This window comes from Carcharhinus amblyrhynchos, chromosome 20, assembly GCF_965287045.1.
Source record: "Carcharhinus amblyrhynchos chromosome 20, sCarAmb.v2.hapA, whole genome shotgun sequence".
NCBI classification, from domain to species: Eukaryota; Metazoa; Chordata; class Chondrichthyes; order Carcharhiniformes; family Carcharhinidae; genus Carcharhinus; species Carcharhinus amblyrhynchos.
In genome coordinates, this window is record NC_137343.1 from 44020516 (window position 1) to 44164694 (window position 144179).

The 144179-nt window shown below is 42.9% G+C and overlaps 6 protein-coding genes across 6 annotated transcripts; 4 read left to right on the plus strand and 2 right to left on the minus strand.

The window, feature by feature from the left end:
• Positions 1 to 22279: 22279 nt before the first annotated feature.
• Positions 22280 to 26513, plus strand: LOC145356117 (immunoglobulin lambda-1 light chain-like). The gene is made up of 3 exons (XM_080208727.1): positions 22280 to 22328; positions 22458 to 22799; positions 25992 to 26513. Exons 1-3 carry the CDS (start codon positions 22280 to 22282, stop codon positions 26312 to 26314), a joined length of 714 nt encoding a protein of 237 aa, XP_080064853.1. The 3' UTR covers positions 26315 to 26513.
• A 16538-nt stretch (positions 26514 to 43051) lies between these two features.
• LOC145356118 (immunoglobulin lambda-1 light chain-like) lies at positions 43052 to 47029 on the plus strand. Its single transcript, XM_080208728.1, has 3 exons — positions 43052 to 43100; positions 43230 to 43571; positions 46707 to 47029. Exons 1-3 carry the CDS (start codon positions 43052 to 43054, stop codon positions 47027 to 47029), a joined length of 714 nt encoding a protein of 237 aa, XP_080064854.1.
• Positions 47030 to 64334: 17305 nt separating this feature from the next.
• Positions 64335 to 68449, plus strand: LOC145356119 (immunoglobulin lambda-1 light chain-like). Its single transcript, XM_080208729.1, has 3 exons — positions 64335 to 64383; positions 64513 to 64854; positions 67983 to 68449. Exons 1-3 carry the CDS (start codon positions 64335 to 64337, stop codon positions 68303 to 68305), a joined length of 714 nt encoding a protein of 237 aa, XP_080064855.1. The 3' UTR covers positions 68306 to 68449.
• A 17187-nt stretch (positions 68450 to 85636) lies between these two features.
• LOC145356120 (immunoglobulin lambda-1 light chain-like) lies at positions 85637 to 89622 on the plus strand. Its single transcript, XM_080208730.1, has 3 exons — positions 85637 to 85679; positions 85815 to 86144; positions 89295 to 89622. Exons 1-3 carry the CDS (start codon positions 85637 to 85639, stop codon positions 89615 to 89617), a joined length of 696 nt encoding a protein of 231 aa, XP_080064856.1. The 3' UTR covers positions 89618 to 89622.
• A 13984-nt stretch (positions 89623 to 103606) lies between these two features.
• LOC145356121 (immunoglobulin lambda-1 light chain-like) lies at positions 103607 to 106388 on the minus strand. Its single transcript, XM_080208732.1, has 3 exons — positions 106340 to 106388; positions 105839 to 106189; positions 103607 to 103929 (listed from the first exon to the last, which is right to left on the minus strand). Exons 1-3 carry the CDS (start codon positions 106386 to 106388, stop codon positions 103607 to 103609), a joined length of 723 nt encoding a protein of 240 aa, XP_080064858.1.
• A 19795-nt stretch (positions 106389 to 126183) lies between these two features.
• On the minus strand, positions 126184 to 131331 carry LOC145356122 (immunoglobulin lambda-1 light chain-like). Its single transcript, XM_080208733.1, has 3 exons — positions 131252 to 131331; positions 130753 to 131103; positions 126184 to 126686 (listed from the first exon to the last, which is right to left on the minus strand). The coding sequence occupies exons 1-3, from the start codon at positions 131298 to 131300 to the stop codon at positions 126364 to 126366; spliced, it is 723 nt and encodes a 240-aa protein (XP_080064859.1). The 5' UTR covers positions 131301 to 131331; the 3' UTR covers positions 126184 to 126363.
• Between the last annotated feature and the right edge of the window lie 12848 nt (positions 131332 to 144179).

Genomic DNA, 144179 nt, shown 5'->3' on the forward strand with positions numbered 1-144179 from the left:
AGGTGGCGCTCACAGATGGGAGACCATGTTGCGTTTCTATTTTAACGTCAGCCTTAGATGAGAATTCTTTCTCCATGTAGGGGGAATGTTTCACATTTGGGAGGGTTTCTCCATTGATGATGGAGGGAAAGATTAGATCCTCCTTTGAAGTGTTTCGGCCAAAGAACTCAAGTCTTCTTGTGGCTGAAGCTGAGATCAATTCTTCGAAACATTTCCAGGAAGTTGTCAGGTATGGCTTCAGGATTCTCTTCTCAGAACAGAAATGGTGATGTCATCCACACAATGAACTTCCACAGGCAATGTCAGCATCATTCTCTTCTTCAATTTCAATTGGTTGAGATTGCAAAATTTCTCTCCATCTTGTAGATTATGCCAACTTCACTGGAAAACCTTTTGACAAGATGAAGGATGGTGCTGATGAAGATGGAGGAAAGCATCGGGCGATGACACATCTCTGCTTAACCCCAGTTTTGAACTCTAAGGTTTGTGTCATATTTCCATTGCTGCAGACTGGCATCGACATCTTGTTGTGGAGGCAGATTCTCTTCCCTAATGTATATTAGGGAACCAGATGGGGGTTTCTGACAATCGTCAACGGTTTCATGGTCAACAGTCAGAAATGTAACAGCATACTCTCCACTTGCTTGCTTTTGATACAATTCCAGCAACAATCAAGAACCCGGATGTTATTCAGGATATAGCAGGATTGGTTCTCGATCAATGCCCCTGAATACTTGCATCCTCTGGTGCCAGCACGAAGTGACAACAGTGTGTAAGTGCTGCAAAACGTATAACAACAAGTGGCCTCATTTCTTTCGACTGCAGCTTCCAAACGTGCAAAAAGGAAGCAGACCGTTCGGAACATTACAATAATGCATGTAATGCACCTTAATTATAATCGCACTTCCTTTGCTGTTGTTGGGTTAATTCCAGAAACCCCTTCCCCAACATCACTGTGGTGTACCTAAAAAGCATAGAGTTCAGTGGGTCAACAAGAAGCAGCTCATCATTACCTTCTCAGAGGATTATTCATTATGTATTAGTCTTGCCCGAGACACTGCCATGCCTAGAACAAACACAAAAATCGCTTTGCTCAAACACAATCCCTAATTCCTAATTAGGCTAGCACGTAGCACAGTGGTTAGCATTGCTGCTTCATGGTGCCAGGGATCCGGGTTTGATTCCCGGCTTCGGTCACTGCGGAGTTTGCACATTCTCGCTGTGCCCGCATGGGTTTCCTTTGGGTGTCCCGGTTTCCTCCCACACTCCAAAGATGTGCGGTTTCGGTGGACTGACCATGCTACATTGCCCTTTCGTGTCAAGAGAACTATCTAGGGTAAATACATGGGGTTATGGGGATAGGGCCTAAGTGGGACTGTGGTTGGTGCACTCGATGGGCCGAATGACCTCATTCTGCATTGCTGGGTGCTATGACCATAAGACAAAGGGACATAAGGACAAAATTAGGTCACTCGCCCCATCTAGTCTACTCCACCATTCTACCATGGCTGACTTTTTTTCCCATCCCCTTTCTCTGCCTTTTCCCCATAACACCTGATCCCCTTACCAATCAAGAACCTATCTATTTCTGTCTCAAAGACAATCAATGACCCGGCCTCCACAACCTTCTGCAACAAAGAGTTCCACATATTCACCACTCTCTGGCTGTAGAAATTCCTCCTCACCTCTGCTTTAAAGGATCGTCCCTTTAGCCTGAGGTTGTGCCCTCTGGTTCTAGGTTATCCTACTATTGGAAACATCCTTTCCACGTCCACTCGATCCAAGCCTCTCAATACCCTGTAACTTTCAATAAGATTCCCCCCTCATCCTTCTAAACTCCAATGAGTACAGACCCAGAGTCCTTAATCTTTCCTCATATGACAAGCTCTTCATTCCAGGGATCATTCTTGTGAACGTCCTCTGGACCCTTTCCAAGGCCAGCACATCCTCCCTTAGATATGGGGTCCAAAATGCTCACAATACTCCAAATGGGGTCTGACCAGAGCCTTATACAGCCTCAGAAGTACATCCCTGCTCTTATATCCTGGACCTCTCGACGTGAACGCTAACATTGCATTTGCCTCCCTAACTGCCGGCTGAAACTGCATATTACCTTTTAGAGAAGCTTGAACAATGACTCCCACTTTGCATTTCTTATTTCCGAAGCATTTTCCCATTTAGAAAATAGTTTATGCCGCCACTCCTCCTTCCAAAATGCATAACCTCACATTTTTCCAACATTGTATTCCATCTGTCATTTCTTTGCCCACTCTCCTAACATGTCCAAGTCCTTTTCCAACCCCCCTGCTTCCTCAATACTACCTGTCCCTCTACATATCTTTGTATCATCTGCAAACACAACAGTGCCTTCAGTTCTTTCCTCCAAATCGTTAATGCATATTGTGAAAAGTTGTGGTCCCAGCACTGACCCCTGAGACACACCACTAGTCACCGGCTGCCACCCTGAAGAAGACCCCTTTATCCCCAGTGTCTTCCTTCTGCCAGTCAACCAATCCTCTATCCATGCCAGGAACTTACCCTATTTAACAATCTCCTATGCGGCACGTTGTCAAAGGCCTTCTGGAAATCTAAATAAATCACGTCCATTGGCTCTCCTTTACCTAACTTTCTTGTTACCTCCTCAAAGAACTTCAACAGATTTGTCAGACATGACCTCCCCTTGACAAAGCCGTGCTTAATCAGTCCTACTTTATCATGCACTTCCAAATACTCTTCGATCTCACCTTTAATAATGTACTGTAAAATCTTGCTAATGAACGAAACCAGGCAAACCGGCATGTAATTCCCCGGCTGCTGCCTCGCTCCCTTCTTAAACAACGGCGTTACATTAGCTACTTTCGAGTCCTCTGGCGCCCTCCAGTGATTCCTGAAAGATCGCTACCAATGTCTACCCAATTTCTTCAGCCGTCTCGTTTAGAACTCCGGTCCTATGATTTCTCTCAGCAGTGGGACAAAGTCTGTTCTTTATTTCTCAAATGAAAAGGAATAGGTTAACATAGCAATCAAGAATAAGAATATATAATTTGGCCCCTCCGGCATGCTCCTTCACTCAACTAGCTCAGGCCTGGCCTACCTCAGCACCATTTTCCTGCACTAACCGACATCTCACGTTAGTTTCAATGTCTAGAAATCTATTGATTTCTACCTTGAGCATGCTCAACGTTTGAGCTCACAGCCCTATGGGAGCAGGTTTGCCTGAGACTCGTGTTTGACAAGACAGGAGTAAATCTGCCGTCTTTATCTGGTCTGACCGACATGTGACTCCAGAGTCACAGCAAGGTGGTTGACTCTGAACTGCCTTCGGGCATCTAGGGGTGGGCGTTAAATGCCGACCAGCGAGTGGTGACTATGTCCCACGAATGAATAAAAAGTTTTCTGCCTTTTAGATACTACTGCATCAGTCGTCAGAATTATTGTAATATATGATTTCAAAAGCACAATGATGAGACATGCACTGAATTGATGCGAGGATTAATTGATTTAATCGCAATCTGCTTTTTCTCATTTTTCGATACCTGGCTGTCCTCTGCTGTGAGCTGAAGTACGCAGTTTGTTAAACACTATTTTCCACGCACATTTAAATCCCGCACTACTTGTACTAGATTCTGGTTTATGGTTGCTCCAATGCCCCATTGTAATGGTCTGACCCAGAAAATCCACGTTCCCGTGGAAATCCCTCGAATCCCTCCCATTGCGGGGATATTCAGAGGAAATCACTTCTGCGACTTTAAAATTTATTGAAAGCATAATAAACAACCCATTGAAAGTGACTGCCGATTCCGCGGGCCCTTCTTAAATGCCACCAAAGGTCTCGCATTTCCAGCGCATCATCACATACGTTAGGTAGAGGCGTCGAGGTCCAGGGAATATTCGCAGTATACTTCTCAGGTGATCTTGATATCACGTAAACCAATCTTTCATTTAATAAAGAGATCCAACTAACAACGGTTTACCTGCCAAGTATTGATTACTTAATTGTAACGCGCCGATTAAGACATCAACTATAAAGGTATTCACAGGCATTATATCAATTGAGCAATTATAAGCTCACGCTTCATCAGAAGGATCGTAATTTTGAATGTCCACTCGCTCTGAAGCACAGTGTTATTTACACATCTGATCCATCGTTTCAAAGCAACAACAAATATCTTGTTTCGAGGATGATCATATCACCTGTGTGTCATATGCTACGTAGCCAGTAGGTGGCAATGTTGCACCGCATATCGTTGATATACAAAGGAAAATGAAAGAATCATTCTAAAACGTACCTTTCCGAGGTAACGATCAGGAAATTCTGCTGTTAAATATATCATTGTTTTTCAAAATACGAACAACTCAAACAACACATTATATCCACGTAGGCTATGATTTTTCACAGAACCCTTTGATGCATCACACATCGTTTTTAGTTGACACATTCTGTTGCTTAGGTTTGTCGTGCATCCTTGTGGTATTTCCGACTAAACCATATATGACTGCATTACACTTAATTAATCTAAAATGGCAAGTCATCGTTGTCTTGTTGTTTTAAAGCTATTCATAATTATTTCACAAAGTTCTAAACTTTCAGAACTCTGCCTTTTCCATAGTGTCTCCCTTACTGTAGCCTGTATAATAAAGAATGCTGCATATCCTTTAATTCTACCAATATGTTAAATTATTGCATTAAACCCTGCTGTATATGAGCCAAGTAATCAGCAGGCGGAGTTTATTTTCCACGTGGTAAAATCGGACGAATCACCGCGTGGGAACTTTACGCCAATCGTTTTATCAAGCAGAGGGCTTGCGGATTTATAGAATATCCTCACCGAATGTTGACTAACAACTTTGGTGCTTTTATCAATTGCCTGCTCTTCAGTGGGGAGATACAGAATAGCAGAACTCGGATTATTTGGCTCTAGGTATTTTCCCGCTCTGGTCATATCTCCTTGAACGGCTGAAGACGATTGCCACTTTTAATATTAAAATAATTAAAACACAGTGATTAATGTGGGCGAATTTCCTTGACCGAAAGACGCTGTCGCGGTAACCTTTTGTGACTTCTGGACATACATGCTTGAATCTATCATCTAGGAAGAAATAACGAGACATCTGGATATAAATTGTCCCATTGGTAAGACGCAGCATTGGTTCATAAAGGGCAGGTCATGTTTGACTAATTAGTTGGAATTCTTTGAGAGCATTACATGTGCAGTGGACAATGGGAATCCTGTGGATGTCGTGTATCTGGATTTCCAGAAGGCATTTGACAAGCTGCCGCACCAAAGATTGCTACATAAGATAAAGATGCCCAGCGTTACGGGTAATGTGCTAACATGGACAGAGGACTGGTTAACTAACAGAAAGCAAAGAGTGGGGGTAAATGGGTGTTTTTCTGGTTGGCAATCAATGACTAATGGTGTGCGTCAGGAGTCAGTGTTGGGACTGCAATTGTTTACGATTTACAGATGATTTGAAGTTGGGGACAAATTGTAGTTTGTCAAAATTCGCAGATGACAGTAAGATGGGTGGAAGAGCAAAGTGTGCAGAGGACGGTGAAAGTCTGCAAAGGGATATAGATAATCTAAGTGAGTGGGTTATTGTCTGGCAGATGGAGTACAATATTGGTAAATGTGAGCTCATCCATTTTGATACGAATAACAGCAAAATGGACTATTATTTAAATGGTAGAAAATTGCAGCATACTGCTGTGCAGAGGGACCTGGGTGTCCTTGTGCAGGAATCTCAAGGAATTGGTTTGCAGGTGCAGCAGGTAATTACGGAGGCAAATGGAATTTTGTCCTTCATTGCTGAAGGGATGGAGCTTAAAAATAGTGAGACTATGTTGCAGCTGTATAAGGTGCTGGTGAAGCCACAGCTGGAGTACTGTGTACAGTTTTGGTCTCCCTACTTGAGAAAGAGTACACTGGCACTGGAGGGGGTGCAGAGGATGATTCTGTAGTTGAGAGGGTTGGCTTATGAGGTGAAACTGAGTAGACTGGGACTTTACTCATTGGAATTCAGAAGAATGAGGGGAGGTCATATGAAACATATACGATTATGAAGGGAATATATAAGATAGAAGCAGGCAAGTTATTTCCACTGGCGGGTGAAACGAAAATTAGGGAGCACAGCCTCAAAATAAGGGGGAAGCAGATTTAGGACTGAGTTGAGGAGGAACTTCTTCACACAAATGTTTGTGAATCTGTGGAATTCCCTGCCCAGTGAGCAGTTGAGGCAAGGTCATCAAATGTTTTTAAGGCAAGGATAGGATAAATTTTTGATCAGTAAAGGAATTAAGGGTTATGTTGAGCGGCGGGTAAGTGGAGCTGAGTCCACAAAAAGATCAGCCATGATCTTATTGAATGGTGGAGTAGGCTCAAGGGCCCAGATAGCCTACTCCTGCTCCTAGTTCTTATGTTCTTATGAGGTAAGTCATGCCTCTAGAGTGTCAATAAAGTTTTAATGAACATATAGAGGACAGTCCATGAAAAGACATTGGGATGGAAGAAGATCTGTACTGGAATATATGGCTCCTGTTATTTGGAGACTTACAGAAACTGAAATACAATGGCCACCCTGGTCTCGGTGCCCGCAACTAACAAGGACAGGTGTAGAGAAAACGTTTTGTGCGTAAGCTGGTGTGAACTACAACAAATCATTCCTCATGTCATCGATTTATTTGCGTGAATAATATAAACCTTGATTCTATTGTTGTATGTTCCAAACTGGCTTGCGGTAACAAATATTATTGTTTAAAGTAGAGGTCTAAGCAACTCAGCACTGAAACACTCAGGACAGTGGGAGCATGACAAGCTCAAGGAAAAGGAAGGCGACCCTGGCAAAACAAGCAATTAATTCAGACAGTGAGCAGAGGGATTGATTTGCGTTGACCCGACAGAAGCCCGGCCATAATTTGGATCGAAACCAAGAAGTGTCCAATCTCCAACTATTTATAAGGAATCAGGAGAGGAAACATTCAGGCCTGCATTTTTTTTTATTATTCTATTCATAATCCAAGTACAAGCGTCATTGTTAGAACTCATTTTTGCGAGTGTGCATGCGTCTTTGTGTTTGTGGCAGCATGTGTTCGTAATGTTCACATTTTCAATGTTGGGTAAATACACGTTCATTCTTTGGTTTGATTTAAACTTAACGGAAACCTATTTTTGTCAATCATTTGAAATCACTACCATCCAAAGGTTTAAACACCTCTTCAGGAAGTGCGTCCTGTTAGAATCAACCTTGTGATTTTTTCTGCACCGGCTCAAGTCAAAGTAAATAGACCTAAAGTTTACGCAGTTCCCCAGGCGAGGTCTCACCAATGCGCTGTGCAATTCTAGCAATACTTCCCTACTGTTTTGTTCTGCTCCTCTTGCAACTAGTACTCCATCTGTAGTGACACTGACATAGAGCTAAAGTTCACTTATGGGGAAAGGCGTGACCTTCCCTCCAGAGAGTGCACCAAATGCCACAATGTTATAAAGGAGATTGAAGGAGAGTAGTTGCCCATTCTCTTATACTAGATACATCTGAATTGATACTTGGGTCACGGCGAGTGACAGTGTGTATTGTTCCCAGTTTGCCTTTAAATGGTGTCGACATGCTCTGCGGCAAAGACCTGGCGAAATCGAAGATAACAGCCTCCTAAGTTGTCTCAGAGAAGTCCACCGAGGCCAGAGAGGCCGAACAGCTGCAGGAGAAAGGGCCTGGTCTATTCCCTGTCTGTGTGGGAAAGTGGTCTCTGGACTGACACAGTCTCCGGACAGAGTGGAGGCTGACGTGGCGCAGGAGGACCTTCTGGTCTGGTTAGCTGAAACCTTTTTGGGAGTCTGGAATATCTTACGGAGGTAGTAAATCGGCATTCTTTAGTAACGGCCCAGCAAGCTGACCCAATGTTAAAAAGTATTAGCTCAGGCAGCACGCACTGAAATCGAGGCAGTAGCAAACCTTGAACGACACTACATTAAAAATGAGGTTCTAATGAGAAAATGGATGCCTCCACGTGACTGAGAAATGGGGACTGGTCAGTGATTCTTCAGATAGTGCTGCCGCTGCAGAGGAAATATTGCAGCTAGCTCATGAAATTCCAATGGCTGAACGTATCACTAAAGCAAAAACGCAATCCCGCATAAACCAACATTTCCACTGGCGGCACTTCCACAAGGACGTAGGAAATCTTTTGCAGATCTGCTATACCTATCAAGTTGCGATAAAACCTCAAGCCGCATTAAGAGCTGCACGTGTGATTCCTCTGTCCGCTGTTGGGGACCGATTTCGCAAGGTATCAATGGATTGTGTGGAGTAATTGCCCGAAAGAAAAGGGCGCTGCCGGTATATCCTTAGCACCATGGACATTACTACCAGCTTCCTCGAGGCTGTTCCCCTGAGAATATATCTGCGGGACAGTGGCGAGGAAATAGATCCAATTCTTTACATGTCATGGTCTACCCACTGAGACTTAACCAGACAAATGCTCAAATTTATATCCAAACTATTCCAACAAGTCATGATCCAGCTGAAATTTCTGTACATCACCCATAATGTCAGGGGTCATTAGGCCGGTGCCATTAGATTCCCAAAACAAACTTCAAGGCATATTGAACAAAGAACAAAGAACAAAAACAGCCCGGGAAAAAAATTGCCACGAATACCACCACGCTTCGGATAAAGGATTAGGTTTTCTTGTGTTCGCCACCAGCGACAAACCCACTGGTTCCACTTGGCGTAGTTTACTGGAACCAAGTGTGAGGGTCTCTGAGACTAATCAATGAAAGATGTTTAGAACATATGTTGGAAGTCACCACATTAGATACATAGCCATACTGCAGGAGCGACCCAAGTTATCCTGCGATTTGGTCTGTGAATACTCGAAAATCTCCCAGATAGCTATGATAAAACAAGTAAACATACGCACCGGGCACTGAAACTTTCAGTCAGGTTAACCCTAAAAAGCCCAGTTCGATGTCCGGAAAATAACCGAGATGCAAGATCAGGTGAGAAAACAAAGGCTCTGATAAAACGATATGACATCTGAGCGGGCAATAAGCAGACAATGGTCTGTCCCAATGCTACCGAGCGTGAGGATAAGGAGCAGTGAGGGTGAATTGGAGCGTGACGTCGGCGTGACCCACATTGAATCCCCTACTATGGCCAACAAATAGAGTGATACTGGCGAAATTGGACTTCTCATTCACCCATCCACTTGCCGAGCAGGGAGCCGGCTTGACAAGGCCGTTCATTGTATTTAAAGACTTCAGTAGAGAAAAATGAGGTTGCGTCATCCTATCTCTGCGTGATATGGATGTGTGAGAGATCCCTCCCATAAGGAGGCAACACCCTTGCGGTCTGAGCCCAGAAGCACTGGCCCAGCTTCGGGAGGAGATTAACTTCATATTTGAACACCAAATACTAGTGCAGCAGCAGCAACTGAAGTTCACCACTTGTGCCCGTGACCAAGCTCCATGGGTGCATAAGGTCCTGCACTGACTATCGGAACATTAATGCAGTGACCAGAGTTGACTCCTGTCTGATAAGCCCGTCTGGAATTCTGCATTGATTTGCTTTGGTATAACAATTTATGTTGAAAATATAGATTTCAAAAGATACTGGCAGGTTAATACATAGTAAATTTCCACCTTCCTAATTCCGGCGGGTTATATCAGCAGAGTCTATGTGGATTCCAAACGTGCTCCAGTCACCTTTCAAAGACTAACGAACCACGTCCTTTCCACAAGATGGAAACCAGTTAGTAAGATGGAACCTTGACGGATCCTGCATGAAAGTCTAAATCCAGGAACTTTGAGATGCCATTTTCTCCGTCTATCAGCCAGGTTTCCGTTATAGCCAGGATATCATGCTTCCATGTGTTTATCTATGCACTCAGTTCATTGGCCTTATTTGATTTGGACCTTGTGTTTACATATGTACATTCTAACATTGACAGATTCGTATGTTTTATGCTTTTTAATATTTGTTTCTTCCGCGTTTCAGAGCGACATGATAAAGGTCGACTTAATTGAGGTCTACAAGATTATGATGGACCTAGTAAAGCTGATCAGGAGAGAGCCGTTTTCCCAAGCAGAGGGTTCAATTACCAGGGGGCATAGATTTAAGGTGATTGGTAGAAGGATTGGAGGAGACATGAGGAAAGCTCTTCATACTGAGAGGGTGATGGGCGCCTGGAATTCATTGCTTAAGTTGATGATTGAGGCTGATATGCCCAACACATTTAAAGGGTATTTCGATCTGTAACAAAATATCAGGAGAACTACAAAGGTAATTAATCTACTGCCAAGCTACTTATGAGGTCCTGGAAGATGGGATTAAATTCAATGGCTAGTTTATTTTCTCTTTGCCACACAGGTACAATGGGCTGAATGGCGTCTTTCTGCTACTTAACATCTCTATTGTTCTTCTGTTCTAACTGGTCCTAATTATTAAGAAACCTGATGTTCTGCTTCCTAAACCAAACTTCCAGTCACATATCTAAGGGCACGATACTAATATCGCAATATTCACTTTTATGTTGGACTGGAAGTAACTCAGTGATTATTGCTTTAGAAATCCTGATTTTCAGTCTGCCTCCCATCCCCCTAAAAGCTATTTCTAGGACCTCATCCCATTTGTTACATCAGTCATTGGTATCAATGTGGAGCACATCTTGCTGAGAACAACCACCCTTGCATCGCCACCATGACAACCTTGACCCTGGCACAAAGGAAGAAACATACCACCCTCCAACTCTTCATTTATTCTATCTCCACTCATGTACAGCAAAGCCGCCTATGTTACCACGAACTTGGCTTTGACTGCACTTTTTCGAGGAGTAAACGCTCTCACTAGTATTTAAAACAGGAAATCGATTGACTCCCTGTATGGTTCTGGTCTCAGCTTGAGTCACTCAATCCCTTTCCCCCTCCATGCTCGGAGTCTGCAGTGTGATTACATTTCTGAATGTGTTATCTATTTACTTTTCAGGCTGCAAACCCAAGTATCATGTTGTTGTGAATGCATGTTTGTTCCTATTTGGGATAAGGTCCCTTCAAGCGTTAGGTCACATGAGGTACTGATGACGCCATCAGTATTTGGGCTGGGCTTACAGTCAGTCTAATCTAAGGTCTAGGAAAAGCAAATCTTCTCCAATAAAAACTCGTTTCTTTTTTTCCCGTGTTGTCTGCAGGCTTTCCTTTACTTTCACAGTGTAAACACTCGATGACCCACAGATGAATAAAAAAGTACTTGGTTCTGCTCTCCCATCCATTTGGCTGGTCTTGGCCTTCTGCGATACTGGAGGAACTGCACCTCGTCTTCTGATCAGGCGCTTTACAGTCTTCCGGACTGAACACTGAGTTCAACAACTGCAGAACACGAACTCTTCCCTCCACCTACATTCCATCTCCATTTATTTTGTTTCATTTCTTCTTTCTATCATATTCATCTTCTTTATTACTTTATATTCTTATTTTTATTTTCCACTTCTAAAATCTCACTTTCCATCTTGTTTCACCTCCCGTCTCTCTACCTCCTCCCCCACCTCATCCACCCCTCCCCCACCTCACTAGGCTCATCTGCCACATTCCTACACGCTACATCTCGGTTCTGCCACTTGCAGATTCCGATCTCTCATTGGACGCTCCCAGCAACATTCCTACCTTCATCTTCACCAATCATATTCTCTTTGTCTTTTTGTCTATGCCATTATTCCTATCAATTCTCGCTCCTCCCCCTCGTCTTCACAGTAAAAGTCTGGTCAGATTTTCCTTGTCTTCAGCTCTGATGAAGTGTCGTCCTGAATGGAAACATCAGTTCTATTCCCTCTCCACAGATGCTTCAGGACATGCTGAGATTTCCCAGAATTTTCTGTTTTTCTCTCAGCCTCCAGCATCCGCATCGTTTTGCTTTTATCGCATCTTTCCAGACTGGTTTGAGGGACAGATTTTGCAATCGCCAGACGTCCCCTAAGTTTTGGGTACATTGCAGAAATAGGGCATTCAGCCCATCGTATCTGCACCAGAGAAAAGGGAAAAAAGAAACAAGAGGCTCATTGAGATTTTCTAGCACCTGATTTGTAGCCCTGCAGGTTACAACACTTCAAATGCAGGTCCAGGCCCCTTTAAAATGAGTTGAGCATTTCTACCTCAACCACCAACATAGACAGCGAGTTTCACTGGCCCATGATCCTTTGAGTGAAAGGCATATTCCGCATGTCCCCCCTCATCTTTCTACCAATCAACGTAAATCTATGCCTCTGGTAATTGACCCCTCAGCTAAGGGAATCAAATATTTCCTGCTTAACCGGTAAAGGTCCCCATAATTTTGTATTCCTTTTTTGTTCACCTTTTATCCTCCTCTGTTCTAACGAAAACAAGTCTCACCTATCCCATCTCTCGGCATAGTTGTAATTTTCACAACCTGGCAACATTTTATTTTAAATTTTCTCGGCATTCTCTTCAGTGCAATGTCGTGGCCAGAACGCTGCATAACAACTCCAGCACGGGCCAAGCCAGTATATTATACAGTTCCATCATCACATCTCTGCTTTTGTATCCAAAACCTCCCCCAATAAAGGGAAACATTCTGCATGCTTTCTTGATCAGCATGTCCACCTGTCCTGCCACGTTTAAGAACAGATGGACATGTGCTCCAAGATCTTAGATGCTTCAACCCCTCTTAATATCTTCCCACCATTTGAGTATTGTCTTGCTTTTTTTCACCTCCCCAAATGCATTCGCTCACATTTTTTCCGGATTGAATTCCATTTTGTATTTCTCTGCCCATTCAACAGAACAATTAATATATTTCTGAGTCGGCAGCTAACCTCTTCACGATTGTTGTCTGTACATCAAATGGTTACTGTGTCTAACTATAAAACGTAAAACATTAAACATAAGTGGAGATATCCCAACCCCGTCAGGGACTGAATCTATTTCTTAACTACCAGAAAATATCAGGGAAACAAAATTGTAAATACATTATAGAATGGTTGTTTTATAGTCCCAGTTTGGGCTTAGATCGTAATAGGTAATTGGCACAGAGGGAGCATTAAAAAATGCTTGAGGAGAAATTTCTCGATCAACATCTTTATGCCGCAACTTCTTTCTTGGGAATGATCTAAAATGAAATTGACAGAAGTCATAACGATATAAAATAAATCTTGTGGCACACTTCAGGGATCGGTAGACATGGAGGATCCGTTCATAAAGCGGCTAAAAAGATTGATTGCCAATTGGTAAATCCTTCCGATGCGCTTGATGGTAGGCGGTAAGTGGAAGAGAGTTTCCTGCTCAGTCATACGACAGAAGCCACTGAAATACGTTGCTAACATGGATCAATCCAGTCAAAGTTCTTAGTCGTAATTCTTGCTTCATGGCAGCTAAGGTACAACGCTCCAAATATTAGAGCCCCTCTGGGTGAAAAAATATTTCCTTACCTGCAATCTAAATGTGAAATTCCTCATTATGGAACCGTCCCCCTAATTCTATGCTAACGGACGAGGAGAAATATCCTTAAACCATTAAACCCTGGAAACATAGAAAAATGCCGGCGCTCAAAATTAGGGCATTCAGCCCATCATGTTTGCGCTGGCCAATAAGACAAAAAATGAAAACAAAGAAACTAGCCATTAATTTTAATCCCATTTTTGAGCACCCGGGTCCGTAGCCTTCCTGATCACAGAGCTTCAGATGCAGATGCGGGTACCTTTTAAAGAAGACTCCTGCTTGCTTCTTGCCTCGCTTTTTTTTTCAGTATGATGATGTACCTGAATTTTAGCGTACTTTGTTAAACTTCAGTATCCTGCACTCGTCTTGCATTGGAGTCACACTAATGAATACGCCAACGTGTATACAATTGCACGACGCAAGAAGCAATTCCACATGTACCAGCAGCAATCTCCTCTCACTCCGCAGCGGTAACTTTTATTCGTCCATCGCGTGGAGGCGCCGCAGGTTGGAGCAGCATCTATTACTCGCCCCTAATTGTCCTTGAATTGAGAAGCTTCCTCCTTTTCAGAGGGGCGAGAGCACGTAAGAGTCAATCGCATCACTGTGCCTCTGGAGTCGCTTGTAAGACAGACCAGATAAGGATGGCAGATTTCCTTCTCTAAAGGGCATTCGTGAACCAAATGGACTTTCACGATAATCAGCATAAAAATTACAAATGTTTATTGAACTCAAATTTCAACAGCCGCCGTGGCGGGACTAGGATTATCAGGGTCTCTGGATTACTAGCCCAGTGAGAATGCCACCAGCCACTGCCTCCCTGCAACTCTTGCGGACTTTCAGACGAAACACCTCACCCAAACAGCAGGGTGAAATTGCTTCTTCATCTTGGCACTAAACGGGCAATATCTTTACAAATTGCTGTGCAATTGGAGGATCCCGTAGGAAAATCCCATTCCACAACTCTGGTGACCATGACATTATGTCAAGACAACTATTTTATCTTATGTATCCGATATTTTCTTTACTAAAAGAGATTCAAGAAACTATTTATTTGACATCTCTTTATGAATTTATCACAACACCCCAAATAGACTTATATGAACATACAAAATAGGAGCGGGAGTAGGCCATTCAACCCCTCGAACCTGTTGCACTATTTGATAAGATCATGGCTGATCGCTTTCTTTCAACTTCTAAATTTCCATCTATACCTGATCACCTCCGATTTTCTTACCTAACAAGAACTTATCGACTTCTGCCTTTAAAATATTCAATGATCCCGTCTTTACCACCGTCTAATGCAAATCGTCCCAAAGTTGCACAAAACTCTCAGAGAATTAAAAAAAAAATCTCACCATTGTCCTAAAGAAGCGATATCTAATTTGAAAGCAGCGTCCCTTGTTCTGGACTCAACCGCAAGAGGAAACATCCTTTCCAAGTCCACTCTGTCAAGATCATTCAGCACCTTATATCCTTCAATCAAATCACCCCTCACTCTCCTAAATCCCAGTGGAAAGAAGCCAGTCTGTCAATCCTTTCTTTATAAGACCTCCCGCTGTATCTACATATCAATCTACTAAACTTCATCTCAACTTTCTCTAATACATTTACATCCTTCCTTAAATAAGGAGACCAACACTACACACAATATTCGAGATTGGTCCTCACTGTTGCCCTGTATAACTGAAGCATAACATCCTCACTTTCGTGTTCCTTTCATAAGAAAGGATCTAATTCCCTTAACCATGTTAGTTACTTTCTGTGTCTGTAGACTAACGTTTATCACCCAGGCATTAAAAATCTATATCCCACCAAACCTCTGAATTATGCAGATATTTTATTGATGCAATAATCATTTTAAAAAAATTCCTGTTTAAGTGAGCAAATTCACACTTTCCCACATTAGAGTCCATGTGCTAAATTTTTTGGCAACTTACGCAACCTATCCACGTCGTCTGCAACCTGCTTACGTTCTCTTCACAATCTACTTTCTTACCTATCACTGTGTTATGTGTAAACTTAGCGACTGTGCCTTCACTCCCTCATTGAAATCACTGATATAAATTGCAAAGTGTTGAAGCCTCAGCACAGGCACTGCGGGACTCTATTCGTCACATCCTGCCAATCAGAAAATGACCCATTTATGCCTGACAGCCGATGACATTGGAGCAGATGTTCGTTGGTCAGATATGAATTTAGACCTCAGCAGATAGATCTCACTCTTGAAGTCACAAATGCAAAAAATAAGCAAATGATTTACTTCGAACCGGTTGGTTCCAAGGGGGCCATGTCATCTCTATGTCATACAATATTGCACCAATAGGCAGCTATATCATCGCTGTGTCATATGTTAGTACACCAGTAGGCGGCAGTGTTGCATCACATATTCTTGGTGAGCAGAAATGTGATAGGAATCTCTTATTTGACATCTCAGCAGTAAAAGGAACATCTGCCTTTAATTATATCACATTTAATCATAATGTTAACTTCATGACATTGGTCTTTTTATGCGCCACAATTATTCACATAAACCATTTGATATTTATTATTTTGTCCTCAGCTATCAATTCTTGTTGCTTAGGTTTGGCCTAGCGTCAAGAACATAATGCGCGAGGGCCCGCAGAGAGCTTCCGCCCGGTGTGCAACGCTGGCCCAGCTTTCCAGGGTACGCCTTTCAGGAGTAAGCAGGTCAGAGAAGATCGCAGAGTTGCTCTGCCGCATCGTGCACCTTCTCTCTCGGTTCGTCTCTCGTTTCCGCTGTTTTCTCCTTCCCTTGTGATCGGGATCTGCTCGGGTTCACTCACCAATCTCATTTTATCTCCGTGGTCCTGTGTTTGCTCACTCCACGCGGGTCTCTCTCCGTGCTTTACTCTCCCCATCCTCCTGTTGTCTGCGGTTTCCAAGGACAGGCATTGAAAAGCAGATACTGCCATCTCGCTGATATTTGTAGCTGAATACCCGACTCTTTAAAAGCATTATTAAAATAATGTGAATGCAGTATCGTCATGTTGTGAGCATTAGATATTAATTTAATTTAGACGGGACCCCATGACGACTAATTCATTTGAAAGGCGCGAAAAACAAAGTGATTAGGTAAAATTGGGATGTTCTGTTCGGAGCAGATCTAGTTAAGGAGAGATTGGATTGAGGCCTTCTTGACTGAGTTTGACGGAGAAAATGGAAATAAACTGTTTCCAGAGGCAGAAAGCTCGAATCCAAAAATTTAAAGTAATTTGTGATAGAAACTGAAATGCGGGGAGGGGGCGGGTGTGGTAATCCAAGGCGAGGTTTTAAGATCTACATTGCAATGGCAGACTGAGTGATGAACTACGATTCAATAATAACTGAAAGAAGATATTATCTAAATGCATCAAGATGGAAAATATGTAGGGCTATGGTCAGTGAGCGTAATTCTGCAGTTGCGCAGATTGGAAAACAGCAAATGCGACGCCACTGTTTAAAGAAGGAGATAGACAAAAGGCGGGTAACTACAGGCCGGTTAGCTTAACATTCATTGGGAAGAAACAGCATGGGTTCATGAAGGGCAGGTCATGTTTGACTCATGTGTTAAAATTCTTTGGGAAGATTTCAGTGAGGGACCTGTGGATGTGGTGTATCTGGATTTCCAGAAAGATACAAAAATCTGAGGTCATGTACCAAATGACTCAGGAATAGCTTCTTCTTCTCTGCTGGCGTTAGACATTTGAATGGACCTACCTTGTATTAAGTTGATCTTTCTCTATGTTATCTATGACTAACATTACATTCTGCACTCTCTCCTTTCATTCTCTATGAACGTTTTGTTATGCCTGTATAGCGCGCAAAAACAATACTTTTCACTGTATGTTAATACATGTGATTATAATAAATCAAATGAAAAAATCCAGAAGACCTTTGATGAGATCCCTCATGGGAGGTTAGTTAGGAAGATTGAGTCCCTCGGTATACATGGGGAGTTTGTAAATTGGATTAGAGACTGGCTCAATGGAAGAAGACAGACAATGGTTGTGGAGGATTTCTTCTCTGAGTGGAGGCCTGTGATGAGTGGTGTGCCGCAGAGATCGGTGTTGGATCCATTGTTGTTTGTCATCTATATCAATGATCTGGATGTTAATGTGGTAAGTTGGATCAGCAAATTTGCTGATGATGCAAAGATTTGAGGTGTAGTGGACTGTGAGGAAGGTTTTCAAAGCTTGCAGAGGGAATTTGATCAACTAGAAAAATGGGCTGAAAAATGGTAAATGGAACTTAACGCAGACAAGTGTGAGGTATTGCATTTGGAAGAGTCCTACCATTTACCCTGTACGTTTACCTAACAGAGGGATCTGGGAATACAGGTACAGAACTCCCAAAAAGTGGCGTCACAGGTAGATAGGGTCGTAAAGAGTGCTTTTGGTACATTGACCTTTATAAATCGGAGTATCGAGTATAAAAGTTGGAGTCTTATGGTAAGGTTATATAAGGCATTGGTGAGGGCGAACTGAGAGTATCGTGTACAGTTTTGGTCACCTAGTGACGGGAAGGATGTAAATAAGGTTGAAAGAGTGCAGAGAATGTTCACAAGGATGTTGCCGGGACTTGAGAAGCTGTGTTACAGAGAGAGATTGAGATTAGAAGAATGAGGGGAGATTTGATAGAGGTGTATAAGATTTTGATGGGTATGGATAGAATGAATGCAAGCAGGCTTTTTCCACTGAGGCTGGAGGAGAAAAAAGCCTTCGTCAGACATTCCCTGTACTTTTTGCCTAAATCCCTAAATCTGTATCTGCTGCTCATTGTACCATCAGAAAATTGGAATTGCTTTTCTGTCTCCACCTTATGGGTTAAGGGTGAAAGGAGATAAGTTTTAAGGGAATATAAGGGGGGGGGGGTGTATTATTCATGCAGAGAGTGGTGGGAGTGTGGAATGAGCTTCCGGATAAAGTGGTAAATGCGGGGACACTTTTAACATTTAAGAAAAACTTGGAGGGGTTCATGGATGAGAGGGGTCTGGAGAAATATGGTCCAAATGCAGGTCAGTGGGACTAGGCAAAAAGAAATGATCCGGCACAGAAAAGAAGGACGAAAAGGCCTTTTTCTGAGATGTAATTATCCATGGTTCTATGATTCTATTAGGTTAGGTGCCGCACCAAAGGCTGCTGCATAGTATAAATGTGAATGGTGTTACGGGTAATGAATTAGCATTGGTAGAGGATTGGTTAACAAACAGCAAGCAAAGCGGTGTGGGGGGGGGGGGGGGGCGGTGGTTAAATGGATGTTTTTCTGATTCTCAATCAATAACTACTTGGTTGCCTCATGAATCAGTGTTGGGTCCGCAATTGTTTACAATTTACATTGATGAGGACCAAGTGCAATGCGTCAGAATTCACATATGACACAAAAATGAGTTGTATGGCAAAGTGTGTAGAGGACATTGAAAGTCTGCAAAGGGATATAGATAGTCTAAGTGAGTGGGCAAGGTTCTGGCAGATGGAGTAGAATGTTGGTAAATATGAGGTCATCCATTTTGATAGGAAATTATTTAAATGGCAGCAAATTATAGCATGCTGCTGTGCAGAGGGACCTGGTGACCTTGTGTATGAATCACAAAAAGTTGGTTTGCGGATGCAGCAGATATTAAGAAGGCAAATGAAATTTTGTCCTTCATTGCTAGAGGGATGGAATTTGAAAACATTGATGTTATGCTGCAGCTGTATGCGGTGCTGGTGAGGCCACACACGGAGGACTGTGTACAGTTTTGTTCTGCTTACTCGAGAAAGGATATAATGGCACTGGAGGGGGGTACAGAAGAGATTCAAGAGTTTGATTCCGGAGTTGAGAGGTTTGGCTTATGAGGACAGACTGAGTAGACTGGGACTATGCTTATTGGAATTCAGAAGAACGAGGGGAGATCTTATAGAAACATGTAAGACTATTAAGGAATTGATAAGATAGAAGTAAGGAGGTTGTTTCCACTGGCATATGAAACTAGAACGAGGGAACATGGCCGCAAAATACGGGGAGAAAATTTAGGACTGAGTTGAGGAGGAACTTCTTCACCCAAAGATGTGTGAATCTGTGAAATTCTCTGCCCACTGAGGCTACCTCTTTGAACGTTTTTAAGGCAAGGATAGATAAATTTTGAACAGCAAGAGGAATTATGGTTTATGGTGAGTGAGCAGATAAGGAGAGCGGAGTCCATGAGAAGATCAGCCTTGATCTAATTGAATGGCGGAGCAGGCTTGAGGAGCCAGATGGCTTACTGTTGCCCCCAGTTCTTATTTTCTTATGTATTTATGATAACAAATGCTGGCGTTGACATCCGTGTCCACACTCCATGAAGGAAAGAAAAGCAACCTATCTCTGAATATGCTCAGAAACACTCAGCCCTACACAACATTTAGACCTGTGGAATTCAAGTATATCGTAAATCATGTCTACGTAAAGACCCTTCTCAGGGTTAATTAGGGTTGAGTAATAAATACAGACCGAGGCCACGATGTCTGCACCCCGCTACTGAAATTAAAGTAAAAATGTATTGACTCGCTCTATCTCTTCTGGCAAAATTCACCAGCACATATACCTGCATTAAATTTCATCAATCTCTTGTCTGTGAATTCCTGTCGCTATCTATGCGTTGTTGCAGTGAATTGTGATCATCCTCACTGTTTGCCACCCCTTGACGTTTTATATCGTGGCCAACTTTCTCAGCACTGACAGCGAGGAAACACCAATATTTATCATCCCCCATTCTTAAAAAAACGTACAATTTATTCTTTTCTGTCCTCAAGGCATCTTTTACAAGTCCAACGTGAAACTAACCCTCCTATTCCATGATCCTCAGTTTTGTTAAACAACCATTTATGTGGGACTTTGCCAAAGGATTTCATAAAATCTACATCAATAGCATGCACTGCATTCACTTCATCAAACATTTTGCTGCTTACTGAGAAAATGCGAATTTATTAGTCAAAAGCAACTTGTTTTTCACAAACCCGTGCTGGCTCACTTCAAATAAACTGAATTATTTTGGATTGTCTGCCTTTGTGAAGTCTTATTTACCAACTGTCCGGTCCATATATATTAGAAATTTCCATACACCTATTCCTGAACAGGGCTGACACATTCGCTATTTCTTCATGCTCCGGCACCTCCCCTGTTCAGTTGTCCATCTGTCCTCTGTAGAAAGCAGAACCTTGGCCCATTGTCTGCTGATGCTTTGGTCTGAGCCGTTTCCATGGCAGGTTTTGTCAGTGGTGGTTTGCCATTGTCTTCACTCTCGGGTGCAGGGGCAGACGGCAGGTCCCCAGTCCACCGGAGTCAGAACAGGAGTTGAGCAGGCGCCGTTGGCATTGTTCTAATACATGTGCGAGGTATCCCAGCTAACTAAATCAATCAGCCCCCAGCCGGGTGTTCATCTGGAGAAAAACAGAAGATTGTGGCATCATTAACTATTATTAGTTTATTGTTAGTTTTTAAGGGTGACACGGTGGCACAGTTTTTAGCGCTGCCGCCTCACAGCTCCAGCGATCCGGATTCAAATCCACCCTTGGGTGACTGTCTGTGTGGAGGTCTCCTGTGTCTGCGTGGGATTCCTCCTGATGCTCCAGTTTCCTCCCACAATCCAAAGATGTGCAAGTTAAGTGGATTGGCCACGCTGAATTGTCCTATCCTGTCCAGGAATTGGTGGTGTAAATGGATGAGGTTATGGACCTGGGGCATTGCTGTCGATGCAGGCTTGATAGGCCGAACAGCCTGCTTCTGCAGGGATTTTATGATTCTATGAATACTTATGTATTTGTTGTGAATGTTAGGCTGTATTTTCAAACTAGGTACAAACGGAATTTAGTATAATATTTTCTACGACAAGGGTACAATCCGTGCCTGATCTTGAAGCTTCTCTAACTATCACAATTTTAATGAACAACTGCTTCATTTGACTTTTCACAATTCATTCTTCAAAGTGTTGACATAATAAACTCGCAGTCTCGTGTGGCAAAAAGTATCCCTCCCAGGCCGATTAATAAAACTTCATCTCATCGCCCATGTTTTTCTCAGAACACTTAATTCACCAAGGATACCATGCCCGGCAGTTCACGAACAACCCAAGGTGCAATCGACATCAAATATTCCTGTGCATTTTCCATCCTTCACTGTCTGCCTGTCTGTCTCCTCTCTCTCTCTGTCTTGCTCTATCTATCTGCCTGTCTGTCTATCTCTCTCTATCTATCTGCCTGTGTGTCTTTCCACCTACCTACCTACATATCTGTTCTTTCTTTCTTTCTTTCTATCCGTCCTAACCGTCCGACCCTCTATCCATCTATCTTTCTATCTATCTATCGCCCTGTCTCTCTGTCCATCCGCTCATCTATCTATTGTGTGTTGTCAATAAGGACACTGCTCAACCTCTTTAATTTCTCGCTATGCTCAAACTCAATTCGCACTCTGCTTTTCCAACTCGAGTTTGGGCGGAATCATACAGTCACAAACCAGTTTATTGCCCCCAGCTTTTCCGCTTTATTGTCCTGCTCAGGCTTCTAAAACTCAAATACGCTGGTCACGCAGTCACCCGTGTTTTACCCGCCATTTCATTTTTCTGGTATTCATTTATTCACGGGTTGAAAACTATTTTTTGAAATTTTGTTTCTAAAATAGCTGACGTACGCCTATGCAAATAGCAGTCAACTCAGGACACGAAATCCTATTGCCCGCTTTAGATGACGGGGTTGTGCATGCATACTTAATATTCAATGACGTTGTCAAGGTTGCAGCCTCTTTAGGAGAGCTTTATAAAGAGCCCAGGAACGCACTGTGTCAAGAAGTATTTCAGTCTGACCCTCACTAGGACCTTCACCATGACTGTTCGAGTTCTTGCCGCACTAATGCTCTGTTTTCACAGTAGGTGTTGCGTTAACTTTCACTCTTGTTGTTATTTTTACTGCATTTATTGTCTATGCTTGACTTTAACGGAACTGAGTTGCAAACAATGTAAACAATTGTAGAGCCTGACAGGTCAATAACTTATTTCACCAGGTACCATCGGAGATATTGTCCTGACCCAGCCAGGATCCATCTCAACGTCCCCGGGAAAGTCTGTCAAGATCACCTGTACCATGTCCGGAGGCAGCATTGGCAGCTACTACACGAGCTGGTACTGGCAGAAACCCGACAGAGCCCCTGTGCTTGTTTGGTCCGAGTACGATGGTATGGCTTCGGGTATTCCAGATCGATTCGCCGGGTCTGTGGACTCATCGAGTAACCAGATGCATTTAACCATCACCAACGTTCAATCGGAGGACGCCGCCGATTATTACTGTGCTGTAGTTAAGAGCGGAATATCCACCTTCGGGAGAGGAACAAAGCTGAACCTGGGCAGTAAGTAAATTATTTACCGCATTGCTGCGGACACTGAAAAAAAACACTTTAAACATGTTGGCTTGACTGATTACATTATAGCAAATCACGGCTACTGTCATTTGAATACATTTAGACAGAGCTGGTGATCCAGTGTCATGTGCCGCGCGGAAGTTTGTCAGTGCGACCAGTGCGACAATATCTAGGCTTTTAAACGTGTCCTGGACAATCTTTTCTCAGATGAGACCATACCACCCGGTTTTAACTAGGACAGAGGGAGAGTGGAACTATGTTCATTGGGATCTTCCTGAATGCTCTGGCGGAAATTTGCTCCATATGCTTTCAGCGAGATGGAAGCTGAAATTCCCACTTTCCGACCAGTCCATAGTCTGAGAACATCGATTGATTCTGATTGGAAGAGGGCGGAAGGGACGGGACAGAATAGATTGTTTGGCCAAGGGGCTGTTCGCACTGCTGCATCTTACCTGTATTAATAAGGCGATCAGAGCCATGGTAAAATGGAGAAATATTCGAAGAATGAAACTCAGTTATGTAGGAAATTGACTCAGGACGCGCTCTTTTCAAAGAAGGCGTTTGGCCTCATTCTGTGTTCCAGAATTCCAAGGTTTTAAGAATTCTACAGAGATTTTGAGATGGATAGCGCCCGGTTAAAAGGCTAAATTACAAAATCAAAAGATAATTCCATTTAGAGCAATACTGCACATTAATCCCCATTCTCGGATTGGTAGCGTTAATGTGATAATTTGCTGCAACTCAATCTCGTCCCCAATGTGAGTGAAACCATTCAGAAAAAAAAGATTCTCAATATTCCATACCCCACCTAACCCCAGAATGCAATGAAAGTATTTTACCAGAGAGATGGAAGTTGAAATTTCCACCTTCCGGTCAGTTGATAACTTGCGAATTGAATTTCATTGCGAGAGAGCAACAGTGGCACGATAGCATATAGTGTTTGGCCGAGGGGCTGTTCGCACTGCTGCATCTTACCTGTATTAATAGGGCCAGCAGAATCATGGTGAAATGGAGAAATATTCGAAGAAATAAACACAAATATGTAGCAAATTGACTCAGTGCGCGCTCGTTTCAAAGAATGCGTTTGGCCTCACTCTGTGTCCCAGAATTCCAAGATTCTAAGAACCCCGCCAAAGTTTTTTAGACGGATAGCGCCGGTGAACAGGCTAAATTGCAAAATCATTCCACTTACAGCAAAACTGCACTTTAACCCCCATTCTCGGATTGGTAACATTAATGTGACAACTTGCTGCAACTCAATCTCGTCTCCAAACTCAAGGAAAATGTTCGGAGGAAAACAAAATATGTTCAACAATCCATACCACCTCCCTCCCCCGCCCGCAGAATACAATAAAAATACCAGCGATCGGGTGGCGATAATACTCAGCGCTCTTCTATTTTCGGCATAACCGAATAACAAACATTTGTAACCGACATTACATCTACTTCCTTAAAATGCCACTGGCTCATTAGCTTCCGTCTTGATGAATTGCATGCGCATATCTCGCATCAGGCGTTCAGATTGCTGCACCTGCTTTTTTATTCACTCAGTTGAACCTGACCCCTGGTTCTGTGATCAGCCTGAGAGGATTTGTATTCCAGAAAATTCGCGTACTCCATCGCATTGTGACTTTTTTTTTGCCCGGCGGTATCACGGTGATAAGGATAAGATAGAAAAGGGAAAATGCTCTGTAATTCCGGCAATAATACAGCCCTTGGTGTCGACGCATTTTTGCGCAGATTTATACGAATGGCAATGATTGCTCAATAATCCCATGGGATTTCAGATATTTCTGTATTATGATGCTCAGTTCAATTCTGGAATATTATAAAACTCCGATAAGCGGGGTTAAATGCACTTGTCAGATTGAACGGTTCAGTCTCCCAATTATTGTGTCAAAAACGTAAGGCAACCTTGTATGTCCCAAAGCGAAATTCTCTGGACAGCAATGGATTGTTTCTGCGGCATCTAATTATAGAATTGGGGAAAATGCAGTAACGTTTCACCATTTTGTCCTTTGCTTTACATTAAATAAAAAAAATACCGGGAGTCGGGCATTTCAGCTGGTTCTTGTACCGCCTGGCGTGAATGGTGAGTCAAACAGTCAGCAGGTTGTGACATTCTGTCTTCAATCATAGTACCCGGGGTAAAAATTCACTGTTACCATCATGGGAATATTTCTCTTTAAGAATAAGATCAAAGAACTTGCATTAGCATGGCGCCCATCACGACCTCAGGCTATCCGAACCTGTTTTAGTCAATTGTGTGTAGTTTGTTTTCATGTCAGCCATGCTTGTAAGAAACGGAATAGCTTATTTCCGCAGAACAAAGACCCACAAACTTCAATCAGCAGTTAATCGATTGAAGCCATATTGGTTGAGAGATAAATTATTGGCCAAGTCACATTGGTTGCATTGTTTGTACACTGAGACTGTTGTTCGATTATTATTATATAACGTGGATATACCTGTTTACATAGCAGCGTTATTTGTAGGAAACTGTTTTTTAGTTTGTTGAAAAGTTTCCACTTGTGACGCTGTAGACCAGTGATGTTCCAGATAGATTATTCGGAATGTAATGGAACAGTCTCCTGCAGGATTACACATTATAGTCGGACCAGGATTGGGGCTGTGGGGAAATGACTGTGAGAACTGGTGAGAAACCTGGTGCAAGCTGAGAAGGTGCAAACCGGCAATGGCAGTGAATGTAGAGTACTCCAGATATTAGCCCAATGTTACATTTCTGTGAAAAGAAGTGCAAACTAGAAAGTTCTTCATAGTTTGTTGAGCAGTACACTGCTTAGAATCAAATGTTATGTGTTTAATTATCTTTACTCCCAACTTTGTTCCAAGATTTACTCCTAATGCCGATCATTAGCTTTGAACACATCAATGCTATGTTCTGCATTCATTTTCGCTAAGATTCAGTTTCTACTTAAGATATTGCATGTGTTTCTAGTCATGCAGAAAAATTAGGGATATCTTAACAGAATATATATTGTTCAAAACTATTCGGGGCGGCGGCTGTGCAATTAACATTAATGAAGATTCCTTGTGTTAATTTCCCCGCAGCTTTGTACAGTGACGTGCAATCTTCAAAGATTTCAACAATGCAAAACATTGATTCTGACTCTTTTTGTCATTTAAGAATGGATATTAATTGTTTTATCCACTTTTCAGATCCACGGAGCCCCACTGTGTCTCTCCTTCCGCCTTCATCGGATCAAATCACAGCGAAGAACATGGCGACCCTGGCGTGTTTGGTGAGCGGTTTTAACCCGGGCGCTGCGGAGATTGAATGGACTGTAGATGGCAGCGTCAGAGGGAATGGGGTTGAGACCAGTCGAATCCAGCAGGAGGCGGACAACACGTTCAGTGTGAGCAGTTATCTGACTCTGTCAGCCTCAGAGTGGAACTCAAACGAGCTTTACTCGTGTCTGGTCAAACACGAGACTCAAGCAAACCCACTTCGAACAAGCATCTCCAGATCCAGCTGTATGTGATTGCAAGACCTTGTGCGCTGATTCCTTATTTTAGTAGCAATGTTTGTTTAACAAAATATCAACTGCAGTAAAGAGGCACATTTTAAATAAATCATCACAATCGGCTGTTTGTTGACTCGGTCTCGCTGCCTGTATTTAATGTGTTCACCCTGAACTGTTAAAGTGCAATGTTGGAAATACTCGCAATGCAATAAAATTACTGCCATTAACTCAAACGTTGTGATTATGATCAATCTGCTTCCATGGACAAAATTCCTAAGCAAATTTTTAATTGTGAGGAATCGTGAAGTTTGTTTTTGTTGCGTTCTGCATTTATGTAAAGTCAATGACGCCAATCGTATGCGCACATGTGGAAGTAATCTTGCAACATAATTTTCAAGGTAGATCTGACTGAATGTTGTAGTGTGTGGATAGCGGTGATCATGATGTGGATGTTTCTGACAATAATTCACAGCGCTTAATGTGAGAGTTTCTAAATTACCTGGTTACACAATTTTAGGTCACATCTAGTATCCTCTTTCGGATACCGGCACCATGCTGTTATTAAAAATATACAATCATTTGAATTGATTGGTAAGATATATTACGAAGCATTTTCTGCTTCCATCAGACTTTTGAACCTTGCATTAAGTTGATCTTTCGCTCCCCCCCCCCAGCTACAACTGTAACACTACATTCTGCACCCTCTCGTTTCCTTCTCTGTGAACGATATGCTTTGTCTGTACAGCGCGCAAGAAACCATACTTTTCCCAGTATACCAATGCATGTGACAATAATAAATCAAATGAAATCAAAAAATCAAATCATATCTTCAGGTTCTGTGAGGCCTTTGACCGAAAGCAGCTGAGTTAAGTTGAAGTCAAAATACTGCGGATGCTGGAAATCTCCAATAAAAGCAGAGTGTGCTTGAAAAACTTAGCTGGTCTGCCAACTTATCTGGAGAAGGAAATAGTTAACGTTTCGAGTCCAATATGATTCTTATTCCAAAATGATTTTGGGAAGAAGAGTCATATGGAGTTGTACCGTGAACTTTGTTTCTCTCTCATAGATGCTGACAGACCTGCTGAATTGTTCGAGCCCTTTCAGTTTTCACTTGAACTCAGAGAAGAATCGTTCTTTATAAAATTCACATAAATCGCAAATCAATATTTCCCTTCAGTGCATAGTTTTTTTTGTGTAGATTGACTTCAGACTGCCATAAATATATTGGTGCAAGTAAAATTGCAAGCTGCAAAGACCAGCAAAAACACAAACTCTAAACAATGTCGGTGATGGTTTTCAATTATGAAACGCAATCATTCTCTGCCCAAAGTTAATGAAGGAACCGGCAGTACCAAAGGAAACGAGTTTAAAAGTGACTTGCAGTTTCCTGAAGGCAACTATTTCAAGTTTGTTGCACCGACAATAAATAAGGCACGCCAAAAAGATAGTGTTTTGATATATTGAACCTACATTATTTCTAACTGAAGATATTAGGCCAATCAATATTAATTTTAGAATACACAAGTAAATTAAACTTCTTATAATTCTTTTTAAACACATGGCATTGAAATTTGGAAGAAGAGCAAACTTCCGTTGCGTAATAGAATTACTGCATGTACTTTGCAGCAGTAGAATATGAAACAATAGATTGAAAGGTGCGCCTTCAATAACAGGCAAGCAGGGTGCTGGTAAAGATAGCAAGAGATCTAACCCATGATAATTAAAATGCATTGCATTTTTAGTTTACCTTTTATAAGTATATAACCTTAGCCGTATTATATTACTTTTTAGTATTTACATTTAGAAACAAACAAGATAAGGCTGAACCATTCTTATGTTCGTGCCTATGGTAAGAGCAGGTACAGACATACATGAATATTTGGAATGAAAGGCATTTAAGTAAGATTATCCTGTATTATAATTAAGAAGCTGTGAATTAATTGGCAGAATTGGCTTTTAAACTTAAACAATTTAATAATAGTTATTTTCATGAAGAAAATTTGCGTTTGATCTGAAATGACGGAATGGAACTGGAGATGTCCACTTGATGCATTAATTAATGGACTGGGCGAACAGAATAGCTCAGAAATATCAATGCTGCGGTGCCGACTGTTCCAGAGTTGTGGAATCATCCAATTGCTGTACCTCAAGCACCCCACGCCCTCCACCAACCTCCCCCCACTCCCCCGTCACACTCCGGCCATCTCCCGGCGCTGCTCAGCATCGTGTCTCCTCCGCTATTGTTCAGAGATCTGTCAGTAAAACGCCTTGTTGCCTGATTTTAAGTAGGTTATTGCGTTTAAAGTTAACGACCTTTGTCTTAAATTGGTTTAAGTGAGGAAAAATACTTTGCGAGATAGAAATCGACCCGCATCACTGACACACACTGCGTTAGAACAGCTCCGCCTAGGACAACAGCGCCACGCTACATTGCCGTTTACATGTTGTGGTAGAATAAGCAGAAACCACCGGACAGCTTAAGTATCACGATCAGAAAAACATGAATTTGTTTAAATGAAATTCATTTGAACCGAAAGACAATTTGGACCATATGTTCAAAAGAGGTGGCTGTCGGGATAGCGAGTTCATTGAATCATGGAATAAAATCACAACTTCATAGAATCCTTACAGTGCTCAAACAGGTCGTTCGGCCCATCGCGTCTGCACCGACTCTCTGACAGGGCATCTCACCCAGACTCAAAGCCCACTTACCCCACTAATCCCCTAACCTACACATCTTGGGGCTTAAAAGGCAATGTTAGCATGGCCGATCCAGCTAACTGCACATCTTTGGACTGTGGGATGAACCCCACATAGAGACGGGGAGAACGCGCACATTCCACCTAGCCAGTCACCCAAGGCTGGTATCGAATCCAGGTCCTGGGCAACGTGAGGCTGCAATGCGAGGCACCACACCGCCCTGATTGAGATTGCAAAATTCTATAAATTCTGGAGCAGTTCCTGCAGATTTTAAGTTATCAAATATAACCTCACTATTTAAGAAAGGAGAGAGAAGAAAAAGTGTAAGCACTGACCTATGAGCCTGGTCGAATTGCGCAGCGCCAACATGGATTTAGAATGGGAAGAATGTTTGAAAAACCTATTTTCTTGACGTTATAAATTGCAGAATAGGTAACGGGAAGCTGTTGGTTGTGGTGTATTTGGATTTTGAAATGATTTGTGTGAGGTCCCACTCAGAAGATTAATAAATACAAAAAGGCATACTGGATTTGGCTGTAATATTCTGGCATGGATTGGGAAGTGGTTATCAGGCTCCAAAAAAACCATAGGAATAGATGGCTCACCTTCAGGTTGACATATTGTGATTAGTGGGTTGCCGGAAGGAGCAGTAGTTGTGTCCCAGATTTTTTCAATCAATATCCATGGTTTGGATTTGGGAACAAAATGTAACATTTCCATGTTTGTTTCAGATGAGAATGTGAGTTGTGAGGAGGATGCAAAGAGACTCAAAAACCAGCCAAGTGACTGAGCAAGAATATAGTTGATGGAATATAATGTGGAAATATTGAAGTTATTCACTTTGGTAGTAAAACCAGATTGAGTGTACTTCTGAAATAGTGAGAGATTGGGAAGAATTGATGTCCAAAGGGACCTGGATGTCCTTGGTCATAAATCAGTGGAAGCTAACGTTCAGTTGAAGCATGCAATTTGGAAGGCGAATGGCATGTTGGCCATAGCTGCAAGAGGATTTGAGTGTTGGTTAAAAAAATCTTGTACAATTGTATGGAAGCTTGGTGAGACCGCACTAATGTATACAGTTTTGGTCTCCTTTGACAAGACAGGATAGATTTTCCATAGACAGTGTGCAACAATGCTTCATTATACTGATTCCTGAGATGGCAGCATAGTCCTAAGAGAAGTAATTGAGGAATCTAGATCTGCATCTTTTAGAATTTAGGAGAATGAGAGGTGATGTCATCGGAGTACACTAAATTCATACGGTGATTGACAGGATAGATGAAGGGAGAATGCTGGCCCTGGCTGCGGGAAGGGCGGAGGCACTTTTGTAAACTGGAGACAGTTTCAGAATCTTTTTTTTTGGTGATCACTCGCTAATAAGTATGATTTTCCACCTAAGGAATAACAAGTACTGTGGGTCCTTGCATGTTTAACGAACACAATCCTAGTGTCACGTCTCCGACCCCACATCTGGCAGGTATTTCTGGGAGGTGGCATTGCTCCTTGGACTCGAAATCACCGACATTCCTTTCTCAGGTTCTTTTTCGGGATCTCCTCTTGCTTTCGAGTGTTCTTGAGGCTCCTTCAGGTTAGTCTCTTTTGAACAAGGGTCGTGCAGGGATTTAAATCTTCGCTCCATTTTCATCCCTGGTACATTTCTTGAGGTAAGAATTTGGGGTGTTTTTGAAGCATTTCCTTTTCCTTTGTCTTGTTTAAGTTCCTCCATTGGGATCGGTAGAGTAAATTTGCTTTGGCCATCAGGACTCTGGCATGCTAAGCACATGGCCATCTGAGTGGAGTTGGCTTCAGATGATCATGGCCTTGATTCTGGTGGTCTTAACTCCTTCAAGGACGCTGCTGTTGGTATGCCTGTCTTCCTAGTTGATTTGGAGCATTCATCTCAGACAGCATTGATGGTACCACTCCAGGCTACTGAGGTGGCACCTTTATTTAGTCCAGGTATCTGAGCCACTGGAGGCTGACTGCTTTGTACATGAGGATCATAGTATCAGCACAGATGTCCTGGTCGCCAATCCCTCTTATCATTAAGTGTCTGAAGGTGGCACTCACAGATGGAATGACATGTTGGGTTTCTATGTTAATGGCAGCAGTAGATAAGAGGTCTTTCCCACACAGGGGAAATGTTTCATATTTGGGAGAGTTTCTCCTTGATCTTGGTAGAGGGAAAGATTACATTTTGCTTTGGAGTGGGTGTGTAAAGAACTTATGTCTTCTTGAGGTTGAAGCTGAGATGAATTCTTCGATACTCTTCCACAAAGTGGAATTGATATCCAAAGGGACCTGGATGTCCTTGGTCATAAATCAGTGGAAGCTAACATTCAGTTGAATTAAACAATTCGGAAGGCAAATGGCATGTTGGCCATAGCTGGAAGAGGATTTGAGTGTTGGTTAAAAAAATCTTGTACAATTGTATGGAGGCTTGGTGAGACCACGCTAATGTATACAGTTTTGGTCTTCTTTGACAAGGCAGGATAGATTTGCCAGAGACAGTGCAACAATGCTTCATTATACTGATTCCTGAGATGGCAGCATTGCCCTAAGAGAAGTAATTGAGGAATCTGGATCTGCATCTTTTAGAATTTAGGAGAATGAGAGGTGATGTCATGGGAGTACACCAAATTCATACGCTGATTCACGGGATAGATGAAGGCCTGGTTTAACCCAACTCCAGAAACAATCAAGAACCTCGATGTTATTCAGGATAAAGCAGCTTGGCTCGCGATCAATGCCCTTGAATATTTACATTCTCCAATGCCAGCACGAAGTGAGAAAAGTATGTAAGTGCTCCAAAATGTACAGCAACAAGTGGCCTCGTTTCTTTCGACTGCAGCTTCCAAACGTGCAAAAGGGAAACAGGTCTTTCGGAACATTACCAGAATGCAAGTAACGCACCTTAATTATAATCACTGTTTATTTTTTCTTGTTGGTTAATTCCAGAAAATTCCTCCCTAACATCACTGTGGTGCACCTAAAAAGCATGGAGTTAAGAGGGTCAACAAGAAGCAGCTCATCATTGTCTTCTCAAAAGATTATTCATTAAATGGTAGTATTGCCCGGGACGCTGCCATATCAAGAACAAACACAAAAATCCCTTTGCTCGAACACAATCCCTAGCTCTTAATGAGGGCAGCACGGTGGCACAGTGGTTAGCGCAGCTGCCTCACAGCGCCAGGGCGCAGAGCTCGATTCCCAGCTTGGGTTACTATCTGCGTGGGTGTCAGTCAGCCTGACGTTCCCTCCTCGCTTCGGTCTATTGAGGCCCTTAACAGGGCATTCACTAGCAATGTAAGAACCTTATTCCCTTTCCACCACTATTTCAACTGCAACGCGGGAAGGCGAGGGCAACCTTGACTACGCTGGGGTGTCCCAGCTAGACTGCCCCAAATATAGAGCTGAATTCTGAGTTCACATGACTGTTGTTCTTGGGGAAATAGCTGACAGCAGTGTTCGTTCTTGGTACTTCCGAGCTGACGGAGATGTCAGCTCATCAGATTAGGCAGCACTGCCTCCGAGGGAGGGCGGAGCACCCACTCTGAAACAATGCAGGCTACCGCCGGCAATGTCGCTGCAGGGTAGCCGACTTAATAAGCCTGGGAACCAATAATCGGAGTTTTCTTCCCGGCACAATGGGGAGGCGTGAGGAGGGTGTTTGTATGTGTGTGTTTGGGGGTGGGGGGATGGGGGGAGCGGCCGATGGTGGAGAAACAGCGTCTTCGCCTAAAATCGAACCCTCGGATTTTTCATCCTGACACTGGATTGAGAAATGTTGATCTGGATTTTGATACTACTGTAATCTTCTTATTTTATTTTCCACATTCTCTCTCCTCCCCCTCGCCATCATAGTAAAAGTCTGGTTGGATTTTCCTTGTCTTCAGCTCTGACGAAATGTCATCCTGAATGGAAACATCAGTTCTATTCCCTCTCCACAGATGCTTCAGGACATGCTGAGATTTCCCAGAATTTTTAGTTTTTCTTTCCAGCTTCCAACATCCGCATTGATTTGATTTAACCTTATGTTTCCAGGCCGGTTTGAAGGGCAGATCTTGCAATCGACAGACGTCCCCTATATTTTCCCCCCAGAATCATAGAAAAGGTTACACCGCAGAAATAGGACATTCAGCCCATCGTATCTGCATCAGAAAAAAGAGAAAATGTTACGAGCCGCTGATTGAGAGTTTCTCAATGGTCTGTGACCCTGCAGGTTACAAACCGTGAGATGTAGGTTCTGGTACCGTTAAAATGAGTTGAGCATTTCTGCCTCAACCACCAACATAGACAGCGAGTTCCAGTAACCCATGACCTTTTGAGTGAAGGGCATATTCCGCATGTCCCCTGTCATCTTTCTCCCAATCAACGTAAATCTATGCCTCTGGGAATTGATTAGCTAAGGGAAAAAAATATTTCCTGTTTAACCGGTAAAGGCCCCTCATAATTTTGTATGCCTCGGTTAGTTCACCCTTTATTCTCCTCTGTTCGAACGGAAACAAGTCTCGCCTTTGCAATCTCTCCTCATATCTGCAATTTTCACAACCTGGCAACATTACTTTATATTTTCTCTGCAGTCTCTTCAGAACAACTGTTCTTCCAGTAACGTCGTGGCCAGAACAGTGCAAAATGATTCAAACTGGGGCCAAACCAGCATTTTAGGCAGTTCCATTATTTTATCCTTAGTTTTGTAATGAATACCTCCGCCAATAATGGGAAACATTCCACAAGCTTTCTTGATTGGCATGTCCTTTTGTCCTGGCACGTTTAAGAACCTATGGACATGTGCCCCAAGGTCTCTCATTCCTCAACCCCTCTTTATATATTTCCACCATTTGATATTCCCTTGCATTGTTTGACCTCCACAAATGCGTTCACTCACATTCTTTGCAGATTGATTCCCATTTAGCATTTCTATGCCCATTCAACCGAGCCATTAAAATATTTCTGACGTTGGCAGCTGTCCAAAAGGCATTTCCACACACACTACCAGGAATGTCCTTGAGCTCCTCCCACTCCACAGCAGGAACTTATTCGTCCATCGGGTGGAAGCGTCGCTGGCTGGTTCAGCATTTATTACTCGTCCCTAATTGCCCTTGAACTGAGTAGCTTGCTCATTTTCAGAGGGTATGTAAGAGTCGAACGCATTGCTGTGTATCTGGAGTCGCTTGTAAGACAGACCAGGTAAGGACGGCAGATTTCCTTCCCTAAAGGACATTAGTGAATCAAATTGACTTCTACGACAATCAGCAAAAAAGTTCGAAATGTTTAGTGAATTCAAACTTCACCACCCGCCGCGGCAGGATTGTGACTATCTTGGGTTGCTGGATTTCTCGTCCAGTGAGAATACCACTAGCCAACTCCCCGAAACTCCGCTGGACTTTCAGAAGAAACTCCTTACCTAAACAGCAAGGTGAAATTGGTTCTGCATCTTGGCATTAAATAGACACCATCTTTACAAATTGCTTTGCAATTGGAAACTCCCAGACGATATCCCCATTCCACATATCTGGTGACCGTGGCATTCTGTGAAGACAGCTATTTTATCTGTTGTGTCCGATATTTTCTTTAGTGAAACAGATCCAAGAAACCCATTAGATTTATCTGATATATATTTATGAATTCATCACAACACCCCGAATAATAGATGCAAGACTTATATGAATATACAAAATAGGAGCAGAAGTAGGCCATTCAGCCTGTCTAACCAGTTCTACTATTTGATATGATCATTTCTGACCGCTTTGTTTCATCTTCTAAATTTCCACCTACACCTGATCACCTCCGAATTTCTTACGCAACAACAGGTTATCTACTTTCCGCCTTTCAATTTTTCGATGTCTCCGCTTCTACCGCCGCCTGATGCAAAGCGTTCCAAAGTTGCACAACACTCTCAGAGAGGAAAAAATACATTCTCCTCACCGTTGTCCTAAAGAGGCGATATCTAGTTTGAAAGCAGCGTCCCTTGTCCTGGACTCAACCGCAAGAGGAAACATCCTTTCCAAGTCCACTCTGTCAAGATCATTCAGGATCTTATATCCTTCAATCAAGTCAACCCTCACTCTTAAAAGTTCTTTCTCACTTTTATGTTCAATTCCTCAAGTAACATCCTCACTTTTATGTTCAATTCCTCTCATCGTAAAGGATCTAATTCCATTAACATTCTGAGTTACTTTCTGTGTCTGCAGATTAATTTTTGTCACTCATGCACCAAAAAACCTATATCCCACTAAACCTCTGAATGATGCAGATGTTTTTGTTCATGCAATAATCACTTCTGTGGAATCGTGTTTAAGTGAGCAAATTCACACTTTCAACACATTATACTCCATGTTCTAGATTTTTGTCGACTTGCGTAATCTATCCATGCCGTCTGCAACCTGCTTAAGTCCTCTTCAGAAACTACTTTCTACATTTCTAACTGCAAATTTAGCTACTGGGCCTTCACTTCACCATCTAAGTCATTGATATAAATTGCATAATGTTGAAGCCCCAGCACAGGCACGTGCGAGACGCCATTCGTCACATCCCGCCAATCAGAAAGTAACCCATTTATGCTTGCCTAAAGCTGACTAAAGAGCAAAGAACAACACAGCACGGGAAACAGGCCCTTCGGCCCAACGAGCCCGCGCCGCCATCTTAACAATGTATTTTTTCTACACCTCCCTTGACCCGTGTCTATGCTTAAGGTACCCCCATTGGAAACCAGATTCAGGGGAGAATAATTTAGGGACAATTTGCTACACCAATCAGACTAAGAGCACATCTTTGGGACGGGCAGATTGTCCGTTGGTCAGGTGTGACTTTAGACCTCAGCAGATAGGTCTCAATCTTGAAGTCACATATTCAAAAAAAAATTTGGTTTACTTCGAACCGGTTGGTTCCAAGGGAGCCATATCCCCTCTGAGTCGTACGATATTGCGCCAATAGGCCGTTATATTACATCTGTGTCGTATGTTATTGCACCAGTAGGTGGCAGTGTTGCATCACATATTCTTGGTGAGCAGACATGTGACATCTTATTCGACATCTCATCAGTAAAAGGAACATCCTGCCTTTAATTATATCACATTTAATCAAAATGTTAACTTCATGACTTTGGTCTTCATATTCGTCACAATTATTCCCATAAACCATTTGATATTTCTTATATTGGCCTCAGCTATCATTTCTTGTTGCTTAGGTTTGGCCTAACGCCAAGAACGTAATGCTTCCGCCCGGTGTGCAACGCTGGCCCAGGTTTCCAGATGGGCAACGGCCCAGGGCACGCCTTTCAAGTGTAAGCAGGTCAGACAAGATCGCAGAGTTGCTCTGCGGCATCGTGCACCTTCTCTCTCGGTTCGTCTCGTGTTTCCGCTGTGTTCTGCTTCCCTTGTGATCGGGCTCTGCTCGCATTCACTTACCAATCTCACTTTATCTCCGTGGTCCTGTGTTTGCTCACTCCACGCGGTTCTCTCTCCGTGCTGTACTCTCCCCATCCTCCTGTTGTCTGCGGTTTCCAAGGACAGGCATTGAAAAGCAGATACTGCCATCTCGCTGATGTTTGTAGCTGAATACCCGACTCTTTCAAAGCATTATTAAAATAATGTGAATGCAGTATCGTCATGTTGTGAGCATTAGATATTAATTTAGTTTAGACGGGGTCCCATGACGACTAATTCATTTGAAAAGCGCGAAAAACAAAGTGATTAGGTGAAATTGGGATGTTCTGTTCGGAGCAGATCTGGTTAAGGAGAAATTTGATTGAGAAGTTCCTGACCGAATTTGATGGAGAAATGGGAAGTAACTATTTCCAGAGGCAGAAAGCTCGAATCCAAAAAATTAAAGTAATTTGTGATAGAAACTGAAAGGCGGATGTGGTAATCCAAGGCGAGGTTTTAAGAGCTACATTGCAATGGCAGACTGAGTGATGAAATACGATTCAATAATAACTGAAACAAGATATTATCTAAACACATCAAGATGGAAAATATGTAGAGCTATGGTCAGTGAGCGTAATTCTGCAGTTACTTGTTAGGATCGGTATCTGAAGGGTGATCAGATTGGCTCCTCCTCTACTATATCCTTGCACGATTACTGCATTAATAAGACGTTATCCGCGACCAGAACGGTCAGGCCTCGAAATGCAATTATTTCTGGTTCTTTTCTGTGCCTTTCGGCCGGACAATGAAAATGTTACTGCTCCCAATTCTTCATAGGCGCAAGTGCTTGTGTGATAAACTATTATAATATCATAGTTATGTAAACATTACAGTAGATTTGGCTATTCGGTTAATCAAGTCTATCCCGATTCCGAATGAACAATATAGGCAGTCGCATTCCCTCACTCTCTTCCGTAACCCTGCAAGTGTGTTCCCATAAGGTGCATATCTTGTTTTCTTCTAAAATCAATGATAGTTTCTGCTTCTAGTACTCTCGCGCTCATATCACAAAAAGCCTTCCTCAGACATTCCCTGTACTTTTTGCCCAAATCCCTAAATCTGTGTCTGCTGCTCATTGCACCACAAAAAATTGGAACTGCTTTTCTGTGTCCACCTTATGGAAACTGCCACTCCTTGTGCACTTCCGTCAAGTTCCCCTTTTTTCCAACTGAACTGGCCCAGGCCTCCCACTTAACCTTCTTCCTAAATTTCCTAGAACCTTCCTGGCAAATCTCCTCTGCACCCTCTTAAGGATCTTCGTACCCTCCCGAAAGAGTGGTGACCAGAACTGGACGCAATACGTTAGTTTTAGCCTAACCAGGACTATATAAAGCTTCAGCACACTTCTCTGGTTTTATACTCAATGCATCTGTTTGTGAATTAAAAGTTTCCACACGATTTTCCAGGCACTGACGTATAACATGCTAAAAATTAATGACAAGAATGCTATGACGAATGAGGACTTAGAAGTTATCATTACCACTAAAGAAATAGCGTTGAGCTAATGGGGCTAAAAGTAGCCGAATCTCCTGGGGCTGATGGAATGCATCCCAGGGTTGTAAAAGAGATGGCGGGGGAATTAGCAAATGCACTAGTGGTAATTCTTCAAATCTGGAGAGGTTGGCGCAGATTGGAAAACAGCAAATGCGACGCCACTGTTTAAAGAAGGAGAGAGACAAAACGCGGGTAACCGTAAGCCGGTTAGCTTAACATCCATTGGGAATACACAGCATGGGTTCATGAAGGGCAGATCATGTTTGACTAATTTGTTGAAATTCTTTGAGAAGATTTCAATGACGTACCTGTGGATGTGGTGTATCTGGATTTCCAGAAAGATACAAAAATCTGAGATCACATACCAACTGACTCAAGAATAGCTTGTTCTTCTCTGCTGGCGTTAGACATTTGAATGGACCTACCTTGCATTAAGTTGATCTTTCTCTATATTATCTATGACTAACATTACATTCTGCACCCTCTGCTTTCCTTCTCTATGAACATTTTGTTATGTCTGTATAGGGCACAAAAACAATACTTTTCGCTGTATGTTAATACATGTGATTATAATAAATCAAATAAAAAAATCCAGAAGACCTTTGATGAGGTCCCCCTTGGGAGGTTAGTTCGGAAGGTTGAGTCCCTAGGTATACATGGGGAGTTTGTAAATTGGATTAGACACTGGCTCAATGGAAGAAGACAGACAATGGTTGTGGAGGATTTCTTCTCTGAGTGGAGGCCTCTGACGAGTGGTGTGCCGCAGGGATCGGTGTTGGATCCATTGTTGTTTGTCATCTATATCAATGATCTGGATGTTAATGTGGTAAATTGGATCAGCAAATTTGCTGATGATACAAAGATTGGAGGTGTAGTGGACAGTGAGAAAAGTTTTCAAAGCTTGCAGAGTGACTTGGACCAACGAGAAAAATGGGCTGAAAAATGGCAAATGGAATTTAACGCAGACAAGTGTGAGGTATTGCACTTTGGACAGGCAAACCAAAGGAGAACGTACGGGGTAAATGGTAGGGCTCTGAAGAGTGCAGTTGAACAGAGGTATCTGGGAATACAGGTACAGGACCCCCTAAAAGTGGCGTCACAGGTGGATAGGGTCGTAAAGAGTGCTTTTGGTACATTGAACTTTATAAATCGGAGTATCGAGTATAAAAGTTGGAGTGTTATGGTAAGGTTGTATACAGCATTGGTGAGGGCGAACTTCGAGTATTGTGTACAGCTTCGGTCACCTAGTTACAGCAGGGATGTAAATAAGGTTGAAAGAGTGCAGAGAATGTTGAGAAGGATGGCCGGCACAGAAGAAATGGCCCGGCACAGAAACGAAGTGCCAAAAGGCCTGTTTCTGAGCTGTAATTATCTATGGTTCTATGATTCTATTAGATTCGGTGCCGCACCAAAGGCTGCTGCGTAGTATAAAGGTAAATGGTGTTACGGGTAATGAATTAGCATTGATACAGGACTGGTTAACTAACAGCAAGCAAAGAGGGTGGGGGGGAGGGGGCGTTGCTGGGGGGTGGTAAATGGGTGTTTTTCTGGTTCGCAATCAGTGACTACTGGGTTGCCTCATGAATCAGTGTTGGGACCGCCGTTGTTTACAATTTACATAGATGAGGATCAAGTGCAGTGCGTCAGAATTCACATATGACACTAAAATGAGTTGTCGGGCAAAGTGTGTAGAGGACATTGAAAGTCTGCGAAGGGGTATAGGTAGTCCATGTGAGTGGGCATGGGTCTGACAGATGGAGTAGAATGAAGGTAAATATGAGGTCGTCCATTTTGATAGGAAAACATCAAAATGGACTATTATTTAAATGGCAACAAAATGTAGCATGCTGCTGTGCAGAGGGACCAGGCGTCCTTGTGCATGAATCGCAAAAAGTTGGTTTGCAGATGCAGCAGATATTAAGAAGGCAAATGAAATTTTGTCCTTCATTGCGAGAGGGATGGAATTTAAAGACATCGATGTTATGCTGCAGCTGTATGAGGTGCTGGTGAGGCCACACACGGAGGACTGTGTACAGTTTTGTTCTGCTTACTCGAGAAAGGATATAATGGCACTGGAGGGGGTGCAGAAGAGATTCAAGAGTTTGAATCCGGAGTTGAGAGGTTTGGCTTATGAGGACAGACTGAGTAGACTGGGACTATGCTTGTTGGAATGCAGAAGAACGAGGGGAGATCTTATCGAAACATTTAAGACTATTAAAGGAATTGATAAGATAGAAGTAAGGAGGTTGTTCCCACTGGTATTTGAAACTAGAACGAGGACATATGGCCGCAAAATACGGGGAGAAAATTTAGGACTAAGTTGAGAACGAACTTCTTCACCCACAGGGGTGTGAATCTGTGAAATTCTCTGCCCACGGCAGCAGTTGAGACTACCTCGTTAAATGTTTCTAAGGCAAGGATAGACAAATTTTGAACAGCAAAAGGAATAATGGTTTATGGTGAGTGACCAGATAAGGGGAGCGGAGTCCATGAAAATATCAGCCTCGATCTTATTGAATGGCGGAGCAGGCTTGAGGAGCCAGATGGCTTACTCCTGCCCCCAGGTCTTATTTTCTTATGTACTTATGACAACAAATGCCGGCGTTGACATCCATGTCCACACTCCATGAAGGAAAGAAAAGCAACCTATCTCTGAATATGCTCAGAACCCCTCAGCCCTGCACAACATTTAGACCTGTGGAATTCAAGTATATAGTAAATCATGTCTAAATAAAGACCCTTCTCAGGGTTAATTAGCGTTGAGCAATAAATACAGACCGAGGCCACGATGTCTACACCCCGCTACTGAAATTAAAGTAAAAATGTATTGACTCTCTCTATCTCTTCTGGCAAAATTCACCAGCACATAAACCTGCCTTAAATTTCATCTGTCTCTTGTCTGTGGATTCCTGTCGCTCTCTGTGCGTTGTTGCAGTGAATTGTGATCATCCTCACTGTTTGCCATCCCTTGACGTTTTATATCGTGGCCAACTTTCTCAGCACTGACAGCCAGAAAACACCAATATTTATCATCCCCCATTCTTAAAAAAAGGCGCAAGTTACTCTTTTCTGTCCTCAAGACATTGTTTACAAGTCCAACGTGAACCTAACCCTCCTATTCCATGATCCTCAATTTTATTCAACAACCTTTTATGTGGGACTTTGCCAAAGGATTTCTTAAAATCTATATAAATAGCGTGCGCTGCATTCACTTCATCAAACATTTTGCTGCTTACTGAGAAATGCCATTTTGTTAGTCAAAAACAACTTGTTTTTTCACAAACTCGTGCTGGCTCACTTCAAGAAACTCAATTGTTTTGGATTGCCTGCCTTTCAGAAGCCTTATTTACCAACTGTCCGGTCCATATATGTTGGAAATATCCTGACACCTATTGCTGAACAGGGCTGGCGCATTCGCTATTTTCGCATGCTCCGGCATCTTCCCTGTTCAGTTGTCCATCTGTTGTCTGCAGAAGGCAGAACATTGGCCCATTGTCTGCTGATGCTTTGGTCTGAGCCGTTTCCATGGCAGGTTTTGTCAGTGGTAGTTTGCCATTGTCTTCACTCTCGGGTGTAGGGGCAGACGGAAGGTCCCGAGTCCACCGTAGCCGGAACGGGAATTGAACCGGCGCCGTTGGCATTGTTCCGATACATGCGCGAGGTATCCCAGCTAACTAAATCAATCAGCCCCCATCCGGGTGTTCATCTGCAGAAAAACAGAAGATTGTGGCATCATTAACTATTATTAGTTTATTGTTAGTTTTTAAGGGTGACACGGTGGCACAGTTTTTAGCGCTGCCGCCTCACAGCTCCAGCGATCCGGATTCAAACCCATCCTTGGGTGACTGTCTGTGTGGGGATCTCCCGTGCCTGCGTGGGATTCCTCCTGATGCTCTTGTTTCTTCCCACAATCCAAAGATGTGCAAGTTAAGTGGATTGGCCACGCTGAATTGTCCTATCCTGTCCAGGAATTGGTGGTGTAAATGGGTGAGGTTACGGACCTGGGGCATTGCTGTCGATGCAGGCTTGATAGGCCGAACGGCCTGCTTCTGCAGGGATTTTATGATTCTATGAATACTTATGTATTTGTTGTGAATGTTAGGCTGTATATTCAAACTAGGTACAAACGGAATTTAGTGTAATATTTTCAACGATAAGGGTGCAATCCGTGCTTGATCTTGAAGCTTCCATAACTATCACAATTTTAATGAACAACTGCTTTATTTGACTTTTCACAATTCATTCTTCAAAGTGTTGACATAATAAACTCGCAGTCTCATGTGGCAAAAAGTATCCCTCCCAGGCCGATTAATAAAACTTCATCTCATCGTCCATGTTTTTCTCAGAACACTTAATTTACCAAGGCTCTCCATGGCCGGCAGTTCGCGAACAACACAAGGTGCAATCGACATCAAATACTCCAGCGCATTTTCCATCCTTCACTGTCTGCCTGTCTCCTCTCTCTCTCTGTCTCGCTCTATCTATCTATCTGCCTGTCTGTCTATCTATCTCTCTCTATCTATCATCTGTCTGTGTGTCTTTCCACCTACCTACCTACATATCTGTTCTTTCTTTCTATCCGTCGGACCCTCTATCTATCTATCTTTCTATCTATCTATCGCTGTGTCTCTCTGTTCATCCGCTCATCTATCCATTATGTGTTGTCAATAAGGACACTGCTCAACCTCTTTAATTTCTCGCTCTGCTCAAACTCAATTCGCTCTCTGCTTTTCCAACTCGAGTTTCCTCGGAATCATATAGTCACAAACCAGTTTACTGCCCCCAGCTTTTCCGCTTTATTGTCCTGCTCAGGCTTCTGAAACTCAAATACGCTGGTCACGCAGTCACCCATGTTTTACCCGCCATTTCATTTTTCTGGTATTCATTTATTCACGGGTTGAAATCTATTTTTTGACATTTTGTTTCTAAAATAGCTGACATACGCCTATGCAAATAACAGTCAACTCAGGACACGAAATCCTATTGCCCGCTTTAGATGACGGGGTTTCGCATGCATACTTAATATTCAATGACGTTGTCAAGATTGAAGCCTCTTAAGGAGATCTTTATAAAGAGCCCAGGAACGCACTGTGCCAAGAAGTATTTCAGTCTGACCGTCACTCGGGCCTTCACCATGACTGTTCGAGTTCTTGCCGCACTAATGCTCTGTTTTCACAGTAGGTGTTGCGTTAACTTTCACTCTTGTTGCTATTTTTACTGCATTTATTGTCTATGTTTGACTTTAACGGAGCTGAATTGCAAACAATATAAACAATTGCAGAGCCTGACAGGTCAATAACTTTTTTCACCAGGTGCCATCGGAGATATTGCCCTGACCCAGCCAGGATCCATCTCAACGTCCCTGGGAAAGACTGTCAAGATCACCTGTACCGCGTCCGGAGGCAGCATTGGCAGCTACTACACGAGTTGGTACTGGCAGAAACCCGACAGCGCCCCTGTGTTTGTTTGGTACGAGAGCTCTGGTACGGCTTCGGGTATTCCAGATCGATTCGCCGGGTCTGTGGACTCATCGAGTAACAAGATGCATTTAACCATCACCAACGTTCAATCGGAGGACGCCGCCGATTATTACTGTGCTGTAGGTGGAAGCGGAATATCCACCTTCGGGAGAGGAACCAAGCTGAACCTGGGCAGTAAGTAAATTATTTACCGCATCACTGCGGACACTGAAAAAAACATTTTAAACATGTTGGCTTGACTGATTGAATTATAGCAAATCACGGCTACTGTCATTTAAATACATTTCGACAGAGCTGGTGATCCAGTGTCATGTGCCGTGCAAAAGTTCGTCAGTGCGACCAGTTTTATAGGCAATATCTAGGCTTTTAAACGTGTCCTGGAGAATCTTTTCTCAGTTGAAACCATACCACCCGGTTTTAACTAGGACAGGGGGAGAGTGGAACTAGGTTCACTGGGATCTTCCTGAATGCTCTGGCGGAAATTTGATCCATATTCTTCCAGCGAGATGGAAGCTGAAATTCCCACCTTCCGGCCAGTCGATAGTCTGAGAACATCAATTGAATCTGATTGGAAGAGTGCGGAAGGGACGGGATAGGATAGATTGTTTGGCCAAGGGGCTGTTCGCACTGCTGCATCTTACCTGTATTAATAAGGCGATCAGAGCCATGGTAAAATGGAGAAATATTCTAAGAATGAAACTCAAGGAAATTGACTCAGGACGCGCTCTTTTCAAAGAAGGCGTTTGGCTTCATTCTGTGTTCCAGAATTCCAGGGTTTTAAGAATCCCAGAGTTTTGGAGATGGATAGCGCCGGCTAAAAGGCTAAATTGCAAAATCAAAAATTCACTCCACTTAGAGCAATATTGCACATTAACCCCCGTTCTCGGAATGGGAGCGTTAATGTGATAATTTGCTGCAACTCAGTCTCGTCTCCAAACTAAGTGAAACTGTCCAGAAAAAAAAAATCCTCAATATTCGATACCACCAGAATGCAATAAAAGTATTTTACCAGCGAGAAGGAGTTTAAATTTCCACCTTCCGGTCAGCTGATAACTTGCGAATTGAATTTCATTGCGAGACAGGAAAAGTGGCACGATAGGATATACTGTTTGGCCAAGGGGCTGTTCGCACTGCTGCATCTTACCTGTATTAACAGGGCGAGCAGAATCATGGTGAAATGGAGAAATATTCTCAGAAATAAACACAACTATGTAGGAAATTGAGTCTGCGCGCTCTTTTCAAAGAATGCGTTTGGCCTCATTCTGTGTCCCAGAATTCCAAGATTCTAAGAAACCCCACGATTTTTTTTGGATGGATAGCGCCGGCGAAAAGGCTAAATTGCAAAATCATTCCACTTAGCGAGCAATACTGCACATTAATCCCCATTCTCGCATTGGTAACTTTAATGCGATAACTTGCTGCAACCCAATCTGGCCTCCAAACTCAGTGAAAACGTTCGGAGGATAAATAAGATTTTCAATAATCCATACCACCTCCCTCCCCCGCCCGAAAAATGCAATAAAAATACCAGCGATCAGCTGGTGATAATAGTCAGCGCTCTACTATTTTCGGCATAACCGAATAACAAACATCTGTAACTGACATTACATCTACTTCCTTAACATGTGACTGGCTCATTAACTTCCGTCTTGATGAATTGCATGCGCACATCTCGCATCAGGCGTTCAGATTGCTGCACCTGCTTTTTTATTTACTCAGTTGAACCTGACTCCTGGTTCTGTGATCAGCCTGAGAGGATTTGTATTACTGAAAATTCGCGTACTCCATCGCATTGTGACTTGTTTTTTTTTGCTCGGCGGTATCACGGAGATAAGAACAAGATAAAAAAGGGAAAATGGTCTGTAATTCCGCCGATAATACAGACCTTGGTGTCGACGCATTTTTGCGCAGATTCATACGGATGGCAATGATTGCTCAATAATCCCATGGGATTTCAGATATTTCTGTATTATGATGCTCAGTTCAATTCCGGAATATGATAAATCTCCGATAAGCGGGGTTAAATGCACTTCTCAAATTGCACGGTTCCGTCTCCCAATTATTGTGTCAACAACCTTATATGTCCCAAGGCGAAATTCTCCGGACTGCAATAGATTGTATAGCATTGGTGAAAATGCAGTAACGTTTCAACATTTTCTTCTTACTAAATAAAAAAAACCGAGAGTCGGGCATTTTAGCTCGTTCTTGTACTGCCTGGTGTGAATGGTTAGCCGAACAGGCAGCAGATTGTGACCTTCTGTCTTCAACCATATTACCCGGGGTAAACATTCATTGTTACTATCATGGGATTATTTCTTTTTAAGAATAAAAGCAAAGAACTTGCATTAGCATAGCGCCCATCACGACCTCAGGATATCCGAGCCTGTTTTAGTCAATTGTGTGTCGTTAGTTTTCATGTCAGCCATGTTGTAAGAAATGGGGTAGCTTATTTCCGCAGAACAAAGACCCACAAACTTCAATCAGCAGTTAATGGAATGAAGCCATATTGGTTGTGAAGTAAATTATTGGCCAAGTCACATTGGTTGCATTGTTTGAGCACTGAGACTGTTGTTCGATTATTATTATATAACGTGGATATACCTGTTTACATAGCAGCGTTATTTGTAGGAAACTGTTTTTTAGTTTGTTGAAAAGTTTCCACTTGTGACGCTGTAGACCAGTGATGTTCCAGATAGATTATTCGGAATGTAATGGAACAGTCTCCTGCAGGATTACACATTATAGTCGGACCAGGATTGGGGCTGTGGGGAAATGACTGTGAGAAGTGGGGAGAAACCTGGTGCAAGCTGAGAAGGTGCAAAGCGGCCATGACAGTGAATGTGGAGACTCCAGATATTAGCCCAATGTTACATTTCTGTGAAAAGAAGTTCAAACTGGAAAGTTCTTAATAGTTTGTTGAGCAGTACACGGTTTAGAATCAAATGTTATGTGTTTAATTATCTTTACTCCCAACTTTGTTCCAAGATTTACTCCTAATGCCGATCATTTGCTTTGAACACATCAGTGCTATGTTCTGCATTCATTTTCGCTAAGATTCAATTTCGACTTAAGATATTGCATGTGTTTCTAGTCATGCAGAAAAATTAGGGATATCTTAACAGACTATATATCGTTGAAAACTATTCGGGGCAGCGGCTGTGCAGTTACATTAATGAAGATACCTTGTATTAATTTCCCCGCAGCTTTGTACAGTGACGTGCAATCTTCAAAGATTTCAACAATGCAAAACATTGATTCTAAGTCTTTTTGTCATTTAAGAATGAATCTTTTGTTTTATCCACTTTTCAGATCCACGGAGCCCCACTATGTCTCTGCTTCCGCCTTCATCGGATCAAATCACAGCGAAGAACATGGCGACCCTGGTGTGTTTGGTGAGCGGTTTTAACCCGGGAGCTGCGGAGATTGAATGGACTGTAGATGGCAGCGTCAGAGGGAATGGGGTTGAGACCAGTCGGATCCAGCAGGAGGCGGACAACACGTTCAGTGTGAGCAGTTATCTGACTCTGTCAGCCTCAGAGTGGAAGTCACACGAGCTTTACTCCTGTGTGGTCAAACACGAGGCTCTAGCAAACCCACTTCGAACAAGCATCTCCAGATCCAGCTGTATGTGATTGCAAGATCTTGTGCGCTGATTCCTTATTTTAGTAGCAATGTCTGTTTAACAAAATATCAACTGCAGTAAAGAGGCACATTTTAAATAAATCATCACAATCGGCAGTTTGCTGCCTCGGTCTCGCTGCCTGTATTTAATGTGTTCACCCCGAACTGTTAAAGTGCAATGTTGCAAATACTCGCAATGCAATAAAATTACTGCCATTAACTCAGACGTTGTGATTATGATCAATCTGCTTCCATGGACAAAATTCCTAAGCAAATTTTTAATTGTGAGGAATCGTGAAGTTTGTTTTTGTTGCGTTCTGCATTTATGTAAAGTCAATGACACCAATCGTATGCGCACATGTGGAAGTAATCTTGCAACATAATTTTCAAGGTAGATCTGACTGAATGTTGTAGTGTGTGGATGGCGGTGATCATGATGTGGATGTTTCTGACAATAATTCACAGCGCTTAATGTGAGAGTTTCGAAATTACCTGGTTCCACAATTTTAGGTAACATCTAGCATCCTCTTTCGGATACCGGCACCATGCTGTTCTTAAAAATATACAATCATTTGAATTGATTGCTGAGATATATTATGAAGCGTTTTCTGCTTCCATCAGACTTTTGAATCTTGCATTAAGTTGATCTTTCGCTCCCCCCCAGCTACAACTGTAACACTACATTCTGCACCCTCTCGTTTCCTTCTTTGTGAACGGTATGCTTTGTCTGTACAGCGGGCAAGAAACAATACTTTTCCCGGTATACCAATGCATGTGACAATAATACATCAAATGAAATCAAAAAATCAAATCATATCTTCAGGTTCTGTGAGGCCTTTGACCGAAAGCAGCTCAGTTAAGTTGCAGTCAAAATACTGCGGATGCTGGAAATCTCCAATAAAAGCAGAGTGTGCTTGAAATACTTAGCTGGTCTGCCAACTTACCTGGAGAGAGAAATATTTAACGTTTCGAGTCCAGTATGACTCTTATTCCAAAGTGATTTTGGGAAGAAGAGTCATATGGAGTTGTACCGTGAACTTTGTTTCTCTCTCATAGATGCTGACAGACCTGCTGAGTTGTTCGAGCCCTTTCAGTTTTTACTTGAACTCAGAGAAGAATCGTCCTTTTTAAAATTCACACAAATCGCAAGTCAATATTTCCCTTCAGTACATAGTTTTTTTGTGTAGATTTACTTGAGACTGCCATAAATATATTGGTGCAAGTAAAATTGCAAGCTGCAAAGACCAGCAAAAACACAAACTATAAACAATGTAGGTGATGGTTTTCAATTATGAAACGCAATCATTCTCTGCCCAAAGTTAATGAAGGAACCGGCAGTACCAACGGAAACGAGCTTAGAAGTGACGTGCAGTTTCCTGAAGGCAACTATTTCAAGTATGTTGCACCGACAATAAATAAGGCACGCCAAAAAGATAGTGTTTTGATATATTGAACCTACATTATTTCTAAGTGAAGATATTATGCCAATCAATATTAATTTTAAAATACACAAGTAAATTAAACTTCTTATAATTCTTTTTAAACACATGGCATTGAAATTTGGAAAAAGAGCAAACTTCCGTTGCGTAATAGAATTACTGCATGTACTTTGCAGCAGTAGAATATGAAACAATAGATTGAAAGGTGCGCCTTCAATAACAAGCAAGCAGGGTGCTGGTGAAGATAGCAAGAGATCTAACCCATGATAATTAAAATATATTGCATTTTTAGTTTACCTTTTATAAGTATTTAACCTTAGCCGTATTATATTACTTTTTAGTATTTACATTTAGGAACAAACAAGAAAAGGCTGAACCATTCTTATGTTCGTGCCTATGGTAAGAGGAGGTACAGACATACATGAATATTTGGAGTAAAAGACATTTAAGTAAAATTCCTGTATTATAATTAAGAAGCTATGAATTAATTGGCAGAATTGGCTTCGAAACTTAAACAATTTAATAATAGTTATTTTGATGAAGAAAATTTGCGTTTGATCTGAAATGACGGAATGGAACTGGAGATGTCCACTTGATGCATTAATTAATGGACTGGGCGAACAGAATAGCTCAGAAATGTCAATGCTGCGGTGCCGACTGTTCCAGAGTTGTGGAGACATCCAATTGCTGTACCTCAAGCACCCCACGCCCTCCACCAACCTCCCCCCACTCCCCCGTCACACTCCGGCCATCTCCCGGCGCCGCTCAGCATCCACTCTCCTCCGCTATTCTTCAGAGATCTGTCAGTAAAACGCCTTGTTGCCTGATTTTAAATAGGTTATTGCGTTTAAAGTTAACGACTTTTGTCTTAAATTGGTTTAAGTGAGGAAAAATACTTTGCGAGATAGAAAGCGACCCGCATCACTGACAGACACTGCGTTAGAACAGCTCCGCTTAGGACAACAGCGCCACGCTACATTGCCGTTTACATGTTGTGGTAGAATAAGTAGAAACCACCGGGACGCTTAAGTATCACGATCAGAAAAACATGAATTTGTTTAAATGAAATTCATTTGAACCGAAAGACAATTTGGATCATATGTTCAAAAGAGGTGGCTGTCGGGATAGCGAGTTCATTGAATCGTAGAATAAAATCATAACTTCATAGAATCCTTACAGTGCTCAAACAGGTCGTTCGGCCCATCGCGTCTGCACCGACTCTCTGACAGAGCATCTCACCCAGGCTCAAAGCCCACTTACCCCACTAATCCCCCTAACCTGCACATCTTGGGACATTAAAAGGCAATGTTAGCATGGCCGATCCACCTAACTGCACATCTTTGGACTGTGGGATGAACCCCACATAGACACGGGGAAAACGTGCACATTCCACCCAGCCAGTCACCCAAGGCTGGAATCGAATCCTGGTCCTGGGCAGCCTGAGGCTGCAATGCCAGCTACCACACCGCCCTTGATTGCGGTTACAAAATTGTATAAATTCTGGAGCAGTTCCTGCAGATTTTAAGTTATTAAATATAACCTCACTATTTAAGAAAGGAGAGAGAAAAAAAGTGTAACTACAGACCTATTATCCTGACCTCAGTAGTAGAGGTATAATTTGATGACGTGCATTTCGTAAAGAATGATCGAATTGTGGAGAGCCAACATGGATTTAGAAATAGAAGAACGTTTGAAAAACCGAGTCGTTTTTTTTGAAGTTATAACTTGCAGAATAGGTAACGGGAAGTTGTTGGATGTGGTGTATTTGGATTTTGAACGTCTTTTTGTATGAGGTCCCACTCAGAAGGTTAGTAAACACAAAAAGGCAGACTGCATTTGGCTGTAATATTCTGGCATGGATTGGGAAGTGGTTATCAGACTCCAAAAAAACTATAGGAAGAGATGGCTCACCTTCAGGTTGACATATTGTGATTAGTGGGTTGCCGGAAGGAGCAGTGTTTGTGTCCCAGATTTTTACAATCAGTATCCACGGCTTGGATTCGGGAACAAAATGTAAGATTTCCATGTTTGTTTTAGATGAGAATGTGAGTTGTGAGGAGGATGCAAAGAGACTCAAAAACCAGCCAAGTGACTGAGCAAGAATATGGTAGATGAAATATAATGTGGAAATACTGATGTTGTTCACTTTGGTAGCAAAACCAGATTGAGTGTATTTCTGAAATAGTGAGAGATTGGGAAGAATTGATGTCCAAAGGGACCTGGATGTCCTTGGTCATAAATCAGTGAAAGCTAACATTCAGTTGAAACATGCAATTCGGAAGACAAATGGCACGTTCGCCATAGCTGCAAGAGGATTTGAGTGTTGGTTAAAAAAATCTTGTCCAATTGTATGGAGGCTTGGTGAGACCACACTAATGTATACAGTTTTGGTCTCCTTTGACAAGGCAGGATAGATTTGCCAGAGACAGTGTGCAACAATGCTTCATTATACTGATTCCTGAGATGGCAGCATTGTCCTAAGTGATGTAATTGAGGAGTCTGGATCTGCATTTTTTCGAATTTAGGAGAATGAGAGGTGATGTCATGGGAGTACACCAAATTCATACGGTGATTGACAGGATAGATGAAGGGAGAATGCTGGCCGTGGCTGAGGGAAGGGCGGAGGCACTTTTGTAAACGGGAGACAGTTTCAGAATTTTCTTATTTTTTGGTGATCACTCGCTAATAAGTATGATTTTCCACCTAAGGAACACCATGTCAGTGGTCATGAGTACTGTGGGTCCTTGCATGTTTAGCGAAAACAATCCTAGAATCACATCTCCGACCCCACATCTGGCAGGTATTTCTGGGAGGTGGCATTGCTCCTTGGACTCGAAATGACTGGCATTCCTTTCTCAGGTTCTTTTTCTGGATCTTTTCTTGCTGTCGAGTGTTCTCGATGCTCCTTCACATTGGTCTCTTTTGAACAGGGGTCGTGCGGGCATTTACATCTGTGCTTCATTTCCATCCCTGTTACATTTCTTGAGGAAAAATTTAGAGTGCTTTTGAAACACTTCCTTTGTCTTTGTCTTGTTCAAGTCCCTTCCTTGGGCTCAGTGGAATAAATTTGCTCTGGCCATCAGGACTCTGGCATGCTAAGCACATGGCCATTTGAGTGGAGTTGGGTTCAGATGATCATGGCCTTGATGCTGGTGGTCTTAACTCCTTCAAGGACGCTGATGTTCGTATGCCTGTCTTCCCAGTTGATTTGGAGCATTCATCTCAAGCAGCATTGGTGGTACCACTCCAGGGTCCTGAGGTGTCACCTTTATGTAGTCCAGGTATCTGAGCCACTGGAGGCTGACTGCCTTGTATATGAGGATCATAGTATCAGTACAGATGTCCCGGTCGCCAATCCCTCTTATCATTAAGTGTCTGAAGGTGGCGCTCACAGATGGAATGACATGTTGGGTTTCTATGCTAATGGCAGCCTTAGATAAGAGGTCTTTCCCCACATAGGGGAAATGTTTCATATTTGGGAGAGTTTCTCCTTGATCTTGGTAGAGGGAAAGATTACATTTTGCTTTGGAGTGGGTCGGTAAAGAACTTATGTCTTCTTGAGGTTGAAGCTGAGATGAATTCTTCGATACACTTCCAGAAAGCTATCAAGCATGGCTTGGGGATTCTCTTCTGAGAGCAGATATAGTGATGACATCCACACACTGAAGTTCCACAAACAATGTCAGCATCATTCTCTTCTTCAATTTCAACCTGTTGAGGTCGCAAAATTTCCACCCATCTTGGATATTATGTGAATTTCAGTGGAAAGCTTGTTTTTAACAAGGTGACCGATGGTGGTGATGAAGATGGAGAAAAGGATGGGCTGATGATACATCTCTGCTTGACTCCAGTTTTGAAATCTAAGGTTTATGTCATATTTCCATTGCTGACGGCTGTCACTAAGATGTTGCTGTGGGAGCTGATTCCCTTCCCGAAAGGATATTAGTGAACCAGATGGAGTTTTATGACAGTCGACAATGTTTTCATGGCCATCAGTCAGGATTGTGACAGCATACCCTCTACTTGCCTGGTTTAATGCAACTCCAGAAACAATCAAGAAGCTCGACGTTATTCAGTATAAAGCAGCTTGGCTCGCGATCAATGCCCTTGAATATTTACATTCTCCAATGCCAGCACGAAGTGACAAAAGTATGTAAGTGCTCCAAAATGTATAGCAACAAGTGGCCTCGTTTCTTTCGACTGCAGCTTCCAAACGTGCAAAAGGGAAACAGGTCTTTCGGAACATTACCATAATGCAAGTAACGCACCTTAATTATAATCACTGTTTATTTTTTCTTGTTGGTTAAGTCCAGAAAATCCTTCCCGATATCACTGTGGTGCACCTAAAATGCATGGAGTTATGAGTGTCAACTAGAAACCGCTCATCATTGTCTTCTCAAAAGATTATTCATTAAATGTAGTATTGCCCGGGACGCTGCCATGTCAAGAACAAACACAAAAATGCCTTTGCTCGAACACAATCCCTAGCTCTTACTTAGGGCAGCACGGTGGCACAGTGGTTCGCGCAGCTGCCTCACGGCACCAGGGCCTGGAGTTCGATTCCCAGCTTGGGTTACTATCTGCGTGGGTGCCAGTCAGCCTGACGTTCCCTCCTCGCTTCGGTCCATTGAGGCCCTTAACAGGACATTCACTAGCAACGTAAGAGCCTTATTCCCTTTCCACCACTATTTCAACTGCAACGCGGGAAGGCGAGTGCGAGGAGGTTAATCTTCACTGCGCTGGGGTATCCCAGCTAGACTGTCCCAAATATAGAGCTGAATTCTTAGTTCACATGACTGTTGTTCTTGGGGAAATAGCTGAAAGCAGTGTTCGTTTTTGGTACTTCCGAGCTGATGGAGATGTCAGCTCGTCAGATTAGGCAGCACTGCCTCCGAGGGAGGGCGGAGGACTCACTCTGAAACAATGGAGGCTACCGCCAGCAATGTCACTGCAGGGTAGCCTACTTAATAAGCCTGGGAACCAATAATCGGAGTTTTCTTCCCAGTACAATGGGGAGGGGTGAGGAGGGTGTTTGTATGTGTGTGTTTGGGGGTGGGGGGGGGGGGAGGTGGGGAGCGGGTGATGGTGGAGAAACAGCGTCTTTGCCTAAAATCGAACCCTGGGTTTTTTTCATCCTGACACTGGACTGAGAAAGGTTGATCTGGATTTTGATACTATGATAATATTCTTATTTTATTTTCCACATTCGCTGTCCTCCCCCGCGCCATCATAGCAAAAGTCTGGTTAGATTTTGAGTGATTTTAGATTTTGACCTTTTGAGTGAAAGGCTTATTCCACATGTCCCCTGTCATCTTTCTCCCAATCAACGTAAATCTATGCCTCTGGGATTTGATCTGCTAAGGGAATCAAATATTTCCTGTTTAACCGGTAAAGGCCCCTCATAATTTTGAATGCCTCGGTTAGTTCACCCTTTATCCTCCTCTGTTCTAATGAAAACAAGTCTCGCCTGTGCAATTTCTCCTCATATCTGCAATTTTCACAACCTGGCAACATTATATTTTCTCTGCAGTCTCTTCAGAACAATTGCTCTTCCAGTAACGTCGTGGCCAGAACAGTGCAAAATGATTCAAACTGGGGCCAAACCAGCATTTTAGGCAGTTCCATTATTTCATCCTTAGTTTTGTAATCAATACCGCCGCCAATAATGGGAAACATTCCACACGCTTTCTTGATCGGCATGTCCTCTTGTCCTGGCACGTTTAAGAACCTATGGACATGTGCCCCAAGATCTCTCATTCCTCAACCCCTCTTAATATATTTCCACCATTTGATATTCCCTTGCTTTGTCTGACCTCCACAAATGCATTCACTCACATTTTTTGCAGTTTGATTCCCATTTAGCATTTCTATGCCCATTCAACCGAGCCATTAAAATACTTCTGACGTTGGCAGCTGTCCAAAAAGCATTTCCACACACACTACCAGGAACCTCCTTGAGCTCCTCCCACTCCACAGCAGGAACTTATTCGTCCATCGGGTGGAAGCGTCGCTGGCTGGTCCAGCATTTATTAATCGTCCCTAATTGCCCTTGAACTGAGTAGCTTGCTCATTTTCAGAAGGCATGTAAGAATCGAACACATTGTTGTGTATCTGGAGTCGCTTGTAAGACAGACCAGGTAAGGACGGCAGATTTCCTTCCCTAAAGGGCATTAGTGAATCAAATTGACTTTAACGACAATCAGCATAAAGGTTCCAGGTGTTTATTGAATTCAAACTTCACCACCCGCCGTGGCAGTATTGTGATTATCTTGGGTTGCTGGATTACTAGTCCAGTGAGAATACCACGAGCCAACTCCCCGAAACTCCGCTGGATTTTGGGAAGAAACTCCATATCTAAACAGCAAGGTGAAATTGGTTCTGCACCTTGGCATTAAATAGACACCATCTTTACAAATTGCTATGTATTGGGAAACTCCCAGACAATATCCCCATTTCACATATCTGGTGACCGTGGCATTATGTCAAGACAGCTATTTTATCTTATGTGTCCGATATTTTCTATAGTGAAACAGATCCAAGAAATCTATTAGATTTGTGTGATATATATTTATGAATTCATCACAACACCCCGAATAATAGATGAAAGACTTTTATGAACATACAAAATAGGAGCAGAAGTAGGCCATTCAGCCCCTCTAATCTGTTTCACTATTTGATAAGATCATGGCTGATCGCTTTGTTTCAACTTCTAAAGTTCCACCTACACCTGATCACCTCCGAATTTCTTACGCAACAACAGCTTATCTACTTCCGGCTTTTAAATTTTTCGATGACCCCGCCTCTACCGCCGTCTGATGCAAAGCGTTCCAAAGTTGCACAACAGTCTCAGAGGGGAAAAAATACATTCTCCTCACCGTTGTCCTGAAGAGGCGATATCTAGTTTGAAAGCAGCGTCCCTTCTCCTGGACTCAACCGCAAGAGGAAACATCCTTTCCAAGTCCACTCTGTCAAGATAATTCCGGATCTTATATCCTTCAATCAAGTCAACCCTCACTCTCCTAAATCCCAGTGGAAACAAGCCAGTCTGTTTAGCCTTTCTTTATAAGACCTCCCGTTCTATCTAGATATCTAATAAAACTCATCTCAACTTTCTCCAATACATTTACATCCTTCCTAAATAAGGAGACCAACACTACGCACAATATTCGAGATTGGCTCTCACTGTTGCCCTGTATAACTGAAGCAGAACATCCTCACTTTTATGTTCAATTCACCTCATCTTAAAGGATCTAATTCCATTAACCTTAGTTACTTTCTGTGTCTACAGATTGATTTTTGTCACTCATGCACCAAAAAACCTATATCCCACTAAACCTCTGAATGATGCAGATGTTTTTGTTCATGCAATAATCATTAAATATGCATATATATTCCCGACTAATTGGGCATATTCGCACTTTCAACACATTATACTCCAGGTGCTAGATTTTTGTGGACTTGCGTAATCCATCCATGCCGTCGGCAACCTGCTGAAGTCCTCTTCAGAATCTACTTTCTACATTTCTACCTGCAAATTTAGCTACTATGTCTTCACTTCCCCATCTAAGTCATTGATATAAATTGCATAATATTGAAGCCCCAGCACAGGCACATGCGAGACGCCATCCCTGCCAATCAGAAAATGACCCATTTATGCCTGCCAGTTGATTACATTCGGGCAGATTGTTCGTTTGTCAGGTATGACTTTAGGCCTAGCAGACAGATCACAATCTTGAAGTCATATATTCAAAAAAAACATCTGATTTACTGAGAACCAGTTGGTTCCAAGGGGGTCATATCCCCTATGTGTCGTACGATATTGCACCAATAGGCGGTTATATAACCTCTGCATCGTATGTTATTGCACCAGTAGGTGGCAGTGTTGCTTCACATATTCTTGGTGAGCAGCCATGTGATAGGAATCTCTTATTTGACATCTCAGCAGTAAAAGGAACATCTGCCTTTAATTATATCTCATTTAATCAAAATGTTAACTTCATGACATTGGTCTTCATATGCGCCACAATTATTCACATAAACCATTTGATATTTCTTATAGTGTCCTCAGCTATCAATTCTTGTTGCTTAGGTTTGGCCTAGCGTCAAGAACATAATGCGCGAGGGCCCGCAGAGAGCTTCCGCCCGGTGTGCAACGCTGGCCCAGCTTTCCAGATGGGCAACGGCCCAGGGCACGCCTTTCAGGAGTAAGCAGGTCAGAGAAGATCACAGAGTTGCTCTGCCGCATCGTGCAACTTCTCACTCGGTTCGTCTCGTGTTTCCGCTGTGTTCTGCTTCCCTTGTGATCGGGATCTGCTCGGGTTCACTCACCAATCTCATTTTATCTCCATTCTCCTGTGTTTGCTCACTCCACGCGGTTCTCTCTCCGTGCTTTACTCTCTCCATCCTCCTGTTGTCTGCGGTTTCCAGGGTCAGGCATTGAAAAGCAGATACTGCCATCTCGCTGATATTTGTAGCTGAATACTCGACTCTTTCAAAGCATTATTAAAATAATGTGAATGCAGTATCGTCATGTTGTGAGCATTAGATATTAATTTAGTTTAGACGGGGCCCATGACGACTAATTCTTTTGAAAGGAATGAAAAACAAAGTGATTAGGTAAAATTGGGATGTTCTGTTCGGAGCAGATCTGGTTAAGGAGAGATTTGATTGAGACCTTTTTGACTGAGCTTGACGGAGAAAATGGAAATAAACTGTTTCCAGTGGCAGAAAGCTCGAATCCAAAAAATTAAAGTAATTTGTGATAGAAACTGAAATGCGGGGAGGGGGCGGATGTGGGAATCCAAGGCGAGGTTTTAAGATCTACATTGCAATGGCAGACTGAGTGATGAAATACGATTCTATAATAACTGAGACAGGATATTATCAAAATAGATTAAGATGGAAAATATGTAGGGCTATGGTCAGTGAGCGTAATTCTGCAGGTACTTCTTAGGATCGGTATCTGAAGGGTAATCAGATTGGCTCCCCCTTTACTATAGTGTAGCACGATTGCTGTATTAATGAAATGTTATCCGCGACTAGAACGGTCAGGCCTCGAAATGCAATTATTTCTGGTTCTTTTCTGTGCCGATCGACCCGACAATGAAAATGTTACTGCTCCCAATTCTTCATAACGCAAATAGTTGTGTGATAAACTATTATAATATCATAGTTATGTAAGCATTACAGCAGATTTGGCGATTCGGTTCATCGAGTCTATCCCGATTCCGAATGAGCAAAACAGCCAGTCGCATTCTCTCGCTCTATTCCGTAACCATGCAAGTGTGTTTCCATGAGGTGCATATCTTATTTTCTTTTGAAATCAATGATAGCCTCTGTTCCTAGCACTCTCGTACTCATATCACAAAAAGTCTTCCTCAGGTTTTAAGCCGGTCCGCCTTCTTGTCCAACAAGGGGGATACACGCGATGGGTCGTAGAAGGACTGCTCTTGGATGTTCGAGAATTGCCTAGTACTTCATGTCGTTAGTGTCCGCTTAAACTGGACCAGATGCTGGGCAACACGACAGCTCAGTGACCATCACTGTTTGCTGTGCAGACACATGGATTTGGGTCAGTGTCTGTGGGAGTTTGCGCATTCTCCCCGTGCTTGCGTGGGTTTTCTCCGGATGCTCCGGTTTCCTCCCACACCCCAAAGATGTGCTATTAGGCTGATTGGAGGTAATAAATGTCCCTAAATTAGTTTTCCCTCAATGTGGAATGCCATAAGGATAGATAAGGGTCATGGGTGGAGGGGGGACTGGTAATGTTAAAATGGCGGTGTGGGCTCGTTGGGCCGAAGGGCCTGTTTCCCGGGCTTTTTTTTTGTTCTTTGTTCTCTGACATTCCTTGTACTTTTTGCCCAAAGCTTTAAATCTGTGTCTGCTGCTCATTGTACCACAGAAAATTGGAACTGCTTTTCTGTCTCCACCTTATGAAAACTGCCACTCCTTGTGCACTTCCGTCAAGTTCCCCTTTTTTCCAACTGAACTGCCCCAGGTCTCCCACTTAACCTTCCTCCTAAATTTCCTAGAATCGTCCTGGCAAATCTCCTCTGCACTCTCTTAAGGATCTTCATATCCTCCCGAAAGAGTGGTGACCAGAACTGGACGCAATATGTTAGTTTTGGCCTAACCAGGACTATATAAAGCTTCAGCACACTTGTCTGGTTTTGTACTCAATGCATCTGTTTGTGAACTAAAAGGTTCCACACGTTTTTCCAGGCACTAATGAATAACATGCTAAAAATGAATGACAAGAATGCTATGGCGTGTGAGGACTTAGAAGCTATCATTACCACTAAAGAAATAGTGTTGAGCTAATGAGGCTAAAGGTAGAAGAAACTCCTGAGGCTGATGGAACGCATCCCAGGGTACTAAAAGAGATGGCGTGGGAATTAGCAAATGCACTAGTGGTAATTATTCAAATCTGGAGAGGTTGCTGCAGATTGGAAAACAGCAAATGCGACGCCACTGTTTAAAGAAGGAGATAGACAAAAGGCGGGTAACTAGAGGCCAGTTAGCTTAACATCCATTGGGAAGACACAGCATGGGTTCATGAAGGGCAGGTCACGTTTGACTCATGTGTTAAAATTCTTTGAGAAGATTTCAATGAGGGACCTGTGGATGTGGTGTATCTGGATTTCCAGAAAGATACAAAAATCTGAGGTCATGTACCAAATGACTCAGGAATAGCTTTATCTTCTCTGCTGGCGTTTGACATTTGAATGGACCTACCTTGCATTAAGTTGATCTTTATCTACATTATCTATGACTAACATTACATTCTGCACTCTCTCCTTTCATTCTCTATGAACGTTTTGTTATGTCTGCATAGCGCACAAAAACAATACTTTTCACTTTATTTTATTACATGTGATTATAATAAATCAAATAAAAATAATCCAGAAGACCTTTGGTGAGGCCCCTCATGGAAGGTTGGTTAGGAATGTTGAGTCCCTAGGTGTACACGGGGAGTTTGTAAATTGGATTAGAGACTGGCTCAATGGAAGAAGCCACACAGTGGTTGTGGAGGATTGCTTCTCTGAGTGGAGGCCTGTGATGAGTGGTGTGCTGCAGGGATCGGTGTTGGGTCCATTGTTGTTTGTCATCTATATCAATGATCTGGATGATAATGTGGTAAATTGGATCAGCAAATTTGCTGATGATACAAAGATTGTAGGTGTAGTGGACAGTTTTCAAAGCTTGCAGAGGGGTTTGGACCAACTAGAAAAATGTGCTGAAAAATGGCAAATGGAAGTTAACGCAGACAAGTGTGAGGTATTGCATTTTGAAAGGACAAACCAAAGTAGAACGTACAGGGTTAATGGTTGGACTCTGAAGAGTGCAGTTGAACAGAGGGATCTGGGAATACAGGTATCGAACTCCCTAAAAGTGGCGTCACAGGTGGATTGGGTCGTAAAGTGTGCTTTTGGTACATTGACCTTTATCAATCGGAGTATCGAGTATAAAAGTTTGAGTGTTATAGTAAGGTTGTATAAGGCATTGGTGAGGCCGAACTTCGAGTATTGTATACAGTTTTGGTCACCTAGTTACAGGAAGGATGTAAATAAGGTTGAAAGAGTGCAGGAAAGGTTCACAAGGATGTTGCCGGGACTTGAGAAGCTGAGATACAGGGATTGAATAGGTGAGGACTTTATTCCCTGGAGAGTAGAAGAATGAGGGGAGATTTGATAGAGGTGTATGAGATTTTGATGTGTACGGATAGAATGAATGCAAGCAGGCTTTTTCCACTGAGGCTGGAGGAGAAAAAAGTTTTCGTCAGACATTCCGTACTTTTTGCCCAGATGCCTAAATCTGTGCCTGCTGTTCATTGTAGCATCAGAAAATTGGAATTCCTTTTCTGTCTCCACCTTATGGGTTAAGGGTGAAAGGAGAAAAGTTTAAAGGGAATATAAGGGGAATGGGGTAGTATTCATGCAGAGAGGTGTGGGAGTGTGGAATGAGCTGCCGGATAAAGTGGTAAATGCGGGGTCACTTTTAACATTGAAGAAAAACTTGGACGGGTTCATGGATGAGAGGTGTCTGGAGAAATATGGTCCAAATGCAGGTCAGTGGGACTAGGCAAAAACAAATGACCCGGCACAGAAACGAAGGACCAAAAGGCCTGTTTCTGAGCTGTAATTATCTATGGTTCTATGATTCTATTAGATTAGGTGCTGCACCAAAGGATGCTGCACAGCATGAAGGTGAATGGTGTTACAGGTAATAAATTAGCATTGATAAAGGATTGGTTAACTAACAGCAAGCAAAGCGGGGTGGGGGGGGGGCGTTAAATGGGTGTTTTTCTGGTTCTCAATCAATGACTACTAGGTTGCCTCATGAATCAGTGTTGGGACCGCAATTGTTTACAATTTACATAGATGAGGACCAAGTGCAGTGCGTCAGAATTCACATATGACACTAAAATGAGTTTTAGGGCAAAGTGTGTAGAGGACATTGAAAGTCTGCAAAGCGATATAGATAGTCTAAGTGAGTGGGCAAGGTTCTGGCAGATGGAGTAGAATGTTGGTAAATAAGAGGTCATCCATTTTGATAGGAAAACATCAAAATGGAGTATTATTTAAATGGCAACAAATTATAGCATGCTGCTGTGCGGAGGGACCAGGTGTCCTTGTGTATGAATCCCAAAATTTGGTTTGCGGATGCAGCAGGTATTAAGAAGGCAAATGAAATTTTGTCCTTCATTGCTAGAGGGATGGAATTTAAAAACATTGATGTTATGCTGCAGCTGTATGAGGTGCTGGTGAGGCCACACCTGGAGGACTGTGTACAGTTTTGTTCTGCTTACTCGAGAAAGGATATAATGGCACTGGAGGAAGGTGCAGAAGAGATTCAAGAGTTTGAATCCGGAGTTGAGAGGTTTGGCTTATGAGGACAGACTGAGTAGACTGGGACTCTGCTTATTGGAATTCAGAAGAACGAGGGGAGGTCTTATCGAAACATTTAAGACTATTAAAGGAATTGATAAGATAGAAGTAAGGAGGTTGTTTCCACTGGCATTTTAAACTAGAACGAGGACATTTGGCTGCAAAATATGGGGAGAAAATTGCGGACTGAGTTGAGAACGAACTTCTTCACCCACAAGGGTGTGAATCTGTGAAATTCTTTCCCCACGGCAGCAGTTGAGACTACCTCGTTGAATGTTTTTAAGGCAAGGATAGATAAATTTTGAACAGCAAAGGGAATTATGGTTTATGGTGAGTGAGCAGATAAGGGGAGCGGAGTCCATGAGAAGATCAGCCTTGATCTAATTGAATGGCGGAGCAGGCTTGAGGAGCCAAATGGCTTACTCCTGCCCCCAGTTCTTATTTTCTAATGCATTTATGACAACAAATGCTGGCGTTGACATCCATGTCCACACTCCATGAAGGAAAGAAAAGCAACCAATCTCTGAATATGCTCAGAACCCCTTAGCCCTGCACAACATTTAGACCTGTGGAATTCAAGTATATCGTAAATCATCTCTAAATAAAGACCCTTCTCAGGGTTAATTAGGGTTGAGCAATAAATACTGACCGAGGCCACGATGTCTACACCCCGCTACTGAAATTAAAGTAAAAATGTATTGACTCTCTCTACCTCTTCTGGCAAAATTCACCAGCACATATACCTGCATTAAATTTCATCTGTCTCTTGTCTGTGGATTCCTGTCGCTATCTATGCGTTGTTGCAGTGAATAGTGATCATCCTCACTGTTTGCCATACCTTGACGTTTTATATCGTGGCCAACTTTCTCGGCACTGACAGCGAGGAAACACCAATATTTATCATACCCCATTCTTAAAAAAAGGTGCAATTTATTCTTTTCTGTCCTCCAGACATTTTTTACAAGTCCAACGTGAAACTAACCCTCCTATTCCATGATCCTCAATTTTGTTAAACAACCTTTTATGGGGGACTTTGCCAAAGGATTTCATAAAATCTATATAAATAGCATGCGCTGCATTCACTTCATCAAACATTTTGCTGCTTACTGAGAAAATGCAATTTTGTTAGTCAAAAACAACTCGTTTTTCACAAACCCGTGCTGGCTCACTTCAAATAAACTGAATTATTTTAGATTATCTGCTTTTCTGAAACCTTATATACCAACTGTCCGGTCCATATAGATTGGAAATTCCCTCACCCTATTCCTGAACAGGGCTGACACATTCGCTATTTTCTACTGCTCCGGCACCTCCCCTGTTCAGTTGTCCATCTGTCGTCCGTAGAAAGCAGAACCTTGGCCCATTGTCTGCTGATGCTTTGGTCTGAGCCGTTTCCATGGCAGGTTTTGTCAGTGGTGGTTTGCCATTGTCTTCACTCTCGGGTGCAGGGGCAGACGGCAGGTCAGCAGTCCACCGGAGTCAGAAGAGAACTTGAACCGGTACCGTTGGCATTGTTCTGATACGTGTGCGAGGTATCCCGGCTACCTAAATCCATCAGCCCCCAACCAGGTGTTCATCTGGAGAAAAACAGAAGGTTATGGCATCATTAACTATTATTAGCTTATTGTTAGTTTTTAAGGGTGACACGGTGGCACAGGTTTTAGCGCTGCCGCCTCACAGCTCCAGCGACCCGGATTCAAATCCACCCTTGGGTGACTGTGTGGAGATCTCCCGTGTCTGCGTGGGATTCCTCCTGATGCTCCAGTTTCCTCCCACAATCCAAAGATGTGCAGGTTAAGTGGATTGGCCACGCTGAATTGTCCTATCCTGTCAAGGACTTGGTGGTGTAAATGGGTGAGGTTACGGACTTGGGGGATTGCTGTCGATGCAGTCTTGACAGGACGAACGGCCTGCTTCTGCAGGGATTTTATGATCCTATGAATATTTATGTATTTGTTGTGAATGTTAGGCGCTATTTTCAAACTGGGTACGAACGGAATTTAGTATAATATTTTCTACGATAAGGGTAGCAATCCGTGCTTGATCTTGAAACTTCCATAGCTATCACAATTTTAATGAACAACTGCTTTATTTGAATTTTCACAATTCATTCTTCAAAGTGTTGACATAATAAACTCGCAGTCTCATGTGGCAAAAAGTATCCCTCCCAGGCCGGTTAATAAAACTTCATCTCATCGTCCATGTTTTTCTTAGAAGACTTAATTCACCAAGGCTCTCCATTCCCGGCAGTTCGCGAACAACACAAGGTACAATCAACATCAAACATTCCTGTGCATTTTCCATCCTTCACTTTCTGCCTGTCTGTCTCCTCTCTCTCCCTGTCTTGCTCTATCTATCTGCTTGTCTGTCTGTCTATCTCTCTCTATCCAGCTATCTGTGTGTCTTTCACCTACCTACTTACATATCTGTTCTTTCTTTCTTTCTATCCGTTCTGTCCTTCCGACCTTCTACCTATCGCCCTGTCTCCCTGTCCATCCGCTCATCTATCTATTGTGTGTTGTCAATAAGGACACTGCTCAACCTCTTTAATTTCTCGCTATGCTCAAACTCAATTCGCACTGTGCTTTTCCAACTCGAGTTTGGGCGGAATCATATAGTCACAAAACAGTTTACTGCCTCCAGTTTTTCCGCTTTATTGTCCCGCTCAGACTTCTAAAACTCAAATACGCTGGTCACCCAGTCACCCATGTTTTACCCGCCATTTCATTTTTTTGGTACACATTTATTCACGTGTTGAAACCTATTTTTTGACATTTGTTTCGAAAATAGCTGACGTACGCCTATGCAAATCGCAGTCAACTCAGGACACGAAATCCTATTGCCCGCTTTAGATGATGGGGTTTCGCATGCATACTTAATATTCAATGACGTTGTCAAGGTTGCAGCCTCTTAAGGAGAGCTTTATAAAGAGCCCAGGAACGCACTGTGTCAAGAAGTATTTCAGTCTGACCCTCACTAGGACCTTCACCATGACTGTTCGAGTCCTTGCCGCACTAATGCTCTGTTTTCACAGTAGGTGTTGCGTTAACTTTCACTCTTGTTGCTATTTTTACTGCACTTATTGTCTATGCTTGACTTTAACGGAGCTGAATTGCAAACAATATACACAATTGTAGAGCCTGACAGGTCAATAACTTATTTCACCAGGTGCCATCGGAGATATTGTCCTGACCCAGCCAGGATCCATTTCAACGTCCCCGGGAAAGACTGTCAAGATCACCTGTACCATGTCCGGAGGCAGCATTGGCAGCTACTACACGAGCTGGTACTGGCAGAAACCCGACAGCGCCCCTGTGTTTGTTTGGTACGGGAGCTCCACCAGAGGTCCAGGAATTCCAGATCGATTCACCGGATCTGTGGACTCATCGAGTAACAAGATGCATTTAACCATCACCAACGTTCAATCGGAGGACGCCGCCGATTATTACTGTGCTGTAGCTAGAAGCGGAATATCCACCTTCGGGAGAGGAACCAAGCTGAACCTGGGCAGTAAGTAAATTGTTTACCGCATCACTGCGGACACTGAAAAAAACACTTTAAACATATTGGCTTGACTGATTGAATTATAGCAAATCACGGCTACTGTCATTTAAATACGTTTCGACAGAGCTGGTGATCCAGTGTCATGTGCCGTGCAAAAGTTCGTCAGTGCGACCAGTTTTATAGGCAATATCTAGGCTTTTAAACGTGTCCTGGAGAAACTTTTCTCAGATGAAACCATACCACCCGGTTTTAACCAGGGCAGTGGGACTTTAAAACAAGGTTCACTGGGATCTTCCTGAATGCTCTGGCGGAAATTTGCCCCTTATTCTTCTAGCAAGGTGGAAGCTGAAATTTCCACCTTGCGGCCAGTGGATAGTCGGAGAACATCAATTGAATCTGATTGGAAGAGTGCGGAAGGGACGGGATAGGATAGATTGTTTGGCCAAGGGGCTGTTCGCACTGCTGCATCTTACCTGTATTAATAAGGCGATCAGAGCCATGGTAAAACGGAGAAATATTCTAAGAATGAAACTCAAGGAAATTGACTCAGGACGCGCTCTTTTCAAAGAAGGCGTTTGGCCTCATTCTGTGTTCCAGAATTCCAGGGTTTTAAGAATCCCAGAGTTTTGGAGCTGGATAGCGCCGGCTAAAAGGCTAAATTACAAAATCAAAAATTCACTCCACTTAGAGCAATATTGCACATTAATCCCCGTTCTCGGAATGGGAGCGTTAATGTGATAATTTGCTGCAACTCAATCTCGTCTCCAAACTGAGTGAAACCGTCCAGAAAATAAAATTCTCAATATTCCCTACCCCCAGAATGCAATGAAAGCATTTTTCCAGCGAGATGGAGTTTAAATTTCCACCTTCCGGTCAGCTGATAACTTGCGAATTGAATTTCATTGCGAGACAGCAAAAGTGGCACGATTGGTTATATTGTTTAGCCAAGGGGCTGTTCGCACTGCTGCATCTTGCCTGTATTAATGGGGCGAGCAGAACGATGGCGAAATGGAGAAATATTCTAAGAAGTAAACACAACTACGTAGGAAATTGAGTCTGCGCGCTCTTTTCAAAGAATGCGTTGGCCTCATTCTGTGTCCCAGAATTCCAAGATTCTAAGAACCCCACGAATTTTTTTTAGATGGATAACGCCGGTAAAAAGGCTAAGTTGCAAAATCATTCCACTTTGAGAGCAATACTGCACATTAATCCCCATTCTCGCATTGGTAACGTTAATGAGATAACTTGCTGCAACTCAATATGGTCTCCAAACTCAGTGAAAACGTTCGGAGGATAAAAAAGATTTTCAATAATCCATACCACCTCCCTCCCCCGCCCGAAAAATGCAACAAAAATACCAGCGATCAGCTAGTGATAATAGTCAGCGCTCTACTATTTTCGGCATAACCGAATAACAAACATCTGTAACTGACATTACATCTACTTCCTTAACATGTGACTGGCTCATTAACTTCCGTCTTGATGAATTGCATGCGCACATCTCGCATCAGGCGTTCAGATTGCTGCACCTGCTTTTTTATTTACTCAGTTGAACCTGACTCCTGGTTCTGTGATCAGCCTGAGAGGATTTGTATTACTGAAAATTCGCGTACTCCATCGCATTGTGAATTGTTTTTTTTTGCTCGGCGGTATCACGGAGATAAGAACAAGATAAAAAAGGGAAAATGGTCTGTAATTCCGCCGATAATACAGACCTTGGTGTCGACGCATTTTTGCGCAGATTTATACGGATGGCAATGATTGCTCAATAATCCCATGGGATTTCAGATATTTCTGTATTATGATGCTCAGTTCAATTCCGGAGTATGATAAATCTCCGATAAGCGGGGTTAAATGCACTTCTCAAATTGCACGGTTCCGTCTCCCAATTCTTGTGTCAACAACCTTATATGTCCCAAGGCGAAATTCTCCGGACTGCAATAGATTGTATAGCATTGGTGAAAATGCAGTAACGTTTCAACATTTTCTTCTTACTAAATAAAAAAAACCGAGAGTCGGGCATTTTAGCTCGTTCTTGTACTGCCTGGTGTGAATGGTTAGCCGAACAGGCAGCAGATTGTGACCTTCTGTCTTCAACCATATTACCCGCGGTAAACATTCATTGTTACTCTCATGGGATTATTTCTTTTTAAGAATAAAAGCAAAGAACTTGCATTAGCATAGCGCCCATCACGACCTCAGGATATCCGAGCCTGTTTTAGTCAATTGTGTGTCGTTAGTTTTCATGTCAGCCATGCTTGTAAGAAATGGGGTAGCTTATTTCCGCAGAACAAAGACCCACAACCTTCAATCAGCAGTTAATGGAATGAAGCCATATTGGTTGTGAAGTAAATTATTGGCCAAGTCACATTGGTTGCATTGTTTGAGCACTGAGACTGTTTTTCGATTATTATATTATATAACGTGGATATACCTGTTTACATAGCAGCGTTATTTGTAGGAAACTGTTTGTTGAAAAGATTCCACTTGTGACGCTGTAGACCAGTGATGTTCCAGATAGATTATTCGGAATGTAATGGAACAGTCTCCTGCAGGATTACACATTATAGTCGGACCAGGATTGGGGCTGTGGGGAAATGACTGTGAGAAGTGGGGAGAAACCTGGTGCAAGCTGAGAAGGTGCAAAGCGGCCATGACAGTGAATGTGGAGACTCCAGATATTAGCCCAATGTTACATTTCTGTAAAAAGAAGTTCAAACTGGAAAGTTCTAAATAGTTTGTTGAGCAGTACACTGTTTAGAATCAAATGTTATGTGTTTAATTATCTTTACTCCCAACTTTGTTCCAAGATTTACTCCTAATGCCGATCATTTGCTTTGAACACATCAGTGCTATGTTCTGCATTCATTTTCGCTAAGATTCAATTTCTACTTAAGATATTGCATGTGTTTCTAGTCAGGCAGAAAAATTAGGGATATCTTAACAGACTATATATCGTTGAAAACTATTCGGGGCAGCGGCTGTGCAGTTACATTAATGAAGATACCTTGTATTAATTTCCCCGCAGCTTTGTACAGTGACGTGCAATCTTCAAAGATTTCAACAATGCAAAACATTGATTCTGACTCTTTTTGTCATTTAAGAATGAATCTTTTGTTTTATCCACTTTTCAGATCCACGGAGCCCCACCATGTCTCTGCTTCCGCCTTCATCGGATCAAATCACAGCGAAGAACATGGCGACCCTGGTGTGTTTGGTGAGCGGTTTTAACCCGGGAGCTGCGGAGATTGAATGGACTGTAGATGGCAGCGTCAGAGGGAATGGGGTTGAGACCAGTCGGATACAGCAGGAGGCGGACAACACGTTCAGTGTGAGCAGTTATCTGACTCTGTCAGCCTCAGAGTGGAAGTCACACGAGCTTTACTCCTGTGTGGTCAAACACGAGGCTCTAGCAAACCCGCTTCGAACAAGCATCTCCAGATCCAGCTGTATGTGATTGCAAGATCTTGTGCGCTGATTCCTTATTTTAGTAGCAATGTCTGTTTAACAAAATATCAACTGCAGTAAAGAGGCACATTTTAAATAAATCATCACAATCGGCAGTTTGCTGTCTCGGTCTCGCTGCCTGTATTTAATGTGTTCACCCCGAACTGTTAAAGTGCAATGTTGCAAATACTCGCAATGCAATAAAATTACTGCCATTAACTCAGACGTTGTGATTATGATCAATCTGCTTCCATGGACAAAATTCCTAAGCAAATTTTTAATTGTGAGGAATCGTGAAGTTTGTTTTTGCTGCGTTCTGCATTTATGTAAAGTCAATGACACCAATCGTATGCGCACATGTGGAAGTAATCTTGCAACATAATTTTCAAGGTAGATCTGACTGAATGTTGTAGTGTGTGGATAGCGGTGATCATGATGTGGATGTTTCTGACAATAATTCACAGCGCTTAATGTGAGAGTTTCTAAATTACCTGGTTCCACAATTTTAGGTAACATCTAGCATCCTCTTTCGGATACCGGCACCATTTTGTTCTTAAAAATATACAATCATTTGAATTGATTGCTGAGATATATTATGAAGCATTTTCTGCTTCCATCAGACTTTTGAACCTTGCATTAAGTTGATCTTTCGCTGCACCCTAGCTACAACTGTAACACTACATTCTGCACCCTCTCGTTTCCTTCTTTGTGAACGGTATGCTTTGTCTGTACAGCGGGCAAGAAACAATACTTTTCCTCGTATACCAATGCATGTGACAATAATAAATCAAATGAAATCAAAAAATCAAATCATATCTTCAGGTTCTGTGAGGCCTTTGACCGAAAGCAGCTCAGTTAAGTTGAAGTCAAAATACTGCGGATGCTGGAAATCTCCAATAAAAGCAGAGTGTGCTTGAAAAACTTAGCTGGTCTGCCAACTTTCCTGGAGAGAGAAATATTTAACGTTTCGAGTCCAGTATGACTCTTATTCCAAAGTGATTTTGGGAAGAAGAGTCATATGGAGTTGTACCGTGAACTTTGTTTCTCTCTCATAGATGCTGACAGACCTGCTGAATTGTTCGAGCCCTTTCAGTTTTTACTTGAACTCAGAGAAGAATCGTCCTTTTTAAAATTCACACAAATCGCAAATCAATATTTCCCTTCAGTACATAGTTTTTCTGTGTAGATTTACTTGAGACTGCCATAAATATATTGGTGCAAGTAAAATTGCAAGCTGCAAAGACCAGCAAAAACACAAACTATAAACAATGTAGGTGATGGTTTTCAATTATGAAACGCAATCATTCTCTGCCCAAAGTTAATGAAGGAACCGGCAGTACCAAAGGAAACGAGCTTAGAAGTGACGTGCAGTTTCCTGAAGGCAACTATTTCAAGTATGTTGCACCGACAATAAATAAGGCACGCCAAAAAGATAGTGTTTTGATATATTGAACCTACATTATTTCTAAGTGAAGATATTATGCCGATCAATATTAATTTTAAAATACACAAGTAAATTAAACTTCTTATAATTCTTATTAAACACATGGCATTGAAATTTGGAAGAAGAGCAAACTTCCGTTGCGTAATAGAATTACTGCATGTACTTTGCAGCAGTAGAATATGAAACAATAGATTGAAAGGTGTGCCTTCAATAACAAGCAAGCAGGGTGCTGGTGAAGATAGCAAGAGATCTAACCCATGATAATTAAAATATATTGCATTTTTAGTTTACCTTTTATAAGTATTTAACCTTAGCCGTATTATATTACTTTTTAGTATTTACATTTAGAAACAAACAAGAAAAGGCTGAACCATTCTTATGTTCGTGCCTATGGTAAGAGGAGGTACAGACATACATGAATATTTGGAGTAAAAGACATTTAAGTAAGATTATCCTGTATTATAATTAAGAAGCTATGAATTAATTGGCAGAATTGGCTTCGCAACTTAAACAATTTAATAATAGTTATTTTCATAAAGAAAATTTGCGTTTGATCTGAAATGACGGAATGGAACTGGAGATGTCCACTTGATGCATTAATTAATGGACTGGGCGAACAGAATAGCTCAGAAATATCAATGCTGCGGTGCCGACTGTTCCAGAGTTGTGGAGACATCCAATTGCTATACCTCAAGCACACCACGCCCTCCACCAACCTCCCCCCACTCCCCCGTCACACTCCGGCCATCTCCCGGCGCCGCTCAGCATCCACTATCCTCCGCTATTGTTCAGAGATCTGTCAGTAAAACGCCTTGTTGCCTGATTTTAAATAGGTTATTGCGTTTAAAGTTAACGACCTTTCTCTTAAATTGGTTTAAGTGAGGAAAAATACTTTGCGAGATAGAAAGCGACCCGCATCACTGACAGACACTGCGTTAGAACAGCTCCGCCTAGGACAACAGCGCCACGCTACGTTGCCGTTTACATGTTGTGGTAGAATAAGTAGAAACCACCGGGACGCTTAAGTATCACGATCAGAAAAACATGAATTTGTTTAAATGAAATTCATTTGAACCGAAAGACAATTTGGACCATATGTTCAAAAGAGGTGGCTGTCGGGATAGCGAGTTCATTGAATCATAGAATAAAATCATAACTTCATAGAATCATTACAGTGCTCAAACAGGTCGTTCGGCCCATCGCGTCTGCACCGACTCTCTGACAGAGCATCTCACCCAGGCTCAAAGCCCACTTACCCCACTAATCCCCCTAACCTACACATCTTGGGACATTAAAAGGCAATGTTAGCATGGCCGATCCACCTAACTGCACATCTTTGGACTGTGGGATGAACCCCACATAGACAAGGGGAAAACGTGCACATTCCACCCAGCCAGTCACCCAAGGCTGGAATCAAATCCTGGTCCTGGGCAGCCTGAGGCTGCAATGCCAGCTACCACACCGCCCTTGATTGCGGTTACAAAATTGTATAAATTCTCGAGTAGTTCCTGCAGATTTTAAGTTATTAAATATAACCTCACTATTTAAGAAAGGAGAGAGAAAAAAAGTGTAACTACAGACCTATTATCCTGACCTCAGTAGTAGAGGTATAATTTGATGACGTGCATTTCGTAAAGAATGATCGAATTGTGGAGAGCCAACATGGATTTAGAAATAGAAGAACATTTGAAAAACCGAGTCGTTTTTTTTGAAGTTATAACTTGCAGAATAGGTAACGGGAAGTTGTTGGATGTGGTGTATTTGGATTTTGAACGTCTTTTTGTATGAGGTCCCACTCAGAAGGTTAGTAAACACAAAAAGGCAGACTGCATTTGGCTGTAATATTCTGGCATGGATTGGGAAGTGGTTATCAGACTCCAAAAAAACTATAGGAAGAGATGGCTCACCTTCAGGTTGACATATTGTGATTAGTGGGTTGCCGGAAGGAGCAGTGTTTGTGTCCCAGATTTTTACAATCAGTATCCACGGCTTGGATTCGGGAACAAAATGTAATATTTCCATGTTTGTTTGAGATGAGAATGTGAGTTGTGAGGAGGATGCAAAGAGACTCAAAAACCAGCCAAGTGACTGAGCAAGAATATGGTAGATGAAATATAATGTGGAAATACTGATGTTGTTCACTTTGGTAGCAAAACCAGATTGAGTGTATTTCTGAAATAGTGAGAGATTGGGAAGAATTGATGTCCAAAGGGACCTGGATGTCCTTGGTCATAAATCAGTGAAAGCTAACATTCAGTTGAAACATGCAATTCGGAAGACAAATGGCATGTTCGCCATAGCTGCAAGAGGATTTGAGTGTTGGTTAAAAAAATCTTGTCCAATTGTATGGAGGCTTGGTGAGACCACACTAATGTACACAGTTTTGGTCTCCTTTGACAAGGCAGGATAGATTTGCCAGAGACAGTGTGCAACAATGCTTCATTATACTGATTCCTGAGATGGCAGCATTGTCCTAAGTGATGTAATTGAGGAATCTGGATCTGCATTTTTTCGAATTTAGGAGAATGAGAGGTGATGTCATGGGAGTACACCAAATTCATACGGTGATTGACAGGATAGATGAAGGGAGAATGCTGGCGGTGGCTGAGGGAAGGGCGGAGGCACTTTTGTAAACTGGAGACAGTTTCAGAATTTTCTTATTTTTTGGTGATCACTCGCTAATAAGTATGATTTTCCACCTAAGGAACACCATGTCAGTGGTCATGAGTACTGTGGGTCCTTGCATGTTTAGCGAAAACAATCCTAGAATCACATCTCCGACCCCACATCTGGCAGGTATTTCTGGGAGGTGGCATTGCTCCTTGGACTCGAAATGACTGGCATTCCTTTCTCAGGTTCTTTTTCTGGATCTTTTCTTGCTGTCGAGTGTTCTCGAGGCTCCTTCACGTTGGTCTCTTTTGAACAAGGGTCGTGCGGGCATTTACATCTGTGCTCCATTTCCATCCCTGTTACATTTCTTGAGGTAAAATTTAGAGTGCTTTTGAAACACTTCCTTTGTCTTTGTCTTGTTCAAGTCCCTTCCTTGGGCTCAGTGGAATAAATTTGCTCTGGCCATCAGGACTCTGGCATGCTAAGCACATGGCCATCTGAGTGGAGTTGGGTTCAGATGATCATGGCCTTGATGCTGGTGGTCTTAACTCCTTCAAGGACGCTGATGTTCGTATGCCTGTCTTTCCAGTTGATTTAGAGCATTCATCTCAAACAGCATTGGTGGTACCACTCCAGGGTCCTGAGGTGTCACCTTTATGTAGTCCAGGTATCTGAGCCACTGGAGGCTGACTGCCTTGTATATGAGGATCATAGTATCAGTACAGATGTCCCGGTCGCCAATCCCTCTTATCATTAAGTGTCTGAAGGTGGCGCTCACAGATGGAATGACATGTTGGGTTTCTATGTTAATGGCAGCCTTAGATAAGAGGTCTTTCCCCACATAGGGGAAATGTTTCATATTTGGGAGAGTTTCTCCTTGATCTTGGTAGAGGGAAAGATTACATTTTGCTTTGGAGTGGGTCGGTAAAGAACTTATGTCTTCTTGAGGTTGAAGCTGAGATGAATTCTTCGATACACTTCCACAAAGCTATCAAGCATGGCTTTGGTATTCTCTTCTGAGAGCAGATATGGTGATGACATCCACACACTGAAGTTCCACAAACAATGTCAGCATCATTCTCTTCTTCAATTTCAACCTGTTGTGGTCGCAAAATTTCCACCCATCTTGGATATTACGTGAATTTCAGTGGAAAGCTTGTTTTTGACAAGGTGACCGATGGTGGTGATGAAGATGGAGAAAAGGATGGGCTGATGATACATCTCTGCTTGACTCCAGTTTTGAAATCTAAGGTTTATGTCATATTTCCATTGCTGACGGCTGTCACAAAGATGTTGCTGTGGGAGCTGATTCCCTTCCCGAAAGGATATTAGTGAACCAGATGGAGTTTTATGACAGTCGACAATGTTTTCATGGCCATCAGTCAGGATTGTGACAGCATACCCTCTACTTGCCTGGTTTAATGCAACTCCAGAAACAATCAAGAACCTCGACGTTATTCAGGATAAAGCAGCTTGGCTCGCGATCAATGCCCTTGAATATTTACATTCTCCACTGCCAGCACGAAGTGACAAAAGTATGTAAGTGCTCCAAAATGTATAGCAACAAGTGGCGTCGTTTCTTTCGACTGCAGCTTCCAAACGTGCAAAAGGGAAACAGGTCTTTCGGAACATTACCATAATGCAAGTAACGCACCTTAATTATAATCACTGTTTATTTTTTCTTGTTGGTTAAGTCCAGAAAACCCTTCCCGACAGCACTGTGGTGCACCTAAAATGCATGGAGTTAAGAGGGTCAACTAGAAACCGCTCATTATTGTGTTCTCAAAAGATTATTCATTAAATGTAGTATTGCCCGGGACGCTGCCATGTCAAGAACGAACACAAAAATGCCTTTGCTCGAACACAATCCCTAGCTCTTACTTAGGGCAGCACGGTGGCACAGTGGTTCGCGCAGCTGCCTCACGGCACCAGGGCCTGGAGTTCGATTCCCAGCTTGGGTTACTATCTGCGTGGGTGCCAGTCAACCTGACGTTCCCTCCTCGCTTCGGTCTACTGAGGCCCTTAACAGGACATTCACTAGCAACGTAAAAGCCTTATTCCCTTTCCACCACTATTTCAACTGCACTGCAGGAAGGCGAGTGCGAGGAGGTTAATCTTCACTGCGCTGGGGTGTCCCAGCTAGACTGTCCCAAATATAGAGCTGAATTCTTAGTTCACATGACTGTTGTTCTTGGGGAAATAGCTGAAAGCAGTGTTCGTTTTTGGTACTTCCGAGCTGATGGAGATGTCAGCTCGTCAGATTAGGCAGCACTGCCTCCGAGGGAGGGCGGAGGACTCACTCTGAAACAATGGAGGCTACCGCCAGCAATGTCACTGCAGGGTAGCCGACTTAATAAGCCTGGGAACCAATAATCGGAGTTTTCTTCCCAGTACAATGGGGAGGGGTGAGGAGGGTGTTTGTATGTGTGTGTTTGGGGGTGTGGGGGGTGGGAGGTGGGGAGCGGTGATGGTGGAGAAACAGCGCCTTTGCCTAAAATCGAACCCTGGGTTTTTTCATCCTGACACTGGACTGAGAAAGGTTGATCTGGATTTTGATACTATGATAATATTCTTATTTTATTTTCCACATTCGCTCTCCTCCCCCGCGCCATCATAGCAAAAGTCTGGTTAGATTTTGAGTGATTTTAGATTTTGACCTTTTGAGTGAAAGGCATATTCCGCATGTCCCCTGTCATCTTTCTCCCAATCAACGTAAATCTATGCCTCTGGGATTTGATCTGCTAAGGGAATCAAATATTTCCTGTTTAACCGGTAAAGGCCCCTCATAATTTTGTATGCCTCGGTTAGTTCACCCTTTATCCTCCTCTGTTCTAATGAAAACAAGTCTCGCCTGTGCAATTTCTCCTCATATCTGCAATTTTCACAACCTGGCAACATTATATTTTCTCTGCAGTCTCTTCAGGACAATTGCTCTTCCAGTAACGTCGTGGCCAGAACAGTGCAAAATGATTCAAACTGGGGCCAAACCAGCATTTTAGGCAGTTCCATTATTTCATCCTTAGTTTTGTAATCAATACCGCCGCCAATAATGGGAAACATTCCACACGCTTTCTTGATCGGCATGTCCTCTTGTCCTGGCACGTTTAAGAACCTATGGACATGTGCCCCAAGATCTCTCATTCCTCAACTCCTCTTAATATATTTCCACCATTTGATATTCCCTTGCTTTGTTTGACCTCCACAAATGCATTCACTCACATTCTTTGCAGATTGATTCCCATTTAGCATTTCTATGCCCATTCAACCGAGCCATTAAAATACTTCTGACGTTGGCAGCTGTCCAAAAAGCATTTCCACACACAGTACCAGGAACCTCCTTGAGCTCCTCCCACTCCACAGCAGGAACTTATTCGTCCATCGGGTGGAAGCGTCGCTGGCTGGTCCAGCATTTATTAATCGCCCCTAATTGCCCTTGAACTGAGTAGCTTGCTCATTTTCAGAAGGCATGTAAGAATCGAACACATTGTTGTGTATCTGGAGTCGCTTGTAAGACAGACCAGGTAAGGACGGCGGATTTCCTTCCCTAAAGGGCATTAGTGAATCAAATTGACTTTTACGACAATCAGCATAAAGGTTCCAGGTGTTTATTGAATTCAAACTTCACCACCCGCCATGGCAGTATTGTGATTATCTTGGGTTGCTGGATTACTAGTCCAGTGAGAATACCACGAGCCAACTTCCCGAAACTCCGCTGGAGTTTGGGAAGAAACTCCATATCTAAACAGCAAGGTGAAATTGGTTCTGCACCTTGGCATTAAATAGACACCATCTTTACAAATTGCTATGTATTGGGAAACTCCCAGACAATATCCCCATTTCACATATCTGGTGACCGTGGCATTATGTCAAGACAGCTATTTTATCTTATGTGTCCGATATTTTCTATAGTGAAACAGATCCAAGAAATCTATTAGATTTGTGTGATATATATTTATGAATTCATCACAACACCCCGAATAATAGATGAAAGACTTTTATGAACATACAAAATAGGAGCAGAAGTAGGCCATTCAGCCCCTCTAATCTGTTTCACTATTTGATAAGATCATGGCTGATCGCTTTGTTTCAACTTCTAAAGTTCCACCTACACCTGATCACCTCCGAATTTCTTACGCAACAACAGCTTATCTACTTCCGGCTTTTAAATTTTTCGATGACCCCGCCTCTACCGCCGTCTGATGCAAAGCGTTCCAAAGTTGCACAGCAGTCTCAGAGGGGAAAAAATACATTCTCCTCACCGTTGTCCTGAAGAGGCGATATCTAGTTTGAAAGCAGCGTCCCTTCTCCTGGACTCAACCGCAAGAGGAAACATCCTTTCCAAGTCCACTCTGTCAAGATAAATCCGGATCTTATATCCTTCAATCAAGTCAACCCTCACTCTCCTAAATCCCAGTGGAAACAAGCCAGTATGGTTAGCCTTTCTTTATAAGACCTCCCGTTCTATCTAGATATCTAATAAAACTCGTCTCAACTTTCTCCAATACATTTACATCCTTTCTAAATAAGGAGACCAACACTACGCACAATATTCGAGATTGGCTCTCACTGTTGCCCTGTATAACTGAAGCATAACATCCTCACTTTTATGTTCAATTCATCTCATCTTAAAGGATCTAATTCCATTAACCTACTTAGTTACTTTCTGTGTCTACAGATTGATTTTTGTCACTCATGCACCAAAAAACCTATATCCCACTAAACCTCTGAATGATGCAGATGTTTTTGTTCATGCAATAATCATTAAATATGCATATATATTCCCGACTAATTGGGCATATTCGCACTTTCAACACATTATACTCCAGGTGCTAGATTTTTGTGGACTTGCGTAATCCATCCATGCCGTCTGCAACCTGCTGAAGTCCTCTTCAGAATCTACTTTCTACATTTCTACCTGCAAATTTAGCTACTATGTCTTCACTTCCCCATCTAAGTCATTGATATAAATTGCATCATATTGAAGCCCCAGCACAGGCACATGCGAGACGCCATCCCTGCCAATCAGAAAATGACCCATTTATGCTTGCCAGTTGATTACATTCGGGCAGATTGTTCGTTTGTCAGGTATGACTTTAGGCCTAGCAGACAGATCTCAATCTTGAAGTCATATATTCAAAAAAAAAATAAGATTTGATTTACTGAGAACCAGTTGGTTCCAAGGGGGCCATATCCCCTATGTCTCATACGATATTGCACCAATAGGCGGTTATATAACCTCTGCATCGTATGTTATTGCACCAGTAGGTGGCAGTGTTGCTTCACATATTCTTGGTGAGCAGCCATGTGATAGGAATCTCTTATTTGACATCTCAGCAGTAAAAGGAACATCTGCCTTTAATTATATCTCATTTAATCAAAATGTTAACTTCATGACATTGGTCCTCATATGCGCCACAATTATTCACATAAACCATTTGATATTTCTTATAGTGTCCTCAGCTATCAATTCTTGTTGCTTAGGTTTGGCCAAGCGTCAAGAACATAATGCGCGAGGGCCCGCAGAGAGCTTCCACCCGGTGTGCAACGCTGGCCCAGTTTTCCAGATGGGCAACGGCCCAGGGCACGCCTTTCAGGAGTAAGCAGGTCAGAGAAGATCGCAGAGTTGCTCTGGGGCATCGTGCAACTTCTCTCTCGGTTCGTCTCTCGTTTCCGCTGTTTTCTCCTTCCCTTGTGATCGGGATCTGCTCGGGTTCACTCACCAATCTCATTCTATCTCCGTGGTCCTGTGTTTGCTCACTCCACGCGGGCCTCTCTCCGTGCTTTACTCTCCCCATCCTCCTGTTGTCTGCGGTTTCCAGGGACAGGCATTGAAAAGCAGATACTGCCATCTCGCTGATATTTGTAGCTGAATACCCGACTCTTTCAAAGCATTATTAAAATAATGTGAATGCAGTATCGTCATGTTGTGAGCACTAGATATTAATTTAATTTAGACGGGGGCCCATGACGACTAATTCATTTGAAAGGAATGAAAAACAAAGTGATTAGGTAAAATTGGGATGTTCTGTTCGGAGCAGATCTGGTTAAGGAGAGATTTGATTGAGACCTTTTTGACTGAGCTTGACGGAGAAAATGGAAATAAACTGTTTCCAGAGGCAGAAAGCCCGAATCCAAAAAATTAAAGTAATTTGTGATAGAAACTGAAATGCGGGGAGGGGGCGGGTGTGGGAATCCAAGGCGAAGTTTTAAGATCTACTTTGCCATGGCAGACTGAGTGATGAAATACGATTCTATAATAACTGAGACAGGATATTATCAAAATAGATTAAGATGGAAAATATGTAGGGCTATGGTCAGTGAGCGTAATTCTGCAGGTACTTCTTAGGATCGGTATCTGAAGGGTAATCAGATTGGCTCCCCCTTTACTATAGTGTAGCACGATTGCTGTATTAATGAAATGTTATCCGCGACCAGAACAGTCAGGCCTCGAAATGCAATTATTTCTGGTTCTTTTCTGTGCCGATCGACCCGACAATGAAAATGTTACTGCTCCCAATTCTTCATAACGCAAATAGTTGTGTGATAAACTATTATAATATCATAGTTATGTAAGCATTACAGCAGGTTTGGCGATTCGGTTCATCGAGTCTATCCCGATTCCGAATGAGCAAAACAGCCAGTCGCATTCTCTCGCTCTATTCCGTAACCATGCAAGTGTGTTTCCATGAGGTGCATATCTTATTTTCTTTTGAAATCAATGATAGCCTCTGTTCCTAGCACTCTCGTACTCATATCACAAAAAGTCTTCCTCAGGTTTTAAGCCGGTCCGCCTTCTTGTCCAACAAGGGGGATACACGCGATGGGTCGTAGAAGGACTGCTCTTGTATGTTCGAGAATCGCCTAGTACTTCATGTCGTTAGTGTACGCTTAAACTGGACCAGATGCTGGGCAACACGACAGCTCAGTGACCATCACTGTTTGCTGTGCAGACACATGGATTTGGGTCAGTGTCCGTGGGAGTTTGCGCATTCTCCCCGTGCTTGCGTGGGTTTTCTCCGGGTGCTCCGGTTTCCTCCCACACCCCAAAGATGTGCTATTAGGCTGATTGGAGGTAATAAATGTCCCTAAATTAGTTTTCCCTCAGTGTGGAATGCCACAAGGATAGATTAGGCTCATGGGTGGAGGGGGTATTGGGAATGTTAAAATGGCAGCGCGGGCTGGTTGGGCCGAAGGGCCTGTTTCCCGGGCTGTTTTTTTGTTCTTTGTTCTCTGACATTCCCTGTACTTTTTGCCCAAATCTTTAAATCTGTGTCTTCTGCTCATTGTACCACAGAAAATTGGAACTGCTTTTCTGTCCCCACCTCATGAAAACTGCACTTCCGTCAAGTTCCCCTTTTTTCCATCTGAACTGCCCCAGGTCTCCCACTTAACCTTCTTCCTAAATTTCCTAGAATCGTCCTGGCAAACCTCCTCTGCACTCTCTTAAGGATCTTCATATCTTCCCGAAAGAGTGGTGACCAGAACTGGACGCAATATGTTAGTTTTGGCCTAACCAGGACTATATAAAGCTTCAGCACACTTGTCTGGTTTTGTACTCAATGCATCTGTTTGTGAACTAAAAGGTTCCACACGTTTTTCCAGGCACTGATGAATAACATGCTAAAAATGAATGACAAGAATGCTATGGCGTGTGAGGACTTAGAAGCTATCATTACCACTAAAGAAATAGTGTTGAGCTAATGAGGCTAAAGGTAGAAGAATCTCCTGGAGCTGATGGAACTCATCCCAGGGTACTAAAAGAGATGGCGGGGGAATTAGCAAATGCACTAGTGGTAATTATTCAAATCTGGAGAGGTTGCTGCAGATTGGAAAACAGCAAATGCGACGCCACTGTTTAAAGAAGGAGATAGACAAAAGGCGGGTAACTACAGGCCAGTTAGCTTAACATCCATTGGGAAGACACAGCATGGGTTCATGAAGGGCAGGTCACGTTTGACTCATGTGTTAAAATTCTTTGAGAAGATTTCAATGAGGGACCTGTGGATGTGGTGTATCTGTATTTCCAGAAAGATACAAAAATCTGAGGTCATGTACCAAATGACTCAGGAATAGCTTTTTCTTCTCTGCTGGCGTTTGACATTTGAATGGACCTACCTTTCATTAAGTTAATCTTTATCTACATTATCTATGACTAACATTACATTCTGCACTCTCTCCTTTCATTCTCTATGAACGTTTTGTTATGTCTGCATAGCGCACATAAACAATACTTTTCACTGTATGTTAATACATGTGATTATAATAAATCAAATAAAAATAATCCAGAAGACCTTTGGTGAGGCCCCTCATGGAAGGTTGGTTAGGAATATTGAGTCCCTCGGTGTACATGGGGAGTTTGTAAATTGGATTAGAGACTGGCTCAATGGAAGAAGCCACACAGTGGTTGTGGAGGATTGCTTCTCTGAGTGGAGGCGTGTGATGAGTGGTGTGCTGCAGGGACCGGTGTTGGGTCCATTGTTGTTTGTCATCTATATCAATGATCTGGATCATAATGTGGTAAATTGGATCAGCAAATTTGCTGATGATACAAAGATTGTAGGTGTAGTGGACAGTTTTCAAAGCTTGCAGAGGGGTTTGGACCAACTAGAAAAATGTGCTGAAAAATGGCAAATGGAAGTTAACGCAGACAAGTGTGAGGTATTGCATTTTGAAAGGACAAACCAAAGTAGAACATACAGGGTTAATGGTTGGACTCTGAAGAGTGCAGTTGAACAGAGGGATCTGGGAATACAGGTATCGAACTCCCTAAAAGTGGCGTCACAGGTGGATTGGGTCGTAACGTGTGCTTTTGGTACATTGACCTTTATCAATCGGAGTATCGAGTATAAAAGGTTGAGTGTTATAGTAAGGTTGTATAAGGCATTGGTGAGGTCGAACTTCGAGTATTGTATACAGTTTTGGTCGCCTAGTTACAGGAAGGATGTAAATAAGGTTGAAAGAGTGCAGGAAAGGTTCACAAGGATGTTGCCGGGACTTGAGAAGCTGAGTTACAGAGATTGAATAGGTGAGGTCATTATTCCCTGGAGAGTAGAAGAATGAGGGGAGATTTGATAGAGGTGTATGAGATTTTGATGTGTACGGATAGAGTGAATGCAAGCAGGCTTTTTCCACTGAGACTGGAGGAGAAAAAAGTTTTCGTCAGACATTCCGTACTTTTTGCCCAGATGGCTAAATCTGTGCCTGCTGCTCATTGTAGCATCAGAAAATTGGAATTCCTTTTCTGTCTCCACCTTATGGGTTATGGGTGAAAGGAGAAAAGTTTAAAGGGAATATAAGGGGAATGGGGTATTATTCATGCAGAGAGGTGTGGGAATGTGGAATGAGCTGCCGGATAAAGTGGTAAATGCGGGGTCACTTTTAACATTGAAGAAAAACTTGGACGGGTTCATGGATGAGAGGGGCTGGAGAAATATGGTCCAAATGCAGGTCAGTGGGACTAGGCAAAAACAAATGACCCGGCACAGAAACGAAGGACCAAAAGGCCTGTTTCTGAGCTGTAATTATCTATGGTTCTATGATTCTATTAGATTAGGTGCTGCACCAAAGGATGCTGCATAGCATGAAGGTGAATGGTGTTACAGGTATTAAATTAGCATTGATAAAGGATTGGTTAACTAACGGCAAGCAAAGCGGGGTGCGGGGGGGGAGGGGGGGCGTTAAATGGGTGTTTTTCTGGTTCTCAATCAATGACTACTAGGTTGCCTCATGAATCAGTGTTGGGACCGCAATTGTTTACAATTTACATTGATGAGGACCAAGTGCAGTGCGTCAGAATTCACATATGACACTAAAATGAGTTTTAGGGCAAAGTGTGTAGAGAACATTGAAAGTCTGCAAAGCGATATAGGTAGTCTAAGTGAGTGGGCAAGGTTCTGGCAGATGGAGTAGAATGTTGGTAAATATGAGGTCATCCATTTTGATAGGAAAACATCAAAATGGAGTATTATTTAAATGGCAACAAATTATAGCATGCTGCTGTGCAGTGGGACCAGGTGTCCTTGTGTATGAATCCCAAAAATTTGGTTTGCGGATGCAGCAGGTATTAAGAAGGCAAATGAAATTTTGTCCTTCATTGCTAGAGGGATGGAATTTAAAAACATTGATGTTATGCTGCAGCTGTATGAGGTGCTGGTGAGGCCACACCTGGAGGACTGTGTACAGTTTTGTTCTGCTTACTCGAGAAAGGATATAATGGCACTGGAGGAAGGTGCAGAAGAGATTCAAGAGTTTCAATCCGGAGTTGAGAAGTTTGGCTTCTGAGGACAGACTGAGTAGACTGGGACTCTGCTTATTGGAATTCAGAAGAACGAGGGGAGATCTTATAGAAACATGTAAGACTATTAAGGAATTGATAAGATAGAAGTAAGGAAGTTGTTTCCACTGGCATATGAAACTAGAACGAGGGAACACGGCCGCAAAATACGGGGAGAAAATTTAGGACCGAGTTGAGGAGGAACTTCTTCACCCAAAGTGGTGTGAATCTGTGAAATTCTCTCCCCACGGCAGCAGTTGAGGCTACCTCGCTGAATGTTTTTAAGGCAAGGATAGATAAATTTTGAACAGCAAAAGGAATTATGGTTTATGGTGAGTGAGCAGATAAGGGGAGCGGAGTCCATGAAAAGATTAGCCATGATCTAATTGAATGGCGGAGCAGGCTTGAGGAGCCAGATGGCTTACTCCTGCCCCCAGTTCTTATTTTCTTATGTATTTATGACAACAAATGCTGGCGTTGACATCCATGTCCACCCTCCATGAAGGAAAGAAAAGCAACCTATCTCTGAATATGCTCAGAACCCCTCAGCCCTGCACAACATTTAGACCTGTGGAATTCAAGTATATAGTAAATCATGTCTAAATAAAGACCCTTCTCAGGGTTAATTAGGGTTGAGCAATAAATACAGACCGAGGCCACGATGTCTACACCCCGCTACTGAAATTAAAGTAAAAATGTATTGACTCGCTCTATCTCTTCTGGCAAAATTCACCAGCACATATACCTGCATTAAATTTCATCTGTCTCTTGTCTGTGAATTCCTGTCGCTATCTGTGCGTTGTTGCAGTGAATTGTGATCATCCTCACTGTTTGCCATACCTTGACGTTTTATATCGTGGCCAACTTTCTCAGCACTGACAGCGAGGAAACACCAATATTTATCACCCCCCATTCTTAAAAAAAGGTGCAAGTTACTCTTCTCTGTCCTCAAGACATTTTTTACAAGTCCAACGTGAAACTAACCCTCCTATGCCATGATCCTCAATTTTATTAAACAATCTTTTATGTGGGACTTTGCCAAAGGATTTCTTAAAATCTATATAAATAGCATGCACTGCATTCACTTCATCAAACATTTTGCTGTTTACTGAGAAATGCCATTTTGTTAGTCAAAAACAACTTGTTTTTCACAAACCCGTGCTGGCTCACTTCAAATAAATTGAATTATTTTCCATTGTCTGCTTTTCTGAAGCCTTATTTACCAACTGTCCGGTCCATATATGTTAGAAATTTCTTTACACCTACTCCTGAACAGGGCTGGCATTCACTATTTCCGAATGCTCCGGCACCTTTCCTGTTCAGTTGTCCATCTGTTCTCTGCAGAAGGCAGAACCTTGGCCCATTGTCTGCTGATACTTTGGCCTGAGCCGTTTTCACGGCAGGTTTTGTCAGTGGTGGTTTGCCATTGTCCTCACTCTCGGGTGCAGGGGCAGACGGCAGGTCCCCAGTCCACCGGAGTCAGAACAGAAATTGAACCGGCACCGTTGGCATTGTTCTGATACATGTGCGAGGTATCCCGGCTAACTAAATCCATCAGCCCCCAACTAGGTGTTCATCTGGAGAAAAACAGAAGGTTATGGCATCATTAACTATTATTCGTCTATTGTTAGTTTTTAAGGGCGACACGGTGGCACAGGTTTTATCGCTGCCGCCTCACAGCTCCAGCGACCCGGATTCAAATCCACCCTTGGGTGACTGTCTGTGTGGAGATCTCCCGTGTCTGCGTGGGATTCCTCCTGATGCTCCAGTTTCTTCCCACAATCCAAAGATGTGCAAGATAAGTGGATTGGCCACGCTGAATTGTCCTATCCTGTCCAGGACTTGGTGGTGCAAATGGGTGAGGTTACGGACTTGGGGGATTGCTGTCGATGCAGGCTTGATAGGCCGAACGGCCTGCTTCTGCAGGGATTTTATGATTCTATGAATATTTATGAATTTGTTGTGAATGTTAGGCGCTATTTTCAAATTAGGTACGAACGGAATTTAGTATAATATTTTCTACAATAAGGGTGCAATCCGTGCTTGATCTTGAAGCTTCCATAACTATCACAAATTTAATGAACAACTGCTTTATTTGACTTTTCACAATTCATTCTTCAAAGTGTTGACATAATAAACTCGCAGTCTCATGTGGCAAAAAGTATCCCTCCCAGGCCGGTTAATAAAACTTCATCTCATCGTCCATGTTTTTCTCAGAATACTTAATTCACCAAGGCTCTCCATTCCCGGCAGTTCGCGAAGAACACAAGGTGCAATCAACATCAAATATTCCTGTGCATTTTCCATCCTTCATTGTCTGCTTGTCTGTCTCCTCTCTCTCTCTGTCTTGCTCTATCTATCTATCTGCCTGACTGTCTGTCTATCCCTCTCTATCTATCTATCTGTGTGTCTTTCCACCTACCTACCTACATATCTGTTCTTTCTTTCTATCCGTCCTAACCGTCCGACCCTCTATCCATCTATCTTTCTATCTATCTATCGCTCTGTCTCTCTGTCCATCCACTCATCTATCTGTTGTGTGTTGTCAATAAGGACACTGCTCAACCTCTTTAATTTCTCGCTCTGCTCAAACTCAATTCGCACTCTGCTTTCCCAACTCGAGTTTGGGCGGAATCATACAGTCACAAACCAGTTTACTGCCCCCAGCTTTTCCGCTTTATTGTCCTGCTCAGGCTTCTAAAACTCAAATACGCTGGTCACGCAGTCACCCATGTTTTACCCGCCATTTCATTTTTCTGGTATTCATTTATTCACGGGTTGACATCTATTTTTTGACATTTGTTTCTAAAATAGCTGACAGGCGCCTATGCAAATAGCAGTCAACTCAGGACGCGAAATCCTATTGCCCGCTTTAGATGACGGGGTTTCGCATGCATACTTAATATTCAATGACGTTGTCAAGTTTGCAGCCTCTTAAGGAGAGCTTTATAAAGAGCCCAGGAACGCACTGTGTCAAGAAGTATTTCAGTCTGACCCTCACTCGGACCTTCATCATGACTGTTCGAGTTCTTGCCGCACTAATGCTCTGTTTTCACAGTAGGTGTTGCGTTAACTTTCACTCTTGTTGCTATTTTTACTGCATTTATTGTCTATGTTTGACTTTAACGGAGCTGAATTGCAAACAATATAAACAATTGTCGAGCCTGACAGGTCAATAACTTATTTCACCAGGTACCATCGGAGATATTGTCCTGACCCAGCCAGGATCCATTTCAACATCCCCGGGAAAGACTGTCAAGATCACCTGTACCGCGTCCGGAGGCAGCATTGACGACTACTACACGAGCTGGTACTGGCAGAAACCCGGCAGAGCCCCTGTGCTTGTTTGGGACGAGAGCTCTGATACGGCTTCGGGTATTCCAGATCGATTCGCCGGGTCTGTGGACTCATCGAGTAACAAGATGCATTTAACCATCACCAACGTTCAATCGGAGGACGCCGCCGATTATTACTGTTATGCAGCTCGTACCTTCGGGAAAGGAACCAAGCTGAACCTGGGCAGTAAGTAAATTATTTACCGCGTTATTGCGGACACTGAAGAAAAAACACTTTAAACATATTGGCTTTACAGTATGAATTATAGAAAATCACGGCTACTGTCATTTAAATGCACTTAGACAGACCTGGTGAATCAGTGTCATGTGCCTTGCAAAAGTTAGTCAGTGCGACCAATTTTGCAGGCAATATCTAGGCTTTTAAACGTGTCCGGGACAATTTTTTCTCAGATGAAACCATATCATCCGGTTTTAAATAGGGCAGAGGGAAAGTGAAACGAGGTTCACTGGGATCTTCCTGAATGTTCTGGCGGAAATTTGCTCCATATTCTTCCAGCGAGATGGAAGCTGAAATTTCCACCTTCCGGCTAGTCCATAGTCGGAGAACATCAATTGAATCTCATTGGAAGAGGGCGGAAGGGGTGGGATAGGATAGATTGTTTGGCAAAGGGGGCTGTTAGCACTGTTGCATCTTACCTGTATTAATAAGGCGGTCAGAACCATGGTAAAATGGAGAAATATTCTAAGAATGAAACTCGATTATGTAGGAAATTGACTCAGGACGCGCTCTTTTCAAAGAAAAGCCTTTGGCGTCATTCTGTGTTCCAGAATTCCAAGGTTATTAAAGTCCCACAGAGTTTTGGAGTTTGATTGCGCCTGGTAAAAAGCTAAATTACAAAATCAAAAGTTCATTCCACTTCGAGCACATTAATTCCCGTCCTCGGATTGGTAGCGTTAATGTGATAATTGGCTGCAACTCAATCTCGTCTCCAAACTGAGTGAAACCGTTCAGACAAAAAAAATTCTCAATTTTCCATACCCCCCCTACATCCAGAATGCAATGAAAGTATTTTACCAGCGAGATGGAAGTTGAAATTTCCACGTTCCCGTCAGCTGATAACTTGCGAATTGAATTTCATTGCGAGAGAGCAAAAGGGCGCGATAGGATATATTGTTTGGCCAAGGGGCTGTTCGCACTGCTGCATCTTATCTGTATTAATAGGGCGAGCAGAATCATGGTGAAATGGAGAAATATTCTAAGAAATAAACACAAATATGTCGGAAATTGACTCAGTGCGCGCTCTTTTCAAAGAATGCGTTTCGCCTCTCAGTTTTCCAAGATTCTAAGAACCCCACCCCCATTGTTTTTTAGACGGATAGCGCCGGTGAAAAGGCTAAATTGCAAAATCATTCCACTTAGAGCAATAATGCACATTTATCCCCATTCTCGGATTGGTAACATTAATGTGACAACTTGCTGCAACTCAATCTCGTCTCCAAGCTCAGTGAAGACGTTCGGAGGATAAAAAAGATTTTCAATAATCCATACCACCTCCCTCCCCCGCCCGCATAATACAATAAAAATACCAGCGATCAGCTAACGATAATAGTCAGCGCTCTTCTATTTTCGGCATAACCGAATAACAAACATCTGTAACTGACATTACATCTACTTCCTTAACATGTGACTGGCTCATTAACTTCCGTCTTGATGAATTGCATCCGCATATCTCGCATCAGGCGTTCAGATTGCTGCGCCTTTTTTTTGTTCACTCGTTGAACCTTCCTCCTGGTTCTATGATCAGCCTGAGAGGATTTGTATTACTGAAAATTCGCGTACTCCATTGCATTGTGACTTTTTTTCCCCCGGCGGTATCACGGAGATAAGGATAAGATAGAAAAGGGAAAATGCTCTGTAATTCCGCGAATAATACAGACCTTGGTGTCGACGCATTTTTGCGCAGATTTATACGAATGGCAATGATTGCTCAATAATCCCATGGGATTTCAGATATTTCTGTATTATGATGCTCAGTTCAATTCTGGAGTATTATAAAACTCCGATAAGCGGGGTTAAATGCACTTGTCAAATTGCACGATTCAGTCTCCCAGTTATTGTGCCAACAACCTTATATGTCCCAAGGCGAAATTCTCCGGACTGCAATGGATTGTATAGAATTGGGGAAAATGCAGTAACGTGTCAACATTTACTTCTTTGCTTTACATTCAATAAAAAAACACCGAGAGTCGGGCATTTGAGCTCGTTCTTGTACCGCGTGGTGTGAATGGTTAGCCAAACAGGCACCAGGTTGTGACATCCTGTCTTCAACCATATTACCCGGGGTAAAAATTCATTGTTACTATCATGGGAATATTTCTTTTTAAGTATAAAAGCAAAGAACTTGCATTAGCATAGCGCCCATCACGACCTCAGGGTATCCGAGCCTGTTTTAGTCAATTGTGTGTCGTTTGTTTTAATGTCAGCCATGCTTGTAAGAAATGGGGTAGCTTATTTCCGCAGAATAAAGACCCACAAACCTCAATCAGCAGTTAAGCGATTGAAGCCGTATTTGTTGAGAGGTAAATTATTGGCCAAGTCACATTGGTTGCATTGTTTGTACACTGAGACTGTTGTTCGATTATTATTATATAACGTGGATATACCTGTTTACATAAGCAGCGTTATTTGTAGGAAACTGTTTTTTAGTTTGTTGAAAAGTTTCCACTTGTGACGCTGTAGCCCAATGATGTCCCAGATAGATTATTCGGAATGTAATGGAACAGTCTCCTGCAGGATTACACATTATAGTCGGACCAGGATTGGGGCTGTGGGGAAATGACTGTGAGAACTGGGGAGAAACCTGGTGCAAGCTACGAAGGTGCAAAGCGGCCAAGACAGTGAAGGTAGAGATTCCAGATATTAGCCCAATGTTACATTTCTGTGAAAAGAAGTGCAAACTGGAAAGTTCTTAATAGTTTGTTGAGCAGTACACTTCTTAGAATCAAATGTTATGTGTTTAATTATCTTTACTCCCAACTTTGTTCCAAGATTTACCCCTAATGCCGATCATTAGCTTTGAACACATCAGTGCTATGTTCTGCATTCATTTTCGCGAAGTTTCAATTTCTACTTAAGATATTGCATGTGTTTCTAGTCATGCAGAAAAATTAGGGATATCTTAACAGAATATATATTGTTCAAAACTATTCGGGGCGGCGGCTGTGCAGTTAACATTAATGAAGATTCCTTGTGTTAATTTCCCCGCAGCTTTGTACAGTGACGTGCAATCTTCAAAGATTTCAACAATGCAAAACATTGATTCTGACTCTTTTTGTCATTTAAGAATGGATCTTAATTGTTTTATCCACTTTTCAGGTCCACGGAGCCCCACTATGTCTCTGCTTCCGCCTTCATCGGATCAAATCACAGCGAAGAACATGGCGACCCTGGTGTGTTTGGTGAGCGGTTTTAACCCGGGAGCTGCGGAGATTGAATGGACTGTCGATGGCAGCATCAGAGGGAATGGGGTTGAGACCAGTCGGATCCAGCAGGAGGCGGACAACACGTTCAGTGTGAGCAGTTATCTGACTCTGTCAGCCTCAGAGTGGAACTCACACGAGCTTTACTCCTGTGTGGTCAAACACGAGGCTCTAGCAAACCCACTTCGAACAAGCATCTCCAGATCCAGCTGTATGTGATTCCAAGATCTTGTGCGTCGATTCCTTATTTTAGTAGCAATGTCTGTTTAACAAAATATCAACTGCAGTAAAGAGGAACATTTTAAATAAATCATCACAATCGGCAGTTTATTGACTCGGTCTCGCTGCCTGTATTTAATGCGTTCACCCTGAACTGTTAAAGTGCAATGTTGCAAATACTCGCAATGCAATAAAATTACTGCCATTAACTCAAACGTTATGATTATTATCAATCTGCTTCCATGGACAAAATTCCTAGCAAATTTCTAATTGTGAGGAATCGTGAAGTTTGCTTTTGTTGCGTTCTGCATTTATGTAAAGCCAATGGCACCAATCGTATGCGCACATGTGGAAGAACCCTTGCAACATAATTTTCAAGGTAGATCTGACTGAATGTTGTAGTGTGTGGATAGCGGTGATCATGATGTGGATGTTTCTGACAATAATTCACAGCGCTTAATGTGAGAGTTTCTAAATTACCTGGTTACACAATTTTAGGCCACATCGAGTATCCTCTTTCGGATACCGGCACCATGGTGTTATTAAAAATATACAATCATTTGAATTGATTGGTAAGATATATTATGAAGCATTTTCTGCTTCCATCAGACTTTTGAACCTTGCATTAAGTTGATCTTTCGCTCCCCCCCAGCTACAACTGTAACACTACATTCTGCACTCTCTCGTTTCCTTCTCTGTGAACGATATGCTTTGTCTGTACAGCGCGCCAAGAAACAATACTTTTCCCGGTATACCAATGCATGTGACAATAATAAATCAAATGAAATCAAAAAATCAAATCATATCTTCAGGTTCTGTGAGGCCTTTGACCGAAAGCAGCTGAGTTAAGTTGAAGTCAAAATACTGCGGATGCTGGAAATCTCCAATAAAAGCAGAGTGTGCTTGAAAAACTTAGCTGGTCTGCCAACTTACCTGGAGAGAGAAATATTTAACGTTTCGAGTCCAATATGATTCTTGTTCCAAAGTGATTTTGGGAAGAAGAGTCATATGGAGTTGTACCGTGAACTTTGTTTCTCTCTCATAGATGCTGACAGACCTGCTGAATTGTTCGAGCCCTTTCAGTTTTTACTTGAACTCAGAGAAGAATCGTCCTTTTTAAAATTCACACAAATCGCAAATCAATATTTCCCTTCAGTGCATAGTTTTTTTTGTGTAGATTGACTTCAGACTGCCATAAATATATTGGTGCAAGTAAAATTGCAAGCTGCAAAGACCAGCAAAAACACAAACTATAAACAATGTCGGTGATGGTTTTCAATTATGAAACGCAATCATTCTCTGCCCAAAGTTAATGAAGGAACCGGCAGTACCAAAGGAAACGTGCTTAAAAGTGACTTGCAGTTTCCTGAAGGCAACTATTTCAAGTTTGTTGCACCGACAATAAATAAGGCACGCCAAAAAGATAGTGTTTTGATATATTGAACCTACATTATTTCAAACTGAAGATATTAGGCCAATCAATATTAATTTTAGAATACACAAGTAAATTAAACTTCTTATAATTCTTTTTAAACACATGGCATTGAAATTTGGAAGAAGAGCAAACTTCCGTTGCGTAATAGAATTACTGCATGTACTTTGCAGCAGTAGAATATGAAACAATAGATTGAAAGGTGTGCCTTCAATAACAGGCAAGCAGGGTGCTGGTAAAGATAGCAAGAGATCTAACTCATGATAATTAAAATACATTGCATTTTTAGTTTACCTTTTATAAGTATATAACCTTAGCCGTATTATATTACTTTTTAGTATTTACATTTAGAAACAAACAAGATAAGGCTGAACCATTCTTATGTTCGTGCCTATGGTAAGAACAGTTACAGACATACATGAATATTTGGAGTGAAAGACACTTAAGTAAGATTATCCTGTATTATAATTAAGAAGCTATGAATTAATTGGCAGAATTGCCTTCGAAACTTAAACAATTTAATAATAGTTATTTTGATGAAGAAAATTTGCGTTTGATCTGAAATGACGGAATGGAACTGGAGATGTCCACTTGATGCATTAATTAATGGACTGGGCGAACAGAATAGCTCAGAAATATCAATGCTGCGGGGCCGACTGTTCCAGAGTTGTGGAGACATCCAATTGCTGTACCTCAAGCACCCCACGCCCTCCACCAACCTCCCCCCACTCCCCCGTCACACCCCGGCCATCTCCCGGCGCCGCTCAGCATCCACTCTCCTCCGCTATTCTTCAGAGATCTGTCAGTAAAACGCCTTGTTGCCTGATTTTAAGTAGGTTATTGCGTTTAAAGTTAACGACCTTTGTCTTAAATTGGTTTAAGTGAGGAAAAATACTTTGCGAGATAGAAAGCGACCCGCATCACTGACAGACACTGCGTTAGAACAGCTCCGCCTAGGACAACAGCGCCACGCTACATTGCCGTTTACATGTTGTGGTAGAATAAGCAGAAACCACCGGACAACTTAAGTATCACGATCAGAAAAACATGAATTTGTTTAAATGAAATTCATTTGATCGGAAAGACAGTTTGGGCCATATGTTCAAAAGAGGTGATTGTGGGGATAGCAGTTTCATTGAATCATAGAATAAAATCATAACTTCATAGAATCCTTACAGTGCTCAAACAGGTCGTTCGGCCCATCTCGTCTGCACCGACTCTCTGACAGAGCATCTCACCCAGGCTCAAAGCCCCTAATACCCCTAACCTACACATCTTGGGGCATTAAAAGGCAATGTTAGCATGGCCGATCCAGCTAACTGCACATCTTTGGACTGTGGGATGAACCCCACATAGACACGGGGAGAACGTGCACATTCCACCCAGCCAGTCACGCAAGGCTGGAATCGAATCCCGGTCCTGGGCAACGTGAGGCTGCAATGCTAGGCACCACATCGCCCTGATTGGGATTACAAAATTCGATAAATTCCGGAGCAGTACATGCAGATTTTAAGTTATCAAATATAACCTCACTATTTAAGAAAGGAGAGAGAAGAAAAAGTGTAACCACAGACTTATTAGCCTGACCCCAGTAGTAGAGGTATAATTTGATGACGTGCATTTCGTAAAGAATGGTCGAATTGTGCAGCGCCAACATGGATTTAGAAAGGGAAGAATGTTTGAAAAACCTTTTTTTTTGACGTTATAAATTGCAGAATAGGTAACGGGAAGTTGTTGGTTGTGGTGTATTTGGATTTTGAAAGACTTTTTGTATGAGGTCCCACTCAGAAGTTTAGTAAATACAAAAAGGCATACTGGATTTGTCTGTAATATTATGGCATGGATTGGGAAGTGGTTATCAGACTCCAAAAAACTATAGGAATAGATGGCTCACCTTCAGGTTGACATATTGTGATTAGTGGGTTGCCAGAAGGAGCAGTAGTTGTGTCCCAGGTTTTTACAATCAATATCCATGGCTTGGATTTGGGAACAAAATGTAATATTTCCATGTTTGCTTTAGTTGAGAATGTGAGTTGTGAGGAGGATGCAAAGAGACTCAAAAACCAGCCAAGAATATGGTAGATGAAATATATTGTGGAAATACTGAAGTTATTCACTTTGGTAGCAAAACCAGATTGAGTGTATTTCTTAAATAGTGAGAGATTGGGAAGAATTGATGTCCAAAGGGACCTGGATGTCCTTGGTCATAAGTCAGTGGAAGCTAACATTCAGTTGAAACATGCAATTCGGAAGGCAAATGGCATGTTGGCCATAGCTGCAAGGGGATTTGAGAGTTCGTTTAAAATGTCTTGTACGATTGTATGGAGGCTTGGCGAGACTGCTCGTGACTAATGTATACAGTTTTGGTCTCCTTCGAGAAGGGAGGGTAGATTTGCCGTAGACAGTGTGCAACAATGTTTCATCATACTGATTCCTGAGATGGCAGCATTGTCCTAGGGGAACCAAATGAGGAACCTCGATCTGCATCTTTTAGAATTTAGAGAATGAGAGGTGATCTCATAGGAGTCCGCCAAATTCATACAGTACTTGACAGGATAGATGAAGGAAGGATGCTGGCCCTGGCTGAAGGAAAGGCGGAGGACACTTTTGTAGACGGGAGACAGTTTCAGAATTTTCCTTTATTTTTGATGATCACTCGCTAGCAAGTATGATCGTCCACTGAAGAAACACCACGTCAATGGTCATGAGTACTGTGGCTCCTTGCATGTTTAACGAACACAATCCTAGAGTTACTTCTCCGACCCCACATCTGCAGGTACCTCTGGGAGGTGGCATTGCTCCTTGGGCTCGAAATGACTGGCATTCCCTTCTCAGGTTCCTTTTCTGGATCTCCTCTTGCTGTCGAGTGTTCTCAAGACTCCTTCAGGTTGGTCTCTTTTGAACAAGGGTCTCGCGGGCATTTACATCTGCGCTCTATTTCCATCCCTGTTACATACGGGATGTTACGTGCGAGGAGGCGATAGCCTAGCAGTATTATCGCTAGACTATTAATCCAGAAACTCAGTTAATGTTCTGGGGACTTGGGTTCAAATCCCACCACAGCAGATGGTGGAGTTTGAATTCAATAAAAAATATCTGGAATTAAGAATCTACTGATGACTATGAAATGATTGTCGATTGTCGGAAAAACCCATCTGGTTCACTAACGTCCTTTAGGGAAGGAAAACCGTCGTCCTTACCCGGTCTGGCCTACGTGTGACTCAAGAGCCACAGCAATGTGGGGTGGCACGGTAGCACAGTGGTTAGCACTGCTGCTTCACAGCTCCAGCGACCTGGGTTCGACTCCCGGCTTGGGTCACTGTCTGTTTGGAGTTTTCACATTCTTCTCATGTCTGTGTGGGTTTCATCTGGATACTCCGGTTTCCTCCCACAGTCCGAAGATGTGGGGGTTAGTTGATTGGCCATGGTATAATTGCCCTTAGTGTCCTGAGATGTGGGATTAGTGGGTGGATATGGGGGTAGGACCCGGGTGGGATTGTGGTCGGCCTCTTCCTGTGCTGTCAGGTTTCTATGTTTCTATTTTGTCTTCGTTTTGTTCAAGTGCCTTCCTTGGGCTCGGTGGAGTAAGTTTACTTTGGCTGTCAGGACTCTGGCCTGTTAAACACATGCTCTCTGAGTGGAGTTGGCTTCAGATGATCATGGCCTCGATGCTGCTGCTCTTGACTCTTCCAAGGACGCTGATGTTAGCATGCCTGCCCTCCTGGTTGATATGGAGCATTCATCTCAGACAGCATTGATGGCACCATTCCAGGGTCCTGCGGCGGCATCTTTACGTAGTCCAGAGTTGGGAGGATGACTGCCTTGTACATGAGGATCATAGTATCAGCATCGATGTCACGGACATCAATCTCTGTCATCATTAAGTGTCTGAAGGCGGTGCTCACAGATGGAATACCATGTTGGGCTTCTATGTTAATGGCAACCTTAGGTGAGAGGTTTGTCCCCACATAGGGGGAAATGTTTCACATTTGGGAGAGTGTCTCCATTGATCCTGATGGAGGGTAAGATTACATTTTATTTTGGAGTGGGTCGGTAAAGAACTTAAGTCTTCCTGAGGTTGAAACTGAGATTAGTTCTTCGATACACTTCCAGGAAGGTATCAAACATGGCTTGGAGATTCTCCTTCAAACACAAAGACGCATGCACACTTGCAAAAATGAGTTCTAACAATAACGCTTGTATTTGCATTATGAATAGAATAATAAAGAAACAAATTACGCCGTTATTAATCCTTGAGAAAAAAAATGCAGGCCTGAATGTTTCATCTCCTGCTTCTTTATAGATGATTGGAGGTTGGTCATTTCTTGGTTTCAATCCAGATTGTGGCCGGGCTTCTGTAGAAACAAAGCAAATCAACCCCTCTGCTCACTGTTTAAACTAATGGCCTGTTTTGTCAGGGTCGCCTTCAAAGAACAAAGAACAAAGAACAACACAGCACGGGAAACAGGCCCTTCGGCCCAACGAGCCCGCGCCGCCGTCCCACTGTCTCAGTGACCTATTCATGATTTTAGTCTACGCCTAATGTGCGAGGATCAGGGAGGTCCAATATAGGGACAATTTGTTACCCAATCAATCAGCCTAAAAGCACATCTTTGGGATGTGGGAGGAAACCGGAGCACCCGGAGGAAACCCACGCAGCCACGGGGAGAACGTGCAAACTCCCACAGACACAGGCCCAAATCCATGTGTCCGCACAGCAACAGAGATAGTCTCAGAGCTGTCATGTTGCCCTCGAGATGGTCCAGTTTAAGCACACTAACGACATGAAGCAATAGGCAACTCCCGAAGCAACGTCCAAGAGCAGCCCACTACAACCTGCCGCATGCATGCCCCTTGCTGGTCAACAAGGTGGACTTAAATGCCTGTGGAGACAAAAAATTCATTATTAAACAGGCAAAGACTGTAACATCCCTAAGGCAAAAACGTAATCCCAAGCCTACAATGTTTAGTAAGGCCTGCTATATCCCCCTATATGTAGCCCGCTCATGTGGCTGTCCAAGTGACTCTTAAACAACCCTAGCGTGCCTGCTTCCACCACCTTACTCGGCAGTGCATTCCACACCCCCACTACCCTTTGCGTGAAAAACTGCCCTCTAATATTTGTCTTATACCTAGCCCCCCTCACCCTAAGCCCGTGACCCCTCGTTCTATCCATTTCTAATAGCGGAAAAAGCTTACCACCATTTACTCTATCTATCCCCTTCATAATCTTATAAACCTCTATTAGATCCCCCCTCAGCCGACGTCTCTCAAGGGAAAACAGCCCAAGTTCGTTCAATCTTTCCTCGTAAGACAGCCCTTCCATACCAGGCAGCATCCTGGTAAATCTCCTCTGCACTCTCTCCAGGATCTCTACATCCTTCCGGTAGTACGGCGACCAGAACTGGACGCAGTACTCCAAGTGAGGCCTAACCAATGTTCTATACAACTGCAACATCAGACTCCTACTCTTATATTCTATACCCCTTCCTATGAAGGCTAACATACCATACGCTTTCCTCATCACATTCTGCACCTGCACCGACACCTTCAGGGACTTGTGCACTTGCACCCCCAGGTCTCTCTGCGTATCTATACTCCGGATAGTTCTACCTTTTATCGTATAACTCCCCTCCACATTATTCCGGCCAAAGTGCATCACCTCGCATTTCTCCGGATTAAATTCCATTTGCCATCTATCTGCCCAATCTACCAGTCTGTCTATGTCCTGTTGCATTGCCAGGCACTGCTCCTCAGTACCCGCCAATCCAACCATCTTAGTGTCATCAGCAAATTTGCTGATCACCTTCCTCTTGCTTGGGCTTGTGAGGCTCCCACTGTCCTGAGTTCTTTTGGGCTGAGTTGCTTAGGCCTCGACTTTGAACAATAATATTTGTTATCGCAAACCAGTTTGGAACGTACAACAATAGAATCAAAATTGATATTATCATTATTATATTGTTCACACAAATTAACCGATGACATGAGGAATGATTCGTTTTATTCACATCAGCTTGCGCTCAAAACGCTTTCTCTACATCTGTCCTTATTAGTTTTTAAATTTGCAGGCATCGAGCCTAGGGTGGCCATTGTATTCCAGTTTCTGTAAACCTCCAGGTAACAGGAGCAGTAAATTCCACCAGAGACCTTTTTCCATCCGAATGTCTTTCAATGGACTGTCCTCCATATGTACATTTAAACTTTATTTTTCCTCCCAGAGACATGACTGACCTTTTAAAATCATAAGAACATAAGAACTACGAGCAGGAGTAGGCCATCTGATCCCTTGAGCCTGCTCCACCATTCAGTAACATCATGAGATTTATTCAGACCAATGCTCAAATTTAAATCCACGCTATTCCAGCAATTCATGGGTAACTTGGACGTGACCCAGTTGAAATTTTCGGCATATCACCCACAATGTCAGCCGGCATTAGGCCGGTACTACCAGGTCGCAAAAACAAACTTCAGGGCATATTGCTACGGATGCCATCATGCTTGGGATAAAGGATTATGATTTCTTCAGTTCGCCATTAGCGATAATCCCAATGGCTCCACTTGATGTAGTTTACGGTAACCAAGTGTGAGGGTCTCTGAAACTAATCAAGAAAAGGTGGTTAGAACATATGATGGAAGTCACCACATGAGGTAGATAGCCATGCTGCAGGAGCGAACCAAGAGATCCTGCGATTTGGCCCGTGAACACTCGAAAATCCCCCAGATAGCTTTGATAAAACAAGCAGACATACACAGCAGGGCCTGAAACTTTCAGTCAGGTTAACCCTTAAAAGCCCAGTTCGATGGCCCGTCCATGTTCGGAAAATAGATTATGTAACCGAGATGCAAGATCAGTTGAGAAAGCAAACGCTGTGATAAAACAATATGACATCTGAGAAGGCAATCAGCAGGCAATGGTCTGTCCCAATGCTACCGAACGCGAGGATAAGGAGCAATGAGGATGAATTGGAGCGTGACGTGAGGGGCAGTTGAATCCTATAATACACTGTCAACCAATAGTTATATACTGGCGAAGTTAGACTCCTCTTTCACCCGTCCACTTGCAGAGCAGGGAATAGATTTGACAAATACGTTCACTGTGTTTAATGACTTATGTAGAGAAAAGTCATGTTGCACCACCCTACCAGCAAGGTGACCAACTGTTAAAAATTATAAGCTTTAAACCACGACTGGTTAGGACGAATCGGAGGATGACGTCGGTGAGGCCCACATTGAATCCCCTCCTATGATGCCAACCAATAGAGAGATACTGGCGAAGTTAGGCTCCTCATCTACGTACGGAGCAGGGAGCAGACATGACAAGGCCGTTCATTGTATTTAAAGACACATGGAGAGGAAAGTCATGTGGTACCACCCTACTCTATGAGTGTGAGAGAGACCCCTCCCAAAAGTGAAGCAAGATCTCTATGATCTGGGCCCAGAAGGGCTGGCCCAGCTTCGGGACGAGATTAAATCAGTTAACCGATTCTCATCTCTTTCGAGAGTCGAGAGAATCGCTACAGTGCAGAAGAAGGCCATTCGACCCGTCGAGTCAGTACCAACCACAATCCCAGCAAGGCCCCATATCCGTAATCCCTATTATTTACCCTGCTAATCCCCCAGACCCTAGGGTCAATTTAGCATTGCAATCAATCTATGCTACACATCTTTGGGCAGTGGGAGGGAAATGGAGAACCTGGAGGAAATCCACTTAGACACGGAGAGAATATGCAAACTCCACATAGTAACCCGAAGCCGGTGTTGAACCCGGCTCCCTGGCACTGTGAGACAGCAGTTCTAACCACTGTGTCACCTTTAAAATTTGGAAATGTTTCTGCCCGGTTTCTAGGCTCTGGCTCAAACAAACAAGATCCGTGCGGGCGGGGGCTGGGGTGAGGAATTTTCGGACAAGTCACTGCCCCCAGAAACGAAATGTTGGCGTGAAGCCAAGCTACGTTTAGCAGCGCTTATTTCCGAGGGTCAACTTTATCTTCAGTCCTCCATTCGGGCGGAAGTCTCACCCTCTGGACCTGCCGCTCAGTGCGACTGGCTGGCAGCGCCATTAGTTCAGTGGACGTGAGTGGCAGCTGGCGGCACTGTGGCCAAATAGTGAAGCTGAAGACCTCGTTCCAGGAGCAGCTGTGTCGGAGGTCTTGGGTCGGGGGGCAACGGCCTGTGTAAGAGGGGAGGAAATGTGGAGGTAGTATAAGGTAAGAGGTGGGGCTACCCTGTAAGTGACGAAGGGCAGCCCCCGAAGAGCGACCCGTTCCCTTCCTATCGGCTTTAACCATTACAAACAGGGCTTCCCTCTTTCGCCCAGCTACCCATGACAAGCGTATGACGGCGTGGACAATTTATTATTATCGTCAAGGGGCCTGATAACAAGCCGAATTGAACCTTAGATTGTCATTGTAAAATGGCCAGTGGTCTGCCGATTCTGGCACCCGCCCGCTCCTCCCCTTATGGCGGCGAGATCGGAGTGGGCGGAAAACTGGTGGGATGGGCGTTGCCGCCACTGGATATACTCCCCGCACCCCCTCACCCCCGCTCCGCGGTCCATCAATGACTATTTCGGTGTTACTTAATGACCTTGTCTGGACTCGGAAAATAAGTCAACATCTCTTCCAAGTTCACCTCCGCTATCACTTATACGTGGTCCATCTCTGACACTTCGCCTTACTTCCTTGACCTCCTTGTCTCTGAATTTGGAGATAGACTCTCCATCAATATCCATTAAAAGCCCAGCCACCAAAGACTACCTTGACTACAGCTCTTCACACCCCACATCCTGTAAAGACTCCATTCCATTCCTTCCACCATGTCTGTTCTGATGATGTCACTCTCCAAAAAGGTGCTGTTGATATGTCTTCCGACTTTTCAAATCGTGGTTTTTCTCCCACGGTGGTTGACGGGGCATTCAACTGTGTCTGACCCATCTGTGGACCACTGCTCTCCCCTCCAGGCTCCCCATTGCCCTCACTTTCACTCCACCAGCCTCTAAATTGGAAGAATAATCCTCCGTCATTTCAGCTAACTCCAACATAATGCCACCAGTCAACATCCTCTCACTACTCCTGACAACATTTCGCAGGTGCCATTCCTTCCGGGACACCCTGGTGCACTCCTCCATCACAACCAATACTCGTGCACCATCAATGACTTCTCCCTGTGCAATCGTAGAAGGTGCAACACCTGCATCTTTACTTCCTTCCTGGTCACTATCCCAGGGCCCAAGCACTCTTTTCTGATGAAGAAGCGCTTCACATGCACCTCCTTTGATCTGGTCTATTGCATGCACTGCTCCCAATGCGATCTATTCTACATCGTAGAGACCAAACACAGATACTTTGCTCTGCATCTATCAACTCGAAAACGATGATTTTATCACCGTCATCTAATACTACACTAGTAGATGCACCTCATGTACCTGGTGCATCATGGAACGTGTTCATTTACTTTGCTGAACTGAAGGCCATTAGTAAGTTGTATACTGTGATAATCACTGGCTAGATTTGAATAGTAGTTCATGGTTGTTTGGGTATTGAGTGTCTCAGCGGTGTATCGGATTATGGGAGAAAGAGATACATTTCCTTTTTCAGTCTTTGAGCGTCTGTGTGCCCGATGTTATTTTGCCGAGCTATGCCATTGTTTTTGTAGTGTTTTATTATCTTTCTTCTACTTTAAATAAACACTGCTGTTTGTTGTTTAACTCTATTTTTGACCCCTCTCTCTATCTTGCATTAAAACTGCAAATCCAGGGATGTTGAACTTCCATTATTGCCCGTTTATAAGCCAAGTTTCCGTTATAGCTACGATACCACGTTTCCATGTGTCCATCTGTGCCATCAGCTCTTTGACTTTATTTGATGTTTTCCTTGTATTTACAGAAATGCCTTATAACAGCGACAGGTTCTTATTTGATAGTTCTTTCAACGACCCAACAAGTAAAACGAACTCAAATTAACTTAGGGACAAATTAAGAGGGGCAGCCCCCCAAAAAGGAAGGACGGGGGGAGGGGGGGGGGGGAATGGCCCAAACAAAAATGAAAGTCGAATGGAAACTTAAAACATTAAATCAAAAGGTGATTGTCGGGGTCTATAATACACCCCAGCCCCTGCAGTGCCCAGCGGGCATGGAAGGGGATCCATCAAATAGTTCTTTAAACGGCCCAACAAGTAAAACGAACTCAAATTAACTTAGGGACAAATTAAGAGGGGCAGCCACCCCCCCCCCCCCCCCAAAAGGAAAGGGGCCGGCCCAAACAGAAACCAAAGTTCAAAGGAAACTGAAAACATTAAATCAAAATGTGATTGTAAGGGTCAATAACACGCACCAACCCCTGCGGTGCCCAGCGGGCGCAGAAGGCGTCAACTGCGCCCTTGGACACCGCATGCCCCCTCTCCAGGGACACCTGGCCGCGAACGTAGCCGCGGTAGAGGGGCAGGCAGTCGGGATGGACGGTCCCGTCGATCGCCCGCTGCCCAGGTTCTTATTTGGTACACTTTTTAACCTGCGTTTCTTCCACTTTCAGAGCCACAGATTACGGGGTGACTTAATTGAGATGTAAAAGAGTGTGAGGTCTATTAGGAGACAAGCTAGACATGAAAGACTTGTTTCCCCAGCTGAGGCAATCGATTTAAGGTAATTGATAGAAGGATTAAATGGCACACGTGCAAAGCTTTTGCCTCACAGGTGATAGGGATCTAAATTCGCTGCCTAAGTTAATCGTTGAGGCTGAAACGCTCAACGTATTTATAAGGTATTTCGATCTGCATCTGAGATGCGGCAACCTGCAAGGCTTCGGACCAGGTCCTGTGAATGGAATTGAAATTAGCGGTGAGTTTATTTTCTCTCTTTCTTGTCTGGTGCAGACACAGTGGGCAGAATCATCTCTTTCTGCAATTTTACATTTCCATGTTACTATGTTTCTAACCTTATGTCTTAGAAATCTCATGTGCTCCTTCTGAAACTAACTGCTGAACTCCACATTTATGGGCTCAATTCTCCTGTTCATTTTGGAATGGGGGGGGGGGGGGAGCAATTCAGATTTACTGCTTTAGAAATCCTGATTTCAATCTCCTTCCCAAGTCTCTTAAAGTTGCTTTCAGGAACTCATTCCCTTTGTTAATTACGTCACTGGTATCAATGTGGACGACGACACCTGGCTGAAAATTTCCCCTTGTTCGAAGCTTTTGGTTCAAGATCTAAAAATTCTACTTCTAATAACTCAATTTCAATAGAACAATTCAAGTCCCTTGCACTCTCGCAAACTATTTTATCTCGCAGTAATATTAACGTTCGCAATAATGAGGTTGCAATTTCAGTGTATTCCGCTCACGTTGAAGGTTAGCTGTTATCGATGTGAATCGAACGCTGCAGATGTTTATCTTTGGTTCATTCAATTTTGTGCACAATATAAGTATACTTCTAAGTTAATTTTGTACGCCCCTTCTCAATGCAATGCTAGTGACTTTAAACACATTGCAACATCCATCTAAATAGGAATTCGGAAGTTGAACTAAGAATATGATTTCTGGGACGATTGTTCAACACGTAAATTGGAATTGCAGAGCTACTGCACATTGCAGGAGATAGTTAATCTCAAAAGCTCTCAATCTCAATGTCAAAATCACCAAACCGGATGGCGATAATGGGCTTCATTCTGCGGGCCAACCCAGGAGCTTTTCGTGTTTTTCATACCTAGTAGCAATTTCATTCTATTGGTTGAAAGCCTGATTAAAATTTAAAATTTCCAGCGAGCATGTCACGATATTTGGCACGAAGATAGATTCTCACCGAGATCACACAGAATAAGAGCAAATTATCAATGCAATTATCGGCACACTGTATTTCAATCAATATACAAACCTGATTTAGGCAATTTAGCAGTTTGATCGGTTTTATTATAGCCAATTGATTACTAAGTGTTCTTGCGAATTCGTTACTTAGATCAAGCGTTTGGTGATTCTATCTAAATGAGCATAATTTTATTAAGAATAACATCTCGCGATTCAGATTTTAACTTAAATTGGAATGGGTTCACTTTCTGGCTTGGGTCAGTTTGCATATCCTCCATGGGGTTTCTTCTGGGTGCTCCGTTTTCTACCCACAGTCCAAAGATGCGCGGGTCAGGTTGATTGGCCATGCGAAATTGGCACTTAATGTCAGTTGGACTATCAGGGTAATTACTTGGGACTAAAGGGATGGGAGCTGGGTGGGATTGTCGTCGGTGCAGACTCGATGGGGCGAATGGCTTCCATCTGCACTGTAGGGATTCTACGATTCTATGATTCTATGAATATAATAAAAACAAGAGAATATTATCAACTGAGACATTGAAAGAATAATTTTATTAAACTGCAATGGCGCGAGAAGTGGGCGAATGCAAGATTTCCATGCCCTTGCCTTACACCCAATGGAATCAAAGACAAACTAGCTGGATAGTTTTGTTACAATTTCAAATACAACAATTATAACTGAAATCCAACTTTTAACTTCGAATCTTTCACGGTTGGAATTTTACTGTTGTCATTACTGACGAAAACCAGAGATTATTGCATCAGATACAATTTGACCTCTCTATAGTTGTTTTATGCGGGTTTGTTAAAGCCTCGTGTTTAACTACACAGGAGTAAAGTTCGTGAGATTTCCACTCTGATGCTGACAGAGTCAGATAACTGCTCACACTGAACGTGTTGTCCGCCTCCTGCTGGATCCGACTGGTCTCAACCCCATTCCCTCTGATGCTGCCATCCACAGTCCATTCAGCTTCCACAACTCCCTGTTTGAAGCCTTTCAGAAAACACACCAGGGTGGCCTTGTCCTTTTCTTTGATTTGATCGGATGAAGGCGGAAGGAGTGAGACCGAGGGAGCCCGCGGTTCTAGAAAGAAACATGAAAACAATGTGTGACGATCTACTGGGAATTAGATGCAAATAATCGAAATGAAACAATTTACGTATCAGTATTTTTTCTATCTAACTGTGCGATTTCTATGTTGTAGAATGTAGGTTTCATAATGTACCTTAACTAATCACAGAGTCAGTAACTCTAGAAAACTAAGTAGCGTCACAAATGAGAATCCGAGGGCACCATGAATTTCGAAAATTGAAACGGACAGACTATTCGTCCTTATTTAAACGACATCTTGACCATCACTTCATGTAGTGTTAATGCAAGCCTACTCGTGACCAAAAAAAAGCAAACTTTCACTATTTGTCTTCCTTACATATTCAGTGCTAACCTGTCGGGATGGAAATTTAATACCGCTCAGCCTTTAATGGGCTATTTTGTACAAACAGCAGAGAAACTGGCCTTTCGCTTTAATCGATGGTGATATTTTTGTGCCACGAAATTATCCTCTTCATCTAATATTATCTACAAATGCTTTGCTCGACTTGTCCCTCGTTCATCTGTCCAATTCCCCTAAAGATACTCGCGATGTTCCCCTTAACCCTTCCATGCTATGGCAAATTACACATCGTAAACATTCTCTGTGTTACTCTCGGATTCTTTACTGTGTCTCTTTCTGACTAACATTTATGATTTCTATATGCTAGCAGCATAAAATTGCAAACACACTTGACTTCGGAATTGGGAGCAGAAACAGACAAATTCTGCCCTTCGAGCCGTTTTGGCCATTCAATCAGATCATGGTTTATTTTTCCCTTCTCTCTATCTCCCTATCTATTCTCTGTACCCCTTTATCTCTTTTCTTATCAAAAACAAATTTACCACTCTGCGAGTATTTCCTACACATCTCAGTTATAAATCAATTGCCTTCGAACCTACACCTATGACCTTTTTTTCAGGTTGCCCCAAAAGAAGAAACATTTAGTCTACGTTTAGTCTATCAAGCCCTTTTAGGTTTTGTACACTTCGAACGGATTTCCTCTCATCCTTCTAAACTCCAGCGGGTTAAACAATTTAATCTCTCCTCCTACAATCTGTCTTCCAACAATTATTTGTGGTTTCTCCAAAAACATTGAACCTCAGGAAAAAAGGACCACTGTCTCGATCCATAAACCTTTCGGAAGACAACACAATACTTTTTGCATTTTAACTCTAATTTCCTCAGTATCCGCTCTCCAAAATAGCACGCCAACAGCAGAAATTGTGCAATTTATATTACAATTACCAAACTAAACGCGGTGTATTATTATTTCTGATTAATTATAAGTGAAGTCGTGAATATATGACTGAGATGAAACACCTTGTTGAAAATGTTGCAGTAACTGATCCGTATCCACGGACATTCAAGATCAGCGAATCGTCTCAGACAGTGTGCATGCTCCGCGGATTATTTAATGCCACCGCGTGGAGAAATTATAACATAATTGGGATTAAATCCTTCTTTATTATGTGTGAAAGCCGACACGAAGTGCTAACCACAGCAGGATTGTCTGAACGAAAGAGCATCGATATGATTCTTAGTCGCGTCCCAAGCAGATCAACATTATTATCAAATCATAGAACGAATCATAGAACGAATCATAGAACGAATGATCTATGATTTGAACATTATTATGAACCTATTCTGCTAAAACTGGACAAACACGATTGGACCCCATCTTCCTTTTTAAAAAAAATTCGTTGATTTTAGAACACCTATATTTGTGTGACATTTTCAGAGTTTTTGGCAAACAAAGCAGAAACACACTTCAGTCGAAAGGCCAAGAGATAATGAATGAATTAGCACTGTTTGTTCCAAAGCTCTGTGACTGGATCAATGCAGAACTCCAAAATAGGAAATTCAAGAATCTGAGATATAGATAGAGAAAATCGTACTTACCTCCCACATACAGTTCAGTTCCTTTTCCGAAAATGTATGCAGCAGGGCTGCCACCCCAGGAGCCACAATAATAATCAGCGACATCCGAGGCCTGTACGTTGGTGATGGTTAAACGCATAACGTTCCTCGATGTGTCCCTGGATCCAGTGAATCGATCAGGAATCCCCGGACCTCTTTCAGAATTATTGTCGTACCAAATGAAGACAGGGGCACTGGCGGGTTTCTGCCAGTACCAGCTGGTGTAGTAGCTGCCCAAGCTGCCTCCGGACATGGTGCAAGTTATTGTGGCAGTTTTCCCCAGTGAAATTGAGATGGACGCTGGCTGAGTTAGCACAGGAGCAACGTTGGTGCCTAGAGAAATAAAAGGAAATTAATGCTGAGCGACCCATCTGTAAATGGTGGGGAAATATTTCTAATTCAGATCCAACCAGTTCTAACACTGCCCCGGATCAACGGAATACAAAGATCCATTTTTAAATGTTTAACGAGCACCGGACTTACATTGCAAACAGCGCACCAAGGCGGCGAGAACACGAAGCCAGTCACTCATTTTGTAGATTATTATCAATCTCAGAACAAAATGTTTCCCGACTCGAAACTAATTGTTCAACCGCTTCTGAACCTCTCTTTAAGGTTTATTTACGCCACCGGATATGAAAGGCATCTGCCCCTTCGGCAAATTTCTAACACAACGCGACTGTTCATTGGACGTTTGGAAATATTCGGTTGATGTTCGTAAAAGCGAATATTAGGCATTTTTAATGTCTTGAATGGAGCATTCAAGACATTAACCCGTTGTCGTCCGATTTACTGAATTCATATGAAATCCCATCGGTTGATTTTAAGAAAAGAAATATGAAAGTGCATAAAATTTGTGACATGCACGACCAATTGAAAACCGTGCAAACCTGACAGGGAAAACTGAACAGTGCAATTTAATCGATTACCCTTTGAAGCATTAAACTTTTTAATTTAGGCGGCACGGTGACGCGTGGTTAGCTGCCTCAGAACGCCAGGAACCCGAATTCAATTCCGGATTCGGGTAATTGTCTGCGTGGAGTTTGCACGTTTTGCCCGTGTCTGAGTGGGTTTCATCCACGTGCTCCGCTTTCCTCCCATAGTTCAAAGATGTGCGGGTTATTGGCCATGCTCAATTGTCCCTTAATGTCAGGGAGATTAGCAGGGTACATATGCAGGGTAACTGTGATTGCTGTGGATGCAGGCTCTGTAGGCCAAATGGCCTCCTTTTGAACTGTAGGGATTCTATGACTTTATGATTTGAAAGAACGATCAAGTTATAGCGTGGTGTCGCCTACAAGCATACCGTTGAATATCGCCTTTCTCCATATTCAATCCTCTGTGATTTCCATTTCCTTCAATTTAAGTCCTGCCGCAAACCGACGACCTGACTCATTTTAAAAACTCAACTACGTAAAGCACACACCTTTTGGTAACATTCCGTAAAGCAGTTCTTACAATTTGCGTTTAATTCTAGATTGGAATGTGGAGTGCATTTGAGAGAATAAATACCATCAATTTCGGTGCAGGGGGTTCCATATTGAACATCATAGAAAATTTGGAATTAGCAGACTGCTCTACCCGCTCTTGTGACAGACTGTCGCCTCGCACCCAGAGGTGATGCAAACTGTGCTTGCGCATTGAGGATTGACCTTTGTCATTGAAGTAAGTGCAAACGTTGTGAACTGCCAGCCTTTACTTCAGACGCAAAGAGGGATATTGAGAGGGGGCGTTGATATTAAGGGCAGATAATATTATAATTCATTCTGCTCTTTGCTGGCCTAGGAATGAGGACAAGAAAACCTGGGCAACTCTTTATTTCGTGTAACATTAAGTAATAGCATCAGTGAATTCCACCAATAGGTAAATGCTATATTTCAACGCTTTCTCGCTTTGGAGCGGAGCTTCCGAATTTGTGATGCTCGGGAAGGCTGAGTCATTCAAATTGCAGCATTCTCTCACTGACTTAATCCATCCAAACACACAGACCCCTACCACACCTGCATCACGGTATTCCACGACCACCATCACCTCCACGCAGCATACAGCGCAGCGCACTAACAGGCGCCAGAGATGCACAAACAAATCGTATCAACTGATCCACACATTTCCCTCGACAAACACACTGTGCCACACAAGCATACTCGCACACTATCAAGATTGCTTCGCACACAGCCCTCCGTCTCCTGATGCATTCTCCCTTACCTTAGCCCCATGCAAATTCACCCCTCAAGAACTATCACTCTCATGCGCCCTTGGCCCACAGTAACAATACTTTACATAGGCATGCCTGACTCGTGCACAAACAAGCACACTTCATACTCCATCCTCCCCCATCTCAAGGACACACATGCACGGTCACACACAAAGAGTATCCTCCAGGCATAATCACTAAACCTGCCCCCACCTCTATACACGCAGACATCAGCATTCACATAGGCTACTGCGCACCCCCCCGCAACCGCTCCCTTAACCACCCATCCCACAACGTCACATACACTCTGTCGCCTAGCCCGGTGTCTCCCGCCCCCCCCCCCCCCCCCCGACTTCCCCCTGTTCCCAGGAACTCTTCCCACCTGACACAACCGAGACACGTCCACCGCCTAACAGGAATACGTACCTTCCCTTCTCAAAGGTCCACTTCTGCCCACCACCAGCTCTGGCCCTCACCCCCGCCACCACCCCCCCCCCCCCACCCACACACACATGCACACATATTGACGTTATCTATCTTCATTCACATTCCAACACCATGCAGCGCACATAATACCAGACGCAAACAGGAACACAGGCCATTCACACATATACAATTTTAACACGGACACGATCCTAAACTGCCAACACAGGCCTGCAAACACAATCAGTGCCTTGGTCTATTATCTTTCACCGTATATAACTGATTAAAGTATTTAGTTAAGGAGCAACCTTTAAGTAACAGAACGTGCAAATGATCTGTCATGCTGTTGGGGACATTTGCTCCATTTCCGAAGCATAATTAATTTGTTTCAGTTCTCTTGAGAAGCATGAAAGTTTCCTGAGGTCACGATAATCATTGCTGTGTTGCAATAAAAATTTAATGAAGTGCGTTATTCGCTCACCGATCTATAGGATCGATGTACAATTATCAATGTAGAAAAGGATTCAGGATAATAAAGGGCACAGCTATAGTATCCTCTAGTAACTAGGCTCTACTTCGAAGTAACAAATAACAGCAAAAGGGTATGGGAGCAATACATTTGTTTGAAGTTTATAACGGCAACATGATGTTACAAATTATTTGCTGGTGTAATCGAATTAATGATCAATGGAAATGAAGGATTTTGATGAAAACTTTTCCGAACTCTGTGGATTCTACAATATTCAGCGTATTTTGATCTCAGGCACATGGTCATATAGGTCTCTAATCTCAGCATCAGCACTTCCAGAAATAGAAATGGCGACGACAACACGAGGCTTCCATAATTTAGTACGGCCTTACATGTACATCCAGGAATAGCAGGAAAGTGAGGTGAGCAAATGAAGGAGCAGGGAACACAGGGATATAGATGTAAGTGTTGACAACGTAGGGGAGGGATGTTGATGTGCAGCATAAATTCCACTTGTCCGCCTTCTCCCAGAGGCATTTACTCCCTTGTTGATCACCAAACTATCCTTTGAATGTACTCAATGATCCAGCCTCCACCTTTACCCGATATCCAGATTGCCAAAACGAGCGATCCTCAGAGAAAGCAAGTTTATCTCCATTACTATATTAAGTGGGAGACCTCTTAGTTTACATTAGGCCTCCCAGTTCTGAACTCCAAACAAAAGGGTAAACCTAGTGAGTGGATCTGTCAGGTCCCCCTAAATCTTATATGATTCAATGTAGCCATCTCTCATTCCTTACATGTCCACAGTATACAAACTCAACCTGCCTAAACTTTCCTCAAAAGGCCACACATTCATTCCAGAGACCAATATATGGAACGGTCTCTGAACTGTCTCTAGTGAAAACATAGGGCTTCTTAAGTAGATCAAAACTGTACAATACTCAGAGTGTGGTTTCAGCAATGTTTGGAACAGTTGTAGCAAGACAACCCTATATTCACAGTCCAACAACTTGCAGTTAAAGCTAACGTTCTATTTGATTTCCTAATTATTTGCTCGATCTGGACGCTAACGTTGCGCGATTCATGTATAAGGACAAACAGATTCCTATGTTTACTAACATTTCGCAGCATCTCTTCATTGCCATGATATTCTACGGTTTTATTTTCCCCGCTAGAGTGAGCGATCGCACATTTCACCACATTACTCATCTGGCATTTTGTCCAATCACTTAATCGATTCTCATCTCTTTCTAGGATCCATAGAATCGCTACGGTACAAAAGGAGGCCATTCGGCCCATCGAGTCTGCATCAACCACAATCCCAGCAAGGCCACATATCCGTAATCCCAATTATTTACCCTGCTAATCCCCCTGACCCGAGGGTCAAATTAGCATGGCAATCAACATATGCCACACATCTTTGGACTGTGGGAGGGAAACGGAGACCCCGGAGGAAACCCACCCAGATATGGGGAAAATGTGCAAATTCCACACAGTGGCCGATGTTGAACCCGACTTCCTGGCGCTGTGAGACAGCAGGTCTAACCACTACGCCAACCTTAAAATTTGGAAATATTTCTACCGGTATCTAGGCTCTGGCTCAAATAGACGAGATCCGTGGCGGGCGGGGTTTGGGGAGTAGAGTGCTCGGATAAATCTCCGCCCCCAGAAACAAAATGTCGGCGTGAAGCCAAGCTACATTTAGCAGCGCTTATTTCCGAAGGTCAACATGATGTTCCGTCGTTCATTCGGGCGGAAGTCGTGCTGTCTGGAGTCACCCATCAGTGTGAGTGGTTGGCAGCTCTATTTGTTCAGATAAGGCCAAACGGACGTGAGTGGCAGCTGGCGGCACCGTGGCCAAATAGTGAAGCCGAAGGCCTCGTTCCCGGAGCAGCTCTGTTGGAGGTCTTGGATCTGGTGGGTTTGGGACCGTTACGGAGGGGGGCAAACGGCTTGTGTAAGTGGGGAGCAAAAGTGAAGTAGTATAAGATAAGAGATGGGGCTACCCTGTAACTGACGAAGGGCAGCCTCAAAAGAGCGAACCGTTCCGTTCTTACCGCATTTAACCATTACAAATCGGGCTTCCTTCTTTCGACCTGCTATCCATGACAAGCGTATGACAGTTTATTATTATCATCAAGGGGCCTGATAACAAGCCGAATTGAACCTTAAATTGTCATTGTAAAATGGCGGGCGGTCTGCTGATTCTGGCACCCGGCCGCTCTCCACCGTATGGCGGCGAGAGCGGGGTGGGCGGAAAGATGGTGGGATGGGCGTAGTCGCCTCTGGATATACTTCCCCCACCCATCCCCCTCACCCCGCCCCGCGGTACATCAATGACTATTTCGGCACTGCTTAATGATCTTGTCGGGGCCTGGAAAAAAATCAACATCGCTTCCAATTTCATCCCCTCTATCACCTATACATGGTTCATCTCTGGAACTTCCTTGACTTCCCTGTCTCCAATTTTGGAGATAGATTCTCCATCAATATCCATTAAAAGCCCAGCCACCAAAGACTACCTTGACTACAGCTCTTCACACCCCACATCCTGTCAAGACTCCATTCCATTCTCGGAGTTCCTTTGCTTCCACCATATCTGTTCTGATGATGCCACTTTCCAAACTGGCGCTGTTGATATGCCTTCCTGCTTTTCAAATCGTAGTTTTTCACCCACAGTGGTTGACAGGGCATTCAACTGTGTCTGACCCAACTGCTGGGCCACTGCTCTTCCCTCCGGGCTCCCCATTGTACTCACTTTAATTCCACCAGCTTCTAAATTGAAAGGGTAATCCTCTGTCATTTCAGCTAATTCCAACATGATGCCACCAATCACAGAACTTCCCCTCACTACCCCTGACAGCATTTCGCAGGTGCCATTCCTTCTGGGTCACCCTGGTGCACTCCTCCATCACAACTAACACTCGCGCACCATCAACGATTCCTGTGCAATCGTAGAAGGTGCAACACCTGCATCTCCATCTCCTCTCTGGTCACCATCCCAGGGCCCAAACATTCTTTTCTGGTAAAGCAGCGCTTCACATGCACCTTCTTTAATCTGGTCTATTGCATGTCCTGCTTCTAAACACAGACCGAGTTTGCAGAACACCCTCCGTCCATCCAGGAGCAGGCCCCTGACGTTCCCTCGCTTGCTTTTTCAATCCCCGGCAGATGGATTGCAGCTATTCAAGAAGGCGGCTCATCGCCATTTTCTCAAGGGAAACCAGAGCTGGGCAATAGCTGTTAGCCAGCTAGAGCCACCCATATTACACAAATGAATAAAAACGCACATGGCCCTGCTCTCTTTTCCACATGGCTGTCCTTGGCCTTTTGCGATACTCCGTAAACTGGAGGACCAGCACCTCCCTTTCAGATTAGGCTGTTTACAGTCTCCTGGACTGAACATTGAGTTCAGCAACTTCAGAGCATGAACTCTCCCCTCCACTTTAATTTCATCTACATTTATTGCATTTCTTCTTTTCGTTATATTCGTCTTCTTTATTATTTTATATTCTTTATTTTCTTACACTTCTAAAACCACAGTTTCCATTTTGTTCCCCGTCCACCGCTCCAGCCCACGAGGATCATCTGCCCTTTTCCTATACACTGCACCTTTGTTCTGCCATTTGCAGATTCCGATCTCTTATTGGATACTTATCAATATTCATACCTGCATCATCATTCACATTCGCTTTGCATTTTTGTTCATGCCATTATTCCTATCAATTACAGCATTCTTGCACCCCCCAACAGCATAAATCATGTCAGATTTTCCTTGTCTTCTGATGTGTCCAAGTGTCGTCCTGATTATACACGTCGTCTCTATTCTCTCTCCACAAGTGTTGCAAGACCTGTTGAGATTTCCCAGAATTTCCTGTTTTAGTTTCAGCTTCCAGCATGCGCAATGTTTCGCATTTATCTTATTTTTCCAGGCTGGTTTGAGGGACACATCTTGCAATCCACAGACTTCCCCTAAATTTCGCCCATACAACCAGAGAAAAAGGCTACACTGCAGAAAGAGGCCATTCAGCTCATTGCGCCTGCAGCAGCTAAAAAAGAAACTTGCCGCTCGTTTATATTTTCCAGCACCTGATCTGTGGCCCTGCAAGTTCCAACACTTCAGATCCAGGCACCTTTAAAATGAGTTGAGTATTTCAGTCTCAAACACCAAAATAGGCAGTGAATTCTAGTTACCCGTGACCTTTTATTTGAAAAGCATTTTTCTCATGTCCCCTCTAAGCTTTCTACTAACCAAAGTAAATCTATGCTTCTGGCAATTGATTGGGGAATGAAATCTTTCCTGTTTATCTGTAAAGGTCCCACATAATTTCGTCCATCTCAGTTCGACCCCATTATCCTCCTCTGTTCTATTGAAAACAACACACCGATCCAATCCTTCCTCATAGCTGCAATTTTCGTTGCCTGGCAGCATTATTTTAAACTTTCTCTGCATTCTCTCCGGAGCAATTGTGCTCTTCCTGTAATGTGGTGGCCAGAACGTTGCAAACAGCGTCAGCTGGACTGAATCAGCATTTTATACAGATCCATCATTTCATCCCTGCTTTTGATTTCAATGCCTTTCAAATGAAGGGAAGCTTTCCATATGCTTTCTTCATCACCTTGTCCACCTCTGCTGCCACGTTTAAGAACCTATGGACATGTGCTCCAAGATCTCATTCCTCAAGCCCTCTTAATATCGTCCCGCTATCTGAACATTCCCTTGCTTTGTTTGCCCTCTCCAAACGCATTAACTCACAATTTTCCGGATTGAATTCCATTTGGCATTTCTCTGCCCATTCAACCGAATCATTAATATACTTCTGGAGTCAGCAGCTGTCCTCTTCACTAACAATTGGAGATAAAAATCAAATGGAATTCAATCCGGAAAAGTGTGAGTTAATGCGTTTGGAGAGGGCAAACAAAGCAAGGGAATATTCAGATAGCGGGACTATATTAAGAGGGGTTGAGGAATGAGATCTTGGAGCACATGTCCATAGGTTCTTAAACGTGGCAGCAGAGGTGGACAAGGTGATCAAGAAAACACGTGGAGTGCTTCCCTTCATTTGCAAGGCATTGAAATCAAAAGCAGGGATGTAATTATAAAAGGTAAAACATTAACGACAGGTTATATTATAATCCCGTCAACACGTCTACTGATTAATTACACATTCTTCAACTGACTCAGAATGAGGCCTACTATTCGTCCTTGATAGTTTCCAATAACGGTTCCGTTGCTAAATGAATTCTAGATTAGGACAACATGGCTTCTGACCATGTTGGTTTACTATGCTAAATAACAAATGGAGTCAAACTACAAAATAGTCTCGCTATGCTTCAATTCTTGATGTTAAAACAACCAACATACAGGCATGGTACTCACACTGGTGGCAGGAACTATGCAGATATTCGCCACTCACAGTTGCTGTATCATAGGATATTTCTAAGCCCTCACGAGGAATTCCTGCAATAACAGGGGATGTCAATCTGCCAAGCAGAAGTAAGTTAGGGACAGTTCGGCCTTCTCGATTAGCGATTAAAACATATCCTGGCCCTGCAGCATCCTGTGAATGAACAAATCAAAAGCGGGGATTATTTACCAGGGTGCAAGTCTAAATCAGGTTGGCATACGATATCAGCAGATTTAATTGTTTCCTCTTCAGCCTTCCTAAAGTAACGCCAATTGCTTCAATCCACTGCTGTTACTACACACCGACAACACATCGGCGTTTTTGCACCTGTATCAAGGTTTCCCTTATCATACCTCGGTGTATACTTCAGCACCAAGTATCTACATCGGTAGCAATTGCAATTCTTTGTAATTTTGCTGGCGGGCGTACTCACACTTCGTTGCCACGGTAATTCAGTTTTCCTGGGGTGACATTTGGGTTGTAGTGGGGGCTGGGGGCAGGGTGTGGTGCGGGGCAATGGTGGATGGGTTCAATGTGAAATTATGTTCTTTCCCTGTTTCTACGTGTTCTATCCTGATCTGTCTGCAAAATCTACAACACTTGTCATAATTCTTATATGTATGGTAAGAAAAACAGTGATGAGACACCCACTGATACTATTGGAAAATCATTTGACTTGAGTCCGGCGCTGCTTTTTCCTTCTGGGCCTGTCCTTCAGTTTGAGTTGACATACGTAATTTTAACAGCCTGCAGTATTTTCCGTATACTTCTACACGATGCACTATTTGTACTGGTTTCAAGCTAATGCTTTCTCCAAATCTTCTGCAGTTCGGCGCAGTCGTCAAATTCAGAAAATAAAACTCGCAATATACTTCTTTAATGATCTTGGTATCACGTAAGTTACTCTAATTCATGTGCCCTGTTTTATTTCATAAATAGTTCCGAGGAATAGCGATATTATAGCAAATATTCATTGATCAGTGTTAACCCTCCGATTAGTGCATTGAGATAGTATATTATGCATTCTTAAGTGTTATATCAATTGAGCAATTATCACTTAATTAACCCCTCATCAGATGGATCGTTGTCTTGAATGTACTTTCAAAGCGGCAGCAAATACTTTGTTCCGCATCTATCAGCTCTTATCACCGTCACCTAATACTACACCAGTAGATGGCAACATTGCAGCTCATGTAGCTGGTACGTCATGGAACGTGGTATACATTTTTAGAAGTAAAGTATGGGAAATACCATGGTTAAATATAACATTGATTATAAAGAAATTAGAGCAACTCAAACAATTTGTATCAATATTGGATATAGTTCTTCACATAACCGTTTGATACATCAATAATTGTTTTTAATTGACATTCTCTATGACTTACTTTTGGTCTCTATCCTAAATATACATTCTTCGAAAGTGATTGGAGGCTGCAGTTACAAAGAACAAAGAACAACACAGCACGGGAAACAGGCCCTTTGGCCCAACGAGCCCGCGCCGCCGTCCCATTGTCTCAGTGACCTATTCATGATTTTAGTCTACGCCTAATGTGCGAGGATCAGGGAGGTCCAATATAGGGACAATTTGTTACCCAATCAATCAGCCTAAAAGCACCTTTTGAATTATTTCATTCAGCATTTTATTGTTGAAACATCTAATATTGAACAAACTGCAAACATTTCGGCAGGGGAGGTATGTTAATTTATTTGTTGCATTAACATGGAAGGAAGTTCTGGGGCAGATATACCTTCAGTTAGCTGTTGTAGGAGATTGCTCGATTCTGGGAATAGTACCGAATCCACCCGCGCTCTCAGTTTGTAATGCTAAATAGTTAATGAATGTGAGCATAATGGTGCATTTGGATGTACAATTTGCTCTAGACCAATCAATTCTTCTTGTTGGGCGATCTTTAAATGTCATAAACTATTTCACCAGCGCGTTTCATATCGTAAACTCAGTTTTCAGTGAAATGTAGTTTTCTCATGGAAAAATAAATACGATTTCTTGATTATTAATTCGCAGCATTATTCGGAGATATATGGGTTCCAGACAACCTATGATGATTACGCAATCAATTGATATTTCTGAAAGAGCTTTTGACTGACATCTCCTGCCTATTTCATATCTTCCTGACAGAAACATAGAATGCGTAGAGTACAGAAGGGCCACTCCGTCCATCGAGTCCGCACTGACTCTCTGACAAAATGTCTTAACAAGTCCTTTCCCCGTAAATCCACGCATTTACCATGGCCAATCGAACTAAATCCCACTTTTTGGACACTAGGGAGCAATTTTGCACGGCCAGTTCAGCTGACCTGCACATCTTTGGACTGTGGGAGGAAACTGGAGCACGGGGCGGAAATCCACACACGGACGATGAGAACGTGCAAACTCCACACACGCCGGAATTGAACCCAGGTTGCTGGAGCTGTGAGGCAACGGTACCTACGACTGTGCAACGTGCACCGGGAGAACTAATCTAACCCATGGTCTACCACGCTGAATATAATCCCAGAATGCATAGATACTTATAGTGACATCAATTGTAAAATGAATTTCGTGTTATTTTGAACACTATCCTACTTTGGGACTTGAAACGAACTTACGGCAAATGCGCATTTTCAACGTTTTCACCAGGAAATATATTGTATTTAGCGGACCGTTTTTATGAACGCGATTCCTCTGAAGACTGTTTCCAGTGCAGGTACTGCAGGATTAGGTTGTTCGACCTGCTGGCTCTGATGACTCATTAAATTGAACAAATTGGATGGTTGATTATAATAACAAAGCCGGGCGGAATTTGGAAATTATGAATAAAATTCAGTAAATTTTTGAAATATTCAGCTGATGGGGCAGAGCCTGCGATGAGAGGAAGAGAATTAACGTTTCAGATGAATGACCTTCGCTCTGATCTGCAGTTTGGTCTCCATTTAATAGAAGTTGCATCATGTAAGACACTACCGAGCATCAAATTTTGGATTAGCAAATCCAAAATCTGGCAGCAATTTTATGAGAAGGTTTGAACTGGGCCCTGAGAGTTATGTTGGAATTACATTTCATTCAATTGTCGGTAAAATTCAGAAAGGCAATGTTGTGAATGCAGTGTACGGTCACTTAAAGAAAATGATAACAGTTGGAGAAGAGCCAGCGTGACTTAAAAGCAATGTTTGTCTTAGTAACCCAACGAAAGCAGGCTTGTGGTATATTATTATATTCATTTCCAAAAAAACAGCCGCCAGTAATCAAATATACAGAAGGTTCATGAGTAAGGTCGCGGGCTTTGTGATAAATAGGCAGTTTTAAATGTGAACACCACGTTGCTTGCATTCTGCTAGGAACAGAATAACGTTTCAAGGTAGTAACCTTTCATGTCACATATTCGTCAATGATTTGAGCTCATGCATTAAAGACGCAAACCTTGAGAAATGTGATGGCATAAATACACTTAAAGTTGTTAGGAAAGTAAATGAAACATATCAACTGATTTAAATCGTTTGGTAGGTTAGCTTGCGATGTCGCCGATTTTCTTTAAGTGCATTTATGTAGTGTCAGACAATCGGGTCTAGTTAGAACCAACCGTATCGTGTAGCAGTATTAACTAAATGTGGTGGAAGAAGAGAGAAACTAGGGGTACCCCTAGTGAATAAAATAGTGACCTTTTAGAACCACTGCCCTGACAGCATATTAACGTCCATTGCCAAGAGAGTGCATCATGAAGCTAAAGGCACAATACTTAGCTTGTATCCCTGGTATCACAGTATTTAGGGTGATATGTTCGACCTCTTGGACTGACAGGAGAACTAGTCTCTATGGGTTCCGCGTTCTCATGCAGACGTGGGCTGAAAAGATTCCCAGTGATTAAAGCAGAATGCTGCGCCTGCTGCAAATTTGAGATGAAGTAATAAAAGGCTGGAAAGACAAAGCAACTCACACATTATCCGGGGAGGCAGAACCATAGAAACCCTTTCCCATTGCTGAACTGGGAAAAACAATAAAGGCAGACAACGAAATAATAAGGCATTAGCTGCCTTCAGAGTAAGGGGGTGCAGTAAAGTCTAAATTATACACCGCTTGGATGTGAGCTCACGGGTTGTGAGTAATGAGATTGGCTAACTGCAGGTACAGGCATACACCAGAGAATATGATGTTTTGACGAGAACGAGAATCTGCTACAAAAAATGTCAGGACTGGCAGCTAAATATTCCGGTCATTCAGGCATTCAAAGGAGCTAGGGAAGAAAAGAAAGGATGAGCTGTAGAAATATTGGTTAAGGAAAATCTTACAGCGCTGGCAATAGGAGATATCTCAACCCGGCGAAGGCCATAATCTATTTTCTAACTGCCATTATTTCCCAGAATGAGATTGTGGCATAAAGATATTGATCCAGAAATGTCTCCTGATACAATTTACAAAATGCTTCCCCATGCCAATTACTTATGACGACCTGAGCCCAAAGTGGAACTATAAAACAACCATTCTATGATCTATTTGCAATTTTGTCTCCCCAATATTTCCTGGCAGTTAGAAAATCGAGTGCCGGGTTCAGTCACAGAATGCTGTAGCAGAGGGGCTCCAGAGCATGGCCTAATCGCAGACTGCCAGGGCTGAGGGATCATACATCAAAGCGCAGGCACATCTAGGCCTCCGGGACTGGCAGAGCCAGGTGATGCCGGAGCTTCTGGAGCTCAGTGCAGCTACCCTGGTGTCCCATGGAGTGTCCCCAGGCCTCTCTCGGCACTCCAAGGGAGGAGGAAGGGCTTGAGAGCCCATGTCAGGGCCTTCCACCCTGGAGATCTCGGGTGTCCCAAGACCTTCCAACTCCCCCTTCCTCACATCGGGGCATCTCAGGGTCAGCAAGATGAACAGGGTGCAGTGCAGCAGTGCCATCCACAAGGCAGTTGGGGCCCTCCAGGCCCCAGCCACCCAGGGAACATCCGCCAAAGGCATTACAGGCATCACGTGGCCACCTCCAACTCTGGTGTATGCCCTGGGGTAGCACTGAGAAGAAGCAGTAGACAGCACAAAGTTAGAAAGTTGTAGTTCATTAGAGGGCACAGGGGAAGGCAGAACAAAGAACAACCCAGCACGGGAAACAGGCCCTTCGGCCCAACGAGCCCGCGCCGCCGCATCCTCCTACACCTCCCCTGCCCTGAGTGTATGACCCTGCCCTGCATTGGTCAGGGTTTGGTAATCACGTTTGTTAAGAGCACAATAAACTGTTAATTGCACATCACTCAGTGACTAATGTGTTTCTGATTCTCTGCACCCCGCCCCCCGCCATCCACCTCCCCGCCCACCCTCTCGCACTCCCACAGCTCAGTGTTTCAGACTCCCAACCACAGAGGCGCTACCTGTTGAGCCTTGCAGACTCAGCCACATGTTTCAGAGTGCCTGCCCTACCTTCTCCAACATCCACCGGACCCTCGGTGTAAGTGTTCTTTCCCCTCTTGGCCAAAAGACATATGTCCCCAACCTTTACAGCTACATGGGCCAGGGTGGCAGCATGCATTAGCGGTATGGTAGGAGTCAGACTTGAGTTGCAGGGGCCCAATGTGCACAACAGCGAGTCATCATTATCCTCCAGCCTTCAACCAAGACTCGCAACCATTGCAAGTCCAGGCACATTAATAGGGGCATATGTTTCTGGGGAACATGGTGGTGGGATGATAGAAACAGGGGAAGGGTGATATGGTGGTTTGAGGGCCAAGGTCGGTTTGGAGGGGGAATATTGGCTGCACTTCTCCTGGAGTGTGACGGATGTGTGTTGGTTGCACCCCTCTCACTACACAGCACCAGCTAGGTGAAGCGGGCTGCAACTAAAGCATCTCTCGCTGCCCTTCCCTAACAGACACATGCCATCGCTGCCTTCCCTCCTTCCTCCTGCTCTTCATATGGCAGAATATCCACTTCACCCCCTCACTGCTGCTCCCCTCCTCCTCCTCTGCCTGCTCCAGCTGGTTCCCCCCCCGCTGGGTGATGTTGTGAAGAACACAGCAAATGATAATGATGAGTGAAGCATCCACAGGCTCATACTGGAGACCCCCCCCCCCCACCTCCTCCAAAGAGCAGTCGAAGCAGCGCAACCGTATCTTCAGCAGACCAAAGCACCACTCAGTGATGGATTCGGTGGCTGCATGGACCTCATTGTAGTGGGTCTCCACCTTGGCCTTGCGCTTCTGCAGAGGCGACAACAGCCAAGGCCTTAGGGGTAACCCTTGTCATCCAGTAGCCATCCCGGGAGCCTGAGATAGTCTTCAAAGAGTCCAGGGATGTCCGACTGCCCGATCACATAACTGTCATGGACACTCCCTGGGTAGCATGCATCGACCTGCATGATCTTCATTTGATGGTCGCAGACAACTTGGGCTTTCGGGGAATGGAACCCCATCTTGTTCAAAAAATTGCTGTGACCCTGCATGGGGGGACGACAAGGCGATATGCCTACCAACCATTGCACCATGCGGATTTGGAATCCCAGCGATGGATGCAAAGCCGCGAGCCCAGGCTCATATTGAAATTAATGAACTGCCCTGTCCGGGCATACAGGGCTTTTGTGACCTGCCACTCACATCTGTGCATGGAGACCTCGGAGATCACAGCTAGGTCACCACTAGGAGCCTGGAATGATTTGGAGGCATAGAAATTGATGGCAGCCTTAATCTTCACGTTCACGGGGAGCGGGTGGCCGCCCCTGCCCTCAGGTGCGAGAGCATCTGACAAGTGTATCAGACCGTGGTCTTGGACAGGCACAGCCGGTGACAGCACATCTGCTCAGAGTGTGCCTCGAAGGAACTGCGGCTCCGTACATCCTTTCCCTCGGCACCCCAGTCTTCTGTGCACCGTTTTGGGGACCCAGGTTCCCAAAGCATTCCTCTGGGCTTATCAGCTTGTTAGATCGGCAATAACAGTATGCCGTCGCCTCCCAAGAGCCAGATCGGACCGGTGATCATCCTTACCTGGTCTGGCCTACACGTGACTGCATATGGTGCGAACTGCAAACAGGAAGCAGCGTATCGGATTGGGAGGGCAGTTCTCTGGAATACCAAGCCTATTAGGTTGCCAAGTGGCTGAATTTAATAATGGGAAGAAAAGTAGAATTTCAGGTTATAAATATATGCACCAATCTTTCTGGAATTAAAATAAGTTCTACAAAGGGGTTACGCTTTTAAGAGTGGCTACGTAAAGAGGTGAAGCCACCCCTGACAAAGAACTACAGACTACAGTATCATGGAGAAATTTAAAATAAAACACGACAGTCAACAAGAAAAGTTACTGGCATAGGCTATCTCAACCTTCGAACTCTGAGGGTAACTACTTAATCAAGTTTCCTAAAAGTTTGAATATTTACTTAAATGTAAGAAATGTTCGTTCTGCGTTTGTCCACCGGTCATACCAGCTTATTTGCCAGCTCAGGAAATCTTCACTCAAGTCTGGCACAGTGGAGTCCAGGTTAATAAGTGAGGGTTTAAGTTAGCTCTCATCTGCCAATATTGGGTCATATTCGTTGCTAAGGGCCGAGATTATTTACTCAGCTGCATCACAGTCTTTGTCTACTGTTTAACGACTCACGTTGCCCCCTATTTGACCATAAGGCCACAATGCCTTCCCGCGCACTCCGGACCAGACACCTACATTATACTGAACAAGGAGTGTGTCAGGCAGCCCGCCCCATCTTCGGCCGTTTAAAGCCTTTTAAGATGTTAATTGATGGCCACGGAAGAAACTCATTCCGCCTTCTGTATTTCACGTGCCTCAGAGGAAAGCGAAGTTAAGGTGGGTAGCCCGATGGCTTTCACTGCGAAGGCTACTGTGAGGTCCCTTCTTCAGGGGATGCATCTTGATGTTGGGACTTCTAACCTATTTACTTGTGTGTCAGGCAACCCTGTTATCCAAAAAAACCTGCATCATACCCTCACTTTGTAATTCTAATGCGTCTGTGGTAGAGTGCGACCTTCTGTTCGACTTTTCCTTTTCAACTATTCCATCATTTTGAGTGGCTTTTGCATGCAGCCACCTAAATCCCTTTGTTCATCCATCGATTCTAGAATGAAGTAAATATCTGAGTTGTCATCCTCAAGACTAAAATGGACGGTTTGATACTTGCCCATATAAACCTCCATCTTTCCATATCAGATGGACCTTGAGTCTCATTCAGGAGAGACTACTCCTCCCTAATCCTGCCCGCGCAGCGAAATCTATCAGGCTGGCGTTCTGGAAATGGCCTCTTCCGCCGCAAGTTAAATCCAGGAAACAAAACGGGTAAAAAAAAAGGCCTTTATCTCAAAACGACTGTGATGTACATGGATAGTTGTCGCATTCTTTGCCCAAAATCATTGTTTCCTGATGCGTCATCCTCGGTTGTGCGGCCATTGCCTTCCACTCTCAATGATGGGGTGGAAGGGCAGGCATCCAGTCAAAGCTGAAATGAAGCTCACAGTACTGACCATTTAGCCAACTGTTTTGACTGTCCCCTGGTAGCCATTATGAAGTTATATTGATATCTGGTTTGACCACATGTAGAATCACCTGTTCTTTTCTGGGCAGCGCATCTTAGGAAATACATGTCCAAATTAGGCGGGACAGAGAAACTTATCCATAATGATACCATGTCTAAAATGTTACAAGAACTGGCTGCATAGACGTGTATTCCGTGAGCATAGAATCTAATGAATGTGGTTTCTATGACTGAATTAGTTCAGGAGAAGTGGGCTTTTACGTTACAATTACATATTTGCCACCCAGGGGTTCTCAGTACACTTCGTGGTACAAAGCGAAATGAGGATCCAGAATAGACTTCACCCAAAACTTGATTAAAATAGGTCGGTTTATTTATCTTTTAAGGAGGTTAGTGAATTTTTCTGAGGCAGGATTAGTAAAGTTAAGGGAACAAGGCCATTAACATTCAGAGCAGCCAATGAGCTAATTGACGAGGAACAAAACCTTCTACTATCACAAGAACGTGCGAAAAGGGCAGCAAAGTAGGCAATCTGGCTCTCGAGCCTGCTCCATCATTCAACAAGATCATGGCTGATTTGATTGTTGCCTAAAATTTACTTTCCTCCCTGCCTCCCTTAACTATTGACACCCTTGTCGTTCAAAAACCCTTCTATCTCTGCCTTGACTGCATTCAGTGATCCAGACTCCTATTTCCCATGGAATCCTAAAGGATGACCATGACCTAAGACAATAAATTCTCCCTCATCCGTACCTTAAATGGGAGACACCTGAATTTGAGTTAATGCCAATAGTTCTAAGCTCTCCAACTACGAGAAACATGCTCCCAGTATTTAACCTATTAACGTTCATCAGAAACCTAGATTTTTTAAAATAAGATCACCTTTCACTCTTCTAAAGAACATTGATGACAGGCCTAATTTGCTTAACCTTCCGTCCTGAGGCAATGACATCATCCCCAAGATCAACTGCTGGCCGTCCCTGAACTTTCACTAATGCACCACTATAACTCCTCAAGCAAAGAGACCAAACGGCGAAATAGTCTAATTACGGTCTCATCAATATCATCAGCAATACCAAATCTTTCTTATTTTTACAGTTCACCATTCCATTAAATTCTAATACTTTATTTTCCTTCCTAATTACTTGCTGTACCTGCACGCTAACCTTTTGTGTTTCATGAAGGAGGACACCCAAATCTCTGTTCTGTAGAGTTCGGCAGTCTCTCTCCATCTAAATAATGCCCAGTTTTTCTATTGCTTCCACCAAATTGGGAAACACACATTTCCACACATTATACTCCATTGGTAAATTTTACCCACCCGCTTATCTCATCTATACCCCCTTTCAGACACGTTTTTAACCTGCTCGAAAGTTGCTTTCTTGATTACCTTTATGCGATCAGCAAATTTGTTATATACACATGGACTTTTCATCCGCGCTTGATATAGATTGTAAAAAGTTGACACTCCATAACGTACGGCCCTCCACTAATTAGTTTGTTAATTGAGGAATGGCTCGTTTGCCAGACTCTATATTAGATGTTAGTTGGCATATCGTCTATCTCTGTTCATTTAGTGCACCCAGCGCTAACATGTTCAGCAATAAATTTGTACATGGCACCTTATTGAATGCTTTTGGAAATCAAAATAGTCTACATCTACTGGGTTTCCTTTTTGCCTGTAAAGCCTTCAAAGAACTGTAATGAATTTGTCAGCCACGATCTACTACTTATGAAACTACGTTGACTCTTTTTGATTATATGTTGCTTTCAAAGCCTCTTCCCAGTATTCACTAAAAGAAATGTTAGCATTATCCTAGAGGCATATGGTAGGCTTGCTGGCCTACATTTTCCCAGCTCCTCCTGCCCTATGTTCCTCTGACGGGTGTGCTGCAAGTGCTGCAAACGGGGAATCGGCAGAGTTTTGAATGTGCTCAAGAAAACGAGGCTGCATGAATGGGAGAAGAGGGAAAGACTCTGAGAAGAGCACTGGACTTTGTTTCCCTGCCTCTCCGTTAAGTTTATCAATTGAGGAAACTTTATGTATTCAACGATAACATTTATGTTCCGTTCTTAACGTTAATTGACATACGGTTAACAAAGGTTTTACGCTTTCAACAGTGACATTCTGAAGAGGTGGAGCCAGACTCTGCAAGATTTTGCAGACTGCAGTTTAGCCGACAAATTCACAATAAAACAGCGCAGAGAAACATATTTGCCTCAACCCTCAGTCTCTGCGATTGTTTACTTAACCCATTTTCTTTTAACTGGCGTGAATCCGCTTTTAGATGTGACGCATGCTCTTTCTGCGTTTGCCCTGTCCTGCTACACTGTTTGCAAGCTCACGGGTCCTGGCTCATGTATCCCAGAATGTAATCAGTGTTCGTATGCATGAGCGACAGTCTTTACCGAAGTCTATAGCAGAGGACGTCTGACTGCGTATCAGCCCCGTGAGATTTGCTTCGTCTGCCAATATTTTGTCACAATCGATATGACCAGTTGATTCAGCTATGTCACAGCCTCTGGCCAATAGCTAATGCCTCACGTTGGCTCCTGGTAATCAGCTTCCCCTGCCTGCTCAACGCATTTAAAGTTACTAGCATTCTTCGGCACTGTCTCAGTTGTGGTATTGCTCCCTACCCTGTAACACTTAGACTTTGCCGCCCCTCTCTCCTTATTTCTCTTTCCGAACGGCAACTAGCTCAGCTGCAGCAAGCACACTTTGCCGCCTTGTTCTTACTTTCGCTTTTGGAATTCTGATAGGTGACAAAACTCTTTTTGCAGCAGCTGAGGCAGAGTGTTGCTGCTAACCTTCAATACTTCGGCTGCCAGACGCCCAGCGACACGGCTGGCGATGTATTTGTGCCAATATTCTCCTAACTAAACAAAAGATTCGACATTTTCTTAAAAGTAACTATCGCTGATCAAATATCCACGGCTTGGTAAAACTGTTCATTCAATGTACTTGATCGATTCTAGGACACGTGTACACTTTTTGCTGAAGCAATTCATTTTTAAGCTCAGCTTCCCACCTGGTTCTGATGGGTCCTGATTACCATATATATTTTCCAAGCTTGCCCTGCGACTGTATTTGGTTCCAAACTGAGGTCACACAGAACAAGGGCGAATGATTAACTCCATCACAGACAGAAGGTATTTCAATCATTATGCAAGGTATTAAAGCCAATGTAGCATTTGATGGGTTATATCGGCGCCAAGTGACCAACCATTAATTTTGTAAAATCGTTACTTCGAACAAGTGTTTTCTATAAATGTCCAAAAGATTATAGGGATACGGCCTCGCCATCAGGAAATTTAAAATGGCCAGAAATTCGAAGAAAATTGAAGTAAGTAAAAGATATTATAAACTGACACACTGAAAGAATAATTTTATTACAGTGCAGCACATCCTCACAATGGTTTGGCATAAACTAATTGGGTTTTTGTTCTTATTTCAAATACAGCATTTAAAATAAAAATTCACCTTTACGTTCCAATTTTGCTCCGCTGAAATTCAGTAAGGTTACAATTGAAGAATACTCAGTATTCCTGCATCAGATACAGCTAGACCTCTCTATAGTTGTTTTAAGCGGGTTTGCTAGGGCCTCGTGTTTGACCACACAGGAGTAAAGCTCGTGTGAGTTCCACTCTGAGGCTGACAGAGTCAGATAACTGCTCACACTGAACGTGTTGTCCGCCTCTTGCAGTACACGACTGGTCTCAACGCCATTTCCTCTGACGCTGCCATCTACAGTCCATTCAACCTCCACAACTCCCGGATTAAAGCCATAAAGAAAACACACCAGAGTGGCCTTCTCCTTTTCTTTGATTTGATCCGATGAAGGCGGAAGGACAGAGACAATGGGGGCCTTAGGCTCTGTAAAGAAAAGTAGGAACAACGTATGAACGTCTCTGACGAATTAGATGCAGTCAAAATTAAAAAAAAAATTTCCATTTAACTATGTAATTTATATGTTGGAGCATGAGAGCCTTATCTCATCACAGAGTACTTAGGTTTATTATAGAGTATCAGAGGGCACCGTACATTGTGAATAATATTCATTCATATTTTGATTAAACCCTAAAGATCCCGATTTCTTCCCATAAAAGCACAGCAGCCCTACAGTGCACCTACAGTCCGAGAGAGCACCTTTTCTAAGCACAGAATCGAATCCTGCGGCTCTGTGAGGCAGCGGAGTGAACAGCTTTTCCACAACTATACCACCGTGCCGGCACCACCAAATGAATGGCGAACATTGCTACGTAAATTCAACATTCGCTGATGACACGAAGGTCGGTGGTGTTGTGGATGATCTGGAAGGATGGCAAAAGTTGCAGCAGGACATAGATAGGATGCAGGACTGGGCGGAGAAGTGGCAGATGGACTTCAACGCGGATAAATGTGTTGTCGTCCATTTTGGCAGAACCAACGGGATGAACGAGTACACTATTAAGGGCAGAAGTCTGAGTAGTGTTGAGGAGCAGAAGGATCTTGGGGTCCGGGTCCACAGGACTCTTAAATCGGCCTCGCAGGTGGAGGAGGTGGTCAAGAAGGCGTATGGTGTACTGGCCTTCATTAATCGAGGGATTGAGTTTAGGAGTCGGGAGGTAATGCTGGAACTTTATAAGACCCTTGTCAGGCCTCATTTGGAGTATTGTGCGCAGTTCTGGTCGCCTCACTATAGGAAAGATGTAGAAGCTATTGAAAGGGTGCAGAGGAGATTTACAAGGATGTTGCCTGGACTGGGAGGCATGCCTTATGAAGTTAGGTTGAGGGAGCTGGGACTCTTTTCCCTGGAGAGACGAAGGTTGAGAGGCGACCTGATAGAAGTTTACAAAATGTTGAGAGGAATAGATAGGGTGGACTCTCAGAGGCTATTTCCCCGGTTTGAAATGGTCGCTACGAGAGGACACAGATTTAAGGTGCGGGGAGGGAGGTTCAGAAGTGCGGGGAGGGAGGTTCAGAAGTGCGGGGAGGGAGGTTCAGAAGTGATGTTAGGGGTAAGTTTTTCACTCAGAGGGTGGTGAGTGAATGGAATCGGCTGCCGTCAGTGGTGGTGGAGGCGAACTCGCTGGGGTCTTTTAAAAGACTTCTGGATGAGTATATGGGGTTTAATGAGATTGAGGGTTATAGATAGGTCTGTAGGTTGGTAGGTGATCTGGTCGGCGCAACTTGTGGGCAGAAGGGCCTGTTTGTGCTGTAGTGTTCTATGTTCTATGTTCTATGTTAACGTTCAGGGCGACAACCTCAGTTGGATTGTTATACGCAAGATTAAGCGGGGAATCAGGCCAGTTTCTCCAAATGGTCTATGGCGATATTTATGCTCCACCGGAGATTCTTCTCACCCTACTGCATCTAATCCTATCCCAGATCCTTCTTTCATTTCTCCCTGGTGCCGTCCGAAAGATGTGCTGGTTAGGTGCATTGGCCTTGCTAAATTCTCCATCAGTCTACCCGAACAGGCACCTGAGTGTTGCAACGAGAGGATTTTGACAGTAACTTCATTGCATGTGCTATTATAATCGTAGAGTCATAGAGGTTTCCAGCATGGAAACAGGCCTTTGGCCCAACATGTCCATGCCGCCTTTTTTTTAAACACCCAAATTAATCCCAATCGCCTGCATTTGGCCCATATCCCTCTATACCCATAGGACCCATGTAACTATCTAAATGCTGTTTAAAAGATAGCCGGCATATGACACTAATACATAAAGTTTAAAAAATGAATAAATACATTTGTTATCTCCTCCCTAAAAACACTGGCATTGTTTTCAGTGCCCAGTGCATGCGGCGGTAAATTACAGGCCGCTGCGTACAGCGTTATCTTTCAAATTTTTCACTCATTTCATTAGTGACTATGTAATAGATATACGCTATGTATTTGGGGAAACACGGAAGTGAAAATACCTCGTCAAGGTCTAGGAAGTTATCAATTTTGTAGCGGTGTATGAAATGGTGCCCACAACCCTCCTGCAACACTCTCTTCCAGAGAAACGTGTCCCAGACTGTTCCAACTTACAAAGCAGCATCCAAGTGCCTGAATTGTTTTTCGATTGGTTATGATTAAGTGCTGGAACTACTACTACCCCGGGCAAAGTTAATCTCCAAACAACGCTTGATTTAAATGCTTCCAGATATTTCAGATTTTAGGTTCCCATAGAGCGAATCATTTGCTACAGAAACCTGAAATATTTCTACTTCCTAATAGCACTATAAAGGAATACTGAGTGGCACCTTACAGCACAATATCAGGTCGCACACAAAGCACTTTGAAGCATGGTGATAATAAATAAAGCAAGAAGTTCGAAATAATAAAATGCTTCTTTTCAAGCAATCATTCGGACGAGGATGGGGAAGAAATTTCGAATTGTGACATTTTGCTGCTCCTGGAATTGCGCAAAGAGATTGCAAACATTCTCTTGAATCTGGGATTTACTTTTATTTACTGATCCCGCAGCAACATTCGTATAAAATGAATCAGATTCGAAGGTAGTATTCTCTCAGCGCTTGTAAACTCTGCTTGTGACCAACGTCTGATGCTTATACACTCCTACAGCATACGCTGAGAGAGATGGGGGAAAAGTACCATGCCATTAATTGCAGAGCGTCTCCTGCTTTGCGCCCTCCTATAATCTCAGGAAAGAAAATAGCGAAAAACATATGCTCAGTTGTCGGAAGTAAGTTGCCTTGATTTCTTGATGAAAATCAGTGAGCTCTCAGAAATTACCAAGGAAGTTCAACTTGATGGAATTCAATTAATCTCTCTCTAGCCAGTATTTTTTTATTTTACTTACCATACCAAACAGAGATTACCGTCCTCATCCGTAAAGGCTCTCATAAGAAAACAAGTCACTATTTCCATTTTATCACTGACATCTCACTACCCCATCTTCAAAAAGCACGTCGGATTCTTAAAATGTGCAATTGATATAAAAATTCCTGATCTAATCGGGATGTATTATTATCATATGTTATTTACAGGTGAAATTTTAAATAAGTGACTGACATGAAACACAATGTTGAAAATGTCGCAACAACGGAACTATTTCTAATGAGTATAAAGATCACTGAATCTTCCCAGAAAATGCAAAGGCTCCAGCTCCCTGAATGCGACGACTTAATAACATTGCGTAGGGGAATTGTAAAATATTTCACGTAATGATGCCTCTTAATATGCATATTAAAACTCCACATCAGATACTTTAATTGCAAAGTGATATAAAGTAAATACCAAGCATCTTTATGTTTCTCAATAGCATCCCATGCAGGTGAACACGTATTATGGATGCATTTCAATTAAATTTCGGCAAGCTCAATCGCAATGTCGCTCCAAATAAAAAAACGAAGATGTTAGAACATAGAACATATAACATTACCGAGCAGTACAGGCCCTTCAGTCCTCGATGTGGCGCCGACCAGTGGAACCAATCTAATGACCCTCTAACCTAAATTATTCCGATATTATCCATATGCCTATCCACTGACCATTTGAACGCCCTTAAAGTTGGCGAGTCCACAACTGCTGCAGGCAGGGCATTCCACGCCCTTACTACCCTCTGAGTAAAGAACCTACCTCTGACATCCGTCCTATAATTACCACCCCTTAATTTAAAGCTATGTCCCCTCGTGTTAGCCATCATCATCCGAGGAAAAAGGCTCTCACTATTCACCCTATCTAACCCTCTGATCATCTTGTATGCCTCAATTAGGTCACCTCTTAACCTTCTTCTCTCTAACGAAAATAACCTCAACTCCCTCAGACTTTCCTCGTGTTCGAACAACTATTTTCTGTAGCATTTGGCATCAAACTGAAAACAGACTTATCCCTAAGACATCATGCATGAATTGTTAATGTTTGTTCCAAAGAATTTCTGCGCTGCTAGATAAATTGAGAATTTGAAGTTTAACAATCTTGGATGTACATGGCGAAAATTCTACTCACCGCCCACATAGAGTTTCGTTCCTTTTCCGAAAACGAATCCACCGACAGTGTATTCCCAGGCACCACAGTAATATTCAGCGACATCTTCGGCCTTTACATTGGAGATGGTTAACCGCATAACGTTTCTCGATGTGTCCTTCGATCCAGTGAATCGCTCAGGAATCCCCGAAGGTCTGGAAGAATCATAGTCCCTCCAAACTAAGCCAGGGGGACTTTTAGGTTTCTGCCAGTACCAGCTGGTGTGGTAACCGCTGATGCTGCCGCCGGACATGGTGCAAGTGATTGTGGCGGTTTTTCCCAGTGAAGTTGAGACGGACGCTGATTGAGTTAGCACAGAAGCAGCGTTGGTACCTAAAGAAAAAATTAAACGTGATTGCTTAGCGACTCTTCCGTAAACAGTTCAGCAGTCCTGTTCGACCAAATCAAGTATATGATTTGGGATTGATTTGATTTGATCGGGGAAGAGAACGATTTTTTAAAAATCCAGACTCGTACTTACATTGCAAACAAAGAGCCGTAAAGCTGAAAACAAGAAGCCACTCGCTCATTTTGTAAATTCTGATCCAGATCAGATCAAAATATTTCCCGACTTGTATCTAATAATTCGGCGGCTTCTAAACCTCTCTTTAAGAACATTTACAGCTCCGGATATCACGTCCGCATGCATGAGTTATGCAAATGTCTAACACCCCACGACTGTTGATTGGATGCTTGGAATTAGTCCGCTTGACGTTTGTTGAAGTTAATATTCCACATTTATTAACACCAGACTAATTTATAACATACTGAAATTGTTGAATGTAAATTTCGTCACCCAGTAGCGACGCTATTGAGTTCATGGGAAATGACATTAATTGATTTTAAAAAGAGACATCTGAATGTTTAAATTATGCTACATTGGCGATGAATTGAGATTCGTTCAAACCGACAAGATTCAACCTCACATTGCCATTTAACCGAATGCGACTTTAAATAATTCTTCAGCTGAAAGAAAGGTCCAACTATAGTGCAGAGTAGGCTACTGGCAGACCATTGCATGATGCGTATCTCCTTTTTCAAGCCCCCGTGTTTTCGATTTCCATTCAGTCTAAGAGTTATCGCCCAAGGGCGCAATGCATGTTTAAACTCCAACGGGGAACGCGTTAACAAATCCTACCGACTAGCTTTAAAGAAGGGCAGCTTTTTATTTTCTTTTTCAATGGCAAGTGGAATTCATTGCGAGCAAATTACATCAGTTTCATTGTAATACTGAGGGGATATGCATTTATGTCATAGACACCTTGGAATCACTTGAATTCGCCACTGCGCTTGCGACAAACCATTCTCCGAGGGAGTGAGATGATACACGCTGCAGATGCATATTGATCATTGACTTGTGCCATTCCGCAGAAGAGCCTGAAGGTTGTGAGCCGCAACCTTCAGTTCACCTCGGACAAAAAATGGCGACATGGTTGCAGGAGGATCTGGACTCTAAGCTCAATATTGAAAGGTGCCGAATATTTAGGATGATCAGGAGAAGGAAAAGGTGGTGTATCTTTGTTCGTTAATGATGGTATCAGCACAATAGACAGGGGTGATCTAAGTTCAGGATGTGGTAACCGTTCGGGTAGAGACGCGTAAGGGTAAATGCAAGGAGTCACTTCTGCTAACCCTGTACAGGTAGTCGAACAGTAAGCACATGGTGGGGTGGAGAATAATGGAAGAAATATTTGGAGCTTGTCCGAAAGGCAGGACAATAACCATATGATATTTTCATTTAAACATAGAGTAAAATTGACATATACATTGGAAAAGTTAGATGTAACTTTAGCCTAAATGTTCATTGAATGTTTTCAGGCTGTTATTTTAGTTTTCGTAGCAACAGAAGACAGGCTGCACTAGACTTGGTACTGAGTAACGGGATGGGAGTAATTGCTGATCTCATAGGGAATGCACGCCGGGTATCAACGACATTAATATGATTGAATTTTGCATTCAGTTTGAGAGAGAGAGAGGAATGGCTCTAATATATGTTAAATAAGGGCACACATGAACGTACGAAAGCTGGATTGGTTAGGGTGAATTGGTAAATTAGGTTAAGGGATGGATCAGTTGAAAGGCAGTGGGAAGTATTTAAGGGAAAATTTTTGAATCCAACGAGTAAGAAAAAGTTCAATGGACTGACACACCATCCATGGTTAAACAAAAAGGTTAAATGTAGTAAAAAACTTTAAAAAAAAGCGCATAACTACGTAAAAACTGGTGGAATCCCAGAAGATTGAACAAAGCATAAGGAGTAACAAAGGATGACTGAAAATTAACAAGGTCGGAACAATTAGAGTTTACCAGAAATATATATAAAAAAGGGAGAATTGTTACGAATATTCTTTTCTCAAAAAAAAAGTTAACAAAGTTAGTGCTGGTCATTTCGAAAGTGAGTCCGGAGAATTTGTAAGGGAACTCAAAGAGATGGCAGATGTATTGAACAGGTATATTTCATCACTCTTCATTATTGAAGATATTGAACATCCCAGAAACAGTTAACAATCTGGAGGTGGAAGGGAGGATGAAGCTGACGAAATTACAGTTAGCAGAGAGGTAGTACTCTGTAAATGTTTGGAGGGGCAGGCTGACAAAAATCGGATCCGGCTGGACCTCATCCAAGGATCGTGAAATGAATGGCTGTTGAGTTAGTTGATAGATTCGGGTTTATTTTCCAAAAGTTCCTCAGATTCGGGGAAGGCCCCATTATATTGTCTTGGCTATTTTTCAGCATGGCAATGGCGTATGTATTTTTGATGGTTCTTGGTAAAGCTGCACTGCAGCACCGTAAACACATTCTGCATTCGGATCACGGCAAGAACAACTCCACTGTGTATGCAATGGTTCGAATTTGAGATCACGCGTGCAACTATGAACAAGGAATTTCTTCGAGCTTCACGCATTGCACAAAATCCCTCATGTAAACTGTGGATCTTTAAGTGGATCATCCCGCTGAAAACACCAAAACGATATGTTAACAGCTTTTACTCCCTGGAAATTCTCTGTGATTTATTGGCCCGTTCTAGTCCATTACCAAAGCCCAGTTCCATTTCTCGGTTTCTACTCTTCTTCCCACTATTCTAAGCCCGAGGAAACTCCACCGTTTAATGGTCTCAGTACAAAGAACAAAGAAAAAAAATTAGAGCATAGGCCTTTCGGCCCTCCAAGTCTGCACTGACCATGCTGCCTGATTTAAGTTAAACCCCCTACGATTCCGGGGACCATATCCCTCTATCCCCATCTCATTCATGTACTTGTCAAGTCACTATCATATCCGCTTCCACTACCTCCCCTGGCAACGAGTTCTAGGCACCCACCACTCTCTGTGTAAAAAATCTGACTCGTACATCTCTTTTAAAACTTGTCCCTCGCACCTTAAACCTATGCCCTCTAGTAATTGACTCTTCCACCCTGGGAAAAGCTTCCACTCTATCCATGCCTCTCATAACCCTGTAGACTGCTATCAGGTCTCCGCTCAACCTTCGTCTCTCCAGTGAGAACAAACCAAGTTTCTCTAAACTCTTCTCATAGCTGATGCCCTCCATACCAGGCAACATCCTGGTACATATTTTCTGTACCTTCTCCAAAGCCTCCACATCCTTCTGGCAGTGTGGTGAGCAGAATTGAACACTATATTCCAAGTGCGGCCTAACTAACGTTCCACAAAGCTGCAACATGATTTGCCAATTTTTCAACTCGATACCTCCGCCGATGAAGGCAAGCATGCCGTATGCCTTTTTGACTACCTTCTCCCCCTGCTTTGCCACTTTCAGTGACCTGTGTACCTGTACACCCAGATCCCTTTGCCTATCAATACTCCTAAGGGTTTGGCCATTTACTATCTATTTCCTGTCTATATTAGAAATTCCAAACTGTATTACCTCACATTTGTCCGGATTAAACTCCATCTGCCATCTCTCTGCCTAATTCTCCAACTGATCTATATCCTGCTATATCCTCTGATGGTCGTCATCGCCATCCGCAAATCCATCAACCTTTGTGTCGTCAGCAAATTTACTAATCAAGTCAGTTACATTTTCCTCCAAATCATTTATGTATGTTACAAACACCAAAGGTCCCAGCACTGATCACTGAAGAACACCACTTATCACAGCCCTACATTCAGAAACGACCCTTACCCTGCTACCCTTTGTCTTCTTTGAACGAGCCAGTTTTGTAACCACCTTGCCAGCTCACCTCTGAGCCCATGCGACTTCACCTTCTGCACCAATCTGCCATGAGGGACCTTGTCAAAGGCCTTTCTGAAGTCCATGTAGACAGATTTTCAGTCGAGTCATATTTTCCTCTCCGTATGTCGTATCCTTTATTAAATGTAGCCTGGGAATTATGAACATGTCAATATCTGACATGTTTTCAATTACTGATGACATTCTGAACAACAAATACATGCAGAACATTATTGATTACATGCAGAAAATACATTAGCCGTGTATGCGTTTATTCCTCACCGGGTATATTAAATGCATACTTGTATCAACATTCACAAATATTTATGTGCCTGATGAACAATTGCAATAGAATTTCAACTACGATGGGAGGCTTGCATGAAATCCATCAATTCGAATGCGACCGCGTCATCCCTGAGGGCCATATGCTTACAAACCAGAAGGTGGCAATATTGCACTTCGTGTACACAGGACCGGAAATTGTATTTCATGAAGAATGGTTAAAATATCTCAAAATACTAAGAATCCAAATTAACTGCTGGTTACATAATGGTTATATCAACTAATGGTTACATAAACCCTTTGATACGTCATAAAATGTATTCAACTATCTTTTCCAGTTTCTTAGCTTTGGATTGCAATGTTTGATCATCGTTTCTTAAAACCGCCCGCTGGATATCTTTACACAGAATGCAGTCAGAACAGAAGTATATCAGGAATAGCGTCTCCACTAAATTTTTCTTTATTATTTCACGTACGAGCTTCCAATGTTCTTGGAGATTACATCCAAGATAACCCATCCATTATAGCCATAATTAAATGCATTTAAAACACGCCAAGTCGACAACCTATTTGTCAAACACAGCCCTGTTCTACCCAGAGCGCTGCCAGTGGTAATATTTTTCCCAATTGACAATAGCGAGTATATTTTAGGTAGAAACCTAACTTTTAAATAGGAGTTGCATAAAATCATATCCTCACGAACGTTATAGACACAACGATTCCGGACAAAATTAATTGACATTCGGAAAATAGGGATTAAAAATGAAAACCGTTTTTAGAATAAAATTCTACGGTATTTCCAATTACCTCATTTAATGAGTTCCTCCGCTTTATTGATGAACATATAGAATATCAGAATTTCCGATTGACTTAGATTTATGTAGTCAAAGACTAGCAGATTGTTCCCAGAGTGTCTGTAGCAGTCTTGCTACTTCTGCCTTGACTGTGATATCATAAAAGGTGATGATACCAACACCTCAGTAAATCATCTGATGGTTCAAAATTTGGATACGATCAAATTAGAAGCAAAGAAAACTAGCAACAACATATAATCAGCAACAGATTTCGACCATTTAGCCCCCAATCCTGTTCGGCTATTTTGTAAGATCATGGCTCATTTGATCGTGGTCTTTAATCCACGTTCCCGTCTGCCCCCATATGCCCTTAAGTAAACTTGGCAGCCAAGAATCAGTCTAACTGTCTTAAAAATGTTCAGTGACCTTGTTTTTTGGGCAAACAATTCGAAAGAGAAACGAAGCACTGAGCGAACGAATTTTTCCATACCCACTTACATAGAAGATTTCTTCCTTCAAAGCTATGTCTCCTTGTTCCAGCCTCTCCCACAAGGGATCTCAACAGCCCTCTGTCAATTCCCCTCAGGACCTTATATGTTTCAATTTGGCTCCCTGTCATCGTGTCTGCGTGAGTTTCCCCTGAGTGCTCTAGTTTCCTCCCACAGTCCAAAGATGTGTGGGTTAGGTTCATTGGCCAACAGCCCCTAGTGTCAGAGGATTAGCAAGGTAAATATATGTGGTTACGGGAGTAGGGCCTGTGTGGAATTATGGGTGGTGTGGATTCGATAGGCTGAATGGACTTATTCTGCATTGTAGGGATTCTATAATTCTATGACTCATCTAAACACTAAGAGATAAAGGCCCTATCTCTAAAACCTTTCCAAATCAGATTGCCCTTTCATCTGTCGAATGAACATTTGCTGAGCTGCTTCTGACGCCATTAAACGGTTTTCACTTGCGCAGACCAAAACTGTATACAATACCCCAGACGCCAGGCGGTATTTTCAAAATTTTAGCCAAATATCCAGTCCGGCGGGAAAACTGGACTGTTCCCCACCAGTGGCGGTGTCTGTTTTCCTGCCGTACCTTCAGCTTTAGAACATGAACCAATCGCTGCACGGATGGACTCTAACTCGCCGTGCTGCCCCCAGGCTGACTGCTTGAATTGCTGGGAAGCTCCACTTTAACCTCTGCCCAGAACCTGTTCTCAATGTCAACAAAACGAACGAAATTGTCAGTGACTTCAGGAAGCGTAAAGGAGAACGTGCCCCTGTCTACATCAATCAGGACGAAGTTGAAAGGGTCGAGAGCTTTACGTTTTTAGGTATGCAGATCACCAACAACCTGTCCTGGTCCCCGCAGGCTGACACTACAGTTGAGAAAGCCCACCACCGCCTCTATTTTCGCAGAAGACTAAGGAAATTTGGCATGTCATCTACGACTCCCACTAACTGTTACAGATGCACCATAGAAAGCATTCTTTCTGGTTCTAACACAGTTTGTTATGGCTACAAAAGGTCGTGAATATAGCCCAATCCATCATACAAATTAGCCTCCCATCCACTGACTCTGTCTACACTTCCCTCTGTCTCGGCAAAGCAGCCAGCATAGTTAAGGACCGCACACATCCCGGACGTTCTCTCATCCACCTTCTTCCTTGGGGAAAGAGAGACAAAAGTTTGACATCACGTATCAATTGACTCAAAAATAGCTTCATCCCTGCTGCTGTCAGCCTTTTGAATGGACTTACTTGCATTAAGTTGTTCTTTTTCTACACTCTAGTTCTGACTATGTCACTACATTTTGTACTCTGTCGTTTCCTCCTCTATGAACAGTATGTTTTGTCTATATAGCGCGCAAGAAACAATTTTTACTGTAAGTTAATACATGTGACAAATAATAAATCAAATCAAATTCTAAGTCCAAAGCAGAGGATGACTGCCGGGAAGGCAGCACCAAAGTTTTCAAACCCGGAGCAGGGCAAAATGCTGAAGGGGTGCAGGTGAGAGTCCAAAAACAAAGACAAGGAGGCGGCCCTCTAGCATGTTCACCAGCATGGCATGAACTGCGGTGGCAGCTCTCTTTAGTGCCAACACACTGCACAGGGAAGTGCAAGTGTAGGTAGAGAATGAATGACCTCCTCTACTCAGCCAGGATCAGTCCCTGTTTTTTGAAAAGGTGACCAAAGAGGTGGGTAAGGGTAAGGCTGATTTCTGCTCCTACCATCTGTCCAATGACTGAGGAGCACACAGAATGAGTGGGGAATCGAATTGGCGGAGCAGACAAACCGACTATCCGAAAGACCCTGCCCTTGCAACTGAAGAACCATCCGGATGTTTGCCCTGGCTGTGAAATCCAGGATACGGGGCTTAGACTTAGGATCAGTGGACAATTGTTTAGGATAGAAGCAAAGAGAATTGACGAGGGCCAGTTAACCCAAGACGCTCTCTCGCCATAATTTTTCAATTGTTTAGCTTCATACGTAATTTCTATTGACGTTGAGAAGAGACTTCTGAAGTTGCTCTGTCATCATTTAAACTTTGACATTTCTGATCATAACAACTGACTATGCAATTTTATGTCACCAAGTAAAGAAAATTATGTGTACATAGAATGAATAAACAGCTGGTTCCCTCCAAACGGAAACATAATTGAAAAATGACTTAGTAAATTATATTGAGCTCAGTTCCCAACCATTTCACAGAAGCATACAGCTCAAAATACCATTGACCCACTGTACTCTTTGAACGAGCTATCCAAGTAATCGCACTCCAATGCTCGATTAGCATTTCATGCAGATATCGATTTCAAGAATCTATCCAATTTTCATCTTTAAGTTATAATTGGAGCGGTTTCCTGTACTCATTCAGTGAATCTCAGGTCAACAAAACTCATTGCCCATATTGTCATCTGGCACTTTTGGAGGCTCAATTTTCACTCTGTTTCTGTCTCCACAGATGCTTCCAGACCAGCTGATTTGTTTCCCAAATACTCTGTTTTTTTTTAGTTATTTCTTGCCTTTGGGACTTTGGCACAGTGCTTAGCATTGCTATTTCTCCTTCAGTGTACCCGAACAGGTGCCGGAGTGCAGCAACTGGGGGATTTCACATTAATTTTATTGCAGTGTTAATGTATGCCTACTCGTGACACCAATACATTAACTTAAAATTGTAAAGTTAAATGATGAAAAAGAAAACCGTTAATAGAGTGGACGAGAGTCCGATAGAAGTTGAGTCTGGAGAATTTGTAGCAAACAAAAAGATTTCAGATGAAGAGAACAGGCATTTTGCCTTATTCTTCACTGCAGAGGATACAGATAGTATCACAGAAGTAGCTGCAGAGCAGAAAATGAAAGAGGAGGACTCAAGAAAATTAGAATCATCAGGGAAATGACATTAAGAAAGTTGTTGAAGACGTGGGCTGTTAGGTCCTCAGATCCTGAGCGTCTTAAAGGAAGTGACGAATGAGAAAATTGATGGGTTGATTTTAATGTTCCAAGTTTTCCCAGTTTCTGGGAAGCGTCCATTAGATTGGAAAACAGAGACTGTATCCCCTTAATGCAATAGGAAAAAGAGACATTAGCAGGAAACAACATATGTTAGCTGCACAACAGCAGTTAGCTGAACATGTGACATATACGGAAAATACTAGCAGCGATTATTAAAGATTTGGCAGCAGGGCACATAAGTAAAATTACGATATTCAGATAGGGCCAACACAGTTTTGTCAAAGGGAATATGTTCAGCCAATTTACTGGAGTGATTTGAAGAAGTAACGTGCTGTTGATAAATGGGAGCAGGTGGATGTACTGTGGTTTTCAGTAAGCATTTAATAAGATGTGACAGCAAAGGGTATTGCGGGAAAGGAGAGTTTATCTTGTGTGGCCATGGACAGAAAATTTGCGAGCAAACACGAAACCGAGAGTGGGCAAAAGGGACAATTTTCTGATTAGCAAGATGTAAGGGTTGCTGTGCTACAGTGATCAATGCTGTGGCCTCTACTCTTTACGATTTATATAAATAATGGTATGTATTCAGCACGGCACCAGTTGTGTTCTTGCTTTCTGCTAGGTTATACCACTGCTAACAACGTGTCACCAACGTGGCTGGTCATGTATTATGCAAATATTTCCCTAATAGCACAAATGTTTTTGATTTGATTTATTATTGTCTTATATAATAACATACAGGGACAAGTATTGTTTCTTACATGATATACCTACAAAGAATACCATTCATAGAGAAGGAAAAGAGAGAGTACAGGATGTAGTGTTACACTCATAGCTAGGGTGTAGAGAAACATCAATTTAATGCAACGTACGTCCATTCAAAAGTCTGAGGGCACCAGGGAAGAAACTGTTCTTAAGTTGGTTGGTACCTTTCCTCAGACTTCTGTACCTTTCTCGCGACGAAAAACGAGGGGTCACATATGTACTCAGTAAGGATGGCAGATTTCCTGCCCGGAATGATGTTAATGAAGCGAATGCTTTTTTCAGCAATTCAGTGGTTTCATGGTTAGCATTATTATAACTACTTTTGTTTAAAATTTATTGCCAGATACCATGGTGGGATTTAGAATCATTGCTTGTTCCAGGAATCTACAATCTTAATCCGATAATTAGTCACTGGACTACAGCATCCGGCATGCTTTACAGTGTTAGTTCCTGCTTCCTTGTTTGAGGCTGCGCCTGCACCTGTTTTCGAAATGTTTGAAATGCATGATAAAGGTACTGATGGGATTTACGCTTAATTTATTAGAGACTGAACACTGTTTCACCGAAGACAGTAGTGTGAATAACACTTATACACAAGCTCCACCAGATCTCCTGAATTTATCCAGGGTTTTATGTTCCAATTTGTCATTTCATTCCCTGCTTTCTATTGGAATACGCACAATAGGTGAAAGAAGTCCAGAACGAATTCCAAAGAATGCGCTTTTTGCGGCTAAACCAGCAGATGGCAATATTGCACTTGGTATACGTAGGACCGTGTCATTACATGAAGGTTATTTGTGGTTAAAATATCTCAAAATATCAATTCCTGGCAAAATACGTGGTCACTTGGAAATTAGGGATTCGGACCTGAAAGTCGTTTTCAGAATATTCTTTGAAGGTATTGTCAGTTAATTCGGATGTTGAATGAGTTCCCCTTTTCTGTGGTGAATGTCCATAACATCAGAAAATCCAACTGATTAGAAGCAGTAAGAACCCAATATCACTAAATGTTTCACGATCACTTCCTTTCCTGCGTCATTCACTAAAGATAATACTGCCAGTGTCACACTAGTGGATCCGAAGGTTCAGAAATTTGATAGGATAAAAGTGGACAAAAAGGGTGCAAAGATGAATACTGCGATCATGCCAATTGAAAGGAAGATTAGGCCTTAGTTCATGGCTGATGTGGTCGTGGGCTCGACTCCACATTCCTGTCTGCCTCTATACTCTTTCGGTTCCTTTTCAATCAGGAATCTATCGAATTCTGCATTTTGTAATGGGATGTGGGCATCGCTGGCTAGACCAGCATTTATTCCTCACCGCTAATGGCCCTCGAGGTGATGGTAGTGAACTGCTTTGTTGAATCAGCGCAGTCCCTGTGGTCTAGGTAAGCAATATATCCCCATGTCAGATTACGAATTACTTGGGGGAAAACGCTAAGGTGGTGGTGTTCCCATGTGTCCGCTGCCTTTGTCCTTCTGGACGGCAGAGGTGTGATTTTTGTAAGATGCTGCCGATGGAGCAGCTGTGGTGTTTTGCAGTGCATGTTGCGGATGGTACACACTGCTGTCACTGTTCATCGTGACGGAGGCAGTTTGTGGAAGAGGTGTCAGTCAAGTTTTGTCCGGGATGGTGTGAGCTTCTTGAAAGTTATAGAAGCAGCACTCTCCTGACTAGTGCAAATATTCCATCACATTTCTGCCTTGTGCCTCGAAGATGGTGGACAGGTTTGGCGAGTCAGGAAGACAAATACTTGTGACAGGATTCATACCTGCTCTTGTAGCCACCATACTTAAATGTCAAGATCAGTTCAGTTTCTGGTCAATGGTCGCCCTCAGGGTGTCGACAGTGAAGGCAATACCATTGAATGTCAAGGGACAATCGTTAGATTCTCTGTTGTTGGAGATGGTCACTTCCTGGCACTACTTTGTCAGGAAGATTACTTGCCACTTGCCAACCTAAGCTTGGATATTGTCCAGGAATCTAATACATTTGGACCTGGATGGTTTCAGTCTCTGAGGATGCGGGAATGGTACTGTACACTGTGTGATCATCCCCACTGCTGACATTATGATGCAAGGAAAGTCATCCCAGCAGATGAAGATGGTTGGGCCTCGGACATCATCTTGAGAAACTCCTGCAGTGAAGTTTGCAAATTAGATGATTGAGCTCCAACCACCGCACTACTCTCCCTTTGTGCCAGGTATGATTCCAACATGCGTAGAGTTTTCCCCCTGATTCTCATTGACTCCAATATTGCTTGGGCTCCTTAATTCCACACCTGTTGTCTTGACGTCAAAGGTAGTCACTTCACACCTGACATTCAATTACTCTTATCCATGTTTGACCCAAGGCTGTGATGAATTCAGGCGCTGAGTGACTAGCGGAATCCAAACTATGTGTCGATGAGTAGGTTCTTGCTAAGTTCCTGCAGTTTGATTGCGCTGTTAATGGCCCCTTCCATCAATTTACTGATGATTTGGAGTGGCCTGATGGCTAATGAATGCATTTGGAGTTGCCCTTCTTTTTGACAAGAGGACATAACCGCGTAATTTTCCGCAATGCCGCGTAGATGTCAGTGTTACAGCTGTACTGAAACAACTTGACTGGCAGTGCCGCATTGTTTGGAGTACAAGTCGTCAGGACTGTCGACAGAATATTGTTAAGGCCCAAAGCCTTGCAATATCCAATGCGTTCGGCCATTTCTTGATATCACGTGGAGCGAATTGATTTGGCAGAAGATTGACATCAGTGATGCTGACCGCTTTTGTAGAAGGCCAAGATGGTTCATCCACTTGGCACATCTTTGAAGATTGTTGCGAATGCGTTAGCCTGATCGTTCTCACTCATCATTGAGGATGAGAAAATTTGTGATGTCTTCGCCTCCAGTGAATTGTTTATTAATCCACCACTATTCACGATGGATATTCCTAGTAGAGTTCCACCAGTTAATGGCTCTCAGAAATTCTCTTTATCTCCATCTCAATTGGAAAACCTCTTATTTTAACTCATGTCTCCTCCTTCTAGTCTCTTTAGAGGGGAGGCACTTACTCAGCATTCACTATCTCAGTTCCCCTCCGGATAGTAGGAGTTTCAGCAGGATCACCTCTAATTTTTCGAAACTCCAATGGGTACAGATCCAACCTGTCCAACCTTTCCCTATATGATATCCCTTTCAAAGCACAAAGAAAAAAGAACAACACAGCACGGGAAACAGGCCCTTCCGCCCAACGAGCCCGCGCCTCCATTTTAACATTGCGAGTGCCCTCTCCGACCTATGACCTTTGTCTACGCCTATTGGACTCCACAATAGGGAGTCCTTTCATCTGATGGGTGAGCCTTGCTCCGTTGCTGGAGCTATTTATCCGTTCTGAGGTACGCGGGCCACAGGAAAGTACGTCAGATGTGCTCACACCAAAGCACGCCACATTTGTAGCGAATCGTTCCTACTTTTATATTGCATTCTATTTGCAATTGGTGTTAACATTGCATTTGCTTTCCTAATCACTTATATCTTCATGCTAAAGTTTTGTGAATCAAGTTGCAGGGCACCCAGATCCCCCAGTGCTGCAGATCTTTGCACTCTCATCTCCGTGTGAATAATTTGCTGCTTTCCATTCTTCCTGCCAAAGTGGACCAATTCGCATTTCACCACATTATACTCCACCTGTTTTTTTTCACCACTCATGTAGCCAATCTAAATACCTTTGGATGCTATTTATGCTAACCTCACAATTTTCTTTCCCCCCTGTATTAATGTCGTGAGAAACATTTGCAATCAATCCGTCCCATCATCCATGACGTTTCTATAAATTGAAAATAGTTGAGGCCTCAGATGTAATCCGTGTGATACACTATCGGCTACAGTTTCCCACCTTCCAAAAAAAATGGTTCAATTACCCCACCTCTGTTTCTGTAAGCCAACCAATC

Coding starts and splice junctions, on each gene's coding strand:
- LOC145356120 (XM_080208730.1), top strand. CDS start 85,637: ATGACTGTTCGAGTTCTTGCCGCACTAATGCTCTGTTTTCACA. Junction 85,680..85,814: donor ACTAATGCTCTGTTTTCACA/GTAGGTGTTGCG, acceptor TTATTTCACCAG/GTACCATCGGAGATATTGTC. Junction 86,145..89,294: donor AACCAAGCTGAACCTGGGCA/GTAAGTAAATTA, acceptor TCCACTTTTCAG/GTCCACGGAGCCCCACTATG.
- LOC145356117 (XM_080208727.1), top strand. CDS start 22,280: ATGACTGTTCGAGTTCTTGCCGCACTAATGCTCTGTTTTCACAGTAGG. Junction 22,329..22,457: donor GCTCTGTTTTCACAGTAGGT/GTTGCGTTAACT, acceptor TTATTTCACCAG/GTACCATCGGAGATATTGTC. Junction 22,800..25,991: donor AACAAAGCTGAACCTGGGCA/GTAAGTAAATTA, acceptor TCCACTTTTCAG/ATCCACGGAGCCCCACTGTG.
- LOC145356121 (XM_080208732.1), bottom strand. CDS start 106,388: ATGAGTGACTGGCTTCGTGTTCTCGCCGCCTTGGTGCGCTGTTTGCAA. Junction 106,190..106,339: donor CTTGGTGCGCTGTTTGCAAT/GTAAGTCCGGTG, acceptor TTATTTCTCTAG/GCACCAACGTTGCTCCTGTG. Junction 103,930..105,838: donor AACTGAACTGTATGTGGGAG/GTAAGTACGATT, acceptor GTTTCTTTCTAG/AACCGCGGGCTCCCTCGGTC.
- LOC145356119 (XM_080208729.1), top strand. CDS start 64,335: ATGACTGTTCGAGTCCTTGCCGCACTAATGCTCTGTTTTCACAGTAGG. Junction 64,384..64,512: donor GCTCTGTTTTCACAGTAGGT/GTTGCGTTAACT, acceptor TTATTTCACCAG/GTGCCATCGGAGATATTGTC. Junction 64,855..67,982: donor AACCAAGCTGAACCTGGGCA/GTAAGTAAATTG, acceptor TCCACTTTTCAG/ATCCACGGAGCCCCACCATG.
- LOC145356122 (XM_080208733.1), bottom strand. CDS start 131,300: ATGAGCGAGTGGCTTCTTGTTTTCAGCTTTACGGCTCTTTGTTTGCAA. Junction 131,104..131,251: donor TACGGCTCTTTGTTTGCAAT/GTAAGTACGAGT, acceptor TTTTTTCTTTAG/GTACCAACGCTGCTTCTGTG. Junction 126,687..130,752: donor AACGAAACTCTATGTGGGCG/GTGAGTAGAATT, acceptor TTTTCTTTACAG/AGCCTAAGGCCCCCATTGTC.
- LOC145356118 (XM_080208728.1), top strand. CDS start 43,052: ATGACTGTTCGAGTTCTTGCCGCACTAATGCTCTGTTTTCACAGTAGG. Junction 43,101..43,229: donor GCTCTGTTTTCACAGTAGGT/GTTGCGTTAACT, acceptor TTTTTTCACCAG/GTGCCATCGGAGATATTGCC. Junction 43,572..46,706: donor AACCAAGCTGAACCTGGGCA/GTAAGTAAATTA, acceptor TCCACTTTTCAG/ATCCACGGAGCCCCACTATG.